The sequence below is a fragment of the Balaenoptera physalus genome, assembly GCF_965194825.1.
Source record: "Balaenoptera physalus genome assembly, chromosome: 11".
Taxonomy (NCBI): domain Eukaryota; kingdom Metazoa; phylum Chordata; class Mammalia; order Artiodactyla; family Balaenopteridae; genus Balaenoptera; species Balaenoptera physalus.
The window spans coordinates 8,898,596-9,042,774 of record NC_138896.1 but is presented as its reverse complement, the minus strand read 5'-3'; the positions used below and the strand labels follow the sequence as shown (position 1 = coordinate 9,042,774).

Sequence of the window (144,179 nt, the reverse complement as noted above, 5' to 3'; positions counted from 1 at the left end):
CACTGTTTTAAACTGGATCTGGTTGTAACACCTTAAATATTCTACTTGCTCTCCTCCACCTTTGCCTCAGCTTGAAAATTGGATGCCCACCTAAGCCAAAGCAGTAGGCCAGATGTGATCCACCAGCATGCAGAAAAGGGGACTATCCTTTTCTTCAACCCACATTCTTTACTTCCATTAAGGAAGCCTTCGATCACTCGGTTAACTCAGATTGCATGGGCAGCCACAAGTTTCCCCAACCTACATACAGATACTGCTGTGGAAGAAGATACAGATCCGTATGTTCTTGTTAAATTTCATTTTACTATATTGACCCCACTTTTCCCTATTGCTGAGTCCTTTCGGGATCCTTATGATGGCTTGCAAAGTATTCTGATGACACAGATGGAATCCATGAATTCAGTCAATGTGCTTTCTGGATTTTAATTCAAGTGTTGGATAAACTTTTGAACAGAACAGGGCTGAGGACAATATTCTAGGGGAGGCCACTAGGAACTTACTTTGCAACTAACTGGCACCAAGACAATTGGTCTAATGGTGCCGCCATCTTTTGTCTATCTTTTATGTGTCTACCTCACTTCAGTGTGGAGCAGTGGAAACTTTGTCAACTTCATCACTAAAAATCTAGTTACATGGTGTCTATCTCATTCTTTCATTCACCAGACTACTTAACTTGCCCCACAAGAAGTGAGATCAGTGTGATTCCTGGTGAAAACAACTTCTTTTTACCAAATCTTCATAAGATAGTCCTAATTATTTCTGAGATTGACATTAATCTCACCAGTCTATATTAAAAACCATGGTACTTATCTGATTTCCTTGTACTTTCCCTGTGCTCCACAGTTTATTCCCCAAAGAACACTGACAATGGGTTCAGATGACTCTTCATTAAGCTCGCTCTCTATCTCCTGGGAAATATATTATTCCTCTACGCTAACAGACCCAGCTGTTGTTCATTAGGCAGCTATATGTGCTCTTTGCTTAGCTCAGATATCAAAATGCACATACAAATTCATTACTCCATCCAAGTTGCATTTATTAAACACCTACTATGTCTTAGGCACTGGAGCCTTTAGCTAGAGGGCCATTTGTGAATGAGCATGCCTAGAAATAAAGCCAAAGAATTGCTTTTTATGCCATGCTTTGGCGTTTGGAATTCTATACAGAGTGGAGATCTGATGACTAGTTTCAAAGTAGGAAAGTGATATAATCAAATCTTTAGGTTAAATAGATCTCTCTAGAAGGAGTTCAGAGGATGATGTAAGGGTGCAAGTGAGAAGACTCTTGTAGTAAACTAAGAGACATATAGTGAAGAGCTGAATTAAAGCAGTGGCAGTGGAGACAAAAGTGAGACCCATTTAGCAATGGAATACATTTAAGGATGGAAAGATCTTGGCAACTGATTGAATGAGAGTGAGAAACAAGGTTCTAGGATAACTGTCCTTAGTTTCTGGCTCAATTAATTGGATGGATGGTTGGACATTTACTAAGAAAGGGAATAGGTTATTGATTTTATGTTACAATTTTCCGGGTTACACATATTTTATTAAATTTGAATTATTTTGAGAATTTCCTAGGTAGTCACAATAACTTCCTATGTCTCATTTTTTCTTACTACTTGGCATCTCTTCTGATTGTATAATCAGGTGAAAATATTCTAGAATATCCTAAAACTCTTGAATTATTTGCCCCTTTAGTATCTCATTTGGTTGATATAGCTTAATATTTTTCTTAGAAATTTTAAAGTCTGTCTTTTTCACTTGACCATCTTCTACCTTCTTCACCCTGGTTACCAAGAATTCACTTTCTCTTAAAGTTTCCATCACATTCACTTAACTGGTAAATTTCTCTAAATCTGAAGAACATATAGATTACCTCCTTCCTAACTTTCTAGGACATGAAATCATCAGCAGCCAGTCTGGAACTTCTCAGATGCTGTGCCTTTTTGCTGAGTGAGATTCAGAGCTGTGCTGATGCTTAAAGCCCATCATCACTTGCTTATGCTCCTTGCTTTTATGTCAATTTTATGATTTATTTCAAAAGCACATTATCCATTCCCTACACCTGGCCAAGAAGTCTGTGGGATACAATTCTATCACTTATATATCTGGGGGGAGACACTGGATCAGACTCTTAGAATTTCAGGCCGAGAAAGAACTGGAGATTCCACCTAATGCTCCCTTTGCAGTTAAGTAAACTAAAGTCCAGAAAGATTATGTGATTTGTGTAAGGCTGCACAACTGGTTAGTTAGGGGCATAGCCAGGGCTAGAACATATGTCTCCTGACGTTTAGCCAAAATATGTATTATGTTTTTCCCTTGGCAGGAAGTCAGACACTAGGACTTAAGTAAAGAATTTAGGGTATTCCACGTCCAGCACTGCAGGAGCCCAATGACACACTAAGAATATAACATAGAAGTGTATGATTGTGTGATGCTGTGAAGATGTCCTTATATAGTAATAGGTAGATTCTGGGGTACTGATGTAGCCAGCTACATTTTTCAGTCTAAGGAGCCCACAGCTCTTTGACCCAACAGCTTTCTTAGGGGTCCTCAGAGGTTGCACTGACCACCGGAGAGAACTATGTGAAAACCCATGGTAGCACTGAGAGCTGTGTCCACTCACTGCCTCAGTGATCGTGTATGTTTCCTTTGGCACTGCTTTATCTGGTTCAGTAGTAAACTAAGAGAAAATGACATTGAACCAAGCTCAAGTTTTTATCCTTGTTCATATCTAAACTTGAACCAGTGCTTTGTGGTCAGGTCTGTTTCAGGGGAGTTCCGGAAAGTCCCATTTCACAAGTGCTCCCTGGAAGCAAGGTACCAACTGTATCTAGCAAAAAAAGAAAGAGTAGTAAAATAAATAAATAAAAATAGCTCCAATAGAAAAAGGGGTCCCATAGAGCCTGTGCCTGGCAGGGCTTGGTGTAGAAGCCATTGAGCCTTCAGCAGGTGGGGTGACCCACAAGGTGATCCACGAGCCATGCTCCGGCCTGTCACGGGTTGCACTATGAGTACTGCCAAATGAGCTGTCACACCCAACCAGGCTGCAAGGGTGCCTTCCAACCACTGCTCCTGAGGAGGAAGAGCCCCATCTAGAAGACACCAGCCCCCTGCCTGAAGGAGATGTTGTAACTGACTCTGACAGGAGAGCTATGAGTTGGCCATGCCACTGGAGATCTTGGTCCCCAGAAGGCCAGGAAATAATGTTAGGATCCAGTATCAGGATGTGATGCCAGGAATCATACCGATTGCCCTCTGTTGAAGCTCCTTCGCTCTGGGACACTGGAGTATTCTTGTGGGACCAGGAAACACTGGCATTTCCATACGCCCTCTGCAAAACAGACAGCAACTAGTGAGTTTCCATCCTTTAAATGTTACTTCCTTATTAGGACAACTGAAATGAAACAAGCTTGGCTCTCTAATATGAAGAATTATCCAGATTTGGGAAGGGGGAAATGTGACACCTCCACCACTTCCCCTACCCTCACCCTGTCACCTAGGATGTTCTTGCTGTAAGTGATTTGGTATTAGAGCCAGTAATTTGAAAGTGAGAGTGGAAGTGGGAAGCTAGGGTCCTCAACTCTTATTTCCTGCTCTGCTGTTGGCTTATAGCCCCAACAAAGGTTCTCTGACAAAGACATCTGAATCCAGATGCCACAAGCCACCTGCCCCATTGGTAAAGGGTTGCAATACAATATTTTTCCTTTTGAAAGTGAATACATCGTTTTTTAATGTTGAAGAGGAGAGATAAATGTTTGTTACTCATCCTTCTACCTCACAGTAGCGTTTTAGTTCTTTCAAAAGACACAATATGACAACACCATACACATTGCAAATTTATTTCTTCAAGCTTGTTTTAATCTCTAAGGAACTACTGACCACCTCAGGTTTACCAGTAGGCTGCTCCAGGTCTATGTCCACATAACCTGAACTTGTGAAAGTATTGTATTCTTTCATTCTTTCTCAACAGAACTGGTCCTGCCAGTCAAGTTCTTTGAGGCTGTAAGGACAATGCACCCATATATCACACAACTGTAAAATGAAAACTGATTTAGAATATCCATGGAAACATGAGAAAGAAGGATAATTTTCCATCTATTGTCACTTTGGATTTTAGTCCTTCTCATCCTGGGGTCTGCAGTATATTTTAGATTCTACCAAGATAATATCTCAGGGTTGCTAGCGAAATAAACTTGAGCTCAAGTGGCCGGACCTTTCTTTGCTCACCTTGCACTTGAACTTTCCCCAAAATTAATCAGATTAGATGACCTCAGTGTCAAATACTTTTATTGGCTGGTTGATGCTGACCACCTACCTATAAAGTAGCAGATATCTCTCAAGGCTAGTGACTTTGGCAGCACACTAGTTCTCATCCAATTCTAATCAATTGTGTCCAGAGAACACATGTAACTGATTTTACTTCTCAAGCCAAGGATTTGTGCAAGTCAGAACCACTGAGACAGGACAAAGGATTTAGGGCCATTTGTTCTCAGAAGAGGGTGTGTCATGCAGGCACATCCGGCTTCATGAGCTCTTCCATGGTGCATCCACTCTCCCTGCATCCTATGTGACCACCTGCGTCATTCAAGACCAGCTGCTATTTAAAAATCCCCTAAGCCTAGACTCCAGAAGTGATGTCTATGATTGCAAAGTCTGCTCTTGCTATACATTTTGAAAAGAAGGGCATCAAAGGATTTACCTGTTAGAGCACCTCTCTGAAGTCCAGCAGAGAAAGTTTCAAATGGGCTTGTGATTTCCCAGATGAAAGAGATGACAGAAGTGCAAATTATGGCATTAAATGGGAAAGAAGAACATCAGAAGATCAACTGTAGTTTGGGGGGAAATTAAAACTAAGAACAAAGGAAAGGAAATTAAATTCAGGTTTATTCCTTAAAAGGATGGGTTCTGATTTTGATCTTGAAAAAAAAAAGTTTTCGAGGAAAAGCTGTTTCCAGTACTATCCATCTTCTAACCTTTTATAACATCTTTCATCTACTGGATGATTTCGAGGGAAAGAGGGCGTTGATGGTGATGAAGCAATCGTTAGATCTAATATTTAAGAATAACAAGCTTGTTTATATAAAATAATGGCAGTTCTACAAATCTAGGTCAGTGCAAACAAAGAGCAAGAAATATAACTTGCAGAAGTATAACAAAATAGCAGCAACAAATTTATCATTATTATTCTAATATTACTCTTCTGCCTTTTATCTTCTTTATAATGATATAATGTTTCATTTCAGGTAGAAGATATAAACTGTGTAGGCATCAGGCGTGGTGCTGTCATAACTGAATTCTTCCAAGAATTATTGTGTGGCTCTCCCTCCTTTCCTCTTCTTTTCAGCCTCTCTGGGGAATTCCAGGAGGGACCCTGTCAGCCAGGTTGACAGTTACACGTAATGGAGCGATATGCAAGCTGGCTTTGCAAGAGTGTTATAGTCAATGCCCTCATTAATAAAAATTGAGACCATTTCCCTGAAAGCATTTGCTTAGGAAAAATAAAATATTTTTTAAAATTCAGCATTGGTCTTAACAAATGGAAGAAAAACACAGCTTTCCCTAGTGGTCAGAGCACAGGGTTGTGAGGCCGAAGACCCATTCCCCTGCCTCTGTTTTCCCAACAGTAATGCAGATAATATCACCTGCCCTGGGTCTCTCCAAAGTGCAAAGAAATTAAATAAGGGGAAAAAAGTAATGATTCTCTGGAAATTTTTAATTAATACACAGTTAAGAAGGGTGAACAGCCATAATACCTTTGTGTCTGTAAGACTGCAATCTGTGATGAAGAAACCCATTCTGGATGCTGGAATGACTACAAGTAGCGCCAGCCTTAGGCCAAGTGGGAAGCAATGAGGCATTATTTTGGGTGTCACTTCTGGAAGGCTTCCTAGTGAGAACCACTCACTCCACTCTGCCCCGCCACACACAGAGGCAGCAGTATCTCCCACTCATCGGCCCCCACTTGTCCCTGTTGCCCTTTAAAGCTTTGTTTTTCTCAGGACTCTTCAAAGCAATTTGAGATGCCGCGATAATGGTTTCACATGTCATTCTCACCCGGGCCTTTTTTTGCATCTTAACATGGAACAGTGTCTTAATCCATAAGAATGACTCTAATGACAGAGATCCTGGGTTCCTATTCATTCATTCATTACTGTGTTCTTCAAGCTTTTGATCATTGATTCAACAAATATTTATTGAGTGTTGACTACGTGGCCAGGTAATGTGCTAAAATCGGAAATGGGACTGAGAATGAGAGGAGCGTGGTCCGGGCCCTCATTAAGCTGACTTGGAAATAGACGTCCAGATAGAGACGGTCCATCCGTGTGATGCAGGCTTTGCCAGGGCAGCCTGCCATGCTGTGGGACGCTTCTAGGTCTCGGGACAGGCTGTTTGGGAGACTCTGGGGGCAGTGTGTAGGTTTGATGCCTACTACCTAGGAGAGGGATGTATTCATCTATAAATAGGTCTGGTTTTGTTCAGAAGAAACTAATTGGGAAAGGAGAAGAAGTATTGGATTGGGAGTCAAATGCCCTAAGTGGAGTCTCAGTTCTGCTTAACCAATTATGTGTCTCTGGGGAATTCACTCAACTTTTCCGAGCCTCTCCTCCTCTGCAAAAAAACAAGGGCAGAATAGGTGACTTCCGTGGTCTTTATCAGTTTTATACTTTTACACCAAAGTATTTGTCTAATACCTCAGTTAACCCTTTCAAGTCTAAAGTCCAAAATGCAGTTTTCCCTGAATATATCCAAAGGGTGAAGTTCATTGCCTACCTATTTTTTCCAGGAAATTTATTTCTTGGCCACTGGTCACTGCTGTACTTGTAACTTTCTTGGGAAGTCTGATGTAAGGGCCTTGCTCAAGTGAATATAACCCTGGGTTCTCTGTTGCTGTCCCACAGGCACTGAAGAATAGGCTGATAACCAACATGGGAAGCTTAACACAGCCAAGCTCTTCCTGTCAGATGTCTTATCATATCAGGATCCGAATGCCTAGGTCCGTTGCACATGGCAAATTTAATGAACCTATCCAAGGGGTGGGTAATGCGAAACATTAAAGGAAATAATAATTCTAAAACAGAAAACCACACTTTGTCATGCAAACTTTCCTTGTTATCCAGCTTTAAAAAACATGATCCTAATAGAACCAAATCAAAATGACAACTTCTCTCAGGCCTATCATTATAAAAAAGGAAAGGCACTTTAGATGTCATTTGATCCAATGCCTACACTCCAGAGATGAGGAAATTGAGGCTCAGGCAGGATAAAATGTTTTGGCCAAGAACCCTCAGCTGGTTGGAAGCAGGCCAAGACCAGATTTCAGATTCTCTAATTCCCAGGCTCTGGGGCTCTCTGTCTCCATCACCTTGTTACCCACCCCAGATTGCACCATTTGTCTTTAAGCTGTACATATTCCAAAGCGACCCCAGTCTCTTTTGCAGTCTGCTCTGGTTCCTCACTTCTGGAGAGGAAGGAGGATTTCCTTACTCATCCTTACGTTTACCACCACGTCTTCAGGTCACTTAGCACTCACTCTGTGGGTGCCTCCCTTGCTGGATGGCCTCTGTTCCTGGTCTCTGGAAATCCCATTTCTTTTACTGTCTGGTTTCTTTTTTTTTTTTTTTTTTTTTTTTTGGCCTAACAGTGTCCTTGCTTTCAACCAAATGCATCCAAGTTCAACACAAAGCAAGAGTGCTGAAGAACCAGTTAGGAAAGTTGTTTCCTCACCATACGTTATTTTTTGGTGTTTTCAGGCATCGCTTAAGATTTGGATGCCATCTCTGTGGAACAAATGTCAGAGCCATCAGTGGAGTCATGATGGCCAGAGACAGTCCCCTGTGCTCAGCTGGTAATGTCTTTGGTTGAGTTGGGGCCTGGCCCAGCCCTTTTAATGTTTCCCTGCTCTTAAGAGGGCATGCTGAAAGACAGGCATGGAAGGTGACCAGCCTGCAGCCTGAGCTACAGCACCAGCTGCCTCCTCCAACAGCGAATGGTCCACCCACAAGAGGGAAAGCCAACGCTGCTCCACCTATCTTCTCCATGTACGAGGGGCACAGATTTTAACTAAAATGATTTCTGGAAAGTCACCCTCATTTTCTGAGAAAGAGAAAATATGGCCATGGTTTGCTTTCTCTTAAGAAGATGAAGCAGCAAATACCTGGTACCTACATTACAGAAAAAAAGTCAATAAACTACAACAAGAAGAAGATAAATGGATGATCACACCGATCCAAATAGAATAAAGACAGTTTCAACCCCCGCCCCCAAAACACACTTACTTTCAGGAGTTTTTAACTAATCGGGATGCGGACACTTCTTAAATACCTATTGAATGACACTACGCTAGCAGTTTTTGTGATATCTGAATTCCAAAATTAAGGTGGATTTACAAGTAGAAAAATGTGGTGCTATCTAAGCAAGAAGAGAAAGCAAGCAGTAATGTATCCCATGCATGCTCTGACACAGTGTTTCCAAAGGCCAGGTCACCCACCTGTTGGTTATTTTAGGAAGGGGGATTCTGGCAGCAGCTGGGACTCTGCCATAAATAACTTGCACACCAATGTGCTAACACTGAGCCCTTCTGGTCACATCATTCTCAGAGACCTTGGTTTGGGAAATGCCTCAGGTGACCATACTCTCCAGAGCCAAAGAAAATGACACAGGCTGCTTGGTGGTCACCATCACTTTCTTCCCATTAGCCCTTGCCACTCACAAGCTGGCTATTGGCTTCAAAGGACTTTCTGCTGTTGGAGGGTCAGAAGAACAGCAACTGCACAAGAGTAATCACTGTGACCATCGAGGCCATTTATATAACTCTATTAAATGATTAAACCCACCCACATTTCAAAAATCTTCCAATAGCTCCTCATTACCATTAATTTCAACCTCAAAAATCCTAATCTTGGTATCTGAAGCTCCACCAAAGATCCCAGCCTCCAGCCTCCTGCAGCTGCGTCAGCTCCTTCTTGATTGTATCTGACTCTTGGTCCACCGACCAATGGCTTTCTTATTACCGAGATGAGCTCAGCAATGCCTTCCTCCCCACAGGCCTCCCTATCATGCACACTGGAAGAATCTGAACCTGGATGTGCATTATACACCCGTATGTTAGGTGTGTATATGTATGCATGTGTTTTCTATGCCATGGCCATGTGTAGGTAGGCTCACCTGCCCAGTGCTAGAGAAAACTCGAGTCATTCAAAACCATGACACGAATGAATCCACCCTTAAGACTAGCATTAAAACAGCAACACAAACACCCATATCCAAGTGAGAGTTTCAACTGCTGCCCTAATGACTTGCCCTAACAAGTCAGCAAAATAAGGTTCTTTCAGAAGGAGGCTCAAGTATCTTTTATTTATCTTTTTTTGAGATATAATTGAAATATAACATTATATTAGTTTCAGGTATATAACATAATGATTTGATATTTGTATGTATTCCAAAACGATCACCACAATGAGTCCAATTAGAATGCATCACCACACACACAGATTTTTTCCTTGTGATGAGAACTTTTAAGATCTACTATTTTAGTAACTTTCAACTACACAATATAGTATTAATAACTGAGTCACCATGCCGTACACTGCATTCCCATGACTTATTTATTTTATAATTGGAAATTGGTACCTCTGAACACCTCCAACCATTTCACCCATCCCATCTCACACCACCTGCCTCTGGCAGCTACCACTTTGTTCCCTGTATCTGAGTTCTTTTTTTTATTTATTTATTTTTTTTAGATTCCACATATAAGTGAGATCATATGGTATTTGTCTTTCTCAGTCTGATTTATTTCATTTAGCATAATGCCCTCTATATTGTTTACCTCTCAGAGTTGGAAAACTTTGTTGCTAGAACCCTTTTCAGAAAAAAAAAAAGTGTCAGTGTACAACAATTTGGGGGCTTTGATTGGCATGTTTCTCCCAATATGGACATTTGCAGATAAGAAAACCAAAACACAGAAATGCCTTTACATATAAGCTCAGGTACCATTTATACCCCACTTCTGTGAATAAGATTTAATCACTATATATCAAATCTTCAATAAGATTCGTATCATCTTTAAATTATCCTAGTACAGAGTCTTGTTCTTAAGAAGGTACTCAACAAATGTTTGTTGAAGCAGTCATGGAGAATTTAGCTTACAGGAAATCTAAGTGATTACCAACAAGCATAGCAGACCTTAGTGGGAACCGTTGCTTGCTATTTGATTTCTCAATAGGAAATACAAATTCAACCTCACCTTGGCTTTCTTCTTCCATAGATTTCAGGAAGATCTTAATGGCTTTGGAGTTTCAGGTTCAGCCTTTTTTTAAATTGCTTTTCTTTTATGCTGAACACACATTTACAGCTTTAAAAGATACTAAGCATATTCACACTACCATTCTACCTGACTTTATATAAGAAGAGAATTATGGTCATGGAAGTGTTTTTCCTACTAACAAAGTGCAAGGGAGGATTTTCTGATAATTGTCTGGTTAACCAAGGGTCAGTGAAACAGATTAACTGTGCCATTGACTCTTGACATCGTAGAAACATGTATACTTCGGAACTGGGGCCCTACATCCTTTCTTCCTAGGAACAAACAACTAATTTCCAAAACTGGTTTTAAGTAGTATTTAACAGTGATAGTCATTATTTTTAGGCAGAATTTTTGATGTTGTTTTGCTTTCAATTAGTTCAAATTAAGTGCATCTATTCCTTGAGTAGAAGATGAAAATCCATGAATAAGAGCAATTAGCGTCAGTTTAGTTTGAGCGTTTATGAGGCAATCAACTGAGAATCCCATGAAAATTTGTCATTAGACCGTGAGTACCATATCCCTTGTTTTTGCTCTTCCAATGTCTCTTCTAGACACAGACACGTGTGTTAATGGGCTTCTACACGCCACTTATAGAACGGGATGGTTCCCGTGGAGTGTTGGGCTTTCAGCAGTTAAGGGAGGTAGAATGTAAATTGCCGGTTTGGCTGCACCAAGTTAACAGTTCTGAGTAGCTACTATGAGGGTAGTGCAGACCTTCCAAGTACAGAGGAGGCGCTGGGGACCCTGACCACAGCCCTCTGTGACCTCCTGCCACCTGCAGAACTCCTAAGAGGCAGAGACTTCCAAGACACTTTCCCCTTTGTGGCAGCCACACCTGACCTTCACGGAGGAGAGGTCCTTGTCCTTGTGTCCACCTGGACGACAGAGATCACCAGCAGGACCAGAGCAAGGGGTACTCAACTTGACGCAATTAAAAAGTCAGTTTACTTAAATATCAGATCACCAACTCACATTCCCACACCGCCGATTCTACTGAACTACACAAGGACAGTGTCTTCTTGCCCAGGACTGTACTTTAGCACCCAGTACAATGTCTGCTGCAGACAGGCTCTCAGTAAACAGATTTCAACCGGATGACTTGCACGAGCTGTTGGGGTTAGGAGTAAAGAAACTCCAATATCTTATTTCCACAGCTGCTAAAGTTCCCAGCTGTCAGGTCCTTAAGCTCCAAGGTCAGTCCTGGAAGGGCAGCTGGTGGAGGCTGCAGTATTCACCCAGGCTTATGCTTATTAATCTTTGGCCATTCCCTCTAAGTCTGTCACTGAATGGAGCGCCTTCTAAAATCTTCCACAGATATCTGTGCGCTTAGAATTGTCCAGTGCTTTCTGCTAAAGCTAGCGTTCCTTGGTTAATGCTGCAGTGTACTTTGGCTTGGATTGATGTCTATGCCTAGTGTGGTAACATGGTAAAATGTTGGCTCACATCTTCTTTTATCTTAACCTTTTTCAGGACCCTCTTGGGAGTTTACTATTTTATGACTTTGTAAAAGCCAGTTGATTTTCCTCTTTTACTAGTGGTGAATAGGGTGAATAGTGGTGAATAGGGTGAATAGTGGTGAACAGGGGATATTTCCTCATTCACATCACTCAAGCCAGAGCAAATAGTCATTTTTAGTTGTGTATTAAAGTTATACTATTGGTGTGAATCCAGAAAAAAATTTTTAAGTTCAAATATGTCTTTAGTAGTATATAAATGTATATATGAGGAATTTATATGAGAAATACTATGAAGCATCTATCTAGTGATTAAGTCAGAGAACAGAAATCAGAGAACTATTCAGTATGTTTATACACACTAGAATAGCTTGTGATCTTTGGCCAATCAGTGTCTCAGTAACTTTTTGTTGCAAAGGTGACTAACCATTTAATCATTCTTATGGTTAGTAGATTAAGACTACCCTTTGCCCACCTGAGAGCTCTGCTCTGAAGAGAAGCCACTGTTCTGGGTCCCAACCCATTGGGCTCTACGAAGCAAGAACTCTTCTGTTCTGTTGTTTAGTGGGAACACGGTGCCTTGCACAATGCCTGGCCCGATGTTCAAGGAATATCTGTTGAATCAGTTAATGAATGCTGGAGGTGCTCTGTATGCCTGAGAGATCTTCCCTTATTCTACACAGAGTTACACAGTCTGTTCTACTCAAACAAGTTTGTTGTGGATTCTGTGGGAAGGAAAATAATGTCAGCACAACAGATTTTTTTTCCCCCAGTGAATAAGGGAAAAAAATTTTTTTGTAGTGTAAACAGGCAAATACAGACATCAAACACTATTAAACAAAATTCAATTGTCTAATTTAGTTCAGTCAAATTGTTTCTCACTTTAAAAATCAGAGAACACTTCTTATTCACTTGGCAGTCACTTTCAACACTTCAGAAGAAATGACTGCATTGACAGAAAGAACCTCAGAGAAACGCATAGGGAAATAAATTGAACACCGTCACATCAAATTGACTTAAAAAAACTATTGCCTATTCTTTCCCACACTGTGCTAATTTACTGTTCTAATCGCCTAGAGTATGTATTCAGCAAATATCATAGTTGCATGCGTCACGAGCTTCATTTTCCCTGACACTGACCTTGGATTAACCCTTCACCTTTTACTCTACAGCTAATTAAATCCAGTGACATTTCGGTGAGACACTCTCCGCTGAAATATTTAGTGAGGGTCTTAAATTCCTTCATACTTGTCCCAACCGCTATATGCCTACCTCCCCATCGTACATCTGCTTCAGTGTCACAATATTGTGTCAAAAAACTGTAGCACTGCCATGGTAACATCATAAACCTGTCCCTCGCCCAAGTCTTCAAGGAGTTTATAAAAATGCAGCTGTAAAAGTTGGCCATCCGCTGTGTGAGCTGGTTCTTTTATGTGTGATAGTTAACTTTTTTTCCCTTTCTTTCTTCACCACTCCCACTCCAAAACCACTCATTTAAAAATATTTACAAAGTAATTTAACATTTATTTAGCCATCAAAGAGGAAATTGACGTTGGGCTCAAGTTGACTTTTCTTACTACTATACTGCTTTCTAAGGTTAAAATTGTCACTTTCTTTTTCCTTTTTACCATCTGGGTGAGCTCCGCTGAAATCAGGAGTTCTTTTTTCATCCCCCTCTCATTTCCTCTTTCTTGGAAGTCTTCACTTCCTTGAGTTCCTTTTGAATTCAGTGAGAGCCCCATATATAGGAAAAACACAGAGGCATTCAAGGGAAAGGGAGCAGGCATGGGAGGAACAAATCATTCCAGCACAGTTAATCTCCATTTTACTGAAACCCACTTAAGTCCACTTGAAATAGGGTGAAGTTGTTCCTTTTATTTTTTTCTTCACAGCTAGGTTACCTAACATATCTGTTTCTCCATTGTTCCTAATGGTCCCCCGGCGCTCCACTAGTTTGGGCACTTCTGTGGAAATCCCATTCATCCTCAAGTTTTAGATAAGGCTGAGAGTGAGGTTACGTCACTCATAGTGGACAGAGTTGACATAGGGAACTCTGCATCTCCTAAAGAAAGGAAGGTTTTTAAGTGTTTTCTTTTTTTCTTTTTCTTAAATAAAATCAAACTTGTTAGGCAAAGAGAGAAACCAAAAATCCAAGAAACAGTCAACCAATATCTACTGGAACTATTTTGGGTTAGATTCTCTGAAAGAATGTAAGTATATAAGTACAGAAATGTTAATTATATGACATTTGGTAAGTTTGATGCCTTTGAGCAAAATTCAGTTGGAGGTTTTGATACAATTATCACCTAGGCTAAATTACCTCAGGACAAACATGAACTGTGTGTAATTAAACAGTTCCTGGTGAAAGGAGCTTGAATGGTCAGAATTGCATATCTAAGTTGAATGTGGAGTTAGGCTGCCTTCAGGCAAACATAAGCAGGGTCTATACTGAGGCTGGCAAGCTAAGGGGTGTGTGTGTGTGTGTGTGTGTGTGTGTGTGTCCAAGATGCACATGGAGTGATTCTGAGTAGAATGAACAGGCAGCCCAGACACAATCACCTCACTGGTGAGGTCCATGAGCTTGTGGTGGGACATTCCCACCTTCTGTTATCCCTGCCTCTCTCCCTCACTTATAAGCACAACGCTCGATGCCTAGTACAGATGCTCAAAGGATGTGTTCTTTGTGAATGATGTGATTTTATTCCTTTCATTTATAATTAGTAATAATTAGTAATGTATTATCTCAGGAACTAACTACATCTAAAATCTGGAGAGCTGTAATATCTTGAAACTGTTCACCGTAGCCCAGCAAATTAACAACTCAGCTCAGACTAAAAAAATCCCCCTTTCACCCTGGCAGTGTGTGGTAATAACATCACAGTCCTTAATCATAAAATGACAGAGCCACAGAATGCTTGCAACAGAGATGGTTATCAGTTAACTTAAAAAAAATTATTTTCATGCACTCTGCACCTTGGAATTCCCCCCTTCCCCCCGCCACCTTGATGTCAAGAGGAGCTACACATGGGGGTCAGCTCTGTAAAGGGCCACACAAGTTAATCTGAGATTACCCTGGAAATTCCCTCCTATGGGTGTGGTGGTACAGTGGAATGACAGGTGATTTTACGGGGTAAATGCGTTTCAACACAACAAATATTCTAAACAAGAAAAAAAGTAGCACCAAAAAAATAGCACTAACAGTTTTTCTCAAGGTCTGTTATATTTCAGACAGTGGCAAATGCATGGAAAAGGCAAGTCAACACTTCTGATCTACCGATAAAAAACTGAAGAGTTTCCTGTATATTAGTGGGATGAAGTCGTTTGGGTGGATAAACTCACAAAGAAAGAGAGTACGGAGTGAGAAAGGAAGGAATCAAGGTCAAAGTCTTAAGGAACTGCAACATTTAATTGTCGGAGAGTGAAAGATAAGCTTGAAAATGGGCCTCCAAGAAGTGGTCAGAGGAGTAGGAGAAAAATCAGGAGCATGTGGGGTTCCAGAAACCCAGAGAAGAAAGGGTTTCAAGAAGGTAAGTGTGGACAATGCTCTTGAATTCTCATGTAAGATCAAGTAAAATAAGCAAAAGGAAAAGATTACTTAGCATATTATGGACTGAGCTATACCCCTCCAAATTGAAATATTGAAGCCCTACTGCCCTATGTAACTGTTTTTGGAGATAGGGTCTTTAAAGAGGTATTTAAGATTAAATGAGGTCATAAGGGTGGGACCTCATCCAAAATGCCTGGTGTCCTTATAAGAAGAGGGAGAGAGTCCAGGGATGCAGGTACATAGAATAAAGACCATGTGAGGACACAGGGTGAAGGTGGCCATCTACAAGCCAAGGAGAGAGGCCTCGGGAGAACACACACTTGTTAGAACCTTGATCTTGGACTTCCAGCCTCCAGAAAATAAATTTGGGTTGTTTAAGCCACTTAGCTATTTTGTTATGGCAGCCCTAGCAGACTAAGACAAGCAACAGGGGTCTTAGATTACCAATGACAAAGTTGCTCTGGGGAGAGATGGAGGTTAAAAACTGGATTGGAGCATGTTGAGAAATAAGCAGGAGATGAGTAAAGAGAGACAGGGAGCAGAGTCAACTCTTTTAAGCAATTTGAATGTGAAAAAAAAAGTAATTTGAATGTGAAGATGAAAAAGAGAGATAGGATGATAAACTGGGGAAATGTGGGGTTCGAGGATTATGAGGATTAAACTTTGAAATTAGCAAATAATGTATGAGATTATCTATGCAAAAGCCACATTAAAAAGACAAAATATCTCTTAGATTAAAGAGCAGAGTTAGAGTATGGTTAAAACAGCAACAATAATAAAATAGTGATAAATCAATAATAATATCATTTATCAAGCAACTTATATAAGCCAAGTTATGAGTGTCATGCTTTATAGATTTTATATAGTTTTATCTTCATAGCATAGTGCCTGCCACCTACCAGGTATTCAATACACTTTTTCTGACTGACTAAGAAAGACTCTATAAAATAGATGTTATTATTATTCCCAATTTAGTCCCCATTTATATTTGAGGAAATTAAGACTCACATAGTTTAAATAACTTATCCAAGGTTTACGTGGCCCTAAAGTCTAATCAATAATGTAGACATATCCAAAGGAAAATACCCTAAGTGAAAATACAAAATGAGAGGTTAGAAAGGTAAAAACTGAGTGTGCTTTTACACTGCTGTCTAGGGGAAAGGATACAGGTCAGTGGTACTATTGGCATTGGAGAGAACAACCAGCTCTTGGGAGAAGGCGCGGGAGGTTTCAGGCTTCTGGTGACTGAGTTCATTCCACCATTCACCCCCTATCTGGGATCTGGGGATCAGATTGTGGACCTGTAGACGCCTGTATGAACTCTCAGGAGGATGGAAAGCAATTGGAGGGTTTTAAGAAGAGGAATTTTATCATCTCATAAAAGTTTGCTAGGGTTGCCAAAACAAAATATCACATACTGGATGGCTTAAACAACAGAAACTTATTTTCTTATAGTTCTGGAGGTTGGAAGTCCAAAATCAAGGTGCCAGCTGGGTGGTCTTCTCCTGAGACCTCTCCCCTTGGCTCGAACATGGCCGCCTTCTTGCTGTGTCCTCAAGTCGTCATTCCTCGATCTGGGTATTGTCTGTGTCCTAATCTTGTCTTCTTAGGACACCAGTCATACTGGATTAGGGCCCGCCCTCACGACTACATTTTAACTGAATTACCTCTATAGACCCTATCCCCCAATACAGACGTTTTCTGAGGTACTGAGGATCAGGGCATCAACACATAAATTTTTTTTTTTATAAATTTATTTATTTATTTATTTATTTTTGGCTGTGTTGGGTCTTCGTTTCTGTGTGCAGGCTTTCTCTAGTTGCGGCGAGCAGGGGCTACTCTTCATCGCGGTGCGTGGGCTTCTCATTGTCGTGGTCTCTCTCGTTGTGGAGCACAGGCTCTAGACGCGCAGGCTCAGTAGTGGTGGCTCACGGGCTTAGTTGCTCCGCGGCATGTGGGATCTTCCCAGACCAGGGCTCAAACTCGTGTCCCCTGCATTGGCAGGCAGATTCTCAACCACTGCGCCACCAGGGAAGCCCTCAACACATAAATTTTGAGGGGACACAATTTAGTTCATAACACTTCACTTGGATTTTTAACATGATCACTGGTCTGCTGTGATGAGAATAGGCTACAAAGCTGTATGGATGCAAGGGTGCAAGAAGGGAGAGCAATGGAGGTGGCTCAGTCCAAGGTGGCAGTATTGTTGAGGTGGTAATAAGAGTTTGCACTTGGGAAATATTTTAAAAGTTGAGCTGAAAGAAAATGCTCTTGAATTGAGTACAGGCTACAAAAGAAAGAAGTTAAAGAATAACCCCAGGGGGCTTCCCTGGTGGCGCAGTGGTTGAGAATCTGCCTGCCGATGCAGGGGACACGGGTTCGAGCCCTGGTCTGGGAGGATGCCACATGCCGCGGAGCAACTGGGCCCGTGAGCCACAACTACTGAGCCTGCGCGTCTGGAACCTGTGCTCCGCAACAAGAGAGGCCACGACAGTGAGAGGGCCGCGCACCGCGATGAAGAGTGGCCCCTGCTCGCCGCAACTGGAGAAAGCCCTCGCACAGAAACGAAGACCCAACACAGCCAAAAAATAAATAAATTAATAAATAAATAAATTAAAAAAAAAAAAAAAGGATAACTCCAGGGCTTTTGGCCTGAGTAGCTGGAAGGATGGAGTTGCCATTACCAGAGATGGGCAGATTATGGAATAAGCAAACTAGGGTGGGAGGATAGGAATTCTGTTTAGGACATATTAAGTTTGAGATGCTAGTTAGACAGCTAAACGAGATGTCAAGTAGGCATTTGAACACGATTCTGGAATGTGCATAGAAGTGTGGGCTGGACACATAAATTTTGGAGTCATTGTTATACAGACAGCATTAAAAGAAACAAGAGGCTGTATGAAACTGCTGAGGGGTGCGGATAGAAAAAAAAGTCCAAGGGTTGAGCTCTGGAGCACAACAACGATAAGAGGTCAAATGCATGAGGAAGAACAAGCAAAAGAGACAAAGAATGAATGGCCAGGGAGGTAAGAGGAAACCCAGAAAATTATGGTGCCTGGAAGCCAGGTGATGTCATAGTTTCCAGAGCAGAGAGTGTTTGCCAAATGCTATGGATAGTTCAGTAAGACGAGGACTGAGATCTGAGCTCTAGATTCAGCAGTGTGGAGGTCACTGATGACCCAATATTTGTTTGCTTAATGTGAGTCAGTGCTTAAGAGCTTCATCAACTCTGGGGCACTGAAAAGTTGAGTTTGTGGATCAAACTGCAGGGAGGACAACACCAAGGAAAATATAACCCTCATGGCCTGCCTACCTGTCCAGCTGCCCTCTCTAGGAAATCTGCCGCCTCTTTCCCAAACAAACCACAACAACGTCTCTGGTGTCTCAATGATAAGATTGGACGTGCAGTCAACACTTGGCCTTTTAAGGTCTCTGAAATCTCTGTAGACCTCAAATTGTTGTTTCTGTTGTCATTAAATGCTACCACAGTGCCCTGGCACATGCTAGACAACCAATAAATATCAAATGAATGGATTAAAAAAATGAATGCTGTTGGGTAAGTAGATATCAGCCAACAAATGACTGGTTTTCCTCCTCTGCTCTGTGTTAATCTGAACCCTCCAACGAGAGACCTCAAGATGAGATTTCCCAAAGGGAAATGCCATTGGGAGAAAGATAGGGAAAGACGCAGCAGAGGTTGGAACAACCATCAGACCTTGCAGAAGAGAAGGAAGGAAGGATGATTGAGGAGAAGCATCTTAGACTGCAGTGCAGTTTTAAGAAAGTATTGGCAAATTTATTGGGCCACGAATGCCCATCAGAAGAGTCCTTGTCTTCCAGGAAAGGGCCTGACTTATAATCCTGCCTCACTCAGTCACGGGCTGGGAGCAGCCCACGAGAAGCATGTCCGTGGTGCCAAAGTGATGGTATATTTCTGAGAGCAGTAGCTGGGGCTATTCGTCCATTATGCCACTTACAGCCAAGATCAGAGAGGTACTTTTCACAGCCACCTCATATCCCATGTCTGTTTTTGGTTTCCTACTCAATATTTTATATAAATGAGTGAACAGAAATAAAACTCCAAAGAAAATTTGAAAAATTGTCTTTTTCAGAGTTTCTAGTCAACTGCCTGAACATCCATAACATCACTTGGTTAAATAAGTCAAGCAACGACAACAAACCATGATTCAGGCAACTGAGAATTGGTATACGGTTAACCTTCGGTCATAAACATCTAAAACATTATCACTAGCTCATTAAGTGCTGATTTCATATCTTTTAATAGAAGACAAGGTAAATGAAAAAGACAGAACATGCTCTCCATTCCGCTTTCCATTTATTCTGTTAGTTACTAACCTTGAATTAGCTCAGACCCCAGCTTGCCTCCTCCTCTTCCATTCCAGTCCTCTCCCCGCACAGAAGTTCCTGTCAAGGTTACTCTTGGACTGCTGCTCAGCACCTGCCCCAGAAAGTCAAACAAAGCCAATTGCTCAGAATCTAGTTTTTGAAGGAAACCTTCCACCCATAAACGCACACTTGTGTTTTTATAAAAATGTGATTCAACAACCATGTACTGAGAACATATTTCTTGTAAGATTGGAATTGACTAGTCAAAAGTTAATCATTTTTTTTTTTTTTAGAGAAATGGGAATATAGATTACTTTATAGCTACTTTATTTATTTATTTATTTATTTATTTTTAGCCGTGTTGGGTCTTCGTTTCATGCGAGGGCTTTCTCTAGTTGTGGCAAGCGGGGGCCACTCTTCATCGTGGTGCGCGGGCCTCTCACTATTGCGGCCCCTCCCATTGCGGGGCACAGGCTCCAGTCGCGCAGGCTCAGCAGTTGTGGCTCACGGGCCCAGTTGCTCCGCGGCATGCGGGATCCTCCCAGACCAGGGCTCGAACCCGTGTCCCCTGCATTAGCAGGCAGATTCTCAACCACTGTGCCACCAGGGAAGCCTGTTAATCATTTTTTTAATAAAGGAAAGCCTGAAAGAGAACATCTGGCCTGCTTTTCTCAACACTGTGTGCCAAGATTTTTGTAATATAATGTGTTCATTTTCCAAAGAAGTAAACTGAGTCATGGGATAAAGAATGATTTTATTTTTACATTTTCTTCTGAGTTGATACCGAAATCAGAACCCTTCCATTCGATTTTCTACTCCTGCACTACACTCGATCACTGCACCGAGATCGCACTACCTCTACAGTCTGAGCATGTCAATACCTTAGAATCATGCCTTGTGCATGACAGGATAAATAACTGTACTTTTGAAACTGAATATTGATTTTTCAGTGGTCTGTCATATTAGACATGCCATTTCACTTGAATGAAGCAAGTTCTTTTTTCAGTGTTGCAGAGGAAAAACACAGGTACAGGACAGAATTTCCCACCTCTATTACTTAAATGAGAACTTCTGTTTTTAATTTACCAGTAACCATATTAGTGCCTGCTTTTGTCATTCTCCCCAGGAATATCTATGCATTTAGGACTTAAGGTGGGGAGGAAAGAGGATCACAGATCCAGGAAAACTGGGTTTTTCTTTTCTTCGAGTGTGAAAGACGTCAGGAATTAATAACTATATAATGGATTTTTAAATTTTCCTTTTTCTTCTAAGAATTGAAAGCTCAATGGCCCCTATCCATGTAGCACTGACACCAACATCTACTGTTTCTACAGATGAAACAAAAACTCTCGAAAACCTCACTCACCTTACTGAAAGTGTTCATTTACTGGGAGCTTTAATTACTCCATGCTAAGGAGTTGAGCAATTCAGTGGAGTTAAAACAATTTTCTCAGGTCTTCAAAAGACCATCCCTATTTTGGAGCCTCAAGGTCATGAACTCACAGTCCTAGCAAGGTCCCTAAGATGTGTCACCCATTATTTTGTTCAGTACAGAAATGGTCAAAACACAGCTTGCAGATAGCAATCAGATCGTTACGTACAACCCTCTGCAGCAAGTTTGAAAATGGCTACTCTAAATTGTGGTGATTAGATGTTATACTATGTTCTTTAAAAGACTTGACATGAAACTACTACACAGAGATATATGAATACTGAAAATAAATCTGTCAATTTTATTTCATATAATAAATTACTATATTTAAAATGTGGTCTTTGGTCAGTAACACTAGTGAATTCTGGTTCACATCCTTATTTAGTTTGGCCGCACTTACTGGAATCCTATGGGCAGAATTAAATCTAGACTTCCTGTACAGATGAAAATCTGTACAATCTCTTGTCTAGTTTACAAAGACCTCCGAAAGAGAGATTTTTGTTCCAGAAAGTTGTTTCCCTATTTTTTTCTTCTTTTCAGTGATTTTTATTTCCTTAAAAGTTTTTGTGTGTTTGTTCTTTTGCTTTTTAACAAATGTACATGAGAACCTTGATTAAGCAGCTTCTCCACCAACTTTCCAGGCTGCAATAATCATCACTGTCTTATGGTTTATTCAATGATCTTATATCCCAAACATAAATAACCTGAAAGGCTCTCTTTCTATTTATTCGTGTAATAAAGTATACGAGTGTCTACTTTGGGTGAGGCGTACACTGGGTGCCGTGGAGAAGGCCTGCACTGACGCAGATTGACAGTCTCTGGGGCAGTGGCACATGGCCTCAGGCTATGCAGGACACTCCTTCTCTGTGCTTGTTTCAGCTTGGTGCTCCTCTCTTTTGTTTGCTTAACCATCACATTGTTAGCAAAGAAGAGAAAGAGAGGATGTGGGAAGGACGGCCTCTGCCTCTTTCTTCAGTCCCTCTTTTTAAAAAAAACTGGGGGAGCAAGGAAACTTTTCCTAGAAATCCACCAGAGCTTTCCACTATTTTTTTTTCCATTAGCCAGGATTTGGTTCTAAGACCATTTGCTAAAACTATCACTAATGAAAGAATGGGACTACAATGTTTGGCTTAGACTAACCATTTCAGAAGGAGTAGATATTGAGAAATCAACCAGAAGAGCTACAGCAGGCATGTAAACAAATCATAAAGTGCAAGACAGAAAGTGCTGAACCATAAAAGTGATGTAACTAAAGTGTTTTGGGTGTTAAACCTGGAGAGCTTATTTCTATCTGGGGATTAATAAAGAAAAGACTTCTGAATTGAAGACTGGAATTAGGGACAAGAGAATGAAAAAAAACATTTTGTCAGTCAAGAAACAGCAATGGGAAAGAATGGGGCATACGAAAAGTTACAAGATACATCTGGCTGAGATAAAAGGTTTATCAGTTAGGTTTTGCTATGATAACAAATAAACCCCACATTTCAGAAGTTTATAACCACAACAATTTTTGTCTTGCTCACAGATCTGCCGGTTGTCTGTAGCTGTGTTTGGCCCTTCTTCAGGTGTCTTCTTCTTCTGGGAACCAGGCTGAAGGAGCATCTCCTACCTGGGATATGCTCCTCTTGTGGAAGAGAGCAGAAACCCAAACCTATGGTGAAGTCTCTAAGGGCCCGGCGGGCTAGGGGATGTTGAGGTATTCCCTCGAGATGCAGCTGAAGTTGCATCATCTTGTGCCTCCTACCACTGAGAGGCACAAGGGCTGATGGGAATCTCTGGATTCTGGAGGTAGCACATGTCACAGTAAGTGTGCTGTTCTAATCGATTTAGTGAGTTATCTTTAAGCCAGACAGTTTTGCCAGGGGTTGAAAACAAGAGAAGGGTCTGTAACATGTCCATGTTTGATCATGGAAACCAAATTACCACCAGTCAGACTGTAACTGCCTCCACAAAATAATGGCCTCTCCTGCTCTCTTCCAAATCTTGTGCAAATAACTCACGTTGGCAAATTCTAACCTGGAGCAATACAGAATAAGGGTTTGAGGAAATGCAATCCCTGGCTTCTCTGCAATGCAGAGGCCCTAGGAGGGTGGAAGTGATGCCAGATTGGCAAAGGCAAATAAGATTGGAAAGAGAGACTGTGACTCAATCACAGAGGGCCTTACATGCTACACCAAGAGGAAAAGTAATAGGGAGTCTTCTGAGGATTTAAGCAGAAGAGCGGCACGACGGGAGTGGGCTCGGAAGCACTTTCAGGTTCTCTGTACAGAGAAAGGTCACAGGGGGACCCGGGAATCGTAACACTTAGCCCTTAGCTGTGTTCCTTTGTGCCTGGCACTGAAATATATAATTTTATTTAAACGTCTAGACTTGAATCTTTTATTTTTTTATAAATTTATTTATTATTTTATTTATTTATCTTTGGCTGCGTTGGGTCTTCGCTGCTGCGCATGGGCTTTCTCTAGTTGCAGCGAGCGGGGGCTACTCTTCGTTGTGGTGCGTGGGCTTCTCATGGCAGTGGCTTCTCTTGTTGCAGAGCGCAGGCTCTAGGCACGCGGGCTCAGTAGTTGTCGTGCTCGGGATCAGTAGTTGTGGCTCACGGGCTCTAGAGCGCAGGCTCAGTAGTTGTGGTGCACGGGCTTAGTTGCTCCGTGGCATGTGGGATCTTCCCGGACCAGGGCTCGAACCCGTGTCCCCTGCACTGGCAGGCGGATTTTTAACCACTGTGCCACCAGGGAAGCCCTAGACTTAAATCTTTTTAATACTTTATATATTATCCTTACAAGGTAGATCTTATCATCCCTATTTTCAAGATAAGGAAACTGAGACAAAGAGAGGTTAAGGAACTTGCTCTTCTTCCCCCAGAGAAGCAGATGTAGAACCCGGTACCTAAGTAGGTTTTCCTGATTTCGGTGTCCAAACACTTCCCACTATGTAAAACTCTCTTTCCCTGTGGACTAACGCATGGGGATGGGAGCCCCATAGCCAGGAAAGGTCCAGGGGGGCAGGCAACTTGGAGGGGCTGACATCTCCTCTTTGCATTCATTCGTTTATTTATTCCTCCATTCAACAAATCATTAGGGGTTACAGGTTGGTCAGTTTAGAGGAGATTTGAAGGGCATTATTTTAGCATGCTGTCAACTGTGGATCTTCAGATGTTGTATTTAATTGGGGTCCAGGTGAATTAAACCCAATTATAACTACTGATTTAATTGTCATTTCCACTACAGTTTAAACTCCAAGAGGGTAGAACTATGTCTACTATATCTCCAGTGTCTATCACATAGCAATTTCTCAATAAAGATCTGATGGGTAAATGTGGGAGTGCCTGAGTGACTGGCTGAATAAATGGGAAGAACCGCAGAGAATTTACTTCTGCGGTGGTAGTAAGAATTGGCTGGTAGGCTTTCTCTCGCTGATGAGACTGGTTCTTTAAACCCGGAGCATGAGCTCTCCCTCACACACTCTCCAGAATGAGAGAGTTATTAAAAGCCTAATAACTCTCTTCCAGCCTCAGTGTCACTTCCTGCTAATCTCTAGCCACAAGCAAGGTAAAATGTCTAAAACAGACACCTAGTCACCATGTTATTCTCCCAATGACAAACCTCCAGAGATCCTCCACTTGACTCCAAAGTTTGGCATAACATCTAAGGCCCCTTTGGGAGTCTGTCTTCAGCCCATCTTTCCAGCTTTCTTTCCATCACTTACAACCAGCTCCACAACCCAACCCTCCAGACTCTACACTCCATCCATATGGGACTGTTTGCAATTCCTTAAATACTCCAGGCCCTCCTCCATTTTTCCACCAGAACCTCAACTTACCCTTCAAGTCACGGCAGCTCAAAAATTGTCTTGACCATCACACCTCATTTAGAGTGATTCGCGCCTTCTACTGAGATCAACGACACCTTGTTTATAACTCTCTTCCCATACTACATTTTGATTAGGTGTTTCCATGTCTATGGCTCCCCAGACGTACAGAGAGCTCAGAAGTGAGGCTTTGTCTTTGTACAGGTGGTTCCTAGAGAGGAAAGTGCAGCCAGCACATCATAGGTGTTTCAGCAACTGGTAGTTGGACGAATGAGCTTACAGAGTGAGTGGCTGGAGGTGTCTGCTCGGCCACCAGGCTTTGATCCAAGCTTCTTTGCCTGGGTGATCATGCTGGTTACAGACAGTTCCATGGCCCTGTGTCTGCACTGCAAGCAGAGGAGAAACTGTCCATGAATGCTCATTGTATAGGTTATATCTTTTCAGCCACAAAACCGTCCTCTGCTGGTACCAGTAACCTGGAGTGGTAGGTCGGTGACCAGGAGGTCCCCAGGATATCATCCTCTGCAAGAGACTAAGAGGTTTAAATCTGAGATGCTAGCCTTTGCATCAGCCTGACCCACTGTCACCCTGGCTTTGTTGTTCTGACTAATTTGCCTTGCTGTGCAGGCTAATTTAAGAGAAAACACACAGTTGATGATGATATGAAACTGATGACTGCACACCATTCCATCAAGGCACAGTCCTAAGAGGGGGCAGAAATGATGTTGTTGTTTTTAAAGTCCAGCAATGTTGAGGATACGACCAGACATGCTCCCTCTCAGCTGAGAAATATTCCCCTCTCCTTTGTGGAAAGTAGGAGGATGACAGCAAACTTTCATCTTCCCTAACAAGGTAACTCAGACATTTTCCTCAGGGAATGGCAACTGATCATTTGGCTCTGCTCAAGGATAATGTAAAGTGTATAAAAGCGCTCACAGGCCCCACTCTTTATAGCCGCCTCCTTTGAACGCATGTGAGAACACACAGGATGTTCTTCATTAGACAGGGAGCCCACTTATGATTTTTATTCCTAAAGGCTCTTGAGTCCTGGGAGCTACGACAAGAGGCCATTTCTTCTCTATAATGCAGACCAAAAGAGCTCTTCTCAGGCCCCCAGACATGCCCCCAACCTAACTACTCTGGTCGACATTCCTCTCTACTCTCTGGACTCTTAAAAGCTCTTTCTGCCTGAAGCGTACTGCAGAACATTTATTATAGATTATATTGGGTCATGTGCTCTCCTCCTACGTTGCACAGTGTTTCAGGTAGATTTAAAACTTCTGAAGGACAGAGGACCCACCACGTACGTCTTTGGTAACCCCTAGCATGCCTAGCACAATGCTGAGTACATACATCATGCTCAATAAACAATTCGAGTGACACATTTCTAAACACAAGGTATAAAAAGGATGTGTGAGAGAAGATTAATCATGTCAACTTCTTTTTAGGCAGCTTTATAAGAAGCTATCACCAATTTATAACTTAACAGTATTTCTTTTTGTAACCTAGATAACAAACAATGTTCCGTGATCAATGACACATGCAGTTTCCCGTCAACCTGAAGCTGGTCCCCTAGCCTGTGCTAACATGGGATTGTTTTTAACAATAGGATTAAAACAGCATCACATTCTTGAACCTAACCAGGATACATCTACCTGAGGAATTCTGTGTGTCATTCTGTTGTCAAACCTTAAGAAAAATAACTGAGAGCTACAGAGACCTGTGGGAAAGCATTTTCGAAGAGTAAAGAGATTAGATGCACTGTTTTAAGAAAACCAGTTGACATACTACAATTCTTTATTCAGACTACAAAAAGGATAATAACATATACAAAGTTTATAAAATCACAAAGATAAAAATTGAGTGACCACAGAATTACCTACCAAAAGCTATAATTCTACCATCTAAAGACACTTGACAAACAGCAGGCTTGGAAAATCCCTCATTTAGTGATCATGTGATTAAAGACATATATAGACCTTAGAAGGACTGGAATCAATTAATGGTGCACAGAACCACAATATATTATTTAAGGAAATCAGGAACACTTGAGGTTCTCGTGCTGAAAGCCAAATTACCATGTCTTCTCACAAAAATCTTACTTGCTGGCCTCCTCAGACATATAAGATTGAGGCAATGAGGGTATTGTGTTTTGCTATTATTATATGTTTTAAAATCTTTACCTCCAGTTTGAATTTCTTTTTCTTTCCCTGGATTCCTACAGAATCTTATCTGTACCAACAATATAGTAAATAATCTGTATACTCTGTGCCTTTTATTATAAATATGTGCATGTCATTTGCCCTACAAGGTTTAGAGGTCCTTAATGACAGAAATAATGATGATAAGGATGATGATGATATAATAAAAGCTAACATTTATTATACTTTTACTATGTGCCATGCTTTACAGGGTTTCATTGAAGTAGATTCACTTAATCACAATGCACTCATCTTTGTATGTCTATTAGGCCTAATAGTACTCGAATAAAATTATCTGTGAAATCAACAAATAGTAAGCAAGTTCAGTTGTTTATTTTCCCTTTGAGTAACATGGGCACATGGGCAGATTTGATTGAGATCCAAATACGTGACTGGTTTTTCTCCTCCTCTGAAATTTTCAGAAGTCTCTTCTACCAGGCAGGAAGGGTCACGTCTTCCGATGACACAGTTTCCTCCAAGTCCCTACTGCAGTGGTAGCTACCTAATAGGTTCTCAGAAAATGCCCTTGACTTAAATATTCCACAGCACCAATTATGAAAAGTGACTTAGCATAAGCAATGATGATAGACTGAGCTGCTGTGGGTTATAGACAGTGAACGTGCTACCACTTCAAATTTATAAGTGTCAGGAAGATCATGAGGGATATATATATATATATATATATGAAAATTTACATGTTTCAAATAAGCCCTGTAATGAGTTTGAGAGGTCCCTGTGTGTTTCTAACTAATTTGACTACATCATTGTAGTCAATCTAAAATGCTCTAAAATGCCTGGGTGGCTCTAAAATGCCTGGGTTTGAAACCTTTTAATACCAAGAAAATAGTAAAAGAGAAACTGTGTGTGTTATTCTAACACTCTAAAAGGCTTAAAAATAAATCGCAAATATCCTAAAGAAACTCCCGCTCTTGGGGAAATTACTAACTTGTGAGTAATGTGAAGACATTCTCAATAGATTTCCAGTTACATATCCCGTGGTCTTCATTGTTTACTCTTTAATTAAAGTGGGTCCATCCCTTGTGTCTCATGGACTCCCAAATACGCAGAATGGCCCAACAAAAATAATCACTCTTCCCACTCCCCTTTCTGCCCTACCCCTCATCCCTTCCAGCACATTTTCCTGGGGTTACAGTCTCCTGAGGGAACTTGCCCTGGGCCAGTGGAGGTTGGGAGGAGAGGGGTGAGGGAACAGAAAGCAAGGGAACCATGGCAACTTTGAGCTCCCTCACTACCCTGAAAAGTTCTGAAATGGCCTATCTTTGTAACAATCTACGGAATTTGCCTCAAAGAGAAAGTTGGAGAGTTCTCTCCTTTTCTGATGAGGGGAATCTTAGATCCTGGTCTCAGAGTTTGCCCGTTTCTTTTTAGTGGTGGGCGGGAAGTCAAGTGGCTGAATTCCCAAGCCTTCTGGATCTATGTGAAAGTTCTCAGCCTCTACCCAAGCCTTTTTCTCTGCCAAGTGGTGCGATAAAACTTGTGAGAACAGGTTTGCTTTGCGAGGTAGCTGATGCATCTGCACCCATTTCTGGCAGAAAACCAAAGTAAAAAAGAATTTGGAGAAACCTTACAAATATCGTAAGGGGCTTGATATGAATTTCCTTTAGAAATTTAATGATTGTTCAAGGAAATGTGATTTTTGTTTGACCTTTATCTAGGCAGTTTCTCCCCAATCACAGCACTCACACTTAGCTATAATTCAGCTTAACCAGCCAAGACCCAGGCAAACCACTTTTATTTGGATGAATTATAAGACTTTTACCAATTCAACATGATTGGCATGTGGCGTAGGAGGTCTTTTGCAACAATGACCTTCTACAATAATAAAACCTTAGAACTGTATGAGCGTCGGAGATTTCAAAAGACTTCGACATGAGTTATCACTTTTAATCCTAGGAGAGAATTGCTCCAACTGTCCAATAAATTCATTGATTCTAATATATCAGTAAAAGAAATATTTTCTATTTTCCATCCTTTCCCTTTAATAAGAAAAAGAACCAAAAGGGAAATATGTATTCTTGTTATCCCTTCAGAAATGCAGAGGGGACACAGCTAGCTGTTGCATCCTTCAAAGGGCTGAGGTCTCAACCAGCCCTTGGTGATGTCACCGTGATCAGTTTTAACTTTTGCTTACCCTTCCACTCAGACCCAAGGGAGCAGCCACAAGGATTGTCAGTCACTGAGAAGCGGGGCTCCCTCCACCTTCCACTTCTTGGTTCTGCTGTGAAAAGCCCACAGTTATCCAACACACACTTGGTGGAGAAACCAAGCAAGCCTCAAGATAACCAGCCAATTCAGACTTATAAAGTGCTTTACTGATTACCTCACTGAACTCTTAAAACAATGCTTTGGGGCAGATATTATTACTCGTCATTTTACAGACGAAAAGTCAGAATTTTAGTGAGATTGAAAGTAACTTGCGGGCTTCCCGGGTGGCGCAGTGGTTGAGAGTCCGCCTGCCAATGCAGGGGACACGGGTTCGAGCCCTGGTCTGGGAAGATCCCACATGCCGCGGAGCAGCTCAGCCCGTGCGCCACAACTACTGAGCCCACGTGCCGCAACTACTGAAGCCCGCGTGCCTAGAGCCCCTGCTCAGCAACGAGAGAAGCCATTGTAATGAGAAGCCCGCGCACCACAACAAAGAGTAGCCCCCGCTCACCGCAACTAGTGGAAGCGCGCACACAGCAACAAAGACCCAATACAGCCAAAAATAAATAAATAAAATAAATTTATTAAAAAAAAAAAGTAACTTGCACAAAGTCAGGTAGAACTTGGACTGAACCCATGTCTCACGGCTCGCTGACAATGGAATAAACTCACCACATCCTTCAAAGCATGTTCTGTGGGCCAGCAGCACCAGCATCACCTGGGAGTTTGCTAGAAATGCAGAGTCTTGGGCACTCCCCAGAACTGCTGAATCTGCATTTTATCTAGATCCCAGGAAGTCTGTATGCACAGTAAAGTGTAAGACGTACTGCTCTACAAAATAACTATCTCCAGCCAAGGGGAAGCTCAGCTGAAGCTCCAAATGCAGAGTAACCAAATGAGAGGGATGTGTCCCTAGGAGGAACACTACGGCAAGCTCATGCTAATTTTGTATTATTCATCTGTAGTTAACCCCAAAATTTAAATCCCTCCAGCTCTTCCAAGTCTAGTAAAACAGAATCTCACCCTCTACGGGGCAGATGGACCTCTGCTCAATGCCTCTGCTTGTGATGGGGGGATGGGAAGCATTGTTTTCATGTGAATCTTTCTGAAGATCCCTAATGAAAAGACGCTCATCACTCCTGCTAATATGGAGTCCTAGTTGATGTCACTTTTAAGAAAACCCATTTAGCTTGAATATTGTTGGAGATATTCACAGATAAGCAATAGTGATTTTTGCTTGAACAAAAGTTAACTGGTAGCTGTAGGGAATGGGAAAGGGTTTGGGGGAGAGGGCTGTAAAGACTCCCACGGGAACAAGGACGAAAGCTGCCTCTGACTTCATTCTCCTGCTCACTGAGCATCCCCTACAAAAGAGGGCTGAACAGGCCACTTAGGGTCTGCCTTTAAGGTGTCATAATCCAAATAAAAATGTTTCTGGAGTCTTTTCACCTTCTATCCTTCCCACTTTCCCAAAGAAGTAGTCAGGAAACCAAACGGCATGATTTCAGAGATTGGGAAAGTCCAATTATGCAAAATGCACCCCACACCCCTGCCATCACCTGTCCTCCAATTCCAGGAATTCTATTAATTAGTGTTTCTGCTCTAGGTAATTTTTTTATTTCTCACAATTGGAATAGTTCTCCTTTTCATGACGTTGGCTAGGGTGCTGGGACAGCTAGAAGATTCAAAATGGCCTCAGTCACACGGATGCTAATTGGTGCTGGTGGCTGCCTGGGAGCTCAACTAGGCTATTAGCTGGGAGCTTCAGTTCTCTTCCATATGGGTTTGTCCACGTGTCTGCTTGGGCTTCCTAACAGTATGGTTGTTAGATTCTAACAAGGAGCTTTCCAAAAAGTAAAGGCAAGTAAAAGTTAAGACCTTGCCTTGGAGGTACACAGTGTAATTATGAAACATCATATTAGTCAAAAGAGGTCACTGCCCCAGCCTAGATCCAAAGAGGGTAGAGAGGGAAATAAGCTCCACCTCTTTATGAGAGAGTAGCAAGATCACAGTGCAAGAGAGCTGTAGAATGAGAGATATTGTTGGAGACACCTTGAAAACATGATCTACCACACGCCATTTTAAAAGTCCTCTTGCACGACACGAACTGTTTAAAACAGCAGGAAAGACGATTATAAGGACAATAGTATTTGAAAACAAAACAAAACAACAACAGCAGGATAAAGATTATGATATCACTTTAAGAAAATAGAGGGTGGGATGCCTGAGATTTTGATAGCCCTCAAATGTGTCATAGAGGTACATTCCTACTCAACGGATCCAACACATTCCTAATCAGTGTACGGGGTGAAGAAAGGTCAGGGTTCATTTTCACTACTTGATTGAAATTATCAGTTGGTATTGCCAACTAATGGAGCACTGCAAGTGTATTACCCTATAGCAATACATGGTGTGCACTCCCCACCGCTAGCACTAGACTAAGTATAGTGGGTTGCATAGGAAGAAAAGGGCCAGTCCTTGCCCTCTAGCACTTGCATACTTAGATGTATGTTTGAAATGAGAATCCCATTTGGATGGAGCTCCCAAAAGTCTACCTAGTCACATACTTCTGAGTTTAACAAACTCTTGAATCACTTAAGGAATCACTGCTTATCTTGCTACAATGCTTTAAGAAGGAATGGTTGGTGGAACCTGATCTAGGGTGAGGTACAGACCACTCTTCTGGAGGAACAAGTCATAGTAGCATGATCAAATTAAAATTGGAGGCTCTATGCGGGTTCAGAGGGAGAAGGCAGAATCTTGAAGATGTTATCCAGGCATGTGACTCCCAATTGCCTGGCTCCTTGTCATTAACAACCTGGTGTAAGATCAGAAGCTTTGTTGGATGATCTGAACCTGGACAAAAATAACATTTTCAAGCACCTTGTTACAATAAACTCTGGCAAGAGTACAGCTGGCACTCTGTAAAGTAACCTGGGCATTTTTATCAGAGTAACAGACAATAATATGATTTGCTGTTGGCATAATATAAAATCTATTCATTTTTTAAAATAAAAAAGTACATAATTATGTAAGTGTCTTATGGTAAGCATTCTTCCAAGATAGGGAAAGTCTCCATGTCTCCAGATTTCTGGATAGAGTTTATATCTTACATAGATTTATGACAATGATGAGATTTGGTCCTTTGAACTTCCTGACATGGAGTGTCTAGTACAAGCTTCCTACTTGGATTGAATGGTCACCCTTGGGCATCCTAGCTTGTGTGGGAACAGCAAACACATAATAGGCATTCAGCAATTGCTACTGAATGGATAATTTCACGATTGGAACAGACACGACTGATTAATTGGACTTCCCAGGTCTCCCCATCTGCCCCCAGCTCCCATCTTACACACACGTACCTACCATTTGAGTTGCCTTCAAAGGCCCAAGAGACTATAAGCTGCTTCAGATTCAGAGGCATTTCAAACCAAAAACATAGTAAATATTGCTAAATCAAAACCACACAGACTGCATTCATTCAGTCTACTACTTTGGAACAGTTGCTTTCCAGAGCAAGACACGCAGTGGTTATAAGTAAGAAATAGGGCTCAAGTGGAAAATATTTATAAAGGGAACAAAAAGCAAATGGTGTCGTGTTTGCCAATGACATCTTGGAGAACCAGTGGGTATTAAAAGAGGGAAGACAAAGAGGCCTGATATTATAATATGCCTTTCTTTCAAGCACACACATACACACAACCAAAATAAGGCAAGCCCCTTTCAGACACTGAAAGGGGGAACACTTCTGGCAGAAATAATTGCTCTATACTTATTGCTGCTGGAGTTGTGGCTCAACAGGGGAACAGAAGGTACAAAAGGCAATAAGGTAGAGCTGCAAGGGGGACCAATGGGCATTGAACAATTCGCAAAAGGCTCAGTGTGTTCTACCTGGAGAGAAGAGTGTATATTTTAAAATATCACATTTAATTAACACTTGAAGAGAGGAACCTAATGGCTCACACCAGTGATTCTAGGCAGCTTTTGTATGAAACAGAGGAAGGGGAAAAACCCTGATTAGGCACTGGCCTTAAGCACAGTTTCCTTGGATTTCCTTTTTCCTCTTTACCATATAATAACATGGCTGAAAATTAGTTCTGACAGCTAATCAGAGTGAGTGGCTCTTTCTTTTCTTCGAGTGGTTAACACGTACTGTGCATTGTGCCAATACACCTACTGCTGAATGGCTGTAGGAAGGAAGGAACTGATGAGTTATTTCGTTACAGGCAGCTCTGTACCTCCTTTCAGCTGAATCAGAGGACTACTGTGGTACTTGGGTCCGTTATGTGTCTGAGGGCAACCTAAGAATGTCAGGAGCAGCTCTGCTAATATGGTAGATTCCCCTCTGACCTACTGGACCTTATGTACCTGCACTCCCCACGCCCCCATGCCCCACACCCATCCCGCTCCAATGCCTCCCACTCATAGATACTGCTGCTTCTGAGAGCACACTGGAAATGTGTACTATAAAGATGGAGTGTTGAACTAAATTTAGGCTGTTAAATGATAAAGCAGGAATTAGCTAAAGACAAAAGAACAAGTCAGTAGAAGGAAAGAAATCATAAAGATCAGAGCAGAAATAAATGAAATAAAAATGAAGAAAACAATAGCAAAGATCAATAAAACAAGAAGTTGGTTCTTTGAGAAGATGAACAAAATTGATAAACCTTTAGCCAGACTCATCAAGAGAAAAAGGGAGAGGATGCAAATCAATAAAATTAGAAATGAAAAAGGAGAAATTACAACTGACACCACCAAAATACAAAGGATTATAAGAGACTACTACAAACAACTATATGCCAATAAAATGGACAACCTGGAAGAAATTGACAAATTCTTGGAAAGGTACAATTTTCCAAGACTGAACCAGGAAGAATTAGAAAATATAAACAGACCTATCACAAGTAATGAAATTGAAACTGTAATTAAAAATCTTCCAACAAACAAAAGTCCAGGACCAGATGGCTTCACAGGTGAATTCCATCAAACATTTAGAGAAGAGCTAATACCTATCCTTCTCAAACTCTTCCAAAAAATTGCAGAGGGAGGAACACTCCCAAATTCATTCTATGAGGCCACCAACACCCTGATACCAAAACCAGACAAAGATATCATTAAAAAAATAAAATTACAGACCAATATCACTGATGAACATAATCCAAAAATCCTCAACAAAATACTAGCAAACAGAATCCAACAACACATTAAAAGGATCGTACACCATGACCAAGTGGGATTTGTCCCAGGAATGCAAGGATTCTTCAATATATGCAAATCAATCAATGTGATACACCATATTAACAAATCAAGGAATAAAAACCATATGATCATCTCAATAGATGCAGAAAAAGCTTTTGACAAAATTCCACACCCATTTATGATCAAAACTCTCCAGAAAGTGAGCACAGAGGGAACCTACCTCAACATAATAAAGGCCATATATGACAAACCCACAGCAAACATCATTCTTAATGGTGAAAAATTGAAAGCATTTTCACTAAGATCAGGAACAAGACAAGGATGTCCACTCTCACCACTCTTATTCAACATAGTTTTGTAAGTCCTAGCCATGGCAATCAGAGAAGACAAAGAAATAAAAGGAATACAAATTGGAAAAGAAGAAGTAAAACTGTCACTGTTTGCAGATGACATGACACTATACATAGAAAATCCTAAAGATGCTGCCAGAAAACTACTAGAGCTAATCAGTGAATTTGTTAAAGTTACAGGATACAAAATTAATGCACAGAAATCTCTTGCATTCCTATACACTAACAAGGCAAGATAAGAAAGAGAAATTAAGGAAACAATCCCAGCTACCATCGCAACAAAAAGAAAAAAATACCTAGGGATAAACCTACCTAAGGAGGCAAAAGACCTGTGCTCAGAAAACTATAAAACACTGATGAAAGAAATCAAAGATGACAAATAGATGGAGAAATGTACCATGTCCTTGGATTGGAAGAATCAATACTGTGAAAATGACTATACTACCCAAAGCAATCTACAGATTCAATGCAATCCCTATCAAACTACCAATGGCATTCTCACAGAATTAGAACAAAAAATTTTACAATTTGTATGGAAACACAAAAGACCCTGAATAGCCAAAGCAATCTTGAGAAAGAAAAACAGAGCTGAAGGAATCAGGCTCCCCAACTTCAGACTATACTACAAAGCTACAGTAATCAAGACCATATGGTACTGGCACAAAAAGAGAAATATAGATCAATGGTACAGGATAGAAAGCCCAGAGATTACACACACATATATGGCCACCTAATTAATCACAAAGGAGGCAAGAACATACAATAGAGAAAAGACAGCCTCTTTAATAAGTGGTGCTGGGAAAACTGGACAGCTATATGTAAAAGAATGAAATTAGAACACTCCATAACACCATACACAAAAATAAACTCAAAATGGATTAAAGACCTAAATGTAAGACTGGACAATATAAAACTCTTAGAGGAAAACATAGGAAAAACACTTGTTGACATAAACCACAGCAAGATCTTTTTCAATGCACCTCCTAGAGTAATGAAAATAAAAACAAAAATAAACAAATGGTACCTAATTAAACTTAAAGGCTTTTGCACAGCAAAGGAAACCCTACACAAGACGAAAAGACAACCCACAAAATGGGAGAAAATATTTGCAAACAAAGCAACAGACAAAGGATTAATTTCCAAAATATACAAGAACAGCTCATGGAGTGCAATATCAAAAAAACAAACAACCCAACCAAAAAATGGGCAGAAGACTTAAACAGACATCTCTCCAAGGAGGACATACAGATGGGCAAGGGGCACATGAAAGGATGCTGAACATCACTTTATTGGAGAAATGCAAATCAAAACTACAGTGAGGTATCACCTCACCCCGGTCAGAATGGCCATCATCAAAAAATCTACAAACAATAAATGCTGGAGAGGGTGTGGAGAAAAGGGAACCCTCTTGCACTGCTGGTGGGAATGTAAATTGATACAGCCTCTGTGGAGAACAGTATGGAGGTTCCTTAGAAACTAAAAATAGAACTACCATATGACCCAGCAATCCCACTACTGGGCATATACCCTGAGAAAACCATAATTCAAAAGCCCACATGTACCCCAATGTTCACTGCAGCACTATTTACAATAGCCAGGACATGGAAACAACCTAAATGTCCAATGACAGATGAATGGATAAAGAAGATGTGGTACATATATACAATGGAATATCACTCAGCCATAAAAAGGAATGAAATTAGGTCATCTGTAGACATGTGGATGGACCTAGAGTCTGTCATACAGAGCAAAGTAAGCCGGAAAGAGAAAGAAAAATATCGTATATTAACGCATATATGTGGAATGTAGAAAAATGATACAGATGAACTTATTTGCAGGGCAGCAATAAAGATGCAGACGTAGAGACCGGACATGTGCACACGGGGGGAAGGAGGGGGTGGGACGAACTGAGAGATTAGGATTGACAAATATATACTACCATGTGTAAAACAGACAGCAAGTGGGAACATGCTATAAAGAACAGGAAGCTCACCTCGGTACTCTGTGATGACCTAGGTGGGTGGGGTGGGGTGGGAGGGAGGTCCAAGAGAGGGGATATAGGTATACATATAGCTGATTTGCTTCATTGTACAGCAGAAACTAACTCAACATTGTAAAGCAATTATACTCCGAAAAAAGAGACAAAAGAACAAAATCAAATCAAACTCTCTCTTAAAGAGAAGAGCTTGGGACCCAAGAGATTGACTCAGAATAGGACCAGCATTTGTGTGTAATGGGCAGATCTGAGTTAAGGTCATCCCAGGTGAGTGGGCAGGAGTTTCCCTCCCCAAAGAGTGTCCTTTACTTGGCTGAAGGGAGTTTGTTTGCCTCACCAAGAATTTTGTTTTTATAGTTTGGAATGCAAAAGAATGATCATTGCTAAAAGGGCTGTGACAGAATGGAGTGGAGGTAAAGAGCTTTAAGATTCTCCAGATGAAAGCCATGCAAAGGGGTACAATGATTGCCCCACCAATTAAAAATAATAGCAACAGCAAAGTGGCCAAAGGGGAGGTATCTGGGCCAAACACAGCCCACAGGATTCCAAAACCTGCCCTAGGGCTGGATCTCATTTGAAATCCCAAAGAATGTCCCTGAGACTGCAGTTCCTGACATGTCCCCTTCCTAGGGAAGGAGCCCGGGGAAAGGATTCTGAGCTTAATAGGGCAACGTGACAAGGCAAGACCTGAACTGTGGCAGCTCCCACTAAGCCTAGGGCAGCTATGTCCAAGCAAACAAGCTGGGGTGCTTGGTCATGCCCCAATCAGGCTCTTGGCTGAGATCCTGGAAAGTTTCCCTTTCAAGTTGTCTTTCGAGGGAGGAATGGGCACTCATATTCTCCAGTACAGTTCTCCTTGGCCCTCTGGAGGGAGATGAGCCCCTGAAACAAGAATGAGTCTTCTTTAGCACAAATGTCCTGGCATTTTAGGGCTGTGTTTTGCTATGTCTATGCTAGAAGGTCAAAGAAAAAAGGAAAACCAAGGCTTCAAAATCACTTTAAAAATGCACAGGCTGTATTTTGGCTGGATGGACACTTGTCCTATTTTTTTCATTGTGGTAAAATACACATAACAGAAAACTTATATTTCAATCATTTTGAAGTGTACAATTCAGTGGCATCAAGTACATTCATAATGCTGCTCAACCATCACCACCATCTGGTTTCAGAACTTTTTCATCACCACGAAAGGAAACTTGTACCCACTGGCAATAACTCCCTCATTCCTACCTCCCCCAGCCCCTGGCATTCACTAATCTGAATTCTATTTCTATAGATTTGCCTCTTCCTATGTTTCATATAAATAGAATTACACATATCTGGCCTTTCGTGTCTGGCTTCTTTCACTTTGCATAATGTTTTCAAGGTTCATCCATGTTTTGGCGTGTACTTTATTCCTTTTATGGATCACTAATATTCCATTGTATGGATAAAGCCCATTTGGTTTATCCACCCATCAGTTGATGGACATTTGGGTTGCTTCCACCTTTTGCATACTGTGAATAATGCTGCTATGAACATTTGAGTACTAGTTTTTGTTTGAACATTTGTTTTCAATTCCTTTGAGTACATGCCTACAAGTGGAATTGCTAGGTCCATATGACAATTCTATATTTAACTTTTTAAGGGACTACTAAACTATTTTCTATAGATACTGTACCATTTTACATTCCCACCAGCAATATAGGAAGTTTCCAACTGCTCCACATTCTCACAACACTTGTTATTTTCTGTTTTATTATCGCCATTCTTGTGAATTTGAAATGGTATCTCATTATGGTTTTGATTTGCATTTCCCTAATGACTAAGGATGTTGAGCATATTTTCAAGTGCTTGATGGCTATTTGTATATCTTCTTTGGAGATATACAAATAACTATTCAAGTCCTTTGCCTATTTAAAAATTTTTTGTTGTTGCTGAGTTGTAGGAGTTTTTAAAAAATATATTCTAAATATTAGACTCATCAGATATGTGATTTACAAGTAATTTTCTCCCATTTAATGGGTTGTTTATGTACTCTCTTCATTGTCCTGTTTTTAAAGAGAAGATACCAAACAAAGCACTCAGATGCTTTTAAGAAAGGAGTACCAAATAAGACAGTAACGGTCATAACAGTTCTGAGCTAAGGAAAGTCTCCATGCTGTCACTTTTTTACTCTCCTGGCCTCCAGGAGGAGGCCTCCGACGTCTCCCTGAAATAACTAGAGCAACAGTAAGTTGTGTAAAGACTCCATGTGCCAGACAGGGTGCCGAGTGCCTTAACTGCACTTTCTCCCATTCTTGTAGCTACCCTGCAACATTAAGTGTTATTACTCCCATTTTACAGATGAGGAAACTGAGGTGCAGAGGTGTTAATGAATGACCAAAGGTCTCAATGCTCACAAACAACAGAGTCAGACTCCAAAGCCAGGTCTGTCAGACCCCTTCCTACTCACCCACAGGTTTGTTAAATTTTGTTCTGGGGAGCTTTAGGGCCTCCATGTGGGTGCCTCTGGGGCCTTCCTGGACATAGAGAGGAGGATCAGTGGAGGGTATGGGTCTCTGGGGCCAGCACCCACTCCAACCAGAGCAGCTCTGCTTTGATCTCTTTTATAATTTGGGGCTCAGGGGTAGAACTTTGAAAAAAAAGAGGCTTCCGGTGCTTTAAAAAAAATGTTTGAAAACCACTGCTAAATCATGCTGCTTCACGGGAGGAAAACCCAAAGCTCTTGCAGCTTCTTGTAAAACAGAGGTTTAGTTAAAGGAAAATCAGTTCTAAATGGGGAGTTGTTGTTCAATAGGTATAAAGTTTCAGTTATGTTAAATTAATAAGCTCTAGAGATCTGCTGTACTTGCCTATAGTTAACAATATAGTGTTGTGTGCTTAACATTTTGTTAAGAGTACAGATCTCGTGTTAAATGTTCTTACCACAAAAAAAACAAAAACAATTAAAAAAAAAAAGCCTAAGGGATACAAGGAAAAGTTGGGAGGTGTTGGAAATGTCTATTACCTTGATTACAGTGATGGTATCATAAGACTTTGCATATGTCTGAACTCATCAATTTGTACACATTAGATATGTGCAGTTCTCTGCATATCGCTTATACCTCAATGAAGCAATTTCAAAAAAAAAGGAAAACCGCTCCTTGGCTTCATTGATAGAAACCTTTTGTGTTGCACTCGCACACACCCACCCCCAAAGATGCACCCACTCTCCCTCATCGCCCCATTCCTGTACTTTCCTACTTCAGGTGGGTGATGCCAGCTCCGGAGGGCGCTGCCTCTGAACTCCCACTCACCAAAAAAAAAAAAAAAAAAAAGTGGCTCTTGCTGGCGAGCGCACCCACACTGCCTGGCAGCCACAACTGTCACCATTCATCAGTCAGGTATGCTGCCTGCTCACCTTTGAGGGCATTCTCACAGCCAAGCAGCCAAACCAGAGCCACCTTTCTTGTTTTTTATTTTGCAACTTAGCATGAGGACCGTGCTTAGGAACAGAGCCATCCTGTGGAAACCACACAAGGTGAGGCCAAATCTTAAGAAAAACAGCTTGCAGGTGCCTATCCTCCCAGATTGACAGCTGGCTTGGTGTGGCCAGGTAAGGAGGCGAGCGGACTGCCTTTCCCACACAGCATTTCTGATCTCAGGGGAAGAGGCGGCCAGCAGCAGGCAGAGCTCTGGGCCGGAAATCCCGTGTGCAGGAAGCTGGGCTTGGTCTCGAGCCCCCTGCCTTTCGTTCTTAGGAAACTTGGGCAGCCTGAGGTGAGCTACGTGCACATGAGAGTTGGCATTTGAGCTCCACCACTGTGTGAGGATGAAGAGTTGCAGAGAGGGTAAGGGGCCTTGCAGTGGGCGGACAGGGACGTGCATTTGGGCAGCTTCTCAGAACCGCGACTTGGGTTTCTGACCATTTATTCTCCGTGCCAATGAAGCGCTGCCAGATGCCTGCTCAATTACAGTTCTAGTGTGAAATCACACGGAGAGGTTTAATGCCATTTACTGCTTTGGTCAAAGATAATGGAGGGGAGAGGAGGGGTGATGAGGAACCTTCGTGCCCACGAGTGAAATTGAGATCTAAGAGCAGAATGCCCTTTCATCCTCCACTTTTAGTTTTCTCCACTTAAACACTATGCAGGGCATCCTGTTTCCTTCTGTTCTTAAAAGTTACCCAACTGATAGTGGGTATTAATTATCATACTCCTATAGGGTAAATGGTGTCAGCAGGATGATGTGTTTTCCAAAACACTGAAAGGCCTTCCTCACCTCCACATCCTCCTCAGTGCCTTCCTCAAGTACTACCCCCTCTCCTCTAATCCAGCCAAAACTTTCCTAAACTTTAAACCACTAAAGTCACTAGTAAGTTAGCCTACCAATATGGCACTTTTGCTGCCGGAAGGGCCCTGGCAAAGTACACCTGGCACTGCAGACTCAGCTGCTCAGTGGCCTGTCTCTGGAAGATCTAGACCACACGAATCCCATGAGACACAGATAAGAGCAAGCCCAGGTTTGTCCTGCCACTTGCTGTTTTGGTGTGCACACCCTTGCTGGGCTACACCCAACTCACCTACCCAGATAAGCAGCAGCGGGGGCGGGGGGGGGTGGGGGGGTGGGGTGGAGGTGCCCCAGGCACCAGCCATTTGAATACTCAGTGAATCATCTCTGGAACACTGGATGCCTGGAAGTTGAGAAAATGTCCCTTTCCTTCATCCTTCTTTCTTTCAGAGCCTAGGGGTCCAGCTGTAATTTATTCTCTTCTTTACAATCAGAAAAAGTTTTCCCTATACCCTGAGAAAGAATAAAACTAAGAGGCGTTTAGTACTGTCTAGCCGGTATTATTTCCCAATGCCTCAGATATTTATATGCGCTGTGGTGCGGTTCTTTTATTTTTCAATCAGCAAAATAAAAGACCACCTAACAGCGAGGGAGACCTTTTGGTGGCAAAGTTTCCAGATGGGAGTGGCAGAGGGGAAGAAAAGGGCATCCCCACACACACTACTAATGGCCACTAAGTTGTGCCATTCAGTCAAGCCTAAGGTGATCTGCTCCGGCCCATCACAGTTCTTTAGCCTCTCCATTTACAAGCGGTGAAACTGATAAGCGCTTGGGAAACACTGAAAAACGTTCTGAAGGTATACAAGAGAGGGGGGATGGGATCTCGTCGGGGAGCAAGGTAGCTGTGGAGGGAAGGCAGTAAGATGAGGGGCTAAATTCATGTAAACCCTCTATATCCCAGTGTACCCTTGATGGCTAGGGGTGCCTTTGCTGTTAGATCTTCCTTTTGAACTAAACTAGCAAATCTCAGGGATCCTGGATCATAAATCCCATGAATTTGATTTACAATGATTTCCAGAATACTTTTCTCTCAGGACTGACATGATATCAATGAGCAGCAAATAACAGAATTATGCTTAAGGATATGCCTTATGTGAAATAAGAAACAAGAAACCCTCCTTTCTCACACCAGAAGGGTCTCCCTAAAGCCCTCCTGCAACTCTGAACCTTCAAAACATAAACTGTAGGCAGCATTTCAAAGTGATCACAGGGCACAATCGTATACAGAGGGTTAGATACACAGAATATAGTTAGTGCAAACGTTCTTGCTAAATTAACCACGGCTTGCCAAATTAATTTCTATAAGCAAAGAAAAAGTTCAATTTTCTGACTAACTACGCTCGTTGATTTTTCAGGTCATGCATGCCTCAAAACAAAGAAAAGAAAATGGTGAAGGTGACGGTGAAGACTGAACATTGCAATAAGACTTTATGAAGAGCCTGAATCTGAAATGATGTTTTATTTCTATTTCAACAGTAACTACCATTCTCTTAATCAGTGAGCATATCTAGAATCCTACCTTCAGAACCACGCCCTGTGTTCAGGCTGGCTACAGACAGGTCTGTATACGCTTAGGATCCCGGAAGCAGGCTCACCTATTTAGGGTCTATTTTCTGGGGCTTAAGAGGTTTCTAAGAAGCAAATTATTCAACTGCCTCTGCCCTCCCGATTACGTAACTTATCTGTGGCAATCAAGAAAGTGTAGAGTTGGATGTCATATGATGTTTGTGTTCTTTCGGTGCCCCAGGAATAAGTTTACCTTGGGACCAAGTTCCACACCTGCCCTAAGTCTCACTGTGAACCATGGATCAAGATGACCAGTTTAAACAATTGCTTTCTGAGGGGGTGGGGAATGGCAGAGTTGTTAATGACACATGAATTTACAAATAATTCTTTGGAGGTATAAGACTAAGTGATTTCTAAAGGATTTAGTGTATTGAAAATGGATCCATTCAAAACAAGCTTGCTTCTTGAGAGAGGGAAAGAAAACCAATTCTAAGTGTTTAGCTTCATAGACAGGACCTGGTGTTACATCTGCACACATCTACTCCCACATCCACTCCCCCGCCCATTTCCCCATTCCTAGCAATTCTGTGAAAAAGATCATGCTTCTGAGCAGTTGCCACCCTGTAATAAAGTCGAGGCTGTTTTACTCACTCCTGAGGGTGCCCTGGTGATCGCCCATTCCCACTGTCTCCTCCAGTACTTCTACAGATACGAGTACAGTCCAGCTGTGGGCTGCCTGCATGGAAGGGGCCCTATTCCAAACACTGATTCTTCCCCAGACCTACTGAAACAGAATCTCTTGGGTTGGAATCAGGAATTGTTTTATTTTTTAAAAAACAAGATCCCCAGCTAATGCTTATGCACAATAAAGTTTAGTAACCACTGACAGCAAGATGGCAAGGAAATTGGTTCGTAAAGGAACCAGACCCAAGGCCTTGATTTCATTCTTATATTTATCTCAGCAACTGGAGCTCTAGACTTCACCACCACCTTCCAATGGCCCAATGCATTATAAGAAAAAGAAATGCACAAGAAAGGTTTAAATGTTAAGGACCAAAATAAGAGAAATAAAAGTCTAAGTAATAAATGCTAGAATGCTGAAATAGGTAATTTTTAACTCTCTTTAATGACACAAAGACACCCAAGACATCACTACTTCTAAAGTCATCGTGATTCAGGTAACCAATATGACTGAAATTACGTATACATTTTAATATGGATGCTGATTTAGATCAATTGAACTAGAGACATGAGAACAGTAAAGCAAAGCAAAATAAAATAAAAAGTGGGCTTCTTCTTCAAAACAAAAAAAAATCCTTTATTAAAATGTATGGCTAGACAGTAGTTACCAATAAATATACATATACTGGGGACAGAGCTCAAAATTTTTGCTGATAAGGAGACATAATCAAAAGTGTTTGGGAACCACTGCTTTATTTCATTCCTTCAGGATCTCGATAGTTGAGATGAATCTGATAAACTTTAAAAATACAACAGGATACTAATATATGGTCCCATGTGCCCCCTCTTAGAAGATATCTGTATTTTCATAGAGGACAATGCTTACTCCAGAGGAATCCACTCAAGGAGAGCTTCTGGCTCTCTGGTTGGCAGGTAGATGAGATGATGGGGTAGAGAAGCCTTTCCCAGGAGAAGCATATCCAAGAAGAAACTTCTAAGGGTTCTTAACCACATCCTTGTCTGGGATGAGGAAATCAGGGCAGTTATGATTTTTCAGTGAACTCACTAATTACCTTCTATTTTCCCACCTGAGTGGGATTCAAAATATGGTCAAGTAGGTTACTGGTGGTTTCGTCAGGTAGTCTGAGGATAAGTGTCTTGTTGGTGTTTTCTGTATTCATATTTTTATTGCAGTTTTACATAGACTACCTCAGCTTTAATAATCAACTCTGTGATCACATCAATTCATTCACTTGAAAGAATATTTTATAGGTGTTCTGCTTGGGAAGGAAAACTCAGTTCTTTATCTTGCCTCTGCGTTTCTCTCCCTTTCACTCTACATGTAGCTAGCACATGTCTAATTCTCACTTCCAAATATGCCAAACATATTTTACAAAGGAATCTGCTTTAGAGTGACCAACTGTCCTCGTTTGCCTGGGATTGTCTTGTTTTCACACTGAACGTCCTGCATCCCAGGAAGCCCCTCAGTCCTCTTCACCCAGAACTGCACTATCCAATACTGTAGCCACTAGCCACAAGGGGTGAGTTAAATCTCAATAAGTTAAAATAGATAAAACAGTTCCTCAGTTGCACTAGCTATATTTCAAGGGCTTAATAACTACATGTGGCTTCTGGCTACCTTACTGGCCAGCATAGATGTAAAAATCTCCATCATTGCAGAAAGTTCTGTTGGATAGTGCTGAGCTAGAGGGTTTTTCCAGCAAGTACCCAGAACTAACATCTTTTAAAACAGTACCCTGGTCAAGTGTCACCAGTTGGTTGAGCAAACTCATGTGATGGGGCCTGCCATCTCAGTGAACACACAGAGCATGCTGGCTCAGCAAAGCCTCAGTGAAAACTTTTGTTTTTCAGAGTTCACATTTCCTGATGCATCAGGCTTCTGGAACCATGCCCTCAATCTTCCCAGCTCCCAGGGATTTATAAACAGTTGTTCCCATTTAGTGAAAATGGGAATATGGCATTAAGAAACATTTAACACGACAGCAAGAAAAGACAATTTGACTCCTTTTAAATTGTGTCCATGAGGCATGAGGGTCACACTAATTTTGTTCCCATTTGCGGATTTTCCCTTGATGCGCAGCATAGCAGAGAGGATAGCCGGACCTAGCTGAGTTAGAACTGAAGGGGACATGCCTAGGAAAACCACCTTAGGAATGGGTGCCTTTAAGTCGGTCGCATCCCTACCCCAAGCATCAGTTGGATGCAGCAACGGGGCTTCTCCTCTTACAAAGTGGCCAGGAGTCACAGAGAGGACAGCACTTTGGCAACATCCCTGTTCCCCCAGGGCAAAGGAGAATTAGAAACAGAAACAGGAACAAATTGCTGTCAGTTTGAAGATTCACTGCTGAAAGATCTAACTGTGAGCACAGGGATGTATTTGTTTTATAGAAGTTATCGAGCACCTACTCAATAGGTCCCTACTCGTGAGTCATTCACAGTCCAGTAGGGGAGATTAATAATGTTCACTGATTTGTAAAGGATAATGTAACAAATGGTTATTTGGGAAGATAGTGGTGATGATGATGACGACTAACATTCACTGGGCGCTTCCCAGGTGGCAAGCTCTACTCTGAGTGCTTTACATGAAGAAATACAAGAAGGATACTTCAGGAATACAGATGCTGGAAGGCTCCCCAGGTGAAAATATAACACACTGTTTTTCAAAATTTCCAGGAAATTTAGCAGATAAACAAAGCAAAACTCTCACAAGCTGCTTGAAAAAGTAGCCTAGTAAAGCAATTTAGGTAATGGATTTTATTTTTTAAATAACCTTTTTTATTTTGGAATGACTTTAGATTCATGGAATAGTTTCAAAGAAAGTATGCAGAATCCCCATATGATAACTGGTTTCTGAGTCAGACAGAAATGGCTTCAAGTCCCAAGTTCTGTCATTTATTACTGTGTCCTTGGATAAGTTATTTAACCACTCATACCCTCAGATGTGGCTTCCTCAATTGTAAAATGGCACAACAGAACTTGCTTTAGAGGGTTGTGGGAAAGAAAGAAAATGAGAGAATTTGTGTAAAGTGGTTTGTACATGCTTGGGCCACTGTTGTGCTTAATCAACATTAGCACATTATTATTTATGTGGATGACATCGTTAACAAATTAATGAAATTTGTTAAATTTAAATGTTATAATAATTTTAAATGGCCAATATCTAATAACTAAGTTTTAGCACTTCAAAGGACAAGTTCCATTTCCTTATCTTGTTCCTTTTCTCAGGCAGTTGAAGGGGCTCTCAGTTCTCACCTTCACCCAGGCTCAGTCTATACCAGGCCAGATGGATGCACCATCATTTTGGTCTCACACTGTAAACATGTCTCTCCCCACCTAAAGAAATGGAGGGAAGATGGAGTGGGTATACCCACTGTCTTAGACATTTCAGGCTGTTATAACAAAAACACCATAGACTGGGTGGCTTAAACACAGATATTTATTCCTCATGGTCTGGAGGCTGGAAGTCCAAGATCAAGGTGCCAGCAGATCCAGTGTCTGGTGAGAGCCCATTCTCTGGCTTGTAGATGGCTGTCTTATTGTATCTTCACAAGGCAGAGAGCAGAGAGAGGAAGCAAACTCTCCTGTATGTTCTTATAAGAGCAGTAATCCCATCTTGAGGGCTCCATCCTCATGACCTAATTACCCCCCAAAGGCTGCCATCTCCAAATACCATCAAATGGGGGATTAGGGTTTCAACAAGTGACTTTTGAGAGGACACCAACAGTCCACAGCACCCACCCAGGATGGGAAGCTGAAACCTTCTGCTCTGGTCTGTTCAATCGGGGCTCACTGACGGGGCTCACAGAGCACCTTCTTAGGAGCTCTAGGCACGGGTACAGGGACTCCTTCTTCTATGGCGTTGGTGAATGATCCGTAACTCAGCGTCCCGTTGTCTCCCTGCTGAGCTGGGGATGGAAGCAGAAGGGCAGAGAAACTGGAGGACCAAGCACCTTCTTCCCCCTTTTCTTCTCGTTCTATGATCTCTGAGGTACTGAAGGCTGTGTCTCTACTTCTCGAACACAGAGAACTCCCAGGATCCTTGGGCCTCTGTGTGGTCCATTAGAGAGCCATGCACATTTATCTCCATCACTGAGAAACAGTCACTCCTGCTGTCTGATTTCTTTAGAAGAAAATACTTTTAACTAGACAATATTTGGGTTATGAATTCAAAATCAGTTTTCTGAGGCTTCAAAATTTGGTAAACAGTTGAACACACTCTAATTTTTCCATATTTCTCTCTGCTACCAGAAGACACTTCTAATCATCACTTAGCATCCCCCTTGATTAAAACAAAGACACCAATTCAACACTGAGTGTTGACTTTTCTTCTTACCCACCCTTGCCCACATGAACCTGCCCCCACTATGTACACACACACACACACACACACACACACACACACACACACACACTCACACACAAAGAAAGAGGTGATGATAATCCACAAACCTTGGACTTTAGGTCTATTTCAGTTGGTCTTTTCAATTTCTAAGAAACTAAGCAGGGGGCATTGGGAAATTCTGAGTTGCAGTCTTAATGGAAAGCCCCAGGTCAAGAGTAACAGCTTTTCTTCAGTTTAAAAGCTAATGTTGACCTTAAGAGAACTCTGAAATATGTGTGAAAATTGTTCCCATCAAATGTTTTCTGGAAAGAATTCAGGCTTTTTGCAATGAAGAACCTATTGATAGATTTAGCACCTCAACATGCTATTCACCAAAGACACACTGCAAAAGTTGTTCCTGTGACCATTCTTGCTAGTGGTGGGGTACTTGTTGTCGGCCAGATGGGCATTCTGATCAGGTGGTGGCCGTGAGGACAGACAGGCTATGAGTAATTCCTATCATAAAACCTAACACTTATTGAGTACTTACTACCTTACAAGTTCTATCCTTAGCACTTCACATGTACTGTCTCATTCAACTTGCATGGCCATACTATGAGTTGGGCACTATTATTATCCCCATTTTACAGTTGAAGAAACCGAGACTCAGAGTTTCATTAACTTGCTCACTGTCACACAGGTAGAAAGAAGTGAAACTAGGATTTGAAGCAGGGCATGCTGACTTTGGAGCCCACAGTCTTGGCCACTAAGTGACAAGGCTTTGCCTCACTTCACTTTGGAGTCCATGCTTCTTTGGAAGCCAACATTTAGCTGCAGACCAGCAGCCTCACCAAACAGAAAGCAACCTGCGGACCACCCAAATCATCCAGCATCTTGCAAACATTTCCTTAGTCATCCCCTCTTAGCATCCCCATAACGATGTCACTGACGGTAGAAAAATGGCAGTGCCAGGACTGAGCACTGGATTTTCCTACGTGGCACTTTGCCCAGTGGCTTCTAGGCCCAGTGTATTCTCTCTTAGCTCCTGAACCAGTGCTCACTTTGAAAGCTACAGCCAGATTTATGGAACCAGGGATGCTCATACTAACACCACTAAAGAGTCAATAACTTCGTGAAAACTGTTCTATCTTATTACAGCGGTAGGGGAGGGTGTCATTAGGCCTGCAGTGAAATAATCATTGTTTCCAAGAACACAAAAAAGTCAGCACCTCAGCACTTCAGGTAAGTTCATTGGCAAAGAGGCCTCATGGTTTGAGGACAATCTTGAAGACAACTGATTATGCTTCATCTACTCCCTATGTAGGCCTTTTCCAAATCATTTCAGCATTACTCCCTCTGAATTTTGGACGGGGGACAGAGAAGGGGAGAAGGCAGAATATCATGGAAAAAGTTCTGACATCTTTGAAGACAAGAATGCAAAGGGTTGGTACTTGAGAAGAGGGTCAGGAGGAGACATTCCCTCTAACCAGCTGAGAAGCAGCTGTGCTTCTGTCTCCAGGAGCTTACAATCTATGAAACATTCTTATCCTGAGAGGCCAGGTTTCAAAGAGAACTATTGTTGAAGGTAAGAGAGAGATGCTGAGTTTATTCTGTATTGGCATGTGATTTATTTCAGGCACCAACAAAAACTGGAATCACTTTGAGTAGCCCCAAATGCTATGAACCTTCTGGAGGAGAACGGTGGAAACTGCACCTCAACCAACCAGATAACGTAAAGCAATTCTAGATGAATAATTAGTATGTAATGATTCAGATGTGCTTGGCAGGAAGAAAATGCCAAGGAGGCTAACAGATTTGACCTTAAACTTCAGCCATTTTGTAAACAAGTGTTCTGTGAGGTTTCATTTCATTTTCATACACGTTGAGGATGGCATTTCTATTCAGAGGGCAGTCAAGTAAATGATTAGCCAAAACAACTCCTTTTGACCAAATGAGTCAACTCTGCAATAAACAATCTGGCAGTTTGTGTGTTTTTTGGATTTTTTGGTTTACTTTTTGTGTTAAGGGGATTTTTTTTTTTTTAAAAAGCACAGCAACCTTTTCCTTGCTTTTATGAAACACTGCCCTATGTTTCCAGGCAGAAAAGCAAAAACTTTCAAAAGGTCATGTGATGTCCTTTCAGCAATGCAGAAATAAGAAAACCAACTAACATGAAAAAAAGGATGTATTTGATAACGATCTTTGGCAGATGTCTTAAAGCAGAATATATAAACATGCATGCTATATATGTAAGGCTAAGAGGATTTCACCTTGAAACTTGATAGCTGTAATTCCTTAATAAAGACCACTTGTTTGTCAAGGGCTAGATTAACTTCTGAGCTGGGTTATACAGGAAATCAAATTCTGTTCCATTATAGGAGCCATTATCAATATCCTCCCTGAGTACAAATTTGGAATGTAGTAAGAGGCAAATAAAGCCTTCCCTCATCCCAAGCCGAAGGAGTCAGCGCACGTAAACACAGATTGGGATCCTAAAGTGCTTCCATAAAGCTTTAGGGGAGAACATATTCCCATCTCCCTACAGGATCATGGCCTGTTCTTTATGGAGCGTGTTGAACTCTTCTGGTTTCTATAGAGTAATGGTCCTCACTTGGGGGTGATTTTCTCCCCAGGGACTTTTGGTAATGTCCATAGATATTTCTGGTTGTAATACTGGGACCCCCCAGTGATACCAAATAAACAAAGCAAAGCAAAGTAGCATCTCAAAGGCTCAGGAAATTAAATTGTCATTGGAACCATAGCCTACAAAAGTCAGGCCAGGACCCGTGTGCTAACCCTAAACAGGGTGACTGATTGCTAAAAGATTTAAATAAGACTCAGAGACTCTTAAGATAATAATCAAAATGTCTAGGATACAACTGAAAATCCCAGCCATACCAAGAACCAGAAAAAGCACAGCTTGAATAAAAAAGGACAATCAACTGCCACCAACACAAAGATGAATCATATACTGGAATTACCTGGCAAAGACTGTAAAGCAGTTATTATAAAAATGCTTTACTGAACAATTAAAAATTCTCTTGAAACAAATGAAAAACAGAAAATATCCACAAAGAAATAGAAGCTGTAAAAAAACTCAACTGGAAATATAGAACTGAAAGATAACAGTAACAGAAAAACAGACAAAAACAAAAAACCTCACTGAATGGGCTCAGTAGCAGAGTGGAGATAACAGAGGATAGAATCAATGAACTTCTGGAGCAATTTACTCACGTTGAAAACCAGAGAGAAAATAGACTGAAAAAAAAAAAAAAACTGAATTAGAAGAGCCTCCGGGAACTGTGAGACAACAACTAAGGATCCAAAATTCATACCACTGGAGTTCCAGAAGGGGAGTAGAAAAAGAGTTAGATTGAAAGAATATTTTTTAAAAATGGCTGAAAATCTCTCAAATTTGGTGAAAGGTGTAAATCTACAGATTTAAGAAACTGCACAATCTCCAAATATGATAAGCCCAAAGAAATTCAAGCCACAACACATCATAAATAAACTTCTGAAAACTAAAGATAGTCTTCAAAGCAACCAGAGAGAAATGACACACTAAACGTAAGGGAGCACAAATTCAAATAAAAGCATATTTCTTATCTGAAACCATGGAGGCCAGAAGGAAGTTGCACAGTATTTTTCAAGTGCTGAAAGAAAAGAACTGTCAACAGTGAATTCTATATCTTACAAAGCTATTCTTCAGGAATGAAAGGGAAATAAAGACATTCTCAGATGAAGGAAAACTTAAAGAATTTTGTTACTAGCAGAATTACCTTTAAAAAACGGCTAAAGGAAATACAGTCAGCCCTCCATATCTCCACATCCACAGATTCAACCAACTGCAGATCAAAGATATTCCAAGAAAAAATTCCAGAAAGTTCCAAAAAGCAAAACTTGAATTTGCCACACAGCAATTATTTACATAACATTTATACTGTATTTACAATTATTCACAGGCATACCTCATTTTATTGCACTTTGCTTCATTGCACTTCGCAGATATTGCATTTTTTTACAAATTGAAGGTTTGTGGCAACCCTGCATCAAGCAAGTCTGTCAGTGCCATTTTTCCAACGGCCCTTGCTCACTTTGTGTCTCTGTGTTATATTTTGATAATTCTCACAATATTTCAAACTTTTTCATTATTATATTTGTTTGGTGTCCTGTGATCAGTTATCTTTGATGTTTCTACAACTCACTGAAGGTTCAGATGATGGTTAGCATTTTTTAGCAATAAAGTATTTTTTAATTAAGTTATGTAAATTCTTTTAGAAATAACGCTATTGCACACTAAATAAACTATAGAATAGTGTAAATATAACTTTTATATGCACTGGAAAACCAAAAAATTGCAAGTGACTCACTTTATTATGATATTTGCTTTATTGTGGTGGCCTGAAACTGAACCTGCAGTATCTCCGAGGTCTGCCTGTACATAGCATTTACATTGTTTTAGGTATGGTAAGTAATCTAGAGATTTAAAATATACAGGAGGATGTACCTAGGTTATAGGCAAATACTACACCATTTTATATAAGGGACTTGAGCATCTTTGGATTTTGGTATCTGCAAGAGGTCTTGGAACCAATCCCCCAAGGATCCTGAAGGATGACTTAATTCAAACTGGAAGACAATGACAAAAGGATGAAACTTGAAGCATCAGAAAGGATGAAAGAACAAATGCAAAGAGCAGAAATATGGTATATACAATACACTAACTCTTCTCATGAGTTTTATAAATCATTTAATAAGTAGAACAAAAATTGCAACACTATCTGATTTCCAAGACTATGATATTTAAAAATGGGAAAAGTAAAGGGACTAAAATGGAAGTAAGGAGTCCAAGTGGTGAACTGTAATGCAACTAGGCTGTAATAAGTCACATATGTATATTGTCATACCCAGAGCAATTGTTAAGAAAACTATACAAAGAGATACACTCAAAAATACTATAATTAAATCAAGATGGAATCCTAAGTGTTTAATTAATACATGGGAGGCAAGAAAGGAGGAACAGAGGTGTAAAAAAAAAAAAAAAAACAGAGGAAACAAGGAGCAAGAAAATAACTAAATGGAAGACTGAAGTCCTAACATACCAACAACTACCTTAAATGTAAGTGTCTAAACACAACTATTAAAAGGCAGAGATTGGCACAGTGGGTTAAGAAAAACCTCACAACTCATCTATGCTGTTTACAAGAAACTTGCTTTAATTTCAACAAAATAGGTAGATTGACAGTAAAAAGATTGAAAATATGTACCATGTAAGCATTAATTTAAAAAAGAAGAAATAATAATATTACTATCAGTTAAGGCAGACTTTATCTGAGCAAAGAAACTTACTAGAGACAATGAGAGACATTACATAATGTGAAAAGGATTAATCACCAGGAAGACATAGCGATCCGAAAGATACATGTACCAAATAATAGAGTCTCAAACACATAAAGCAAAAACTGATAGAGCTGAAAGGAGAAATAGACTAATCCATAATTATTGTTAGGGACTTCAATACTGCTCTTTCAGCAAATGACATAATTATTAGATAGAAAATCAGCAAAGTGCAGTTTAGGTATATGAATAGACATGATTCACACATGGTACTATATAGACTACTAAAACAAGATAACCAGAGCTTAACTGCTGATCTTCTTGTGGTGAACTTCCCAAGAAAACAGGCATTTACATGAGAGTTTTAAAAGATTGAAACTGGAATTGCTGATTGGTCAGCACTGAATGTGTTTTTTAACTTTGCTGATTAGTTCAGCATATAAAAATCTATCTGAAATATCTGAGTACTTTCATGAGAAAACTCATGTATTTCTCATTAACACAATTTTGCAAAACATGAAATCTGACATGGCATCTAAAAAAGTCATTTCTAGGTAGACAGTTTCTCTTTAATAACTTCATCAGACCTCACATAATCAAGTGACACACAAACTACTTCAAGCAAGAGAAATTCACCTGAAAATTTCAGAGCTTGGGTACAAAACAAAGCAATTCAAGAAACAGTGAAAGCTCACTGGCCTGATTGTTAAGACACTTGTGTTCTGGTCATTCCTCCCCCATTAACAGCTGTGTGATTTGGGGCAAGTCCTTTAACCTCTCTGAGCTTTAATTTTCTCATCTGAAAGATGAAGAGGTTGAATTAACTGACCTCAAACTGTTCTCTACTGCTCTAAACTTTTAAGACAATGTGAGTCAATTTCATGCTTGTAAACAGGAAGAGTTCTTTGGCCTCCCAACTGAAAATGCACCATCAAAACTACCAACAGAGAACTCTGCCGCTCTGAGTGAGTCTGAGAAGATTAACACAGACATTGCATTCCACTGCAAAAGCAGAACTGGAGATCAAAGAGTAAGGCAGATCTGAATCAGGTTTCCCAATGCAACAGGCAAAGTGATGGGCCAGGGAAGTTTTCATAGACTGAAAAAAACAGGTTCCAATGCCTTTCAGAGCTGGCTTGGTTTGGTGGCTGGAAACCCACACATGGTCTCACCAAACAGACTTCAGATGGGAGCCTTTAATAAATGTTCTAGTTTTTAAAAAGCAGGGCAGTCACAGTGACCTCTGGGAAAATCAAGTGCTGTTAGATGTGGTATAAGTAACCCAATGGGTGAAACGCTTCATTCTAACTCAGTTTTCAGCCACATGTACAGCAAATGGACAAGGGATCCTAGGGATGCAAAGTCCACTGGAAGGAAGATCCTAGTCTCCCTGAACCTTGACTTCAACTGGGCATCTCACACATTTAATTATTTCCAGAATAAAAGGTAGGTACATTTTACTGGGGAGAGGGCCTTTAGAAGACAGTGGGGGTGATATTGGTTCAGAGGCAGCAGGGCTTCTAGGGAAATACAAACAGCACTGGGTTATGAGAGTGGTAATAATCAGGAAACCCAAGGGTTAGAGAACCTCCCCCTGCCCCAAGTAGATATTAAGAATACCACGATACCAGAATTGATCCATGCAAACAGATCTTCATTAGCATCTAGAATTTACCTGCTACCATAAACGGTGCTGAGGTCCCAGAATTGTATCAGATACTCCTGGAGGAGCACACAGTCTGATTGGCTCCATCAGTTAGAGTTCCAGCAGAAAAAGGTAGCCCCACCCAGCTGGGAATTTAATAATGGGACTATTTACCAAAGGGTGGGTGAAGCTAAGGGAGCCTGTAAGGGCTGGGGAGGTATATATCAACTTTAAAGGGAAGGAGCCATCTCAACATGGTTCTCTGTACGTTAAGAGGGTAAGTGGAATACAGGTAAGTCCCACCAACACGTCTTGTCTTGAAGCTTAAAATGATTGGGATTTACCAGTTCGTTTGTTCAGCACCATCAGCGGGAGGGGTCTCTCCCTTGTGTCAGAATGAAACCACACTCCCTCATCCTTCTCACCATAACCTCAAGAACTCTGGGCTCCACCATCCTTAATTCCTTCTCTCCACTGTGCTACCTGTAGTCATCACTGTGAAGGGTCTTCCAACACCTTTCACTATGGTTGGCTCTACGGTATGTGCTGGAGTGGGTGTGTATCTGTGTGGGCTTGGGACTTCCCGCCAATCTCTTCAGAGGCTAGCCCACATCAATTACTCCTTTAGCCCAGTAGATGTCCTGGCTTTGGGAAGTGAGACAATCACCATTCCAGATTCCCTGAGCCCCAATTCACACTTGAGGGAACTAACTAACATCCCAATGAGGCCGATGTCTGACCAGGTCAAGGTCATGCAGCAGACTCAAGCCCAGGCTTGAGCCCCTGCTCTTTGTACCTCATCATTCTGTGACTGGCCTAAGAAGGAATGGGCTACAATCTCCATCAGACAAAACTGTTATCTGTGCTGGTGGTTATCACAACTTTACTCAGTGAGATTACATTAATTCTTACCTTCTCCTACATGTCATCTAGAGTCTCCTATGATTTACTCAATGCGTTCATCTTTAACTCCATCTTCTGCATATTTAGAATGACAGAATAATTTGCAGGATAATTTAGGCTCCATTAGTATGTTATACATGCCTCTATTACAGTACTTATCACATCGTGCTGTAATTTTTTGTTTACATATCTGTCTCTGCCACTTGACTGTGAGTTCCTACGGGGATTAGCCTATGTCTTACTCATTTTAGTATTCCACCTCCTCCCCAGAACCCAGCAGCTGAACATTTTGAACATTGTAGGTTTTTAATGAATGAGGCAGCTATTTATAGTAAGGCTCAATAGACAACCACACCTGGTTTGCACACATTCATTTATTCAACAGATATTTATTAAGTTCGTACTGTGTGCCTAGCAATATGCTAAGCTCTAGGAATCCAAACATACCATCTCTGTGTGGTTGGGATATAATGGGAGATAATGGCATATAAAAAAGATAAAATCCTAATTGCTACAGACTGTGTTTCCCCAAAATTCATGAATTGAAATCTTAATCCCCAAAGTATTGATATTAGGAGGTGGGAAGGTGATTAGATCATGAGGCTGGAGCACTCATGATGGGATTAGTGTCATTACAAAAAAGGTTTCAGGGAGATCTCTGGCCCCTTCCCACATGTGAGGACATAGCCAGAAGATGACTGTCTAGGAAGCAGGCTCTCACCAGACAGAATCTACCAGCATCTTGATCCTGAACTTCCCAGCCTCCAAAACTGTGACAAATAAGTTTCTGTTGTTTACAAGCTACTCAATCTACGGTGTTTTTGTTATAGCACCCTGAATGGACTAAAACACTATCATCATGCAATTTGCAGAGATGCACAGGGTATTAAGGAAGACTAGAAGTGGCTATTTAATGTGGCCTGGTTGAGGAGAGGTTCAAGTAAGGGTTTCTAGAGAAGGAAACTGCTGAGCTGCATTTTTGAATATGGTTATGAAATAACCAGTCAAAGACATGCTGCGAGGAGGCCATCAGGGAGAGGAAATAGTAAGAGTAAAGGCACTAGGACATGACATGGCCAGTTGTGATTGGAAAACTCTGCCAGTTTGGTGCTGTAGGAGGAACATCAACTATGAGACAAGAGTAAGGCAGGAAAGAGTATCAAAGCTAGCTGAGAGTGGCCAGTTCATCAAGTTATGGAACTTGGATGTTATTCTGTTAATGATATTGATGCAGTAAAGGGACTTAAGCGGGGGAGAGATGTGGTAAGACTGGCATTTTAGGTAGAATCACTCCCTGACCTTGTGAAGAGCAGAGTTGGGGGATAAGACTAGAAATAGGAAAACCAGTTAGAAGACAGTTACTAAAGACTAGAATTAGGAAAACCAGTTAGAAGACAGTTACTAAAGTACTGAACTAGGTCAGTTGTAGAAGGAATGGAAAGAAGAGGACTGACTTGAGCCTGATTTGGGAGATGAACTTGGCAGGATCTGGTGGTTAGTTGGATTTGAAGAGTAAAGGAGAGAGAGGAAACAAGGAAGACTCCCAGTTAGAAGACAGGGCCATACTCACAGACAGAGAATAGAGGTAAATAGTCAGGTTTGGGGCAAGGTACTGAATTCATTTTAAACATCTTGAGTTTGAGGTGCATCTAACTAATTGAGGAAATGTCCAACAAGCAGTCAAAGATATGTTTGAAGCTTGATGGGGATGGGGAGAGGGCAGGGATTAGAGGTATAAAATTTTTGGTCATAAACTAGAAAGCAGTAGTAGAAATCATGATAGTCAGCAAAATCACTATGGTGAGTATGTAGTGTGAGATGGACAAAGAGCTGGACCAGGTCCCTGGGAAACACCAGGGAGATTTAGGTCTTTGCCTCCTCTCCTTTCCCAATATTTCCTCAATTCTTTACCCATCTGCAGACCTGTGCTTGAGATTGTGTATAAAGGGATAAAAATCCCTAAACCTATAATGATGCTTACCATGAAAACACCCTGGGAGACATAGCACAGTACCTCATATGTGCACCAAGTTTTAAAGCATATCTGATCCCTTCCTGAGAGAATTTTCTGATGGGAGAGGTAGAGGAATAAAGGGGGCTCAGCAGGGAGTGGACAAATACTGCAAAGGGCGTCTGAGGGTGTGCTTCTTTGTGGTCAGGCACACTGTTGAGAGTGCAGCCTGCAGCTCTGCCTGCCTCTTACTAGCTTTTGAATGCATCCAGAGTGGGCTTCAATTTCCTCATCTGAAAATGGGGATTACAATAGTACTTCCTTCATAGTAGTGTTTAGAGTGTTCACTGAGTTAATATGTGCAAAGCACTTGGAACAATGCCTGCCTCATAGTAAGTACTGTAAAAGTATTAGCCGCTATTGTTATTTACCATTTTAACTTAGGCCATGGAGTTGTGTACAGCATTTTACGTCTCTCATTTCCCAGACCATCCTCTCCTTTGGGAATGGTTACAATGCAGACCCTATATTGTTGGCTCAGGCCCGCTCTACCCCCGTTTACGGTTCCTGATGTTTGGGATCCAATGACTCTTAGGAGGTAGGTTTGTTTTTGTTTTGTACTCCATGTATAGCCTGCAGTTCTTTCTCCCAGTACTTGTAAGCCCTGATTAAATCACTGAACAGCACCACCTACAGACTTACATAACTGCATCAGGAGCATTTCCCTTGGGGATTTGCTCAGAACCCTCTGAGTCAGTTGCCCAGGGAAACAAACTGGTGATGTCACAAGGTATGACACTTCCAGCCCTCTCTCGGGTCCCTTCTGTCGAGCCTGAGGCAGGGCCCGGTTCTGAAAACTTTGCCCAGCCTAAGCATACTCTTGTCTTCTCCAAGGCAATGCAGAGACCCTCATTCTCAATCAGCAATGTCTGAACTCAGGTATGTTGGGGTAGTGACCACACACCTCTTCCTGATTCTTTGGTCACAGACCTCTTGCTATGCTTCTTCCCTCCGAGGGAGCAGAAATGCCTGTTTCAATGGAGTGTCTGGGGCAGCTCTCAGTAACTCTTGGTTCTCTAGGATACAGATAAAAAACTGCGGGGGGCGGGGGCGCGGAACAACCAACTAAAACGCTGGGGCTGCTCCCTAGAGGATCAAAGGTTGTTTCAGATTTTATAGGGCCTCAGAGACCTTAGGAGCAAGATTACAACACCCTTCCCCTTTCTAAATATTTACTTCCCTCCACGCGATAAACACGCCCACCATCTCTCCCTCCTGGTCTGCCAACCTGCTTCTCATTCTCTCAAGATATATTATGGCAACTTCCTTATTCTGCCCCAAAGAAAAGAAAATACGACCATGACGGTAGGTATTTCATTAGAGTTCTCTGGTACTTAATGATAAGGTCATTTAATCATGCCCCGACCCAGTCAAATAGTGCCAAGTGCACTTCTACATTGCTCCCTGCCCTCTTCAAAGCCTAAATACTGAAACATATGCAAATTTGCGGATTACCTGCTAGTATCTAAATGAAGACATCTGAAAATCAGCAATAATCCTGTCTCCCACGTTTATCAGGAAAGGAGCCTATGAGAGAAGCAAAATTCAGCCATGTTGGAACTCTCAGTCCCGGAGCGGTGTGTTACTCAGTTCTCCTTCTCCGGCCTGGCCTGCCACAGGACTTGCGCCGTGACCTGCGCAAGTACGCCAGAGGGAAGCTGCTTTGAGACGGTTACAGTTCCCTGGTCAGAGCTAGCCATGACGAGGACTTCTACGTGCATATACCACTTTTTTGTTTTGAGCTGGTATATTTTCCTCAATTTTTATATCTCACAACAAGGAGAGGATCGGCGGAAATCCAAAGTCTTTCTAAGTGGTGGACAATGGAAGTACTTAACATTCCTTAATCTGGTAAGTCCATTCGGCTGTATCAGGAAGCAAGCTGTTTGTCTGTAATATCAGTGACTCTACACATAACACCTTTTGATTTTATCAAGTACAAAATTCCAATATTTGTCTTTCTTCTTCACTGTTTGTGAGTTTTGGCATTCTCTCTTACTTGACAGTTTGCTCTGAGAAACCCCATTTGGGAGTTATCCATAGCTACCTTTTGTGCTGGCTAATTGTTAAATGCTCTTTTGAAAAGAATCTTGTCTTGAAGTTCTTCTCAGATGAGCCCAAATGGGGAGCTAAACTAATGGTTTCACCATGGGACTGACTATATATGCAGGAGGGATTCTGAACTTTGCTTGGGGAAGTCTGTGAGGGAAGGCAGAGTGGTGTATGCTACGTGGGAAGTGCAATTTCCAGTGGAGGAATAATGCCATTTTACAGCACACACAGACTAACAGATTTATCTAAGAAAAGCAAATACATTTTGCCATGTTCGGATCCCACTTCAATTTTTTATAGGCTCAGGCTCCATCTTAAAGGACAAATCACCCAACCAAATGGCAAATACACATTTTCAACTATTTACAAACCAATCACATCACTTGATCCTCTCTTGTCTCCCTAGCCCAGCTGACCACAATCTGATGAATGAAGTGATGAAGTGTGAATGAATGGGAGAAAAATAGGTTTTTAAAAAATGTTTTAGAAATATGTAAAATTATTTTTAGAGTTAAAAGCTAAAAATGCTGCAGCCTTTGGGGATGCTAATTAAAGTTTTGAGATTTTTAACCTAAATGTACGGTACCATATAAACATCTGATTTCAGAAACTAGACAAAATATTCCAGTTCTTTGGCATCATAATCCTAGGCAGAGGTAATGCATGGTAAAAAGAAAAAAAAAAGAAAGAAAAAAAGATGACTCTCTGTAATGCTAAGGAGAGGAAATTCAGAAGGTTCAAATCAAAGAAGCCTGGAAGTTCAGCTTCCTCCTCTCTGGTAACTTGCTGGCTTTTGATTTTGAGATTTGAGCCCTGAATACAGTTCTACTGTGCTTGAAAAATATCAAGGTGATGGCTTGTTTCAATTATAGAATTTTATGAGAAAACAAGTAAATAGAAAACAATAACAAAAAATGATTTTGTGGAATTAGAATAATACAGTAAAAGTCTCAGCTTTATGTACCTATTAGCTTCACATTAAGAATAGTCAAGGTAAAGAGAGCAGTGTCAGCCAGGATTGATGATCTAATCAAATCCAAATTCTAGTATGGTTGTCCTCCCTCACACTAAGCATGGCTAATAGCAGATTCATCACCTATTCCCAAAACCCACTCCCTGGCTTCTTAATTATAGCTCGGTTACATGTCCCAGAGTCATCATATTTCCAAGAATGGAGAAAGACACTCATCTGTCCAAGACACTTATTTCCTAGTGTTAATTCCCTGACTAATCAGCCACCAAATCCTATGTCTTCCCTCTTGCTAGGTTCGTCCCTTCTTCCCCAATCTTACTGCCCCTCTCATTGGAGGTGTTTATTAACTGGTACCTAGATGACCAGATCACCTCCTCACTGTCCTCCCATTACCAGTCCATCCATCACTCAGATTTCAGATTAATCTTCCCAAAGAACTGTTTTTGGTTTGGTTTTGCTTCAAACATCATAAGCCTGCTTGAGAAGTGTGGTCAGCTACTCAAGAAACCACAGGGGCTCCCTCCTACCTTACAGGACCAATCCAAACTCCTGATTTAAGCGCTCACCTGCCTACTTAGCCGTCGGGCGCTCGCCTCCCTAGGAAGGTTGGTCTATTCTCCAGGAAGTCCTGTGTCTTCTCCAGTGTCGGTCCCTAGGCTTTTGCTGTCACTGTTCTACCCATATTCACACTATCCTTGAATGAAAGGCCTACCTGCTTCTACACCACCTTGCTGCTTTCACAGACCACCTGAAATCCCATATTCTCCTTAAAATCTCTGCTGACCAACTCTAGCCCAAATTCGTTTTTTCCTTTCCTTGAATTTTTACAGCTTCTCTCAGTCTCCGCTTATTTATGTATAGTATTGTTTTCTCATTTCCACCCACATGTGATTCTCAACATTTCAATCAAATTGTAAGTGGCTCCAAAACAGGAGTTTTGTCTCCTATGTCTTTGCCAGCCCTAACGTTCTCTGATTCTACATTGTATTTGCTACAGTGGCTGGCACAGATTATCCCCATAATAAAAGCTGGCTGACTTGGTATGTTGACTGGACTTGACCTCAGACTCTTCCGTATTCCTGAGCAGTATAGTCTCTTCTGACATCTTCTGGTCCTTGAAATGGGCAGAGAGGGGCTTCCCTATGGCTGTTTCCTTTCTGCTGTTAGGTGTCATCCTGAAATTGTGACTTAATGCAACGTTTTCCAACTGGTGAAGATGGGTTGAATGTGTTTTAGAGGATCAATTTAAGGTCAGACTTCAAATATGTGACATCACGTGAAATACTGCGCCTTAAAATTTCTAGCTCTTGAGGTCTTGTGGGTTGATTAATGGTTGTGTTTCCTAATGATTAATTAGTGTTAACTAACGAATAATTAGTTAATGGTTGCGTTTATAAAGTCACAGAGGTCTCATAACTTGCTATAACACTCTTAAATTTATTTTATGTAAACATATTGAAGTCAGTACCCCATCCTGCTTTCCAGGAAATTTACACCCCGCCCCTTTAAACAGCTTTCATTTCTAGTTGGCTGAATATCTGTCATGGTCCCTAAGAACAAAGTCCAACTTAATGCAAGTCAGCATTCTAAGTGGGCCCCATTTCCTCCTGAAGCTACCCCAGGGGCTTCAAAGGATTGACGCCTGGGGCATGAGGTGAGTTAGGGGGGGTGCCACTGAGGAATGGTGACCAATTCCTGCCTAGTGCCTAAGGAGAGTAAAGGAAGAAGAGGAGAGATGTGAGTCTCTGTCTAATGAGGGAGTAAACTGACCCCAGGGAAGAGGCAGCCAATTCCCTGTTGGGAGGGAAGGCAGTACAGCTTAGTGGTTATAAGCATGAGCTCTAGGATCATGAGCTCTCTGGGATGGTTCCTCAGTTCCACCTCCTACTGACCCTGGTCTGGGTATTTGTCTTCTATTTCCAAATCTGTCAAATAGTGCATAACCACAGAGTGACTGTAAGGGACAAAGGACATGAGGGAAGCACTCAGAATGGTGTAAGCAGTGGACAATGGAATGAGGAGCTAGGAGAGTGCTGGTGAGCTCCTAGCCATCTCATCTTTGAGTACAGAAGGGATGGTGCAGAGGGGAGGGTCATGTTTTGGGACATCAGTCCCCTCACTGAGCACCATGGGTGGTGGGTCATGGATTCAGGCAAGGGTCACCCAACTGCCTCACTGCTCAAGTACTTCCCTCCACAGGCTTCATACTTCAGCTTCCCAGCTAGAGGAGGACCACTGTGGAGTCAATGCTTTCCCTATATAATAGTTGCCTAGGTGGATGCCCTCAGGCACTGGGGAAGCCCTAGAGGTAGAGTCTGCAAGCTCAGGCAGAGGGCAGTGAATCCTGCTGAATGGGGCAGCCCCCAGGAGCTGGGCATGGAGACAAGGCAGTGCTGTGGACATCCTCCGGGTGCTCATGTTGGCTCAGGCTTCCAGGGCCTGGGTCTTCCACAATGTTGTGTCCCCTCCTCTCCATCCACTCCACTTCCACCCAGGGACTGTCCCTGACCCCAGGGAATTCAAGCTGCGGAGAGGGGATAAAGGGGATTTTCAGCTACAATTGAAATCGGCTTGCAGAATTCATAGAGTTTGCTGGGTTTTCCTCTTTTTAAAAATAAACTTCCGGGCTTCCCTGGTGGCGCAGTGGTTGAGAAGCTGCCTGCCAATGCAGGGGACACGGGTTCGAGCCCTGGTCTGGGAGGATCCCACATGCCGCGGAGCAACTGGGCCCGTGAGCCACAACTACTGAGCCTGCACGTCTGGAGCCTGTGCTCCGCAACAAGAGAGGCCGCCATAGTGAGAGGCCCGTGCACCGCAATGAAGAGTGGCCCCCGCTTGCCGCAACTAGAGAAAGCCCTTGCACAGAAACGAAGACCCAACACAGCCATAAGTAAATAAATTTAAAAATGGTCCACATCAAAAAAAAAAAAATCTTTAAAAAAAAATAAAAAATTAAAAAAAAAAAAAACTTCCTTCTGAAACATGGTTAGAGGTGGTGCCTCATAACTGGGACCTCCACGGGAGATTCTGGGCAGGCCCCTCCCTGTTTCCCTCCCCCAACTTCACCAACAGAGGCACGACATTTCCCTCCCCTCTTCATATAAAGTTGCCCAAGCCGCAGGCAGCTGTGACCTCATTATCGTCAAGCTCTCAGGATGACAACAGCCACTTCATTACATAGGTCAAAGCAAGGCCAGGGGAAGAGAGATCCTTGAGAGATCCTTGGGGACGTCCCATCGTCCAAACTCCAAGGTAGCCCATGAACAGTGAGAAGACAGGGATCCATTTGTAGTATATAGAACCCACTGCGATACTTGGGGCCAACATTTAATTTCCATCATCGGGTTAATATATTCATCTGTGGAACTCTTAAGCTCAACAGAGTCAGAAATACACTTAACTGTCTATTCCACAAAAATGCTTAAGATCACTGTTTTTACCTCTCAGATAGTTGAAAGAGTGAGGGCTGAGAGAAGGGAAGAGTCACCACCAGCATCCAAAATAAAACAGCTGTGGTTTACTGAGTAACCACGACAGCATTTTGGTAGGTTCTTTGCGCACGGTATAAAGATTAGTGACTGAAGGCCTAGCTTCTGGAGCCAGACTGCCTGGGTGCCGCTCACTTGCTGTGTGCTCTTGAGTGAGTTACCTAACTTCTCTGTGCCTCATACGTAGTGGATCTGTGGGGTGGCACACAGATTCCCCTACCTCCTCGGCATCAAGGTACTCATTCCTCAGCTCCTGGGGGAAGGGGTGTTGGCTGCTGATGACTCACAGCTGAGCTCTCATCCCACAACTGTCCTCAGCAGAAGGGAGCTACCTGGACCAAGGCTTAAGGCCTCCCTGAGGTTGCTGCGTGCAAAGCCTGGTTGAGCTGGGCTACAAAGGCTGGGCTCCAGGACAACTCTGAAGGGACGGCTCAATGCCAGCGCTCCTTCAGGGATTAGCTGCTTCCATGCAACTGTACTGCCCTTCCGGTTTCCCTCCTGCTCAGTCCTTCCCCCTCCCTCCCTCCCTCCCGCTCACGGATGCTCTGAGAGCACTCCTCCATGAACACTCTCCAGGCAGATCTCAGCATCTCAGATTCTGTTTCCCAAGGAACCTGGCCTACAAAACGTAAAATGGGAAATGTACCGAAAAGGGTCCTCCTCTTCTGCTGCCTCTTCTTCTTCCTAATAAAGACATAGTAACATAGAACCTGCCCTGGTCTGTATTATGCCTGATTTCTGACACCTAAGAGACATTCTGTGACTGTTGGCTGCATGAATAAATGATCAGAACGTAACTCTTAACTGGTAAGAGCCACTTTCTAGAGAACCCCATCCCACCTGTAAGACAGCCTACCCCACGGCCACCCTACTGCTACAGTGAAGCCAGCTGTTACCAGCTACACAGCACTGGCCAAGCATTCTCACAAATCTGCCTTCCAACCTGTCCCTCAGTGTTCTTAGTTCCTTCTCTTTTTTTTCTTGTGTTCTTCATATCATTTCTTCTCCCATGTTCTTTATCTCATTCTTTCATCTGTTTCATAAGCTCAATGCACATGAATAATGTCTGAAATAGAATATTACACATAATACAGACATATTTGACAAAGACTTCCTCTACCTGTCCCAAGTGCCACCACCCTTACCACCACAGTTATACAAAATGCTCATCACAATGAGTCCCCATGTGCTGTTTTATTCTGAATTAATCTCCACTGCAAGTGTTGCATCATTTTGAAGGCGAGACCTGAGAAAGTCCCGGCCTGTCTGAGTCAGGCACAGAGAGCTGAGCTGGGCGTTGGATTACTTGACTCATTCAATCAGAGTTGTAATGTCTTGCTCAGGAAACTTGTGGAATCTCCCTCTCTGGAATTATTTTTAAATGAAGAAATTCTCATTTCCTGGGATAGTTTAAGAGGGTTCTGGCTTAAAGCAAGGAAAATAAACTTGACGACTTAGAAAGGTTAAGCTTCTGTGTTTTCAAGATTTTTGTGAATTTTGTGAAGACACATGAATGTAAAAACGAAACATCCTTTAGCTATGGTTTCTCAAATTGCACTAGTTATAAAAAAAAAATGTAAATTAAGCTCTCCCAGGTGGTAAGTTTGTCAGCTAGCAACAAAAATGGAAGACAGCTAACAAACTTAGATCAGCAGTATTCCAGAAGAAGGCACAAAAGAACAAACGGAATTAGGGAAGAACTGGTAGAAAAAAGATAAATCAGACAGCAGCAACTCTGAAGTAAACCCTGACCAAGAAGATACCATTAACTCTGCTTTTCTGAGCAGCCCAAACAGTTGAGAAATGTAAACAACAGTAATTTTGTTGTAAGAGTCTGTAAAAGAAGGCCAGTTTTTGCTATCTTCTTTGAATGCTACTGTATTAGTTTGCTGGGGCTGCCATAAAAACCTACCACAGACTGGGGAGCTTACACAACAGAAACTTCCTCAGAGTTCTAGAGGCCAGCAGTCCAAGATCAAGGTGTTGTTAGCAGGGTTGGTTTCTACAAGCCTCTCTCCTTGGCTTGTGGATGGCTGCCTTCTCCCTGTGTCTTCACGTGGTCCACCCTCTGTGTGGGTCTGGGTCCTGATCTCCTCTTCTTATAAGGACACCAGTCCTACTGGATTAGGGCCCACCCTACTGTCCTCGTTTTAACTTAATCACCTCTTTAAAGATCCTGTCTCCAAATACAGCCACTTCCTGAGGTACTGAGGGTTATAACTTCAAATATGAATTTTGGGGGGATACAATTCAGTCCCTAACAGCTGCCATTTTCCCCCTCGACTCTTCTTTCTGCGAATGTCTTACAAACATTCCAGTGTACTGTCCTTACAGAATGAGCAGACCAGCGTCTGGTTTTGTGAGCTGATGCACACCTGTCCTTGAGGCCCTCCAGGAAGCCTCCCCATTGAGTAAGCCGACGCCACCTCCCTCTCCTTGCTCTCCAGCTCTGCTGTGTGGATCCTCTGTGCCCTAGTTCTTGCCTATTTATTTCTTTTGGCAACACCCTAGCACCTCCCCCCTGGGCTCCTATGTAGGGGCTCATAAATATTCCTTGTTGATACAGATGATGGCACGTCAACGTGGATTAAGATCAGTGCAGACAAGGCTGCCTCATGCACACAGCTGGCGTCTCTCCAAAGTGACATATGCCTGGGAAATAACGTGTGAGCTGAGGGTAGAGGGGGAGAAGTGATTGGCAAGTTTGTGGTGTGGAGCAAATTTTTATCGGTGAAGGAGAAGCCACGGAGGCTCTGAGTAATGTGTTCTTTCCCCAGTCCAATTTCCACATTCTGCGACTGGGAAAGGCAAGAGAAAGTCAGGACGAGCTTGACTCATGCTGATGCTAGGAAGCTCTCGCTAAGGAAAGTGGTCACATGGACTTCACATGCTGGGTGGAGGCGGCCTCTCCCCAAGGAGGGAAAACCTGGCAGGCGCTCAGCGCTCAGTGCGAGATTAATTGCTGTGTGGATTAATTGCCGTGTTGATAGACCGGTGCAGGCCTCCTCACCGGGGCCCAGGCCCCTCGTCTGCCTTTCCTAACTCCAGCAGCTGCCTGCTATGGCCTCAGGGGTGAGCTGAGAGCTGCTGGGGAAGAAGGGGAGAGAAGGAGACTTCTCCTAGCATCCAGTGCAGAGGCTGCACTCCAATTCTGCAGCGCTCAGGGCTGAACGGCAAAAGTAAATGATGCGTATTGGGGTGGCAGCCTCTTCATGGCGTTTAAAACTGTAGCCCACCCTCCCTGGAATGGCCCCTTCTGGCTTGAAGCTTCCTCCTCCCTCAGGGCCATGGGGTTCTTGCACATTCCTGATTTTCTACCATCTGATCATTCTTTGCTACTTTGCTTCCCCCTTAGCCCTTCTGTCCCTTAGAGGAGGGCATTTCCTCAGCATTTGCTTCCCACTTCTCTCTCCTCTTCCCTTCGTCCTCTCTTTAGAACCCTCATCCCACCATGCGGGCTCATCTCCGCAGCCCCGCCTCCCTGGAGACTACCAGGTCTGCATTTCCAAATGGAAGTTCCTCTAGGCAAGTGGTTCTCAACCTTGGCTGCCCTGATTACAATCACCTGGGAGAATGTTTTAAGATCCTGAAGCCTAGGCTGCACCCTCAGACTCATTAAATTAAATTAGAATCTTTGGGGGTGAGAATCAGGCATCGGTATTTTTTGAAGTCATTTTTAATTCTCCCACCTGGAGATAACGGTCTCTTTTTCTGAACTCCCACAGTGCTTTATCCTTATTCTTAGAAACCTGACACATCACATGGTGTGTGTGGTTTTTTTAAAGTCTGGCTCAAGAAGCAGACTTTGGGTTTCAAATCCTGGCCTTGATGTTTATCAACCATCAGACTTTAGACAAGTTTGTTTATCTCTCTGTGCCTCAGTTTCCTCATCTGTAAAATGGGAAGTGGGGAAGGAATAATAGGACTTACCTCATAAGGTTGTTATAAGAAATTAAAAGCTTAGATCAGTGCCCAGCACATAACAAGAAATCAATAAAAGTCAGCTATTACAAAAAAAAAAAAAAGTCAGCTATTATAGTTTTGAGTAGTCAGTAAGATTTTTAAGTGATAAATTTATGTGTAATCCAGTGGTTCTAGAACTTTAGCATATACACAGAGCACCTGGGAGTTTATTGAAAAACAAATTCCTGGGCCCCATTCGCAGAGATTCTGATTCCATAGTCTGGGGTGGGGCTGAGGTCCTGCATTTCTAACAAGCTTTGGGGTGATGCTGGTACTGCTGGTCTGAGGACCCCGGTGGGGACATCGCTGGCCTCATCCGCCTCTGTGTCCTCTCCTGCCCACCCTTCAGCCTGAGCAGTGGCAGGAGGCCAACTCTGCTAGAGGTTTCCTAGGGTTCAGGGCTCAGAGCTGGTTCCCCCAGAGCCGGCTTGGTTCATCACTAGCCCAGATGCCCAGGTTCCAGAACTTGTCTGGCTCGGGCTCAGAGCAGGGTCCAGGCTGTCCCTTTTGTACCGGTCAGAGCTTTCAAGGAACAGGGTTGATTCTGAAGCAGTAACTCAAAACCAACTCCAACTCTGTACTACTGTGACCCTTAAATTAGAAGCCGTGGGTTTGTGGAAAACTGTAAGAATGGACAAAGTCTGTTCTGATTGTGATCTTACGTCCTTGAAAAAGGCCCTGCTTCTTTTTTTCCTTCAAGGCCCTCAGGTACCTAGAGATGCACCTGAGCCCACGGTTTGCTCTATAGCCCTGTGGATTTAAGTCACTCCCTCACACAGACTGTCTCTGTAAGGGCTTCAGGGGCCTTCTCCTCTGGCTTCTCCCTCAGATAGGCAAGATGCCATTTTGTGGGTCGCCCTCAGGGGAGCACAGAGCTCCTGCATGGTGCTCTTGACCCTGATTCTGGCTTCTCTAATGAGATTGCAACACTAGGCATTTAAAAATTTTTTTCTTCCTAGGAAGAGGCCAGAATATATCTACCATTGTGTCTGGTGCTCTGCCCTTGTGCTGTTTACTTGGTTTTTCCCACCTCTGTGCAGCCAAGGTATCTATCTCATTACATTCTCCTTTTAAGCTGACTCTATTCTGTTTCCATTTTAGCTCAAGTCCATTATGCTAAATACTGTACACATCATTATCCCCTAAACAACTTTACACAGTTGGTTTTAGTGATCAAGGTCAGGGCCCAGCAAGTTGCAAGACCAACCTTCGAATTGGCTCCCAACCGAAACGGCCAGCAGCCCCTCCTTCTCAAATCAACACTGCTCCCAGAGGGATGGCACTTCACATCAGTGAAGAATGTATTAATTAAAGGAAATGAAAAGGTCCTCATTTGTTGTAATGAATTTAGTTCTTGCAGGCCATTTTCTACGGGGTGGCCTGCCTGGAAGATGTGCTGAAAAGAGCTAAAGGGCAAAAAGACATTAAGTTCATAACTGCCTTCAGAGACCTGCTTTTCACCACACTGGCTTTTCCGATATCTGCAGTAAGTTACAAAGATGTGCAGGTAATATAATACACATGTCATATGGACTGACACTTCTCCTGGGCAGCAAGGAGCCCATTATTGTTATCCAGGGCAACTGCATTTGCATAAATGGCCTGAGGACTGCATAGCACTGCCCAGTGTCTTTGGGAAATAAGGCACATTAACTGACAAGATTTATCATTAGCTTTTGTATCTTTGTGAACACCTGATACAAGATCCTTATTACTGTCTGACAGGGAAGTCTGAAGGACCTTTCTTAACCAAAATACAACTGCGATAACCTTGGTTCCATCAGGGTGATGGGAATGGAGGGTGCGGAGGAGGGAGATGACTAATTTCCCTTTCAGACACCTTGTTTCACTTGCTGCAATAAGCATTTGTTACTTCTGCAAGTGGAAACCATTAAAAAAAAAGGTATGAAAACTTTCAAAGTTGACACTTTGAAATTGAGGAGAGAGAGACAGGCTGTTTGAAATACCTGGTGTGGGACACATGGTGGGTGACTCATGCATTCTGTTGAATGAATGGACATTGGGAAGAAGCAAGACATATATATGCAAGGGACAGTCGGCTTGTTGCTGATACTGTCCACATTTCTACAACATTGCTCATGTTTTCATTCATTAGTTAGAATGGAAACAAACTGAGACCAGGCACAGGGACTGCCCAGCAGGGCCTATAATTAGAAATGATTACCTCTTTCTACCCGCCATCGTTCCGCTTCCTATAGTATTGAGACCTCAAACTTAAATCCAAACTGGAACTCTCCAAACACTAATGAGTTCTCAGATAACGGAGCGAGTACTGGCATTCCAGTTTTACTTTGCAGGACACCTCCTCCTCCACCCCCATAAATCTTCTAAAGGCTAAGTTTTTTTGTATCAGTGGAGTTTATTCATTTTTTAAGACTTAGAAATTGAGCCTTTCGAATTTAAGAAGATGATCGGAAGATTAATAGTTATGTTTTTCCATCTCTACATTGATTTTGTAGCATGGAAGACAGACACTTTGAAAAGATAGCCAAGGGCTACAAGAGGATGGGGATCAATCCAAAGTTCTGAGCAATAAAGAGATCCAACTCTCCGTTAACTAGCTTGTGAATTACCCTGGGAGCTTGTCACCTCTCCTCGCCCCAGCCTTCCTGCTTCCCCTTGCCATGCCTATTTAGAGGGTGGGCAAAGCAAGTGGAAAACTCAAGCCATTCCATGTGGCTGCTCTCAGCACTCCTGGTAAAGCTCAGAGAAGAGAGAAGTCATTGGTTAACATGAAATGGTCTGTGAATCCTATTTATCTACATCCTCTCTGCCTGCCACAATGACAAATAATTGATCCCTAACTCTCTGAAATCCCCAGAGGCTGGGTATCGTAATTCTACAATAAATATTTTTTTCCTTCATTTAGTATTTCATTATGTATATATAGGACTGTATCTCTAAAACTGGTTATCTATTTTTATTTTGCTATGTTTCCTTGATTATCTTAGGAAGCACTGATTGAAAATAAACCTAATGATACTATTTTTGTGTTCTATTTTCCAGTTTGTATTTTTGTCATTCTGGATCCTCTTTCTCTATGATCGAGAACTCGTTTACCCTAAGGCCCTAGATGGTATCTTTCCAGTGTGGTTGAATCATGCAATGGTGAGTAAAAGGAAAATTTAGTGAATACAGAACGGCAATAGCCTCTGTTCTGAGAACTCCAAGTGCCTTATTTATGTTTCCAAACTTCTCCTCAACCCCCAAAATCCCGTTCACTCCTCCCTCTTCATCCCGTCACTATTTATTTAAAGAACACATTGAGAATACGAAATGAACAAAAAGTGGTGCTGTAATTGGAGATACGGAGAGCAGATGGGATGTCCAGGCAAGACTCTTTGCCAAGTTGCTTATGAAGTTATTGAAAAGACGTGAAACCATAAGGGCAAGCAAACTCTTGGAGTCTGCAGTCCTGAAAGAGAAGTAACTTCAGCAAATAACATGTAATGAATTCCTATCTAGGAATGGAATCAAGCAAGCTTTAAAAATAATCCACCCTGGATGTTAACTAGACTTGTGGCGGTGAACATTTCCCAATACATACAAATATCAAATCATTATGTTGTACACCTGAAACTAATACGCTATACGTGTCAATTATACCTCAAAAAAATCCACCCAAATGTCCAAAGAATAACTCACGGCTCAGAAGCAGTTTCTTACGTAACACTTGATCAGGACTATTTATCACAAATGATTTACATATTTCTGTTTCCCACTTGGGTTTTTATTCATGTATTTATTTCTGAGGGGCTGAAGAGTAACCAGAACCTGTTCTGAGTTATTCAGGGCACTGTATCTCAATACCAGTGACAGTGGCCTGGAAAGCAGAGCTGGAGCAGGACTGTCCAGGTCTTGGATGAAGGAGAAGGTCTGAGTCATCAGCACCACATGCACAAAGTAATCATTCAAAGTACTCACTCCGCTTCTCAATATTTACAAATGTATTTCCACATTAGTCAGGAGTTCAGAAGGAGGTCTGAGAGTTTGTGAAGCAAATGACATTTAAAAACCAGGGGGAAGTCACCAGGGAGTAGCATATCAAGGCTCCTCAGGTTCACAGACTTTCTTCTACCTCCAACTTTTCCACCGTCTTAAAACTCACATGATTACCAATCTGGAAAAGCAGCTCAGTCCACCATGTGCCCTGCCCCCCACCCCTCAGAAAAACATACTTTCACTTTAAATAGGTGCTCAGTGAGATACTAATTAATTAACTAAGGTATACAAGTTCTGATCTCATTTAGAGTCCAGGACCAAAAACTATATATTTAATAAGTCCCACCTCCCAGAGACCCGTCCTACCAGCTTCTTTTTGTCAGATCACCTCCTCATCTTCCCAGTTTCCCATTAACATTAATCTGAAACCCCTACACAGGGAATATTGTGGCTTTTTATGGCACTTAGACTATATTAAGTATGTTCCTCAAATAGGAGCCCATTTAATTCATACAACTTTCTTTAGATAACAATTACAATCCTGAATTTTTCCAAGTTAAAAAAATAAAAACTCAGAAAGGTTAAGTGATTTGCCTGGGGCCACTGAGCTCATAATTCACTCTTCCTTGCCTTGTACTATAGTAAGTGCAGAACTTGTGGTTCAATCTAGTTTCATAATTCACCAGGCAATCAAAAAGGATGTCACTTTGCTTGATTAACAAAGCAAAGTGAGAATTCTCACTTTAAAAAATCCAAAATCCCCATCTGTATGCTAATAAGCCAAAACTCTACTTAAGAAAATGAAACGATTTGGGACAACTGACTGAGCTAGATGTTACTAAAATAAAAAGGCAGAGTATTGAAAGTGTCTTTTATTTGGAGCCAAACACATATATCAAATACCTTTTCAAGGTTTTGTTAGCTCAGCTAGTAGTTTTCCTACAACTATTACGAGCTTCCTACCTCTTTGGGGTACCATTTTCCACATGGAAGTAAGGTTAGATTTCTTCCAAATAGTTGTGATGGTGATGCCCAGCATTTGTGACCTTGCTAAACAGCCATATGGATTTTTGGTAATTTTGGAAGCAGACAGCTTGATAAGGTATGTCATATCCATCAGTTAATTAGCAAGGCAGATAATATACAACAGAGAACATAAAATATTCGTGCGCACCGGTCAGAATGGCCATCATCAAAAAATCTAGAAACAATAAATGCTGGAGAGGGTGTGGAGGAAAGGGAACACTCTTGCACTGTTGGTGGGAATGTAAATTGATACAGCCACTATGGAGAACAGTATGGAGGTTCCTTAAAAAACTACAAATAGAACTACCATACGACCCAGCAATCCCACTACTGGGCATATACCCTGAGAAAACCATAGGTCAAAAAGAGTCATGTACCAAAATGTTCATTGCAGCTCTATTTACAATAGCCAGGACATGGAAGCAATCTAAATGTCCATCGACAGATGAATGGATAAAGAAGATGTGGCACATATATACAATGGAATATTACTCAGCCATAAAAAGAAATGAAATGGAGGTATTTGTAATGAGGTGGATGGAGTTAGAGTCTGTCATACAGAGTGAAGTAAGTCAGAAAGAGAAAAACAAATACAGTATGCTAACACATATATACGGAATCTAAGGGGAAAAAAAAAAAAAAAAAAAAAAAGGCCATGAAGAACCTAGTGGCAAGACGGGAATAAAGACACAGACCTACTAGAGAATGGACTTGAGGATAAGGGGAGGGGGTGGGGTGAGATGTGACAGGGTAAGAGAGTGTCATGGACATATATACACTACCAAATGTAAAATAGATAACTAGTGGGAAGCAGCCGCATAGCACAGGGAGATCAGCTCGGTGCTTTGTGACCATCTAGAGGGATGGGATGGGGAGGGTGGGAGGGAGGGAGATGCAAGAGGGAAGAGAAATGGGAACATATTGTATATGTATAACTGATTCACTTTGTTATAAAGCAGAAGCTAACACACCATTGTAAGGCAATTATACTTCAATAAAGATGTTAAAAAAAAAAAAAAAAAAAAAAAAAAAAGGAAGAAAAAGAAGGAGAAGGAGGTGGATGGGGAGAGAGAAGAGGAGGAAGAGTGGGGGAGGGACGGAAACTAGTCCTAATATTTAAAAAAAAATTACCTAACAAGAACATTTTCAGTTTCTTGATTAAAAGATTCATTTTTTCTTCTTCAAAAAAAAAAAAAAAAAAAATTCGTGCGCCTTCACAACCTGGGGGTTTCTTTTGACTCTGCTCTTTGCCTTTTGGTCAATCAAGTAAACTGAATCCCTTAGGGAGAAGGGGCTAGGGTCAGAAAAGGTGGAACGACAGTGAAAAAGAGAAAAGAAGAGGCAACCTGCCTTGGGTCAGACACAGACTCTTCTGTGACTGTGTTAACTTAATCGGAGAAACTCCCAACAGAGCCATTTCTAGTGGAAACGCTGGCATCAGCAAAAGCAGCATTGGGTGCTCCTAATGGGGTCATCCCCAGGCGTCCACGCCTCCCGGTGGTGTCTGCTGCAAATCCGGCGTGCTCCAGACTGCATCTCATCCCTCTCCCCCAAACTGTGTCCCTTACCCTGGACATTTTCTGTCCTCACTATCAAATACTCCTGGTCTGTTACCTCAAGGAAGGCTCTCTGCTAACTTTTTAAATACTAGTATAAAAGAATATGGAAATGGCTGTTACTGGGTTAATTTGTTGACACTTTCTGCATTTTAACAGTGTCCTTCCACGACAACTCAAATGAGTAAATACCCAGAAACCACCACTGTGGCAGCCAAAGTGAGGATGGGAGGTCACTGGTACCAGTTGCTTCCATGTGGGGCTGGGCCTGATCTTAAAAGGAATCACTTCCTGTATTGCTCCTTTTTTTCTTCCACAATATAAGGATTATTGCTGTACAAAGCCAGTGTCACGCTTTCCTGAAGGTTCTTTCATTTCACAACAGTCTTTATGTTTACTATTCTAGCCTTAGCTTTGGAATATTCTCCCTGTTGCCATTTGTGTTGCTGCCCTGGGTTTTATGAGTAGAATTTGTCAAATTAAGAAACACCACTCTCCCCTTTGACACAGTGTAGTTCTAAAACCTTCATGATTCATCAAGCCTTTGGGTTCCTCCCAGCCCAACCCTTCTAGCTCATTACAGACTTGCCATTGCAGTAGATCATTCAAAGCTGACTATCATCTCTAATGGACATTTTTCTATCCTTGTTATATATTCAAACCAAACAGTAACATCAGTGTAATATCTGCATCAACCGTGGGCAGCCTGCCTTATTTAAAGTAGATCAACCGGACTGTTTTATTGCTAAGCTGTTCTCCAGTCTTCAAGAAAGAAGGGAAAGAATAGCAAAGTACTCCTCCAGGTTTTGCCAGGAAAACATTAACTCCTCAGGCATTATCTAAATGACTACTAAAGACAGAACCAGAACAGATAGATTCAAACAGCAGGAAGAGGACTCAGTAACTGAGGAAACGCTCAGATCCTAACCTGAAGGGAGCTGGGGAACTTATTTCTCCGGAAATCAACCTAAACCATTCAGGTTTCCCTAAAGGAGAGGTAAAAGATCAGAGAACCCCCTCAGAGGCCCTCTACATTTGAAATCAGTACACGATTATTGAGCATGTGCATACAAGCACCTTATAAACTACCAAGGACTGCATAAATAGTTATTATCATGTAAGACTCTCAATCCATGATCACAGAGTTTTAGAACTGGAAAGGCTTCATTTATATTAATGGAGATTTCAAAACAATCTGCTCTTAAGAGACAGGCCTTATCTTGGCTCTTTAAATTGGAGCAAATACCAGCTACCTAGTTATTTAATGTTGGAGCAAATACCAGCTACCTAGTTATTTAATGTGTTGTCATTTATTCACTTGAAAAAAATAATTATTAAGTACCAACTATAAGGGTAACACCAAGATGGATATTTGACAAGGGTTTTGACTTCTGGCACCCTTAAATGTGGTTGAGCCTAGTATACACACACAAAGTTGAAATAATAAAAATAACAGTTAATACTAATACAAGACATTGACATAGGTGGTGTCACGCAGCGGTATGCTATTATTGCCAAGTGAATGACATAGACAGGAGGGCTGCTATGCCCCTTGTGTCCCAGCCTGGCTGTGACAGGCATGTGGGTCATGACTGGACAACCTGGAAGGCCTTGTAGCCCTCTCTGGGGGCTTGCTGGGGAGTCAAAATGTCAAGGGAGTGAAACTCTAAACCTTCCAGTTTCTTCCTCACTCACAGTATGCCAGATGTTGTCCATCACTAAATTCAGGCCCAGTCTCAGATTTTTCTCTCCCACCCGTAAGCTTGGTGTGAAACTGTCGGGCTGCTAGGTAGAGGTAGGTGAGTCCTAATGAGTACAGAAGGTCACCTGTGGGGACATCAGCATCAAATGGCCGCCCTTTGTCCTCAACATTACAAACCCCTCGCCCATGCCTCCTTGGTTCTTTCCCCCAGTGCTTCTGGGCAGAGAGGACCCACAGTCTAGATATCTCTGGATAGCTCAGTGGTTTTCAGCCTTTAGGAAACAGAACCCTTTGTGAATCTGAGGAAATCTATGAACACTTTCCCAAGGAAAGCACAAATAGCCATAAAATTTTGTGTACAATCTTAGAAGGTTCATAGACCCTCAAAATTCCATTTATGGACCGCAGGTTAAAATCTCCTGACATAACTGAATATATACTTGAAAACTGGGCCCCCAGATGAGTTCTAATGCTGAGTTCAAATACAAAATCAAGAATTATTCATGGGGTGACAAGAGAAATTTGAGATATGATTCCTAACCTCAAGAAGCTTAAATTATAGTTTTATCTATATACATACTCCCACCCAGCCTTTTAACTTGCTGTAAGTAGAGGCTGTGTTCTGAAGGAACTCTGGCAGAACATCTGCCACAGTTAAAAACAGCCCCCCGCCCCTCCAGTATTATTCCCCAGAAAGTCCATGTCTGAAAAGGAAGAGGCTCCTGGTCACGGTTCCTATGGGGAACTCCACCTCCCATCTACTTCTGTTTCCATATGATACAAGACAACAGCCAGAGTACGTTCTGCTGATACAGCAGCGTCCCGGCCCATGTCACTCACAGGGTGGTAAGTGAGATCCTCTGGAGGCTTGGTCTAAGTCCGCAGACGTGCTGCGCTTGTGTTCAGTATAGATCTGGAATGTAGAGCCATCAGGATTTACTGAACATCTGGCAAGAAAAAAAAGGGAGATAAGATTATTAGCTTAAGACACAGGGGAGGTATGGATAGAGATGGTAGGGGAGGTGCAAGGATTGTGGAGAAGGAAATTGTTTTGTCTGGACATGTTTGAGGTGCCAATTAGACAACAAACTTTAGATGCAGAATAGGCAGCTGGACATATAAGCCTAGGGGAGATTTCTGGGCTGGTGACATAAATTTGGCTGTCTTCATTATAAAGATTGTTTTTAAAGTTAAATAAGATCACCTAGGGAGTAAGTATGGTTACAGAAGATATCCCAGGATTAAGCCTTAGAACATTCCAACTTTCAGTACTTGGGAGGAAAAACAGGAGAATTCAACAAAGGAGATTGAAAAGGAGATGCCAGTGAGTGAGGAGGAAATCCAGTGCAGTTTAGTCTCCTGGAAGTCAAGTATAAAAATGTTTCAAGAGGAAGTCTTCTATGTCAAAAGCTGCTGAGAGGTCAAGTAAGAACGACACTGTAAGATGATCATTGGATTTGCAGTAATGAACTCTCTGGTGACTTGTACAAGAGCAGTTTGATTGGGGGGAGGGGAGAGCCTTGGTAGTGCTGTACGTATTAGTTGCCTGCTGCTACTGTAACAAATTAATGCAAACTTAAATGGCTTAAAGCAATACAAATTATCTTACAGTTGTAGACGTCAGAAGTTCAAAATGGGTCTTATGGGATAAAATCAAGGTGTCAGCAGAGCAGCATTCCTTCTGGAAGCTCTAGAGGAGAATCTGTTTCCTTCCCTCTTCCACCTACAGTCTGTCTGCCTTCTTTGATTCATGGTCTCTTCCTCCTTCAAATCTGTTGTACCATTAAATTCTAAAATCTTCTCTGGCCATTTTCTACTCTAGACCAAGTCCACATCAGAAAGAGAAACTATGACTGCCAACAATGACCAGAAAATGGTGCTGGGAAATAACTTGTCATGTGACTCTGGAGAGGGAAGAGTTGCACTAGTTAAGCCGATGGTGTACCACAGGAAAGATCCTTTCTCAGAGCATTGTTCTAAAGCTCTGAGCAAGAATGAAGATAGAATCATTTATCAAACCCTGAAATTTACTTGGATTTTTTTTCAGGTTTAATCACTACAGTGTTATAAAAAGTTGCCCTCTTGTTTTAAAACACTTTATTCATTCCATTCGCTTCCTAATCTAAGGTAGGTTAGACACTAAGAGAACTGGAGAAACACTGAGTTAAATGAATGCTTAAAGCTCCGCAGTGAAATCAGAAGCTAAGCTGGGATGAGGAAGCAGAGTTAGCTGGGTAAGGACAGTAAAGCCATCTTGCCCCTCAGGAAGCCTTAAGGTAAACACAGGAGATTCTGATAATGAACTGCCAAAGGATCACCAGTCCACTGAAGGTTTTATATAACTAGAACCAAGCAATCACAGTGCCTGCTTTCTTCATCTCTTGAGAGCAGAAACCAGAATGGTGGAAGTGTATCTTTTAAAAAAAAATCCCAGTTCCGAGAATTTCCAGTGTGTGCTGAAGAGTAGCTTGCTTTTACAATTCCATTATCCAGTGATGCTCTATCAATGGGCTGCTTTTGAAATAGAAGAATATCAGTAGAAAATACATCCCAATTTCAAAATCAAAGTCAAAGGTTTTTAAATGATCAAAACCTATACATGTCTTCTAAGAAGTTACTGGGAATTTGAATAATTGAAATCATTCGGTGTCCTTGAGGGTTCGCTAGCAGGTCTCCCCTCCTGTGTGATGTAATTAGTCCCCACTTCCATGGCAACCACGGGTAATACGACCAACAGGAAGAATGACTTTATGCTGGAGAATAACCAAGATGGAGAAACTCACAACAGAAGATCCTAAACCTCTCTGAAATACCAAAAGAAATAAAATCTAAGTGGGTAGGAGAGGGCAAAAGTCCCATGATCTCAGAGCAGAAGTGAAAATGCCCACGAGCAGCCTGGTGGAGGGTGTGAGAGCCTTCTCCACACATTTGAATGGACATCCCCTTCCTGATTAGGGAGCCAGCACAGAAAAGCCCCCTTCGTGCTTCTAGTTACTTCATAACCCCACAGGCAGACACTCTGACAGCTGCGGAGTCCCGTCCTTGAACAGGGAGCTGCTGACAGGCTCTCAACCAGCCTCCACATCTTTTTCCCTGGTCTCTTTATCTTCTCTGCCTACAGAGCAACCACTTGTGCCTAATTGGGAATTGAGCTTTTCCAAGTCCTCTAATCTTACTCTCACCTCCAGGTCCTTGGATTATCAGACAGTAGATGATTTCTGTAGAGCGTTATCTAGTCTGCTTTATTCCACTTGCCCACATATTATACACCCATCACATGGATTCCTAGCTCTCACATGCTTATGTCCTAAGTTTTGAATTCTCAGCCCTGCCTTTCATTCCTCTCAATCCAATGGGCACATTCATTAATATATAGGTACCTGCGTTCCCAACTGCTACCTAAATCTCAACAACTCTTCCAACCTACCACCAGCCTTACTCACTTACCAGCTTCATCCTTTTTCTATCACCTTCATGTATTCACTAGACTCATTTGTTTTCTCTAAAAGTTTATAATTAGAGCAAAGCTAAAGAAGAGTGAGAACATGGGAACAAGAATGAGCTCTTTCTCTAGGGAGTTCATGCATGTTGAGCCATGTGAGACAGGGGCAACTGCCAGAGTCTGTGAGAGTGTGAGCAAAAGGTTTGCTCAAAGTGGAGACCCTGCTTTTACGCTCAGTGATTCTACACTGAGTGTACACTTGCAGTCTTTTAACAGTGGTCTGATAAAAGGGCCCAGATGCCACTAAAGAGCATCTCCATTAATACAAAAATCTATAGGCATCTTGGTGCACACTCCATGTATTCACTCAAAGAATCCGCTATCTAGGGCTTCCCTGGTGGCGTAGTGGTTAGGAGTCCGCCTGCTAATGCAGGGGACACAGGTTCGAGCCCTGGTCTGGGAAGATCCCACATGCCGCGGAGCAACTAAGCCCGTGCGCCACAACTAGTGAGCCCACGTGCTGTAACTACTGAAGCCCGCGTGCCTAGAGCCTGTGCTCCGCAACAAGAGAAGCCACGGCAATGAGAAGCCCATGCACTGCAACGAAGAGTAGACCCTGCTTGCCGCAACTAGAGAAAGCCCGCACATGGCAACAAAGACCCAACACAGCCAAAATTAAATAAATAAAACAAATTTAAAAAAAAAAAAAAAAAAAAGAATCAGCTATCTAATTCTAAATGCTGAGAAACAATAAAAACCTGATGTTAGAAACAAGCTTGCTGATCAGGGGCAAGAGGGCATGGCCATTGCTTGAAAATGCTGTTCTTGCTATTGTCTTAGTACATATGACTAACAGACAATAATATAGTGGTATTTCCCTTTTTACCCAATTCATGCTTGACGATAAATATTCTTTTGTAGCAATGATTGGCAGAGACACTAAAACACTTAACCTATCAAATAGTATTTAATAAAAGTCTTTTGTCTCCAATCAACCCAGGGACTTTAGTTTAAGGCTTATATGTGGGAACATTTTAATTAATATGCATACTTTTTCTGACATATTTTAAAATACTTTGCTAACCTAATAATGTCAGAGTTAGTGGCATTAAAACATCATGATGATCACAGAAATTGTAAGCCTAGCAAAAAAGGTGCTTAAGAAATATTTGTTGAATGATATTTGACAACTGGAATATTAAGCTGCATATGCAAAGGGAATGACACAATCTTAGTGGTATCTTTTGAGGCGGTGACTTTTAGAGCATGGTGCGGACAGTCCAAGACATCTCCAGGTACAGGTCATCAGGAAATGGACCATCTGGTGAATCATATTCTATCTTCACAAATGTCCTTTCACATCTGTTAAGGTTCTTCTTGGGCTAAAAAGTTGGAAGGGATAAATTATTAGGAAGAAAAGTGCTGGAGCTTGACCGCTAAGAGTTAGTTTGGGATGAGTGGAAGCAAAATGTCTTAGCCCTGTGTCTCAGTTGCAAAAATAATTGATCTCAGATGTTTTCTACAAGCTAATTTTTGATTTCATGAAAAGAATTGACAGGTACCAGAAAACCTCAATTCTGGTCCCATTTCTGCCATTGTCTTGCTGTGTGATTTTTGGAAAAGCTAACAGACCTACACTGGGTATTGGTTCCTTGAAATAAGTATGTTTACTGTTCTTAATTCTCAGTGATGCTATTAGGAGCAAATAAAATAATATGTGTGCAACATAAAGTGCTATCCGTGATCTGTAACAACCTATGCCAAATTGTTGTCAGCTTGGAATCACCGTCACCCCTTCTCCATTCTCCTCTGCATAGCAAGGGGTAAGCCTGGAATCACACACAAGGTCCTAGAATCCCTTTCTCCATATGGTTCCAGGTGAGAGTCAGCCAATGACAGGCACTCTCATGAGACGTGAAAGTGAGGACGCCTTTTTCTCCAGTGGCAGTTGAGAAAAGATGTGCAGACACGAGGGTAGCATCAACTGCTGGACAAGCACCCAGGAATCACAGGCTTTATACTACAAGCAGCGAGGCGGCAGTTCCCAGAGACTTCTGAGATTTGCCACAGCTTCTGAGCCAGCTCCCTCAAACCCTCCCCTTGTAGTAGAAGTTTCCCTGACTTTTACTGCTTTGACCTTTCCAATAACTGCCAAAGCCTCTAAAACCTTCATCCTTGGAATCCCTCAGTGGGCTTCCCTGTTCCTGATGGGATCCTGACTGATAATGACCATAAATGCCTGCATCCTTCCAAATCATGCCCACAACCCTTAGCAGGAGGAGAAGGTTATCCATCCAAAGGAAACACGGTCCCGAGTGACGTCCATTTCTGGCCATAGAGAACAACAGTAGCCTGAAACAAACAAACATATAAACAGTACAAGGCACCTCCAACGCTGAAAAAAATATTTTTAAAATATTTGTAAACATCTGACTTACGGACAAGAAAATAATGGAAATTCCCCAAAGTTAAAATAAAACAGAAGAGGAGCTAAGAAAGAGAGTGAGATGCAGGCAATATCTGAAGAGAGAATCACTGATTATTTCTTGGAATTTATGAAAAATGAATCCTCAGAGTCAAGAAGTGCCAAAAAAAAAAAAAAAAAAAGACACACAGGACACAGTGCAGACATCTAGTCACTTGTATGACATCACAGACACCTTAGACAAAAAGATCCTAGAACCAGCCAGATTAATAAAATGGATTTCCCAAAAAGTAACCACTGTTACACTGATAGCTGATTTCTCAATACCAACAAAGAAGCCAGAAGAAGTGGAATAACAGCTTCAAAGTATTGAAGAAAAAAAGAGCCAACCTATTTACTCTCCGAAAGTACCTTCTGAAACAGGGACAAAGTAAAGACATTTTCAGGCACATTAAAACAGACGTTATCACCCACAGACCCTCAGTAATGGAAAATGCTAAAGGTCGTACTTCAGGAAGAAGGAAAATGATCTCAGAAGGGAGGTACGAGATACCAAAAACAATGGCAAGCAATGTGTTCAGTTTATGGTGACTGTAAAAAAGAATGAATTAAAATCCTGGATGAAAACAGAATGTAAATTGAGAGAGGGCTGATTAGAATTAAGGCATGCTAAGCCCCCCTGGATTGCTGGTGGGGAGGGGCTAGAAATAATGACTTATATTAGCCGTTACCACATTAAATACGTGTGTTTTAATGTCTAGAATAGCCACATACAAATGGAGTGTATGACTTACGCATCAGTAGAAAAGGAAAAAATGAACAGAAAAAAAAATAAACTGAAGAGAGTTCGAATCCATGGTCAGAGACTGTTCTAAGGTGTGGAGAAAAGCATGGGAACAGGACCTGGTATGAGGTAGATTTAAACCCATGAATATGGGAAGTGGCTTATGGTGGAAAGGCCTTTCCTGAAGGATTAAGTTACCTTCCCCTGAGAATCATGTCTACTGTTCCTGCAGGCACAGATCTCTAAATGATGCAACCAACCCCTAATTGAGCTGTTTCAGGTAATAATGTAGTTGATATGATGGGGGTTGGGGTGCAGGATGGGAAGGTCAGAACATATTTGAGAGTAAAATGCTAAGCTTCTGAAGTACTCATTTTAAAGGAGTAGGCAAAAGAAAAGGGAATTAATGATTACATCATCCTTTCTGTTCATCCCTTTAGTAGGGACGAGAGCCCTGTTCCCGAAGGCTTATTCCACAGGTCACTATTTAATAATACTAAATTGTGATTATAGATGAATTTGGTGGAGTGTTCTCCTTTCTAATCCCGGCAGCTGTCCTTGGAGAGGAGGCCCGTAGAGTTCTCTGGCAATTAAGAAAGGGCTCTTGACCATAAAGTGATCTCTGGAGGTGATCAAATTGCCTGCCTTCCATGCTAGGCAATGTAACAATTAAGCGCAAGTTTGTATCTTTTTTATATCGTGGTGCATGCTGTGTATTCCTTTGTATATAATTAAAGTTTCAGGGTTGGGTTTTAATGTCTCAGGATTGCCTGATTTACTTTCCTGTTAATGTCAACATGGGAGTTCTGCACACAAACCTATACAACAACCTGGACCTACTAGTGAGGGGAGGGGTGAAATGCAAGTTCTATTTGTTACCCGGGATTTCCCCCACTGAGAGATCTAACTGGAAACCAAGTTCTCAGCTCTCCCCAGCTCAGCAATGCCCCAAAATGGAGACTTTGCCAACACAGGCACTGCTTCTCTTCTCCCCAATTTCCCCACCCCTTCTGTTCTTGTATTCTATTCTATTCTGGTGGTTGTAGGGTTGGCTGATTAGGAGTTTCCTTCAGGGCAGATACTGCTCTTTGAGCCACACGCAAAACAAGCAGGTATACTTTTCCGAACAGAACAAAGTCCAAGAGCATTGCCCCAGACCCATACGGATTATCTATACATTCTACTCATTCCTCTCATTCTAGCCACCAACTATCCCCAAACTGCCAAACCCAGGGCTCCTGTTTCAGCCCCCATCTTACTCTCAGCAGCAGTCAGCACACTACACTTCTCGCTCCCTGAAACTGTGCCTTTTTGGTTCTATTGATAGCAGACTGACTAGTTTTCCTCCTACCTCAGTCTCTGGTTGTGTCCTCTACCTGCCCTCTAAGTGATGCCCTCTTTAAGGCTTGTCCTGGACCCTCTTTGCCAGTACTCTTTTCCCAGTAACTACTCACATCCATCCCCATGGGTTTAATTCTATCCATGTGCTGAGTCTATAGCTCAGATAGCCTTTGAGTTCCAGATTTGTTTCTCAACTGCCTACCTGACATCGCTGTTATAGGCACACCTATAGGCGTGCCCCAGACATCTCTGAATCAACGTGTCCAGAAGTGGACCTGTTATACTCACTGCCAAACCTGTCCTGGGCACCTCCATCTCAGAAAATGGAGCCCCCATCCTCCCAACAGCTCAAGACAGAAATCAGCATTGACCTTCCCACCTCCCTCCATCCCACCACCTCATATGCCATCTATGAACAAACGTCGTCGATGCTACCTCCAAAATATGTAGCAAATCTGTTCGCTTTCTAGTTTGCTTTCTGTTCACTGCCAACACCCTGGTGTCCCCCTTCACTTTTCATCTAAACCATACAATACCTCCAAACTGGTCTTCCTGCTTCCATTCTCAACCTTCTCCATACAGCAGCACGATCCACAGGAAATAGTGTCCCCCTTCCTAGTGCTCTGCAGTGGCTTTCCACTACACTTAGAATAAGTGTAGTGGAAACTATGCTTATGGGAACTCCTTCCCATGGCCTACAGGCCTGATGAACCTGGCCCCTGCTTAACGCTCCAGACTCCGGTGGAGCCTGTCCCCACATTACACTATGTTACAGCTCTTCTGGCCTCTGCTTTGTTTCTGTAACTATGAGAGCTCCTTCCCACACCAGGACCTCTGCATATGCTGTCCCCTTTGCCTGGAATGTTCTCCATTTGCTCTTCCCTGGCTTTGCTCTTACATTTAGGTCCCAGCTTAAAAATGACCTCCTCAGAATGCACCTTCCCTTACATTTAGGTCCCAGCTTAAAAATGACCTCCTCAGAATGACCTTCCCTTACATTTAGGTCCCAGCTTAAAAATGACCTCCTCAGAATGACCTTCCCTGACTGCCTTATGTAAAGCAGTGCCTCCACTTTCCTTCCAATGAGTAGATTCCTGTTTGTTTCCTTTATAGCCCATATCGTGACTGGTATCTATGTGGCTGTTTACTTGTTTATAGAAAATCTTGCTGATTAGACTGTAAGGTCTACAAGGGCAGGGCCCATATTTGTTTACCGTTTAATCCCCAGCACCTCACACAGCACCTGGCATGGGGTAGGCACCTAATGAAGATGGCTGCACGGAAGAATGAAGTCTTTTCCTCTTGCTCTGGTAGCTTCTCTGTGCCCTAGACTGACCCTAGAGTTCCTCCTCAGGGGTAGAGTGGGGTGTGCTGAGACCAAAGGGCATTGGAGGCAGAGAGAAAGCCTTTAGCAGCCCTGCCTTTACAATCTGTGGATGACATGACACGTTTGAAACTTTGAGGTGTTCTTTTGTACAGAAAGTTACAAGTGAGGAAAATTCTAGAGAGATTATTGGTACCTTGAAATATCTATGGGGCTTTTAGTTGTTGCATCTGAGACATATGCTATATTAGTGACTGATTTATGTTCAAAGAGATGCACAGAGTCATGGCAATTACATATATTTTGTTAAAGGAGAGATGATGTTTATTCTGATTTGGACTGGACTGAGGCTCAAAAGCGGTTCTGGAAAAACCATTTCCAGGCTTACACCTTCCTCTGTTATCACCATTCTCAGATGTTAATTAGGTAACTGAGTATTCATGTAGCCAAAGAGAGTTCAAAAAACCATTAAATCAAGGAAGAAGGGTGGCAGAGGCTGAATTTAAGAAAAGGAATGAAGACATGACCACAGAAAAAACCAGATGAAAGAAAAGTGGTCAGAAGAAAGAGGAGAAGAATTGGTTGCAAAAACTGCCTCTTTTTATCTCTGTGAAAGTGTGTGGAAGGCCAATATCCCCCAGTTTTGTTGGTGGGCTAGCAGTGGCTCTGAGAGAGATAGATCTTTTTTTTTTTTTATGCAGACCATTTTTTAAAAAGTCTTTATTGATTTTGTTACAATATTGCTTCTGTTTTATGTTTTAGTTTTTTGGCCCCAAGGCATGTGGGATCTTAGCTCCCCAACCAGGGATCGAACCCACACCCCCTGCATTGGAAGGTGAAGTCTTAACCACTGGACCACCAGGGAAATCCCTCTGAGAGAGATTCTTGATAACATACAACCAAGGATTCCTACTGATGAGCAGAAGCTAGTAATGGGGTGCATTAGTATTTGTGAAAAGTGAACACACGAATGTGGAATTCCACCAATAGAAAGAGAATAACTACTTCGGTGGCTGCCACTGAACCTAATGTTTTTTCTTTCCTTTAACATCTTTATTGAAGTATAATTGCTTTACAATGTTATGTTAGTTCCTGCTGTATAACAAAATGAATCAGCTGTATGTATATATATATCCATCCCCATATCTCCTCCCTCTTGCGCCTCCCTCCCACCTTCCCTATCCCACCCCTCTAGGTGGTCACAAAGCACTCAGCTGATCTTCCTGTGCTACGCAGCTGCTTCCCACTAGCTATCTATTTTACATTTGGTACTGTATATATATCAATGCTACTCTCTGACTTCATCCCACCTTACCCTTCCCTCTCCCCGTGTCATCAAGACCATTCTCTCTGTCTCCGTCTTTACTCCTGTTCTGCCCCTAGGTTCATCAGAACCATTTTTTTTTTTTAGATTCCATATACATGTGTTAGCATACGGTATTTGTTTTCCTCTTTCTGACTTACTTCACTCTGTATGACAGACTCTAGGTCCATCCACCTCACTACAAATAACTCAATTTCATTTCTTTTTAAGGCTGAGTAATATTCCATTGTATATATGTGCCGCATCTTCTTTATCCATTCATCTGTCGATGGACCTTAGGTTGCTTCCATGTCCTGGCTATTGTAAATAGTGCTGCAATGAACACTGGGGTACATGTCTCTTTTTGAATTATGGTTTTCTCAGGGTATATGCGCAGTAGTGGGATTGCTGGATCATATAGTAGTTCAATTTTTAGTTTTATAAGGAACCTCCATACTGTTCTCCATAGTGGCTGTATCAATTTACATTCCCACCAACAGTGCAAGAGAGTTCCCTTTTCTCCACACCCTCTCCAGCATTTGTTGTTTGTAGATTTTGTGATGATGGCCATTCTGACCAGTGTGAGGTGATACCTCATTGTGGTTCTGATTTGCATTTCTCTAATGATTAGTGATGTTGAGCATCCTTTCATGTGTTTGTTGGCAATCTGTACGTCTTCTTTAGACAAATGCCTATTTAGGTCTTCCGCCCATTTTTGGATTGGGTTGTTCGTTTTTTTGATGTTGAGCTGTATGAGCTGCTTGTATATTTTGGAGGTTAATGCTTTGTCAGTTGCTTCATTTGCAAATATTTTCTCCCATTTTGTGGGTTGTCTTTTCATCTTGTGTATGGTTTCCCTTGCTATGCAAAAGCTTTTAAGTTTAAGTAGGTCCTATTTGTTAATTTTTGTTTTTATTTCCATTTCTCTAGTAGGTAGGTCAAAAAGGATCTTGCTGTGATTTATGTCATAGAGTGTTCTGCCTATGTTTTCCTCTAAGAGTTTTATAGTGTCTGGCCTTAAATTTAGGTATTTAATCCATTTTGAGTTTATTTTTGTGTATGGTGTTAGGAAGTGTTCTAATTTCATTCTTTTACATGTAGCTGTCCAGTTTTCCCAGCATCACTTATTGAAGAGGCTGTCTTTTCTCCACTGTATATTCTTGCCTCCTTTATCAAAGATAAGATGACCATATGTGCGTGGGTTTACCTCTGGGCTTTCGACCCTGTTCCATTGATCTATATTTTGGTTTTTGTGCCAGTACCATACTGTCTTGATTACTGTAGCTTTGTAGTAGAGTCTGAAGTCACGGAGTCTGATTCCTCCAGCTCCGTTTTTCTTTCTCAAGATTGCTTTGGCTATTTGGGGTCTTTTGTGTTTCCATACAAATTGTGAAATTTTTTGTTCTAGTTCTGTGAAAAATGCCACTGGTAGTTTGATAGGGATTGCACCGAATCTGTAGATTGCTTTGGGTAGTACAGTCATTTTCACAATGTTGAGTCTTCCAATCCAAGAACATGGTATATCTCTCCATTTGTTCGTATCGTCTTTAATTTCTTTCATCAGTGTCTTATAGTTTTCTGCATACATGTCTTTTGTCCCCTTAGGTAGGTTTATTCCTAGGTATTTTATTCTTTTTGTTGCAATGGTAAAAGGGAGTGTTTCCTTAATTTCTCTTTCAGAATTTTTGCCATTAGTGTACAGGAATGCAAGAGATTTCTGTGCATTAATTTTGTATCCTGCTACTCTACCAAATTCATTGATTAGCTCTAGTAGTTTTCTGGTAGCACCTTTTAGGATTCTCTATGTATAGCATCATGTCATCTGCAAACAGTGACAGTTTTACTTCTTCTTTTCCAATTTGGATTCCTTTTATTTCTTTTTCTTCTCTGATTGCTGTGGCTAAAACATCCAAAACAGTGTTGTATAATTGTGGTGAGAGTGGGCAACCTTGCCTTCTTCCTGATCTTAGAGGAAATGGTTTCAGTTTTTCACCATTGAGCACGATGTTGGCAGTGGGTTTGTCGTATATGGCCTTTATTATGTTGAGGTAGGTTCCCTCTATGCCTACTTTCTGGAGAGTTTTTATCATAAATTGTTGTTGAATTTTGTCGAAAGCTTTTTCTGCATCTACTGAGATTACCATATGGTTTTTATCCTTCAGTTTGTTAATATGGTGTATCACATTGACTGATTTGCATATACTGAAGAATACTTGCATTCCTGGGATAAACCCCACTTGATCATGGTGTATGATCCTTTTAATGTGCTGTTGGATTCTGTTTGCTAGTATTTTGTTGAGGATTTTTGCATCTATGTTCATCAGTGATACTGGTCTGTAGTTTTCTTTCTTTGTGACATCTTTGTCTGGTTTTGGTATCAGGGTGATGGCGGCCTCATAGAATGCGTTTGGGAGTGTTCCTCCCTCTGCTATATTTTGGCAGAGTTTGAGAAAGATAGGTGTTAGCTCTTCTCTAAATGTTTGATAGAATTCACCCATGAAGCCATCTGGTCCTGGGCTTTTGTTTGTTGGAAGATTTTTAATCATAGTTTCAATTTCAGTGCTTGTGATTGGTCTGTTCATATTTTCTCTTTCTTCCTGGTTCAGTCTTAGAAGGTTGTACTTTTCTAAGAATTTGTCCATTTCTTCCAGGGTGTCCGTTTTATTGGCATATAGTTGCTTATAGTAATCTCTCATGATCCTTTGTATTTCTGCAGTATCAGTTGTTACTTCTCCTTTTTCATTTCTAATTCTTTTCATTTGAGTCTTCTCCCTTTCTTTCTTGATGAGTCTGGCTAATGGCTTATGAATTTTGTTTATCTTCTCAAAGAAACAGCTTTTAGTTTTATTGATCTTTGCTATTATTTCCTTCATTTCTTTTTCATTTATTTCTGATCTGATCTTTATGATTTCTTTCCTTCTGCTAACTTTGGGGGTTTTTTTTGTTCTTCTTTCTCTAATTGTTTTAGGTGTAAGATTAGGTCGTTTATTTGAGATTTTTCTTGTTTCTTGAGGTAGGACTGTATTGCTATAAACTTCCCTCTTACAACTGCTTTTGCTGCATCCCATAGATTTTGGGTCATCATGTTTTCATTGTCATTTATTCCTAGGTATTTTTTGATTTCCTCTTTGATTTCTTCAGTGATCTCTTGGTTATTTAGTAGCGTATTGTTTAGGCTCCATGTGTTTGTATTTTTTAAAGTTTTTTTCGTGTAATTGATATCTAGTGTCATTGCGTTGTGGTTGGAAAAGATACTTGATACGATTTCTATTTTCTTAAATTTACCGAGGCTTGATTTGTGACCCAAGATGTGATCTATCTTGGAGAATGTTCCATGAGCACCTGAGAAGAAAGTGTATTCTGCTGTTTTTGGATGGAATGTCCTATAAATATCAATTAAGTCCATCTGGTCTAATGTGTCATTTAAAGCTTGTGTTTCCTTATTTATTTTCATTTTGGTTGATCTGTCCATTGGTGAAAGTGGGGTGTTAAAATCCCCTACTATTATTGTGTTACTGTCGATTTCCCCTTTTATGGCTGTTAGCATTTGTCTTATGTATTGAGGTGCTCCTATGTTGGGTGCATAAATATTTTCAATTGTTATATCTTCTTCTTGGACTGATCCCTTGATCATTATGTAGTGTCCTTCTTTGTCTCTTGTAATAGTCTTTATTTTAAAGTCTGTTTTGTCTGATATGAGTATTGCTATTCCAGCTTTCTTTTGATGTCGATTTGCATGGAATATCTTTTTCCATCCCCTCACTTTCAGTCTGTGCATGTCCCTAGGTCTGAAGTGAGTCTCTTGTAGACACCATATATACGGGTCCTGTTTTTGTATCCACTCAGCCAGTCTGTGTCTTTTGGTTGGAGCATTTAATCCATTTACATTTAAGGTAATTATCAATACGTATGTTCCTATTACCATTTTCTTAATTGTTTTGGGTTTGTTTTTGTAGGTCTTTTCCTTCTCTTGTATCTCCTGCTTAGAGAAGTTCCTTTAGCATTTGTTGTAAAGCTGGTTTGGTGGTGCTGAATTCTCTTAACTTTTGCTTGTCTGTAAAGGTTTTAATTTATCCGTGGAATCTGAATGAGATCCTTGCTGGGCAGAGTAATCTTGGTTGTGGGTTTTTCCCTTTCTCACTTTAAATATGTCCTGCCACTCCCTTCTGGCTTGCAGAGTTTTTGCTGAAAGATCAGCTGTTAACCTTATGGGCATTCCCTTGCATGTTATTTGTTGCTTTTCCCTTATTGCTCTTAATATTTTTTCTCTGTATTTAATTTTTGATAGTTTGATTAATATGTGTCTTCCTGTGTTTCTCCTTGGATTTATCCTGTATGGGACTCTCTGTGCTTCCTGGACTTGACTATTTCCTTTCCCATGTTAGGGAAGTTTTCAACTATTATCTCTTCAAATATTTTCTCAGACCCTTTCTTTTTCTTTTCTTCTGCGACCCCTATTATTTGAATGTTGCTGCATTTAATGTTGTCCCAGAGGTCTCTGAGACTGTCCTCAGTTCTTTTCATTCTTTTTTCTTTATTCTACTCTGTGGCAGTTACTTCCACTATTTTATCTTCCAGGTCAATTTTCCGTTCTTCTGCCTCAGTTATTCTGCTATTGATTCCTTCTAGAGAATTTTTAATTTCATTTATTGTGTTGTTCGTCACTGTTTGTTTGCTCTTTAGTCCTTCTAGGTCCTTGTTAAACGTTTCTTGCATTTTCTCCATTCTATTTCCAAGATTTTGGATTATCTTTACTATTATTACTCTGAATTCTTTTTCAGGTAGACTGCCTATTTCCTCTTCATTTGTTTGGTCTGGTGGGTTTTTACCTTACTCCTTCATCTGCTGCATATTTCTCTGTCTTCTCATTTTGTTTAACTTACTGTGTTTGGGGTCTCCTTTTTGCAGGCTGCAGGTTTGTAGTTCCTGTTGTTTTTGGTGTTTGCCTCCAGTGGGTTAGCTTGGTTCAGTGGCTTGTGTAGGCTTCCTGGTGGAGGGGACTTGTGTCTGTGTTCTGGTGGGTGGGGCTGGATCTTGTCCTTCTGGTGGGCAGGACCGTGTCCAGTGGTGTGTTTTGGGGTGTCTGTGAACTTAGTATGACTTTAGGCAGCCTCTCTGCTAATAGGTGGGGCTGTGTTCCTGTCTTGCTAGTTTTTTGGCATGGGGTGTCCAGTACTGGAGCTTGTTGGCCATTGGGTGGAGCTGAGTCTTAGCACTGAGACGGAGATCTCTGGGCGAGCTCTCACCGATTGGTATTACATGGGGCCAGAAGGTCTCTGGTGGTCCAATGTCCTGGATTTGGCTCTCCCACCTCGGAGGCTCAGGCCTGACACCTGGCCAGAGCACCAAGACCCTGCCAGTCACAAGGCTTGGAAGAAAAGGAAGGGAAAAAAAGGAAAAAAAAAAAGAAAATGAACAGATAGAACCCCGAGCCAAATGGTAAAAGCAAAACTAAACGGAAAAAAAATCACACAAAGAAACATACATACACACACTCATAAAAAGAAAACAAACAAACAACAAAAAACCCAAACAGTCAGAACCCTAGGACAAATGGTAAAAGCAAACCTTTCTACCTTGTTAGACTGGCTTCTGTTCAGGATTTCCAAGCTGCTATAATTCTGAGAGTCATTCTAATCTCTGCTCTTCTCCAGTCCTTCTGAAAATTATGAACCAGGAACTAATGTAGATCCATGGATTTCAGTAGTAAAAAGCAGTCAAGAATGTGTGGCTCCATGGCACTTATACTGGTCTTCCTAAAGCTGGGCCACCTGCAGCAGCAACTTTTTGTAGCCCCTCTTCCATAAAGCCAGAACCTAATGTTTTAAGTGTTCAGTAGTAATCAAGAGTCTTATGTTGAGGGCAGAATTGGAAAACAAACAAACAAACAAACAAAAAAACCCCTCATAAAGTCAGGGGAGATTTCAGCATTTCACTTCCCTTAATCAGAACAGATTTTACCAGTGAAAATTCAGATCTGAAAGCTATAAAAACCAAACTAAAACAAAACAAAAACCTTTGTGCTTTTCCCCCCTGAGTTTGGAAACCAAAAAATGCACGATCATTTCAGAGGGGTATTCTGGAGAGCTCTCCTGTACAAACTGCTTGGGAATAAAAGCTTGTGTGTTTTTGACATCTCTCTCCAAACACATCTAGGAACTCATAAAAGCCACATTTTTACTATTCTCTGGTGAGACGGAATTTTGTGACCTTTTGAGAAATTCTGTTCTATTTTTCCTAAGAGGACCACGATAAGGAAGTAAGCCAAATTTCCTGGCAATGGGAGAAGTTCAATGCCCCAGGCTTGCATTCCCAGGAGTGTAGAGGGCTCTGAGCAAGTGGACTTGTCATCAACTTGTGCCACACGTAGGTTCCCAAATTTTACACTTAAAAACTTGTCTAGGGGCTTCCCTGGTGGCGCAGTGGTTGAGAATCTGCCTGCTAATGCAGGGGACACGGGTTCGCGCCCTGGTCTGGGAAGATCCCACATGCCGCGGAGCAACTAGGCCCGTGAGCCACAACTACTGAGCCTGCGCGTCTGGAGCCTGTGCTCCGCAACAAGAGAGGCCACGATAGTGAGAGGCCCGTGCACCGCGATGAAGAGTGGCCCCCGCTTGCCGCAACTATAGAAAGCCCTAGCACAGAAACAAAGACCCAACATAGCAATCAATCAATGAATCAATCAATCAATAAATCTTTAAAAAAAAAAAAAAAGACCTATGGTAATTATCATTATACCACTTACTTATAGAAAGAAGAAAGTCAACAATAACCTGATTTAATTAAAAAAAAAAAAAAAAAAAAACTTGTCTAGATGTCCACCCACTCTTGGGGTTTGTAGAACAGAAGGCAATGGCAGCCCTGGAGACATCTCTGTATTAACCTCCTCCCAGAGCCCAGGGGCTCCAAGGTCCAGGTCTAAAAATACTATGAACAGGAGGCTGAAACCCAAAGATGCAGGAGACTGGACAAGGAACATGGGAGTCAGCCTAGAAGGAAGAAGGAGCAATCGGGGACACAAGGAGCAAGCTCCTCTCTGCTCACCACACATTCTCGTCCCTAAAACCAGGGGTGCTGGTGCTCATGTCTTAATACCTTTCCTTGATCTTTGACACTAATTTACCACATCTTTTTCTCAAAATATTCTCTTCCTTTACCTCCAGACTCTCTGACACTCCTTGTCAACTACCTTTGCAAGACGTTCTTCTTTTGTCCATCACTTAAATCAGGGATTTTCAACTGGGGTTGCTTTTGCTCTCCAGGGAACGCATGGCAATATCTGGAGACGGTTTTGATTGTCACAACTGTGGGTGGGTAGGTGCTCCTGGCTTCTAGTGAGTAGAAGCCAAGGATGATGCCACACATCCTACAAGGCAGAGGCAGCCCTCCACAACAAAGAATTATCTATTCTTCAACAATAATCGTTCAGAGACTGAGAAACCCTGCCTTTCACACTGTTTACTTCTAGATCCTTTATTATTCTTCTCACTCACACACTCCCTTTGGGTCATCTCAACTACTACCACTAAAAAAAGTTCTACACTCTGCTCCCATATCTCTCTCTCCAGCTAGATTTCTCTTCTGAGCACCAAACTTGTGTATCTACTATCTTACAGGACTTCGTCTGTTTGATATCCTACAGATGCCCCTTTTGTTTTCATTTTGTTTTGCTTTTTGATTCTCAGCAAGAAAAATAATTGTTCATAATTGAAAAAGTAGTCTGTGATTATAGCTACCTGCTTTTAATAAAAGAGAATTAAAATTGACTTTTATTTTGAAAGAACAAAACACAGCTTAGTGACTGCCTATGAGATATTAAGACAGTTTGGGATGCCACAAAAGCTGATGAGGAGAAATCCTTGAGTCTCTTAGGTGTGAAGAATTTTTACAAAGTGCGTGAAGGAGAAGCAGGCCTTTGCAGTAAATGAGAACTTGTTCTCTTTGGTTGTGGACTTCAAGGGCTCAACCCAGTGCTGCCTACTGCTGTCTAACACTTTCAGAGCCTCCACTACATAATGCTTTAGAACTAGCCCAGGCGTAGTGTAAAACCTGTAGGGTTACAGTAAATGTAAGTTGAAATTCATTAATGTATTTTTGAGTTCCAAGACCATATCTTATGGACCTTTTAATTGCCTGGAGTGCTGAAACATAACTGCTTTTCATGAGATATTTGATGGATAGCAAATGAGGGCATTTCCCAAGCAAACTTTTCTTTTACCTCTAGGCGCCACTCCCGTCCATCCCCTCCCTCTACTGGGAAGACCACCCCCCACCACCGAAACTCCACAGTGAGCTCATGTGCCCCTCATGCAGACAAACCCTAAATCAACCAAGTACACACATCTGGGAAAATCACCAGTGAGCAACTGCCATTCTTGCAGAACAGCTGGTGAGTCCTTCTAGGAATACCCTGATGGGTCGGCAAGGGAAAGCCAGAGGCAGGAAGGAGAAAGTGTGGAAACTGGTCCATCATGGGATCCGTCACATGGAGAATCTGGAACTCTGCCCTGGTGCTTGTGCTTACAGGGTACTTTCCTGATTCACTGTTTTATCTCCCAGGGAAACCAGGTGCCTACATATCGAGTCCTTTATTGACATGGAGATGAGACAGCTGAGAGGAAGGAAGGTGCCCTGAGAGATGGTGGCTCTAAAGCAAGAGCAGATTCCTATGCTTCTGAAACTTTCTCTTTCTTGAAAAGAACAGTCTCCTTTCTCCAACTCGGAGCAGCTTTCTAGAGAGCTGCCCATCTGTCTATGTCTTAAAAACAAGTCTCCATGTGTGCTCTGTGGAGCCAGGCACAGAAGCACGGAGGAAGAGTGGATTACAGATTGATATAGAGGAGGGGGTACAAAGAAGATACCAAACAAAACCTGGGGAGTTTGTTTACACCTGGCCCAATCTCAGAATGGAGGGCCACAGGCCAGTGGGTCCCAAAGAACAGCTTTTGCTGGATAAAAATTTCCTGACTTCTTCCAGGGCTGCCGACTCCTGCAGGGCTGCAGGGATGGTGACACCCCTTTACTGAGTCTATAGTTTAGTTGCTGTAATGTTGGCACCCGGAGATTGTTCCCAGGAGTCACATTTTCTCACAGGTTTTCCCGTGACCCACAACACCCATTTTCAGGATTTGGGGTGCCATCTATAGCCATGACAAAGGGTATAGGTGACCAGCCTGAAGTGGGATTGACTCTGTGGCCCTGCTAACCATGGGCACAGCCCGACATGTGGCTGCCAAGCCAGGTGAGTCTGGCCTGCAGCTGTCGGCTTCTCACTCTGGGACACTTATTATCTTCCCAGGCTATGCAGAGGAACTCTTCTTCCTCTTTTGCCCCACTCCACTGTTTCACTGATTCGTTCATTAATGCCACAGATAGTAGGTGGCCAGAGAGGTTAAGCACTGTTCTAAGCCCTGGAGATGAAATGGTGACAGCCCTAGCCTCGAGTTGCTTCCATCTCTGGAAGGTTTGGCCGGTACTGGGTGAACACAATAGTGTGATGCTGTGATGGGGACGAGCACAGGGAGATCCAGCCGTGCCAAGGAAGGGCACCTGCCGGAGGTCCAGATTCTGCCCTGGAGGCAGGGATATCTACCTTGAGCCCTATAAGGTGAGAAGAAGGTGGAGGGGGCTGAGGAAGGGGAGACATAAGTGTGTGTAATGTACCAGTGGTGAGAAAGGGAACTGTGGGTGGAGGGCAGCGTAATCAGGGGGTGAGGGCTGGGTGAAGGCCACAGGATGCGGAGCAGGGCATGGAAATAAAGATGGGACAGGTAACCAGATCACCAGGGGCTTTGCAGGCCATATTAAGGGCTTAATTCTATAATACTTTGTAACACATAGGTTTGAATGAAGAAAATCGGTCGAAAAGTAGTTATTAATCAGAGGGTGGAGGGGAGTCCTGAAAAAATAGGAGATGAAAGCTTTGACCTCAAATTGTTTATAATCTGAGAATAGAAGAAAAAGTGCACGAAATTGACAGTGTAAAAGTGAAAACTGAATGTAATTAAGCACAGAAGAGTCTAATGCAAACCAAAAGAGCTGCAGGAAGGACAGGGGAGAGTCAGCATCTAATGCAAAGGCAGGATGTGACACGAGTGTGACATGCATGTGACACGGGCCCCAGAGGCTGCAGAAAGCGCTGGGTGCTCAGCTCCTAGAGGCAGGATGGTTTTCTTGGTGAGGCTTCTGATCTGCAGTGAAAGGGTGTCAACATTACCACTGACTCTCTGAATTCCTGCAAGCATTTATATCTCCATGTCATCAACAGTGTATAATACCTACACTCTAGGCTCTAAACACAGAATAAAATACTGGCTGTTTTATGACTCACAATTAGAGTAAAAACAAACAAAAACTCTCGTGGGGGGAAATGTTATTTCTGGAGTCCCTCTAATGCTCTGATCATCAGAAGCCTACATAATCATACAATTGTTATCTCCTTACTGGCAGAATCCCCTTCAAAATATGTTTTATTATTTTGTCTTCAAATTTTATCAGATATTATCATTTTATGGAACTTAGATCTCTGAAATGTTTTGCTATGCGGACACTGGTAAGAGCACTGCCTACTATTACTGAGTGTCCCCTAAATGAGATGCAACAGTGAACATTTCTTTGAGGCCTACTTACTAGTGGAAAAACTTAATTTCCCCTTAAAAAAAAACAAAACAAAACAGGAACTGTATACATTCCATTTCTCTCTTTTCACTTTGGCTGTCTGGAAAGAAATTGCTAAATTTAAATCTCGACAGCAGCAACCCAGCAAGCCTCTGGTTGGCGTGTTTCTGTTTCAGTGTTCTCCTGGGTCCTGATGTTCTTTTACATCTCCTCATGTTAATGTGTGTGCTTCTGGTTGGAAGGCATCTCAAAAGTGTGTGGGTCTGACTGGGAGAGAAGAATTAAAGAAAAGAGTTAGGTGTATGAAAAGAGGGAGGCGTTCTAGGGAAGGAAACAGAATGAAACACAGGAATAATGAGGAGACTGGATTGAGTGGAAGGGATGGAGCCTGTGGAGATACTGTGGAAAAAGGGAGAGAGATAAGATTAGAGGAGTAGACAGTGGACTGAGGCAACAGGGAGCCACAGAAGGTTTTGGGGGGAGTAGTAACATGAAACTTGTTTGAAGAAGGTTGGTCTAATTGCCATGTTGAGTATGGACCAAAACAGAAGAAAGCTAGGGAGGTGATATTGGGGAAGATAAAAGAATAGACAGCTACGGGAAGCATCTGAGGAGGAAAGTGAATCAAGTCTGGATCGAGAAGGAAAGAAATGAGTCACTGATTACAGCTGGTGTCTAGGGTGTTATTATTGCTGGAGAGAGTTAAATTAGAGGAAGGGGTTTGGTGCTTTGGAGAGGCAGGGACAGAGAGGAGGAGAATGGGAAGAGGCAGATATATTCCTGACTGCAGGCTCTCAAGAGCCCAGATCTTCCTTTTGTCTTACCCTTAACTGAATAGAATCTAAATCACTTCTTCACCAGGCTGGACACCATCAAAGCCGACTAGTTTCCTAGAAGAATGCTACTTTGAAATGTTGGCTAACTACATATTAACCCAAAGGACAATAGTGTAGCAAGTAAAAAATCACATAGGAAGTTCAGAGATTCAGAAAGTTATCATTTAACCATAAAAGATTCAGAAAGTTATCATTTAACCACCTGTTCATTTCACATACAAGTTCATAAATAATGGCATGCTTTTCTTCCTCAGCCCAATGGAGCATTCGTTTCTCTTTCCAGGTCAGTAAGACTATTCATATTTCTCCCAACATTTTATTATGAACATTTTCAAACATAAAGCACAGTTGAATGAATTTTACAGTGAACACCTGTATTACCTGCCACTTAGGTTCTGCTATTGATAGTTTACTGTATTTGCTTTATCACAAATCTATGCATCTATCCATCCAACCACCATCTTATTTGTGGTGCATATCAGAGTAAGTTGCAAACATTACTACTCTTCTGCAATAAATAAAACTATTGGCTTTTAACTTCTGTTCTCTGAATTTTTACCTGACTGGGCTGTGTCAGCCCACCTAGGTAGACTGGAGATCAAAGAGAAGCCTCTGGCTCTTTCTATGGGTGGTTTATCCTCCCAATCCCTCATCCCCAGGCCCTGACTCTTTAATTACAGTGATGCTTAGTCTGTGCACTTAAGTTCCTAGAAAGTAGAAAAGGAAGTTTTTACAAATCCAATTATCTTCTAAACTCTAGTATTTGAGATGGAAAAGACCCCTGCAGGTAGTGCAGGTGGAAGAGTGAAAAAAAAGGTCCCCTAGATATGTAAGCATTATAACCTGTGTCTACATATCCAGATTACCATATATTGGATTGACTTAAAGCAAAACTGCACCTTTAGTAACATGGGGGTGAGGCATAGAGAATACAGATGGTCTCTGCTTTTGGATACAAAATATTCCCAGAAAGACCATCACCACTGTCCCAAACTGTAAGAGTTAGAGGCAGAAACTGCAGTGGGGGAAGTTGGTGAGGAGTGAGGTAAAGTTTTTTAGCTGGTAAATGGATATTATCAAAACCAGAGATTGCCTTACTAGGATTTACAAAACAACTATCACTGCATGTTTTAACTGTGTGCAGTTTTCAAGCTTAAGGAACATGATCCGCCACTGTAATAACAAGCCTGGGTACAACGGCGTTCTATTAAGATTCGTTTTGCCTCCATGTTCACGTCTGTTGTTGTATTTATGTTTAAGTTTTAATTGATGTTTTGACCATGTGTTTGCCCCGAGGAGGTTTTGTGAAGGTTTTCATTTTTAAATAAATTTTAAAAATGATATATTTAATACACAGTAAGCAAAAATGTCCTCCTTAATGTATCCAGAAGTAAAATCTTGTCCATGCACTAAAACTTCATTTTAAAATATCTATCCAGTAGCACCATAAATGAACCAAAGACATTATCTTAGAGACTTGAGAGAAAGAAACTCAGTTTGGGAAGAGCCAGTGTAAGGAATGAATTCTCAGATCCAAGCGTTGCCTGAACAGAGGAAGGAAGGAGAAGACTGAAGCAGATGTGAAGTGGGCAATACTACATAAGCTCATGATTAGGAACAGCACATGAAGGAGAAAGCCTTTCAATGACCAGCCTGAGAAGGCAAAGGCTGATGTATTTATATTGGTCCACTCAACATAAGAGCTGGTGCAATAAGGAAATGAAACAGGAGAGAGGCAGAGAACTTATTTTAAAGTGTTATCGTCTGATTTTTACAATGTGTAGGCTCTCTGAATTTCTTTCACTGAAGACAATTAAGTGCTCTTGGACCTCCAAGAATCTTAGAGATAAGAGTGTGGCCGTCCTCGCCTTCTGGAGTCAGTCTCTGGAGGCTGCACAACAAGGATGGAAGACTGTCGGCTCCATGCGTTATCTGAGTGATCGAGGCTTGCCTCTTTCTCAAGAGTCAGGCAAATGCATCTCATTTTAATTTGAGCCTCAGACATAGGGAAGCTGTTTAGAGCAGCTACTTATCTACTGGTATGAGGCTAGTAAAAATAAGTGCTCATTACTTTCCATGTTGCCACTCATATAACCTTATAGGAATTCTCTATGGGCTGGTAAATTGTAGTACTTATCTACAAGGCTGTTTTGCAACCAAGGAATCTACAGGGCAACTATTATACTAACACTTAAATCAATCTTTCATGCTTATAGTTCTGTCTCCAAGATATTCTGATGGAAGTAGGCATCACACAAAGGACAGGAGGAAAGGTGTAATTTAGTAGAAAAGGATGAAAAAAGAACAACACTTTTCCTTTTAACCAATGCTTTTGGAATGAGGTATTTAAAGAAAAATCTACCAAAATGATGGCTCAGTTAACAAGGAAAGATAGCTTCCTTCCATCCCCTCTGTTTACACATACTATTGTTTCAGCCCATGATGTTTTATTTACTTTGGAAGGAAATATTTTACCCCCTCTGAGATAATTAATTTTTGTCAGCTTCACTGTTTATAAGGGAAACTGAAAAACTGTTAACTGAAATACAGAATGAGTCACTGTTTTCAGTAATTTTTGGCAGCATTCTAATTTGTGTCAATCCCAGCCTAATTATTAGATTTTTTGGAAGCAGAAAGCATATTTGATTTTTCTCTTACTAAATTTTTTCTCCTTTTTTGAAAAATATGTGCTGCCTGACAAAGGTTATATAATTTATATCAAAGTGAGATGAAATACCAGTAGGTTTGAAATACCAGGAGGTTTACTATGTCATGCTTGGCTCTTCACAGTAGCTCAATATTTAGAAAGCTCACAGAATACAATCTTCCTCCTTTCCTCTTTCATACCCCCAGCCCTGGCCAAAACGATGTGGTTCTTTTAGAGACCTTTTAGCTGGTATTAAGCCATAGTATATGGCCCATCACTAATGACATCACTGAAGTAAACTTCCCAGAAGCCATCAGGGAGAATTCATTTGGAAATCCAACTGAATGTCACTTGCAAAGGGCAGGCTCCTAGAAGAGGTGACCAGTCATGCATTCCTGAGTTATTTGTTATAAAAGCATTAATCACTGTGAACTCATTTGCTCCTAATGCAAACGCGCTACACTATCCCAGAGGAATTCTGTTCCAAATGATCATTAATGTAGAGAACAGAAGCTGCTGACTGTGAGCAGGGATAATAGAGCCTGTCAGGTCAATGGCCAGTATAATGGGACTGTTAATGGTTCCTGATAGAAGTCGGACCTTCCTGATAGAGCGAAGGTGGGCAGAAAGGCAGGCAACTGTACTGGGCAGACAGCCCCATCTCTGGCCTCCTGAAGCGGCCTCTGGATTAAAGGAGCATCAGTGTCCGTCACAGAGTATCGCCAGGGCTCTGAGGTGGCCGTCACTGGGAGCGTAGGCACCAGTTGTGGGCTGGAGAGGGACCCATGGGACAGCCATGGGGATGGCCCTGCTACCACACTCCAGCCGCTCGCAGGCCACAGGCAAGGGTGCATCCAGACACCTGGTGCTGTGGACACCCCAGAAGCTGGCCTCACCCCACTCCACACTGGGCCACCAATGAGAGGAAGCGTGACAATCACAAGGATAACAGTGATCATCACAGCTAATGCTCACTGGAAGCTCTCCTGGGCTAAGCACTAAGCCCTTTACGTGCACTAATCTCAATCCTCAGAGCAGTACCTCTATGACATGTGTACTATTTACTGTCACGTTTTAAAACCGAGGAAGCTGAAGCTCAGACAGATTCAGTAACTAGTCCAGGGTCAGATTCGAAAATACGTGCCCTTAAACACCACGCTCCTTTACTGGAGGGAGAGACAGAGAAACTGTAGATTTTGGTCCCTAAAATTAGACCAAAGAAAGATGCAGGATATGACAGTGAGCCTGGAAGTCTTTCCATTGTGTGGTCAACCAGTCAGTATATTCAGGACCAAACTTGCAGAAAGTCTATAAAAGCTGTGGTTTGTCCACAGTGCTCTTCCTCCAAGCTTTGCTGCTAAAATGTGGGTACCCAGGGCCTTCAAGAAGCCTGACTGCTCTGTGCCACTGAAGTGCAGGCTCCCTCTGCCCAGTACTGCCCTATATTTAAGACCTGTTCTTCCTCATCCCACCCCTGCTCCATTAAAACTTGTCACATGTCTTGTCATCAGAGGGTTCTGATCTCCTGACTGGACCCACGCCAGCACAGGTAGAGCAAGAAGAAGCTACCACCTCCTGTGGACGCTTCTGAGCACAAGACCGGTATGACTGACAGCAAAGGCCAGCCAGAGTCAGCACCCAGGGTTCCAGCAGCACAGCTGGGCATGGGAGCATGGTGGCATGGGCACTGTGACATTCCTAAGCCCCAGCCCCTATTGTAATTGAGGTGCTGACACAGCTGTCTTGGGGCTCAAGAATGGGACTGGGAGGGAGCTTGCAAGTGGAAGCTATGGATGCAAGAGGCTTCCAAGAGCTGAGGAAATTGGGGAGCAGGGATGAAAGAGGAATGATGTCAATGTAAAAAGTATAAAATACTAACACTATGAGATGTTACCAATAAGCACAGAGTGTGGCAGAGGAACTTAATAAATGTGTCTAAGAAATGAAAGGACATTGCAAAGAGACTCAAGTCACCTTTCCCAGATCAGTTCCCATAACCAAGAGAGGAGTGGGACTCAGTAGTCTTCGCACCTGAAAACATCACTATTCCTTGATTATGTCATTTGAAAAAATCTAGTGTTAAGAGTTTGAAAGATGTGAGAAAACAGATGGTTATAAAGAAGGAGGTGAAGCAGGGAAGGAGGGGGGAGAATATAGAGGTTTCAGAGGGAGACTCTCACACCCCCTACAGCACCCATCACCTGTCGACAGGACAGTTCCACGGTGCCAAGGGCACTGCTAAATGTGTTCTCGGCCTCTCCCCGCACCGAGCTTACCAATACGCACTGTAAGTGTTAGACTACATGGCACAGGATATAAATGCAGCAGAACTGAGTGAGAGAAATTAGCAAGAGGAAAATACAGAGACAGCATCATGGAAGATTGCACTGGCTGTGAACACCATGGACGATATGAATACAGGGAGAAAAGACACACTCCACACAGCTGAAGCATGAACAGGAGTGTGAAGGGGGAGCAAGCATGCCAAGTGCAAAGAATGAAGGAGATAGCCTTGTTCTATGAAGGAGTGTGTGCGTGTGTGTGTGTGTGAGTGTGTGAGTGTGTGTGTGTGTTAGGAAGGGGGTGACAGCATATTATAAAGAGCCTTGGTAGCCAGATGAAGGAGTCTGGATCAATATGGTAGGCAGTAGGGACCTGCTGTAGGTCCTTGGCATCCAAGGAGTACGATTCAAGCCAAGTTTTGGAAAGTTTCATCTGGTACTTGTGTAAGAAGGTAGACTGGAGGGGAAGAGAGAATTAGGGGTGCTGGAGGCAGCCGGGGCAACTTGACTTGATGATTTGTCGTCTTGTCTCCTGCAGCACACGTCCATATTGCCCTTCTCTCTGGCTGAAGTCATCCTCAGGCCACACTGCTACCCACTGAAGAAGAAAGGACTCGCCTTGTTGGCTGCTGCTAGCCTTGCTTATGTCAGCAGGTAAGAGTTGCAGAGAGAAAATCAACTTAGACTTGTCATTCCAGACTCAGAGGAATATTCCAGAAGAAGCACACTGTTCTATAAGAGTGCCTTTATCTTGGGTTAACAGGGATTTTACCATCTTTAAATTTCAGGAAAAAAGGAATCTTAGTGTTTCCTTTTGATACTCATGGAAACATCAAATGCCCAAGAATACACAGGTATGCGTGCACACACACAGCAAGTCATGAGCTCCCCCTCCCTCTCATGAAGAATTAATCGTTGTAAAGCTACACATGTTACTTTCCCTAGGAAAACATTAATCTTTGGTTTCATTTGTAATTAAAATGTTTGAATGGTTGAATGATCTAAGGCATCTAAATCTATTCCATCTAAAAGGGCGCTTGACAGGTTGAGCAGGCAAGGTTTGGTCCATTCCTGTTGCCTGTATTATTATGGGCTTAGCTGCATCAACATCTGGCACTGGAGCACCGAAAGGGCATTTGGGCAATTGCCCAGGGGCCTGCAGAACAGCCTAACTGGAGGCATGAGAGATAACTTAAGTAGCTGGCCTAGATTTCATCATTCAACCACCTGGTGACACTAATTCTCAGAAATTCTGCCCAATGTCTGTAATCAAGGCAAAGTGCTTGGCCTTCCACCTAGCAACTGGAAAAACCCCCCTTTCTATTCTACAGCCTTCTCACCCACAGCCATGCTCTTGCTCTACCGGGAGGGGCATGCCAAGCATAATACCTGCAGATTGGAAGCGAATCATGATGTTCCTACTCTAGCCTAGCCTCACATAAGCTTTTCACATCTGCCAATCCGGATAATCCCCCAATCCCTATGTGAGGGGTAGTTTCACTCAGGGCAGTGCTCTGGCAGAGACGGAAGCCAGGGAAAGAACACATTCCAAAGGACTGGTCTCCAGCAGTGCCTGCTTCATGTGCTTCACCAGCCTTTGTCTTAGAGCCAGTAACCTTTGTGCCCAGAACTCAGGTGACGGTTCCTCCCTAGCCTTTCCTTCCCTTTTGCAAGGTATGTTCCTCCCACCCTTCTGCACCCTTCTTTCCCCGAGTGCCTAAAGTCTTTCATGTTTCACCTGTCTTAAAGAAAGCACTTGTTCAGTAAATCCACCCCAAGACTCAGTTGATTTACACTGTTCACTAGCCTGGGGCCTTTGCATTTTAACAAAGGACACTTTTAGAGAATAAGGCATAAATTGGGGACCTACTGTAGTTGAGGTCTGGAGCACTGTGTTGAGAAGGATTCTGAGGCCCTACCAAAAGAGTTGTGCTATCATTTAGCAGTATCTGCCTATAGCATGTGAATGGAGAGTGGTGGGACATGCGCCATGTATATTCCAAGTCTGGCTTAACCCAAAGGAATAAATCCCTAAAGACAGAATATCTAGGACCTGGGATCGGGTAAGGTATACACAAAAGATATATTTTTTTCTCATGTATGTGTTGAGGAGAAGCAGGGTGGTAGCTGGTTGATTATGCACATGAATTTCCATACTCTGTTTTTTTTGGTGGACTTTCATCTGATTTATTCTTTCTTGCCAAATATAACTTTCAGAGTTCATATATGAGATAGCACTTTTGGTCTATTAATTTTCTTCTACCTAAGGACTTGGAAGTTGATCATCAATCCTCGTATCTACCCTTGCTCTTTTCCTCCTCAGAAACCAAGAAGGTAATAGAGCACCTAAGGTGACTGGTATTTGGGGAAAATTGTGGTGCCCACATAAGGATGAAAAGCAGTGGTCAAGAGGGTTTGGCTCACTGGTGCCTGGGCATGAGCTCTGACAATGCAGGGAACTGGGGTGCTGGAGAAAGGAGGTGCAGCAAGATGGTCAGGAGTGAACACGTCACACGTCCAGTCAATTGTTCTTCAGTGCCAGGCACTGTGCTAGGGTATGAGGATACAGAGATGTACAAGACACTGTGCTGCCTTTAGGGACAGCCTGGGAGAGAGGAAAGTACAGAAACAATGGGAAGACAGGGCGGAGAGACTCTAACAGGGGTAAGCGCAGGGTGCTGGGGGATGTGGAGGACTGGCTTCTTAAAGGAGGTGGTGTCTAAGCTGAGATGCAAAGAATAAGGAGAAATAAGGCAAAAGAGATAGGCAAGAGACCTTCAGGCAGAGGGAACAGCATCTGTGAAAGGCTGGAGGAGCTGAGGGCATGGCTGAACTGTAGGACAGGGAGAAGTTAGTGAATTTGGACTTTTAAAATGAGGGCTTTTCTATGCAAAACTTATAAGCAGAGAAGTGAAATAACATGGCTTATGTAAGAAAGATGATTCGAAAGATGATGCTGGCTGAAGTATGGAAATTAAAGAGGAATCAGACAGGGACATCAGTTGGTGGCATTTGTGGTAACTCAAGAGAGTTGATGTTGGCCCACAGATGACAATATCAATCAATCTGCAAATAGAATCAGAGAGGGTGGGTGGTGGAAGGCGACTCAGAGATCACCCAGCTTTGGAGACCTGAGCCCCAGTGGGCTACATGACATGTCCAAGGTCGTGTGGCTGGGGAAAATGAAAGCTGAGACTTAAATCAAGGACTTCTATTTCCAAATCCAGTTCTCTTTTCAGTGTATTCAGATGGTCAGGTATTTGTTCAGCTCCCTGTTTGTGTAAAACACACTCTGCTAAATGCTGAAGGGGTGAGAACGCAAAAAAGCTTACCATCATCTCTACAGTCTAAAAGCTTTCACGGTGTTGTTCCTTCCAGCTCTGTGCTCTGACTGTATGTTAAAGTGATGTAATGGGGCAAATGAAGGGAAGGGCTGGAGACCTATCGCTAGCAGGGATGTGACTGGGTAGACCCTGGCAGGGAGCTGAAGTGGTTTGGGATTCGGACTTTCTTATCATTAATGAAGTACAGAATCAGCACTCTGTCCAGTAGGCCTCATTTTTGCTGGAGTGAAGCAAACACACCTGTACGCAGGCATTTTATGCTGCCCTATTGATTGAAGCTTCCCTCCCCGCCCGTTGCCTAATTAGGGGAGCTCAGCCTCCTTGCTGCCAGCTGCCTCCACCCTTACACAACACTCTGGGGGCACATGCACCTTCATGGCCACGGATGGTCAGCAACAAGTTCCACAAACTGTGGATGTCCACGGAGATATTTTAGGGAAGAGGCTATAGGTCAGCTGTTAGGCGTGCCAGTTTGGATGCTCAAATAGGGAAACAGCATAGCAGGAATGAGGTAAAGAATACGGTCCCGGGCCAGAGAGAGCGTGAGAAACAAACATGACTCAAAAAAATGGCAATAACCCTGAGCCGGAGAAGCATTTCACTGCTGAAACCATGTTACAATGACCTAAAAATATCCACCAAGACCATGGGGACTGCCTCATATGTGGCACTTGCTTTTTGTTATTTTTCAGATTGCAAAATTGGAGGGCTGGCCCCTAAGTGGGAAAATAAAGCTTTGCAAAGCAGTAATAACTGTAAATCTTTCATTTCCTTTGGAAAGCATTAGTCATCTATATATATGGCAGCTCACTTACTCCCCCCTTCTCTCTCACCCCAAAACACATCACCGAGCTCTTCCTAAGGAGCAGGAAAATAGAAACGCTCCTACTGCTGGCTCTTATTCATTCTTTTATTGAACAAATATTTCCCCTAACACAGGGCTGGTCCTGCTGGGAAAAGCAAAGTTATATAAGGCCAGGCCCCAGCCCATAGGGAGTTTGTACCTAGTAAGTGGAGATGAGCCACGCATACAAATTACAAGAACACGAGATGGGAAGTGATAAAATGTCATCACAGAAACGAGGAGCCGAAGGGAACACGAGGAGGAAGCAGTTACACCTGACTGGGCAGTGTGGGAAGGACTTCATGAAAGGTGTCGTTGGATCTGGGCCCTGAAGGACTGCCTGGATTGCAGCAGCAAAAACTGGGAGAAAGCGAACACTGCACAGTCGCAAAGCCAAGAGGGCACACGTCACGTTAAAGCAATGGCTAGCAATTCACTTTCGCTGGACCTGCTAGTGAAAGAGACTAACAGGAAATCACCCTGAAACTGCCCACTCACACAGCCTTGCAGGCGGCAGGCTGGAGGAGGCTGGACACGGTACAGACAATGTGAGATGTGTTTGTTTGCCATGGAGGTAGGAGTGAGAATTCTTAGTAACATGGCCAGAGAATTATGCTTTAAAATGACTATCTTGACTATAGTGCTTAAAATGGATTGAAGTGGCAAGACATGGGAAGCAAAACAGAATAAAGCAATATACGAATAAAGGTTAGCCGGAATACTCTTAAGTCATCTAGTTCAATCACAATGGTTTATTCTTCACCCACGGATATTTCACAGTTCCAGTGTCATCCCATGTCTGGATGCTTGGAATGCCCTTCTGCAGGGGGTCCAGTCCTCCAAGACCTCCATCTCTAAAATATTTTAATAATCCAGTGAGGGCTCACACATGCCCAGGTAGTGCACAGTCCTGAGAATCACTCTCCCACACAGACTGTGAAGCCACAATACCCAGCCTCCTGGATCCAACACCTCCACGCCGCTTGCTTTAAGGTTAGCACGCCTCCCCCGCTGCTGTCACTGCCAACAATGCCACTGCCCATTAGTCTCCTATGCTGGTGGAAGTCGAACAATGCTACTGGCTATTGCAACAGCCCCAGCTGGCCTGCAGGGCACCACCGCCTTGCTCTTGGTAGACCAGAAATCAGCTGATGCTGTATTTGTCTCTGCTAGCGTGTAGGGTATTGCATGCTAAGTGCAAGTGTCATACAGATATACAGCTGTAACCCAGCCTGGGGAAAGATACTTTTAAAGTCACCTCTCAATAGCAGTTCCTATGGGGCAAGAGAGATGATTCCTTTCTTCTATTCTATGCTCACTCAGGTGAGGCCCCAGAGCAAAGCTGCCTGGACACCCCAAGCGTAATAACCCTCTAAATTCGTGCACCTGTTTACACGTGCACACTTACACATACAGACATCTTACCCCCAGAAGCCATTAGAAACTGCCAGAGGGGCAGACTAAGCTGAGTTCCAGGACCAGCCACCTGGTCATACCCGCTACCAACAATCCTCTCCTACTCCCACTAGCGCACTATGTGAATTCACTCCCAGAGCCACTGTTACCCTTTCCTGAAATATGACCTTAGTCTGGGACCATCTAGATGGCACCATTGTTTTACAACCTAAAATCTTAGTGGGGATCAGAATCCCAGCCTCATTTTCCACAGAAAGACTCCCTAGCCCTCATGTAAATTAATATATGAAAATAAATATGAAGATGCCACACAACTTCCCCTATGATCAGCATCTGGGGTCCAGGCCAGGCAGCATGCAAATTGAAGACGGGTGGAGGTGGAGGGCTAAGAATGGAAATGATTATCTACACTTCTCATCCTTCCTGTCCAAATCTCAGCTCCTGCTCACCCAAAATGCCTGTTACAGAACTTAGAAATAAGAAGAGCCTGAAGAGGGATATAGCTGTACGATTAGGAATGAGGGACATACCTGAGACACACTGTTGGTGTAACAGAATAGGTTTTATGGATTAATTGGTGTGTAGTGGGCAAATGAAAAGGAAACATCAAGGATAACTCTCAGAATTTTCAGCTGGTGGATTGGGAAGATGGTGATTCCATTAATGTGAGCATCCAATTAACTACCATTTGGAAGGCTACTGGTTACACTTTCCAGTTTTCAGAGGCTGCAGTGTTCTCGGTGGGTCAGGCAGCTGAGACCTGTCTATAGAAGCCACAGCTAACAGCAGTTAAAAGGAACCAAGGTGCTGGTAGTGCCACCCAAACAGCCATTTATTTAAAAATAAAGAACCTGCCATGTTCCTAGCACTTGGGAAACAGATGCACATAATAGATAAAATCCCAGTCCTTACAAAGCTTCCAGAAGCTCTGGAGAAAGACAGTCAAATATGCAACAAGGGTAAATTCATGGTAGGGGAAGCACATAACAACCTAACCAAATGTGGGTTGTGGGAAGAATGGTCAGGAAATTTTTTCTGGAGAAATTAACTTTTAAGCTGAAATTCAAAGCATGAGTAAGATTCAGCCAGGGACAGAGCAAGAAGTATGTCCTAGGAAGGGTAAAGGCAGAGGTGTTCCAAGCAGAGACAATAGCCTGTGTGAAGACCAGAAGCTGTAGAGCTGGGTTCATTCAAGAAACAGAAAGGGTTAGACTGCAGATCTGAGGGTGGATGGGTGGATGGGTAGGCAGGGCAGGGCCAGGTAGGCCAGGGGAAGGAGCTTGGGTGTTTTCCTAAAGCAACGTGGATCCACTGGAAGCACGGGAGCACCATGAACAGATTGTTTTCTTTTAGAGAGATTATTGGGTTACTGCATTGTGGAAAGTGGATTGATGTGAGCAAGAAAGCCCAGTGAGCAGACAATTATAGAAATGTATACGAGATGAAGGAGCCTGGACTGAGATCATGAAATGAGCGCACTGCAGCAATATTTAAATATGATTCCATGGGATCATATATGGCAGCTAGGGAAGAGCTGACATTGACTGAGAAGGAGGACAAGGACAATTCGGCTGCACACGTGCTGAGTGCCTTTCCCTCCCTCCCTTCCTTCTTCCCCCCCTCCTTCCTTCTCCCCTTCCCTCCCTCTCTCTCTCCCCCCTTTTAACATAGATTCCAGAAGCCATAAAGAGGTGACAGCACCTGACCATGACTATCTCTGCACTCAGGCCTCTCTGCTGACTGCCCTTCATTAAATGACTGCAATCATGCCTCACGCTCTAATTGTATTTGCATTACTTTTCCCACTGTCAGTTAACACACCTATAACTTTCTTTGCACCTTCTCTGTGAAAGTGCAGACTTCATTAGCTTACTTCAGGAACTTTCCTTTACAAACCTTACGCTGGAGGAAACAAAAATGAAGTAAATAAACAGAAACTTTCCAGGCTTCTAGAGGAATGTCCTTATTTGTAGACTATCTTACATAAATGTGCATGGAAACTAGGAAGCCCTAATTTCAAGTACATAAAGAAAACAAAGTGAACTAATTAATGCAACCCGTTTGGAGTGTATTTAGATTTCCTCGCTAACGCCAAACTCCTGGCCTTAGCTACTTGAGGATATTTACTTTCTGTCCCTTATACTTCCTCCGGCCTGTCAGGAGAGACAGGCACACAGGAAAGAAGTGCTGTGGATATCCTTCTAAAATGCATCCATGGATGCACATCTCACAGAATTCTAATATTAGTAACAATGATAACAATTATTACTTGTTTTCAATCTAGTGCAGTTTTGAGTACATGAGAGTAGCATCTAGACAAGTCTGGGGCAGCAGAGTGATACCAGCAGGGCCAGGACTAGGGCCCAAGGGACAATACTACACATGCAGAACCCTGAGACTGATGCCTCCTTAAATTTTCTTTTTTATTGTGGTAAAATACACATAACACAAAATTTACAATTTTTAAGTATACAGTTTAGTGGCATTAAGGACATTAACATTGTTGTGCAGCCATCACCACTATCCTTCTCCAGAATGTTTTTCTTCCCAAACTCCCCATTTCCCCCTTCCCCCCAGCTCCATTCTACTTTGTCTCTATGAATTTGATGACTCTAAGTACTTCATATAAGTGAAATCATACAGTATTTGTCCTTTTGTGACTGGCTTATTTTACCTAACATAATATCCTCAAGTTTCATTCAAGTTATAGCATATGTCAGGATTTCCTTCCCTTTTTTTTTTTTTTTTATTTTATTTTTGGCTGCGTTGGGTCTTCGTTGCTGCGCATGGGCTTTCTCTAGTTGCGGTGAACGGGGGCTACTCTTCGTTGAGGTGCGCTGGCTTCTCTTGCTGCTGAGCATGGGCTCTAGGCGCGCAGGCTTCAGTAGTTGCAGCATGCGGGCTCAGGAGTTGTGGCACGCAGGTCCTAGAGCACAGCCTCAGTAGTTGTGGCACACAGGCTTAGTTGCTCCGTGGCATGTGGGATCTTCCTGGACCAGGGCTCGAACCCGTGTCCCCTGCATTGGCAGGCGATTCTTAACCACTGCACCACCAGGGAAGTCCCAGGATTTCCTTCCTTTTAAAGGTTGCATAACATTCCATTGTGTGTATATAACTGTACCACATTTTACTTATTTGTTTGTCCTTAAATGGACACTTGGGTTGCTCCCATATTTTACCGATTGTGAATAATGCTGCTGTGAACATGAGAGTACAAATATCTCTTTGAGTCCTTGCTTTTAATACTTTGGAGTATGTACCCAGAAATGGAATTGCTGGATCATATGGTAATTCTAGGTTTAATTTTTTGAGGAACTGCTATACTGTTTTCCACAGCAGTTACACCACCTTACATTCCTACCAACAGTGCACAGGGGTTCCAATTTCTCCACACCCTCTTCAACACTTGATATTCTCTGGGGGTTTTTTGATAGAAGATACCCTAATAGGTGTGAAGTGGAATCTCATTATAGTTTTGATTCACATTTCCCTAATGACTAGTGACACTGAGTATCTTTTCATGTGTTTGTTGGCCATTTGTATATCTTCTTCATAGAAATGTCTCTTCAAGTCCTGTGTCCATTTTTAATTGGATTGTTTATTTTTTGTTGTTGAGTTCTAGGAGTTCTTTATATATTCTGGATAATAATCCCATATCAGATGCATGATTTGCAAATATTTTTCCCATTCTATTTTTCCCATTCTGTTGACTGTGTCCTTTGATGCACAGAGATGACTTCTTAAATTTTATGCCATAGGTGCCTCCCTTGCCTCACCCTAGTCCTGGCCCTGATGTTAGCCCCTCTCTTCCAGCAAAGCATTTGACAAACTTAAAGTATTTGAAACAACCAAGATTGCACTTGGGTTCTGAAAGTTTAATTAAGCACAGAATTTCATGCTTCCATCTGAACTCCTTTGACAACTTGGGATACCCACATATGAACGTTGTTTCTGAAGCATAACCTAGGCTACCCTAATTTTTACAAGAGATGAATAGCCTCAAAGAAAGATTGCTGAGGTGACACCCACTGTGTATTCCCTCAGAGGAGAGAAGCTTTTAAATTCTTATAAAATGATTACAATCTGCCAGGCACTGTTCTATGTAATTTACATGTGCTAAATTAACTCCCTTAATCTTTACAATAGCCTTGTAAGCTGTATGCTGTTTGTACCCCTACTTTATACATGAGGGTAGGGGGAGAGAAAAGTTGAATAAATTAGTGACGGTAACACAGCTAGCAGGTAGCACAACTAGGATTCGAATCACAGAAGCCTGGTTCCATATTCCGTACTCTTAACCGATTATAAACTGTAGCTGATACATCATCTTCCCCGTATTTAATTTTAAAAGTTATTTCAGACTTTGGCATCTTCCGGTGCAGTTTGTTTCCAGCAAACTGCATTTTTAGGCTTCACTTAGACATTGTGGCTCCTCTCCTAGCATTTCTTTTCCTTCTCTTGGCTGACAGAAATGATTTATATTCTGTCCTCACATGAGCAAGATCTGAGCCTCCTGTAGATCCATCTATTCCTACTTAATACTCTATCCGTGGCTATTTCCACGAGCTGAAATCTAGGCCCACAATTAAACCCCAGGTCTACTGTATTATAGTAATAATGCTCAATCTCTGCCTCTCCTACCCCAACAGGCTTGGAGAGCTAATGGAAAGCTACACTTAACTCTTAGGCACAGAAAAGCAAACCCCACTTGTCTGGCTGAGAGTGAGCAAATGGGCACCATCTTAGCAAGTTCAATGTCTCAGCAGGTCATATCTTTCAGGGAAAGAAATAATTCATGTTCTTATACATTTTGTTTGGCTAATGATGTGTTCAGTGTTCTCCCATAGTCTTTTACCATCATTGAATTTTAATGGATTAGGTAAAATAGCCAAGCCCAGCGCCTGAAACAGAATGTCTCAATGAATCAGTCTATTTATCCAGAGAACACTCACTTCTGTAGGTTCGGGAAACACCTCGGCTGTTAAATGTCCCCTGTGGCTTCTTTTCCTCTGCCTGGACTCCAGAACCCCAATGATCTTGAAGAGAGACTACGGCTTTTTTCCCCTGCTGTCCTAATCATTGTGATTTGTCCTTTTCTGCAGGGTTCTATGGATCTACTCTGAGACCGGTACATGGGTGTATCCCGTGTTTGCCAAACTCAGCCCAGTGGGTCTAGCAGCCTTCTTCTCTCTCAGCTACGTCTTTAGTGTCGGCATCTACCTATTTGGAGAGAAGCTCAACCACTGGAAATGGGGTCAGTTCATCTCTCTCTTACCTACAGAAACACTTCTTCGTTATGCTCTCTTGACTCCTCCTGGAAACAGAAGGAGAAACCAGTAACGCAGAAAGCAGTGATGTTTGATGCCTTTGTCCAAAGCCGGCAAAGGAAAAGCCTGGGGGAAGTTCATACTTTCTCAAAGGACCCCAACAAATTATCTCCCCTTCTCCTCCAAACAACACCTCATTTAACTTTAAGGCTAAAAATCATCTTGTTTAGAGAGCTCAGGACCCAGAGAGCACGGGTATCACCAACCCCTGTATGAAAAAACCGACTCAAGGTCTCTCCCTCCCTTAAGTGAGGACTTGAGGTTCACAAGTTATTAAATGCCGAGAATTCCTCTTTGAAAGAAATGGATCCAGATGACCCTCTTAGCTCTTCCACCCTCAGCAGTGCCTTCCCTGATGTGTTCCCATCCCTCTCTCATGAGGTTGCTTCTCAACCTTTAGTAAAGTGTTCACCAGGTAGAATCACACCCTGTACTTGAGACTGAAATTCTCACTTGGGGTTTAGGCAATGTGAATATGCCCGTAAGCTAAGCTTTCTAATTATAGGTAGGCAGAACCATGTTGCTTCTTCATAGAAAAAAAGCAATCTTAACTTAGTTGATTTCAAAGTGGAAGATTTTGTTCTCTCCCTGCTTCCCCTACTGCCCTCACCTCCCAGAATATTTTCTGTCGGAAAAGTAACCACCAAAAAGTCAGGTTGCAAAATAGCCAGGATTTTTTACCTATCCAAGGAGAAGTGCAGGAACTCCACTCTGATTTTGTATATAAGGAAGGCAAGAGTCACACACAGTCCCCCACATCACACACCCACATGCCATTCTGTTCTATTAAAATAGAAGTGGCATCTTCCGCCCAATCTATGAACTGGTGTGAAAACATAAGCCTGTGTATGCAAAAAAAACGACAGTCTCAGAAGGTTCAGTACAAGAGTCTGTATTTCTGAGAGGAGACTGAGACCCTGGAGAAATAAGCATGCAACTTGGCTTTTTCACATATTTTCTGCTCTTGGAGAATTTAACTGGTTGAGAAAGCCTCAGAGGCAATATCCTCCTTGAAAGCAAACACTTAAAACATGGAATACTAAAAATGACTCAAAAAATCAGGATTTCAAATCACAGGAAATTATCCAGAAAAAAATGTGTTGACATTTCAGATGTGCTGACATCTAATTCTAACTAGTTTTGGCTCCTTGAAGTTCTGGGTAGATTGTTGATGCCTTCCCCAAATCTATATTAAAAAAAAAAAAAAAGAAAGAAATAAAGCAAGACACTAATCCATTTAAAACTTGGCAGAAAATGTGCAGAGAAAAAAGTGATTACTCAGTGCTTAGAGAACAATAACTTTTTAAATCAATACTATTTTCAACACAAAGCTCTTTTTAATAAGCCTCATTGTTTAAGTGCTACATCCAATTGTCTACTACAGTTGAATCCCAATGAGCAAGCAGGCTGGCATCAACGTGTGGACCCTCATTTGCATCATGCATATGTGAATGTTCATGTGAACGACGGACACTACCGTCAGTGGCTATGTGTCTCTCTCTTCTCTCTAGATTTTAAACTCCTTAAGAATAGAATGGGTAAAAAGTTCTATATAGCATCAGAATAGGATCATAAATGTGTTAAATTCTGAACTGATCTGAATTATAAATGGTTAAATAAGAAATTAAAAAGAGAAATTAGATCATTTAAAATTCCAATGGCAGTGAACACTTAAATCACCTAAAACTAAACAGAGCTGTATATGTGAACACATTTTCCCGTGTCCTATTCCGCTGAAAGCAGTGTCAGCCTTCCCTCATCAGATGAAAATCCAAGCCCTTCGAATGGCACACTGTGACCCAGTCCCTGCCTTGACTCTTACTCTCCTTCTTCTAAACTTGTGCCCCAGCAGCACGGAACCGCTTGTTTCCCCTACACATTGATGTTTCTCACCTCCATGGGCTCTCTCACTTCCCCCAGTCTTTGCCTGTCTCACACCCACTCATTCATTTCAACTCACCTCTTCTAGGAAGCCTCCCCTGGTCTGCCCCGAGATTTGTTTTTACACTAGACCCTGAGTTTCTTAAGGGGTAGAAGTATGTCTTAGCCATCTTTGAATCCCCCATTTCCATTAGCGTCCCCAATATTAAATGGATCAATCAACACAAATAGAGGATATTCAAGGCCTCTTCTCGCTAGGCATTAAATGGGACTTTGTGCAAAGTTGTTCTGGAGACAGTGGTCAAGGAGTGACTCTACTGGTTGGAGATTAAAGTGTGGGGCAGGGAGTTTAAGGAGAATAGGAGGGTATGATACGGTATACTGGTTAGAGAGTTGCCGAAAAAGAGATGAAAACTAGGGCAGGCAATACAAAACAGGAGAAGAGCATCGGAATAGGAATCAAGAAAACTAGGATATGTCCTTCACCTGGCCACAAACCAACCATGTATCCTGTATTAATGCACTTCAACTCCTCGCTGATGAGACGACCTATAAGAAAGGCAATTGCACATCTCAGTTTGCCTAGGACAGTCCTGGTTAATGCCAGCTGTGCCAGTGTGAATAGGATTTTATATTGTCTAGGCTTGGACAACACACTGTGTGGTCCCTCTATCTCTGAGTCCGCCTCTAGACCCTCTGTTCTGGATCTATGGAAACATGTTAAGTGGCCACCTACTCTGTCCAAATTCAGGGCTAATTCTACTTTCTCACCTTTTCCCACAGCCTGAGCTTCCTTGGATGAGAGCAGAAATTCAAAGGAGTGCTTTAGTGATGCAGTGGGCAGCTGTGGTTTGGAGAAAAGTTCTGTGCCTGATTGCCTGGGTTCCTACCTTGGGCTTACCACTTATAGACCTGTTTCACTGGGCGAGGCACTCAATGTCTTCATGTTCCAGTTTTCTCTTACATATCATGGAGACAATATTAGTACCCTCCTCGTGGGATTCTGGAGGATAATAAATGACTTGGGACGTGTCAACTGCCAAGTATAGGGTCTGGCACACAGGGTTAGTCACTATTGCTGTTAATTTCATTCTTTCCAAGGAAAAATCAGTAACCTTCTTTTCTATGTGGATATTCCAATCATCCCCTTCAACTTCATGCATAAATTATCAGTTTCCCCAGCTGAAGGTGATTAAAAGTAACAGCCACCTAACTGAATGCAAACTGACAGAGAGGGTGTAGTTCCTGAAGAACTTACAGAGTGAAGCAGGAGGCTGGGCTAATTGAGATTAGAATTGATTAGAATCTCTGCTTCTGAAATTTCTGAGCCACAGTGCGGCCTGGTTGGGAGTCGCCAGCCAACTAACCAAGTGATCAAGAAGTATCGGTCAAGACCCAGGTAATATGCAAGTATCTCTCTAGCAGTAATGCTCGATCTTGACTGCACATTACAAAATCACTAGGGGAATTTTAAGAATACTAACTCCCAGGTCCACCCCAGACCAATTAAATCTATCTATGGAGATGGGGACTCAGCATTGGTAGTTTTAAAAACTTCCCAGTTATTTTAATTTGCAGTCAGGGTCAAGAACCACTGTCACAGAACAGCGCTTCTCAAACTTGTATGTGCCTGAAAATCTTGTTAAAATTAGGATCTTGTTAAAATGTAGATTCTCATTCAGTAGATCTGGAGGCTAGCTTGGGATTCTGTCCTTCTAACATGTGCCCCAGAGAGACTGACACTGCTGGTCTGAGAGCAAGGCCCTATGTGCCACAGGACCCTGGACTCCTTTCAGTTTAAATAGTTATGTCTACAAGCATCCTTGTCCAATGTGGTGTTCTCCCAAGTCAGCTGCTTGGCTGAGAAGGGTGTTGGAAATGATGGTCACGTCTACCCACTTTATACCTCCTCGTGTGTCGTGTCAGTGGGTGAAAATGAAGAAGAGATTGAGACGGGCAATAATAAGGAGTGATACCAGGAATCAAATGTACACTTGGAAAGTGTGTGACATTCTCCAGGGGTATACAGATGCAGAGATCTGACCCTGTGCGCCAGGGAGACAACTGTTGTCAAGCCCTCAGGAAGGTCCTGCTGGCCTTCAAAAAGCTCTCAAGAGGTTCCAGAGGGCCACCCTGCTTGACTTGTCACCATCTCATTTCCTGACCTGTGCTAGCTTTTCTGTGTCATGGAACAGAAGGGTGGACAAGCACTGAGTCAATTACTGGGACCAGATACCCACCAGGAAAGAGTCAATTTCTACTTTTCAGGCAGAGCTAGGTGAAACACTGATTTCAAACAATAATGGAAGCCGGCAGGTGGAAGCAGTCTTTGGTAGATCACTGAAAACTTGGCTCACCATGGCTGAGCATCTAGGGATACTCCAGACAGATTATTTCCACTCTGAATGGGAGAAAGGGGTTGTCAGGGGGTCCCAGTATAGGCTTCCTTCTCTGCCACTTAACTACTTAATTTTCTCTTTTTTTTTCTCCTTCTTGATAAGACATAAGGATGCCGACACCAGGACACAAGTCCATCAGGAAGAGAAACCCAATATACAAGATATACCAGGCACTGAAAGGGACTAAGTGCCTCCAGGCCAAAATGGAGGGCCTCTTATATGTAGGTGTAGCTGGAGAAGCAGTCAGCTTACCTGTGGCCCACGGCCCCTCTCCTTACATTCACTGAGGGATATATGCCAGGGGTATCCTTTGTCAGGGCCCAAGACCACAGATCCTTTTCACCCAGGATAGTTTATAAGCTGAAAATGCCAATCTGGCCAAGTGACCTTGTGACAGTGCCTTGGACAGAATGATATTAAAACCTTCCTTTAATACTATTTCCTACAGATCAAATTTATTTAAAAGAGACTTTATTGTTGAAAGCTGCTTAGAGGCCATCTAGTTTACCTACTTAGTTTTACCCATAAAGAAATTTATTATAAGGTCTATCTTGCATGTTGTCCCTAATCATTTCATTAAAAAATATCTTATCATGAGTTGACTCCACGTGTATTTATAAAGCATGGCCTCACTGGGAACCATTTAGTCCATTAGAAAAATACATCTCCTTTTTGCATTTCTTGTCCTAACTTCATCTCCCTAAGCTCAGAGAGTCCACTAGGGATTATTACTTCTCCCTCTTCCGCAGCCTCTTTCCCCACTAGGGTTTCTCCAGCCAGCTCTCAACTCCATCTCCTCCTACTACTTCTGCACTGTGATTTGTACTCATGTTCTTGTACTCAACTACATTCAAATCTTGTACTCACTTGTACTATGTTCAAATCTCATTCTTCTAACACCTCATATCCCCCCCCCACAATCTGCCTTCTCACCCTTTTCCAAGCCAAGCCTCTAAAACCAGGCAAATGTTCTTCAAATTTTCAGTTCAAAGTCTAGCAGTAGCTTTTGTGATGGTAGATACATAGGTGTAAATCTTTTTTTTTAATAGTATGCTTTTACTTATCCTGTGTTCCAACTATTGGAATAATAAGGTATATAATTACGTATGTATCCATAGTGATGTTGACTAAAGGAATGGTTTCCCTTACCACGCCAGCAGAAAATGTTTGAATCTTGCACAAGACGAACATTAAATGTTTGGCCTAAAATACCTCTACTCCTTGGTACTAACATAGGATAAAGAAAGGACTAAAATAATCCAGGGTGGGAGGAGATCAAAATGGTGTAGTAGGACGACACTGGGCTCACCTTCCCTCATGAACACATCAAAACTACAACTGCATATAGAGCTTCTCTCACTGAAACTGACCTGGGGACTAGCAGAACAGCTATTCTACAACCAAGGCTGTAAAGAAAGGTCCACACACAGTTGAGTAGGAAAGGAGAAGAAGCCATCTGGTCAGGACCCGCACCGCTGGTGGGGGACACAGAGGAGGAGGGGGCCATCACAAGCTAAGGGAGCCTCCCTGGGGAACGAGGGGTGCGAGCCATATATTAGGCACCTCAGCCCTTGGGTCTGACATGGGGAAGACGAGCCCCCTTGGCTGGCTTGAAAACCAGTGGGATTTACTAATAAGGGCTGTAAGAAACTGAGACTCCACTCTTGAAGAGCACACGCACAGATCTGCTTACTCCCAGTGACAGCAAAGAGGCAGCTGATTCAAAAATGCCTAGGGACCATGCCAGTGTGCCCCCCAGCCTGCACCAGGCACCTGCTCCAGCCCCTCTTGCTCCAGCACTGCTCTCCACTAAGGCAGAGGCTGCCACAAGCCCACGAGAATGTGCACACTTGGAGGGAATGGAGCTGGCTTGGACCCTGGCCCTGCCTCTGACCAGGGTAGAGGCAACCATTACCAGCTCACAAATCCCTGCCCACACTCCGGATGGAGAATGCCATCGCTGGAGCACAGATCTCTGTGCACACTTGGGGGAGGAGGGGTGGGGTCAGCTCAGTGGCATGGCACTAACCCCACCAGCCCTGACCCAGCCTCTAACTGAGGGCACACACTGGGGAAAAAGTAAAACCGGCACAGAAGTGCGGCCCCAAGACCTTAGGCCCTGACCTTGTCCCAAACCAAGATGGAGACTGCCATCATACCCAAGAGAAACCCAGCTCCCTCAGGGCTCCTGCTCCAGCCCCTCTGCCCTCACCCCAACCCCCAACAGAGCAGTGACAGTCATTGAGCACAGAAGCAGCCCTGGCTTGCACCTGGCTCTGGCTCTAGTCCCTCCAACTCCAGGCCTACCTCCCACCAAGGCAGTGGCTACCAGCACACCCTGGGGGAAGATGCAGATCATGCTCACCTCAAATCCAGCTCTCCCACCAAAGCCACTGGGCTCACACAGACTGCACGGGAATGGTCCCACACGAGGACGTGACATCAAGACTAGGACAGGCAACTGTTTCACCTGATTTCACACAGACGAAGAAAGTTAAACAAAATGGGAAGACAAAATGAAACAAGAAAAAAATACCTGAAAAAATGCTAATGAAACAGAGATAAATAATTTATCTGACAAAGAGTACAAAGAAATAGTAATAAAAATATTAACTGAACTGGGGAAAAGAACAGGTGAACACGATGAGAATTCAACAAAGAACTAGAAAATACAGGAAAGAACCAGTCAGAGTTGAAGAATACAATAACTGAAATGAAAAATACACTAGATGGCATGAACAGGAGATTAGGTGATATAGAACAATGCATAAGCAATCTGAAAGACAGAATAATGGAAGTCACCCAATCAGAACAGCAAAAAGGAGAACAAATTTTTAAAAATGAGAATGGTCTAAGGGACCTCTGGGACAACATCAATCGTACTAACATTTAACTTATAGAGTTCCCAAAAGGAGAAGAGAGAGAAAAAAGGGTAGAAAATGTAATTGATAAAACTGGGACTCAAAACTTCCCAAACCTGAAGAAGGAAACAGATATCCAGGTACAAGAAGCACAGAGAGTTCCAAACAAGATGAACTCAAAGAGACCCACACCAAGACATATCATAATTAAAATGGCAAAAGTTAAAGATAAAAAGAGAATTCTAAAGGTGGCAAGAGAAAAACAAAGAGTCACCTACAAGGGAACCCCCATAAGGCTATCAACTGATTTTGCAGCAGAAACTTTGCAGGCTAGAAGGGAGTGGCATGATATAGATAAAGGGCTGAAAGGAAAAAACTTACAACCTGGGATACTCCTCCCAGCAAGGTTATCATTCAGAATTGAAGGAGAGAAAAAGAGTTTCTCAGACAAGCAAAAACTAACATTCATCAATATTAAACCAATATTACAAGAAGTGTTAAGGAGTCTTTAAATGAAAATGAAAAGGCTATATCAAGAGAGAAGAAATTATAGGAAGGGGAAAATCCTACTAGTAAAGACAAATATAGAGACTGTGGATCAACCACTGAAATAAGTTTGTATGAAGGTTAAAAGACAAAAATGTAATATCAACTGTAACTATAATAAACAGGTAAGGGACAGACATGAAGATGTAAAATATTACATCAAAAATACAAAACATGGTGTGGGGGAAAAAAAATGTAGACCTTTTAGAGTGTGTTTGAACTTAAAGGACTACCAGTTTAAAATAAATAGATATAGTTATAGATCAATATATATGAACTGCATGATAACCACAAGTCAAAAAACTACAATATATATACAAAAACTAGAAAGGAACATAAACATAACATTAAAGAAAATCATCAAATCACAAGGGAAGAGACCATAAGAAGAAGAAAAGAATAGAGAAGAACTACAAAAACAATCAGAAAACAAATAACAAAATGGCATTAAGTACATACCTATCAACAATCACTTTAAATAAAAATGCACTAAATGCTCCAATCAAAAGACATAGAGTGGCTGACTGAATAAAAAAACATGCTGCCTACAAGAGACTCACTTCAGAGCTAAGGAAACACAGACTGCAAGTTAGGGGATGGAAAAAGATATTGCATGCAAATGGAAATGAATAGAAAGCTGGGGTAGCAATGCTCATATCAGACAAAGTAGACTTTAAAACAAAGTCTGTAATAAAAGACAAAGAAGAACATTACATAATGATAAAGGGATCAATACAAGAAGAAGCTATAATGTTCATAAACATATATGCATCTAGTATAGGAGCACCTAAATTTATAAAGCAAATGTTAACAGACATAAAAAGAGAAATTGACAATAATAAAATAATAGGGGACTTCAACACCCCATGTACATCAATGGACAGATCATCCAGAAAGAAAATCAATGAGGAAACAGTAGACTTAAGTGACACATTAGAGTAGTTGGACTTATAACTACAGGACATTCCATCCAAAAAAGCAGAATACACTTTCTTTTTAAGTGCACATAGAGTGTACTCCAGGATAGATCACATTCCAGGCCACAAAACAAGTCTCAAAAAAATTTAAGAGGATAGAAATTGTATCAAGCATCCTTTCTGACCACAGCAGTATGAAACTAGAAACCAATTACAGGAAGAAAACTTAGAAAAACACAAACACATGGAGGCTAAACTACCTGCTACTGAAAAACCAAGGGGTCAACAAAAAAATTGAAGAGGAAATCAGAAAATGCCTCGAGACAAATGAAAATAAAAACACAACTTTCCAAAATCTATGGGACACAGCAAAAGCAGTCCTAAGAGGAAAGTTAACAGTGATACAGGCACATCTCAAGAAAGAAACAAGCAAAAAATCTCATACAACCTAATCTACCATCTGAAGGGATTAGACAAAGAACAAAAAGCCCAAAATCAGCAGAAGGAAGGAAATAATAAAGATCAGAGAGAAAATAAAATAGAGATTAAAAAATAGAAGAGATCGATAAAACCAAAAGATGGTTTTTTGAAAAGATAAACAAAATTTATAAGCTTTTAGCTAGGCTCATCAAGAAAAAAAGAAAGGACCCAAATAAAATAAGAAACCAAAGAGGAGAAATAACAAACTATACCACAGAGATACAAAAAATCATAAGAAATCACTACAAACAGTTGTATGCCAACAAATTGGACAATGTACAAGAAATGGATAAATTCCTAGAAACATGCAATCTTCCAAGACAAAATCAGGAAGAAATAGATCATCTGAACAGACCGATTACTAGTACTGTAATTGAATCAGTAATCAAAATACTCCCAAAACAAACAAAAGTCCAGGACTGGACAACTTCACAGAGTGAATTCTACCAAACAAATAAACAAGAGTTAATACCTATCCTTCTCAAACTATTCCAGAAAATCGAAGAGGAGGGGACACTCCCAAATTCATTCTATGAGGCCACCATTACTCTGATACCAAAACTAGACAAAGACACTACACAAAAAGAAAATTACAGGCCAATATTCTTGATAAATATAGACACAAAAACTCTCAACAAAATATTAGCAAACTGAATTCAATAACATATACAAATGATCATACACCATAATCAAGTGGGATTTATTCCAGGGATGCAAGAATGATTCAATATCTGCAAATCAATCAATGTGATATACCACATTAACAAAATGAAGGATAAAATCACATGATAATCTCAATGGACGCAAAAAAAAGCATCTGACAAAATTCAACGCTCATTCCTAATAAAAACTCTCAACAAAGTTGATACAGAGGGAACATATCTCAACATAATAAAGGCCCACAGCTAACATCATATACAACAGTGAAAAGCAAAGTTTTTCCTCTACAATCAGGATCAAGACAAGGATGCCCACTCTCACCATTTCTATTTAACATAGTATTGGAAGTCCTAGCCACAGCACTCAGACAAGAAAAAGAATTAAAAGGCATTCAAATTGGAATGGAAGAAGTCAAACTGTTACTATTTGCAGACATGATACTATATATAGAAAACACTAAAGTCTCCACCAAAAAAAACCTATTAGAACAAATAAATGAATTCACTAAAGTTTCAGGATACAAGATGAATACAGAAATCTATTGCTTTTCTATACACTAATAATGAACTATCGGACAGAGAAAGTAAGAAATCATCCCATTTACAATCACATCAAAAACAATAAAATATCTAGGAATAAACTCACCCAGTGAAGTGAAAGACCTATTCCCTAAAAACATAAGGCACTGATAAAAGAAACTGAAGATGATACTATTAAATGGAAAGATTCTGTGTTCATGGATTAATATTGTTAAAATGTCCATACTGCCCAAAGCAATCTACAGATTTAATACAATCCCTATTGAAACACTCACATGACATTTTCACAGAACTAGAACAAAAATTTCCAAAATTTGTATGGAAGAACAAAAGTCCCTGAAGAGCCAAAGTAATCTTGAGAAAAAAGAACAAATCTGGAAGCATCATGTGCCCAGACTTTAGACTATACTACAAAGCTACAGTCATCAAAACAGTATGATACTGGCACAAAAACAGACACACAGATCAATGGAACAGAATAAAGAGCCCAGAAATAAGCCCATGCACATATGGCCAATTAATCTACAACAAAGGAGGCAAAAATATAAAGCAGGAAAAAGACAGTCTCTTCAGTAAGTGGTGTTGGGAAAACTGGACAGGTGTATGTGAAAGAATGAAATTAGAGCATTTTCTCACACCATACAGAAAAATAAATTCAAAATGGATTAAAGACCTAAATGTAAGACTGGAAACCATAAAATTCCTAGAAGAAAACACAGGCAGTATATTCCTTGACATAAATCTTAGCAATATTTTTTTTGGATCTGTCTCCTCAGGCAAGAGAAACAAAAGCAAAAATAAGTAAATAAGACTACATCAAATTAAACTTGAAAGCTTTTTCACAGTGAAGGAAACCAACAACAACATGAAAAGACAACCTATTGAATGAGAGAAGATATTTGCAAATGATATGTCTGATAACAGGTTAATATCCAAAATATTAAAGAGCTCATATGACTCAATATCAAGAAAACAAACAATCCAATTAAAAAATGGGCAGAAGACCTCAATAGACTTTTTTTCCAAAGAAGTCATACAGATGGCCAACCAGCACACGAAAAGATGCTCAGCATCACTAATCATCAGGGGAATGCTAATCAAAACCATAGTGAGATATCACCTCACGCCTGTTAGAACAGCTATTATTGTCAAAAAGACAAATAATAATAAATGCTGGCAAGGATGGAGAGACAAGGCAACTCTAGTACACACTGGTGGGAATGTAAATTGGCTCCTCAAAAAATTAAAAATAGAACTACCATATGACCCAGCAATTCCACTCCTAGGTATACATCCAAAGAAAAGGAAAACACTAATTTGAAAAGATATATGCACCCCAATATTTATAGAAGCACTATTTACAATAGCCAAGATATGGAAGCAACCTAAGTGTCCAGCATCAGAAGAATGGATAAAGAAGATAACATATGAATATTACTCAGCCAGAAAAAAGAATGAAATTTTGCCATTTACAGCAACATGGATGGACCTGGAGGGTATTACACTTAGTGAAGTAAGTCAGACAGAGAAAGACAAATACTGTATATTTTTACTTATATGTGGAATCTGAAAAATAAAACGAATGAATATAATAAAACAGAAAAAGACTCATAGATACACAAAACAAACTAGTGGTTACCAGTGGGGAGAGGGGTGGGGGAGGAGAAAGATAGGGGAAGGAGATTAAGAGGTACAAACTACTATGTATAAAATAAATAAGATACAAGGATGTAGTGTACAGCACAGGAAATATAATATTTCATAATAATTTTGAATGAAGTATAATCTATAAAAATATTGAATCACTATGTTGTATACCTAACTAATATAACATTGTATATCAAATATACTTCAGTAAAACAAAAACTGAAACAAACGAAATCAGGGTGGACCTAACCCCCTAACCACCAACTAGGAGGTGTTCCACTGGGAAAGACTCCCTTCAATGAGGAAAAGAGTGATAACAAGGAACATTATTTCTCAACCAGTTTGAAATCCATTTTGTGAACTTTGGGTAAGATAATATGGTCTGTAACTAAGTCAACACTTCCCTTATCTCCAGCCATGCACTGTGGAAACACGGTCAGAGATAAATTCTGAAGACTCAAAGAAGTCTAGAGACTGCTCAGCCTCATAAGAATTCAGGACTAAGGAACCATCCCCACCTGCTAGAAACAAAAAGAAAAATGTGATTTCTGTGATAGTCACACCGTGTACGTCTCTACAGAATGAAATGACTGTTAGAGCTCCACACAGAGACACATCTGGGGATGGTGCCTTCTCTAGCACATGGGTGGGCATGTGGGAATTTCCTGGTGCTCTATCTAGCTTCAAGGTGTTGGACAGGGGAGACCCTGATCCGCTGGAAGAAGCCATCTGCCCTCCTCCCCCAGAGGAACTTCCCACCACCACTTCTGCTGCTGCTTCTGCTGTTTCTCTCTAAGCCATCATGCTCTGTTGTGTTTCTTAACTGGAGAAGGAATCTCCAATCCTTGGAACCCTGGGTTGAAGAAGTGAGGTTTTGATTACAGTTAGATTCGAAGTGTTGAGGGTTGGTAACAACATGGATAAACAAAGTTTTAGGTGCCCTCAGAGTGACCACAGAGGGAACAACTTTGAGAAGTTTATACTGACCAAGCTCTTGAACACAGGAGAATTAACGTGTTATTTATCTGAAAACTGATTCATTAAAGGCCCTAAGTGTATATTTCAGAAAAGAGAAGATACTGTGTTTGTCCTTATAGACCTAATGTAGAGAAGACCTAACTGGGGAAAAATGAAAAACAAGTGGAAGCATAAATGAAAAGAACACGAAGCATGTAAAGCTGGATAAATCAGCTAGGCTTCACCGGAGTGACTGGATATAGTATAGATTGATGAGGAGTAGAAGAAAGGAGAGGACTGTGCCTAAAAATGTTGAGAGACATGAATTCAAGTGTGGCCATGAGGGCTGTGTGATTAGGAGCTGTCTGCCCTAGAAAATCAGTGTGATGAGGGGGCCACAGGAAGACTTCAAGTCATCAGTCACTAAAGCCTCTGAGAAGGGGAGTTCCAGCAAATAAAATTATAAGATATGTAAAATTTACTATTAAAGATATAACTGATGGAGGGGGCAGGGTCTGAAGCATAAAGCATGGAATTGGGAGCTGAGATTTCTATGGTAATACCGAGCCGGAAGTGATAGGGCTCTAACTTCCAGAATGGATGAGAAGAGACTGAGCTGAAAAAAGACTGCATTTGGCAACAGACAGGAAGGACAATGCGTTAATGAAGTTTTCAAAGTTTCAAAGTTTATGTAAAGATTTGTGATCATTAAATATGGAGGTACCCATGGTTGGCTAAATGTAAGTCATTCTAGAAATCTAATGCTACAATTAGATTGGTAATTAGTAATTCCTAATTAGTAGTAAGCTTATTACTTATTACAATTAGTAATAAGCTTACTAAAAACTAAATCAATATGCCAGTACTTTTCTACCCAGGCCAATAAGCTGATTTGGTGAGAGGTCACAGAATGGCCCCTAGTTAGGTGAATATCCATTCTTCTCTTTCCTCTCTCATTTGATGTGGTTTGTTCATCTCCATCTGCAAAGTCTCAAAGTTTGTTGATGAACTGTGTGCAGCCTACAAACACATGGCCAAAAGCAACAGCCATCAGTGGTTCACAGGACATATTCAGAGCCACGCGATAAGAACTGCACCGCTGGTCAGCTGGCCGGCTGTGAGCCAGGCACCAAGTAGGACAGCAAGATGTCGTCCCTTCTTGCCCTTGCGGCGGTGCTGGTGGTTTCCCAGAACTCTTTAAAATACATCATCTCGCCTTCGGAAAAGCTTCCTCAACTTTCCACTGTCCCAAGTCAGGGTGAATGTCCACCCACACAAGAATACCCATTAGGGAAAGCCTGAAGGCTAAGGTCTCTTTCTGTTCTTGTTTGTGCAGGTGACACGATGCAGCCGAGGAAGAAGAGGAAGTGATTAGACACCATTTTCCAAGAACCGAGGAAGAAGAAAACATGAGAGTTTTTTTCATCTTTCTTCTTCCTGGTGCAGGGAGGTGGTGGAGCAACAAAGGAAGGTAAAAAGGACAGGGAATGATATTTAAATTTAATAAGACAGCCATGAAGGTAGCTGAATTTGAGGACTCTTGTTTTTTTAAAACTTTTACTGGACACACCCAAAACAATTCCTGCTGTCACAGAATTTGTTACATCCGTCTGACCTCTGTGGAGGATGGTCTGTGGTCAACATCTGGCCCAAAGCCAAAGAAACTCACGTAAATGTGGTGTTAGAGAATGTTTAGAGAGAGAAAGGAACTTAGGATCATCCAAACTATTCACTTTACAGAGGAGGATGCTGAGGACCTAGATGAGAAGTCACCTGCATGAGGCCAAAGAATTAGCGTCAGAACCAAAATAAAAGCTTTTGTCTCCCATATCTTCTAACTCCCAGTCCTGGGTCATTTTTGAATAATCCCAATTTTCCTAAAAAGAGGCACTTTCATAAGCTAGTTATTTTCATGGATTTCTCATCTATTTTTTTCTCAGTCTAAATGGAAATGTAGGGAGATGGCTGCTTTTGAAGTTGTCTATCTAGTATAATAGCAAACTAACTGGGGCAATGAGAAAATAAGTTATAAAAAATATTGGTAAATCTGTCCCTCTTGTGAGCAAGCATTTGGGGCAGGTAAACATTGAACACACTGATATTGTCAAAATCTCTTCCATTGGTATACTGATTAATTTGTCAAATAAATGTACATTTTACTTGGGGAATAATCTGGATGGGAAGTGATATGATTATGATGACTGCTGAGACTGCTTTAAGTACAAAGCACTTTGCTGCATTAGTTTACGGTTTAACAAAGCTGACTGTCAGATGATTAACAAGCACATTCATGAACCCTGCTTTAATTTTCCTAGAGGATTTTTCTGGGTCTTTATTTACAGACATATTTTGTAAAGAACACAAATGACTAGTGGTAGGTAAACATATTCAAGTCCATCGATGGGTCAACAGGCCCATGTGGGTTGGGTGTGGGCACCAGGGTAAATTGTACTTGGGCTTCCCAACCTAACATTATAGAGGAGAAATCTGGTTGAAATGGACACCAAGGGCAGTCTGATAGGGTTAGAGAAGAGAGCAGACTATCCCAACAGGGCAGGTGGTCCAAGGGAAGACTAGGACAGGCACCAAGAAAACTGCTTGAAACCTACTCTTACAGTGATACAAATAAGAGCCTCAAGTCTTTTTGGATTAAGCTGGGAACACCACCTCTTTTCCCACACCTGCTGCTTCTTGACTGCTCCTAGCACCTGTCTCAGCAGGAGCCCAGAAGCAGTTGTCACAGTGGAAATTCTCCAAACGTGAAGCCTGCAGGGGATCACCCAGATTTTCCACACCCAAAGATGACTCGGGCTGCATACTTCTCGGAGTCATAGTAAGCTCTTGGCTGCGATGAGCTTGCAGATTTCTATTTGTGGTTTCACTGTCCCCAGGACCAAATCAAACTGGGATTGCTGCATGACTGGCCACTGTGCAATATCTATTCCAACACCAGAAATACCTCAGAACCATTCCCCATTGAGCACATACATAAGCACACAGTGCTTCCTTGGTGCTGGTGTAGCTTAAGAAAGGAGAAGCAACAAAACACCTGTAATGAACACTGACTAAACATTCATTAAAAGGGAGACAGTATTAGCTGCCTACATAAGGCTGTGTTTGGCCCTTAGTGGTTAGAAAACAACAATACAAACCAAATGATGAGAAAACCAGCAGTAATACTTGTACAGTGTCATGTAATTTAGAGCCACTCTCACCTCCACGACCTCGTTTTATCTTCACAAAAGTCTTAAAAGTAGAAAATGTATTATGTCCTCATTTTACAAACGAGCAAACTGAGTTTCTGATGTTGGTGTTCTGTAAATGTTTAAAATCCAACTCTCTGGAAAAAAGAAAACTTTAAGGCCTTGATTTATAGTTTGCCCATTGCCATGGTGTAAACACTCCAACATGACCTTTTTCAAGCTACCAACATGTCACTGAAGGCAGAGTTGGGAAGAGAGACGCAGAACACTGAATCCTTGTGAGCCTGTACAAACTCTCTCCAGCACACCACTGGGTTCAGAGAAAGGGAAAAAACCGATCCAAGGTCACACAGATGGTTGATTGCCAAGCCAACTTTCCTTCCTCGTTATTACAGAACAAAGCAGGAACTGAGCATCTGGAAGCCTTTATTTTAAAAAGCAAAAATGTATGTACATCTGCAAGGTTACACAAAAGAAGGAGTTAGGGACCCCAACTGGGTGGAAACGCTCACCCATACAGGCAGGGGGAGGAGCTACATTACTGCTTCACGGACTGGTCCATACCTGTGCTTATACTCTGGAGTTGCTATCTCACATGTGACACCAATTTTGAGTTTGGGGAGAAGACTTAACCTTGTTTGCCTAAACAATACATTAGCCCCATGCTCCCTGCAAATGGGTCATACATTTCTCAAGCTATTTTTGGCTCCTCTGCACCTACTCGCTTGCAATACTTGTCATAACAGGAAGTCAGTTTCATATACCGTAATCCCCAAACACGCTGCGCCTGCACATGGGGAGTGTGAGGCGGGGCAAGGAAAGAGTGGGGAGGCTGGGCCTCCCAGAAGGCTGCCTGGATGAGCACTGAACCCATCCCAAGTCTGGGTATCCCCCCCTCCGAGGGCACAAGTGTCAGCAACCAGAATCCATATCCAGATATTATTTTCCATTCTCATGCAGTTGGTGGTTCCTTTTTTTTTTTTTTTAATAAAGCATTTGAGTAGGCAGCAAAGCCAGTCAGAACTGTTTATTTATAGCTGTGGATTTTCAATGCTGTATAAATTAGAAATCATTGCTGAATGAGGCCCGCGCCCACTCACACACCCAGGGCTGCTATCTATGAGTCCTTTCACACAGTTTGACTGTACACAGTCTAAAATGGGAGAAAATGACATGCTCCAAGTCAAATGACGGAGTCACAGCTAAACTGCAAAGCAGAAAACCAGCAATTATTTTTCTTCAGCACAATATGGGGAGTACGACAGGTGCAATTATCCAATATTATTTAACAGCACTGGTTTGTGGTGTAGGGAGAAAATAAAGGTTTCTGTGTCTTGGAGAGAAAAAAAAAAAAAGAGAGAAAGAACCAGCCTCTGGCTCCTGTTTCTGTGGATTAAGCTGTGTAATGTAAATTGAAACTGGCCTGGATTCCAAAAAGGGAAGGAAGAAACACCTGGCTCCCTTGCCCTGGCTCCCTGGAAGCTCACCACTTACATCATCAGGGACTTTTGAGAAAGGCCCTTCTCCTTGGGGACCCTGAACATCCTCTCAGAGGCAGTGGTTCCAGGTAAGACTGTGTGGAATGCTGAGCTTCCTGAGCTCTTGTCCCTTAGAGGGAAACCATCTCCTGCGATGACTCCCCCTTCCTCAACTGAATTAAGATTCAGTAAAAGAGAAGGCAGCCCACAGGAATAATTTTCATTCCCTTAATCAGATCTCCCCCCTTTTGTCCTTCAGCACATTTTTATTCTTACTCCCAAGCCTTTCCTTTATTGGTCATCCTACCTGGAAAGACCTCTCTTCTTCCAGCTACTATCAAATAAGTTGCCCTTCATGGCTTCTGACCCTATTTGAGTGCCACTTCCCAGTTCTCCTAAAAAGTTTTCTCTTACTGGTCCAGGGCATTGGGCGCTTCCTCCTCTAACCTCCCACAGCAGGCCACATCCGCCCCACACAGTCTTCTATTGCTCTCTTCACCTCTCCCTCTCGGCTTCTGTGTCCATAACAATATGGAATGCTGAAAAGAACACAGGCATCAGAACCAGACCAGATCTGAATTTAAATCCTGACTCCACCACTCACTATTTATATAGAACCTGGGGAAAACAGTTTATTTTTCTCAGCCTTGGTTCCTTAAAGTCATAAGATAATCCCTACTGCGATTAAATATTATTTAAAGTGACGGATCCAAGTGCTTGGGATCCAAGATTCCCCATTCCACTCGCTTAACTGCAAACTCCTTGAGGCCAGGTAGTTGTCTGTTTCCCCAATAAGGCCTAACTCCGTGCCATTAGGAAGCAATGAAAATACATACAGACTGACTTGAGAATTACTAAGAACTTATTAATTTTACAGGCTTAATCACCAAATAGCTTCCTCCTTTCCCAGAAGCTGAGATTCCCAACATGAGACTCACTGTTTCATTTAAGATACTCTCTCCATCTTAAATCCCAGAATCCTATTGACAATGATGATCAAATTATAATTTCATGTGATCCAGCAGTGGAAAGCATACTGATAGAATGAGACACAGGACAAATAAATTTTGATAAAGAAAAAAAGATGAGGGAAGGCCTGCAGAGTAAAGATTGCATGCAGGTGACACTCCAGATTGGACTATTAGAATGACCCTGATTACCCCAAGGATAGCCTATAGGGCACTAGGGTCCAAATCAGGGAGATTGATCTTTAAAATCTTGTTTAGATCTGAATTTATTTTCCTTTAGGTGCCTGCTAACCCCTTCCTCACAGATGATACCTGTTAGTTGATTATTTAAAAGCAAGTTTTAATATGGGAGGAAGCATGCTTGGAAGAATAAAAATGGGGATATTGTGAGAAAAGGAACGGTATAGAAAGGGTCAGCTGCAGACTTGGAGGACAAACCTTACCGAGTTCACAGTGTTTTACCACGTGGCTGCCAAGAAATGGCTAGGTATGTGTGTCTTGACTCTCACCCCTCCCTAAGAGAGCTAATCTATGGTTAGAGTACCGCAATATAGAGTAGACAGTGATCTTAGCCACTGATGCGTCAGCAAAATTCTGCATCCCTTTGAAGGAGTGGAAAGAGGAGGCACAGCTGTGACATGCCACACTTTATGATTCCAGTCTTGACTAACTAGCTGGCACTACAAGAATTTAAACCTGCTTTATGGCTGGGGAGAGAAGTTACTGTTGGGTTGTCACCATACCTAAGAAGAGAAAAGACAGCAAAGAGAAAAATAGATTCCATTGGCTCCTGAAGAGCTTCTGATGCCTTCAGAAATACATTTTACATCATGGCTTAGTAGAAACACACACACACACACACAACACACACACACACACACACACACACACACTTTTAACACGTGTGATAGACCACTTTATTTTCTATCCTATTATTTTCTATCCTATTGTTTGAAAGATATTGTGGGACTTCCCTGGTGGCGCACTGGTTAAGAATCCGTCTGCCAATGCAGGGGAAAACGGGTTCGAGCCCTGGTCCAGGAAGATCCCACATGCCGTGGAGCAACTAAGCCCGTGAGCCACACCTACTGAGCCCATGTGCCACAACTACTGAAGCCCGTGCGTCCAGAGCCCGTGCTCCGCAATAGAGAAGCTGCCGCAATGGGAAGCCCGTGCACTGCAACAAAGAGTAGCCCTGGCTCACCGCAGCTAGAGAAAGCCCGCGTGCAGCAACAAAGACCCAACGCAGCCAAAAATAAATAAATAAATAAAAATTTTTAAAAAGAAAGATATTGTGACCATTAAATTGATTTTTTTTTTTTTGGCTGCGTTGGGTCTTCATTGCTGCGTGTGGGCTTTCTCTAGTTGCGGTGAGCCGGGGCTACTCTTTGTTGCGGTGCACGGGCTTCTCATTGCGGCGGCTTCTCTTCTTGTGGAGCACGGGCTCTAGGTGCACGGGCTTCAGTAGTTGCAGCACGCAGGCTCAGTAGTTGTGGTGCACAGGCTTAGTTACTCCACGGCATGTGGGATCTTCCCGGACCAGGGCTTGAACCCGTGTCCCCTGCATTGGCAGGCGGATTCTTAACCACTGCGCCACCAGGGAAGTCCTTTAAACTGATTTCTTAATACAACAACAATAGGGTTGCAACCAATAAGTTGATCAACACTGTACTCCACCGTACTGTAGGATTCATTCACTCACTGAACAAGTAATGGTAAAGTGCCTACTATGCGTATGGCCCTGGCCATATGCACGTCATGGCCTGAGGACAGGAACATGGTGGCCATCAGCCAGGCCACTTGCATTAGGGTTTGGGATTTGTATCCTTTCATCGTGCAGCACCTTTGGGAATGCAGAACCAAGCCTTGTTTTTCCAGCTCATTCTGTTAGCAGCTGCTCTGCCAGACTCAGCTCCTCTGAGATGCTGACAGGAAGAAGAGAAAAAACACTTCCACTACAAGAGCTTACAAAACCTTCCGCTGAGGCTTAATCCGGCCTGAGCCAATATATTTGGTTATACTTTTGGGATTTGTTTTCACTCAACACTTAATTTTATTAAGATTCAAATTATGAAGTTAGATGATGTAGAGTTAGGGAAACAAATGCTATACGACTTCTACTTTGCCAGGAATCTGGTACAGCGTTCTGAAAACTCTCAATCTAGGCACGTTTTATTCCATTTGAAAAATTTTCTAACTAAATTCTAAAATGCACTCGTGTTGACATTTTATGTACATGCATTAACTCAACTTTGCCAATTTTTAAAGTCATGGGGTTAAATAATATTCTTTTTACTGTAAAATAAATTGCATTGGCACTGCCTATATTTTCCTCTGCTAGACTTCCTGCCATCGTGACCTTTTAGTGCCCTTATATCACCCAACTCAGAGGAAGAGGCCAAGATATCTACCTGCAACCAATTCAGTCACAGTCTCCACGCCCAGCAAAGTGGATTTCCGGGTAAGCTTCACGTCAAGAGAAAGAAAAGACCTGTTGCAAAATATTCTTCCAACATACAGATGAACCTCTCCCGGGCCCACCTCGGAGCCACATTAGACCCTAGGCATGGAGTATTTGCAGGGCTTACTTGTGTGACTGTATCAACAATGATAAAGGGAGACTCTGCTGTACATTCCAGTGGGTTTAACAAAAATGTCATGTGCACATGAATCTCTGTTCTGTGGCTGCTTATTGGGACAGAGATTGAAATCACAACTCCAGGAGCGGGTGTCCAAGGATAAGAGCCAGCAAAGTCTAAACTAGTTGAGCGTGCGTGTGTTTATGTGTGCGTCACAAGGGGCTGTGCTTGTGCTCCTGAGATCAAAGGGCAGGGAGCCCTTTTCTCCTGATTGGTGGGTGGATGTGCCCAGGGCAGGCCGCAATTTGATTTTTACTTATTGCCTTACTGCCTCTCACGTGGCCCCCTGCTACATGCGACACTCGTTATTTCACTCCATCTCTCAAACGGTCACCCTTGAAAGACCCTCCAAGCGCCAGCGGCCTTGGCTCCTAGCACAGAATATCATCAGACTAGGCTGTTTATCCAATATCTAAATAATCCTAATTAACAGTTAGCTAAAACTTTACCATTTCTAAATTTAATATTTACAATATAAATTCATGTATAGTTGCAATAGCCCAGAAGTACTATATTACTACCTGAATTGGTTTCCTAGAGCTACCATAACAAAGGACCACAAACCAGGTGGATTAAAAACCCCAGAAGTTTATCCTCTCACAGTTCCAGAGGCTAACAGTCTGAAATTAAGGTGTCAGCAGCACCATGTGCCCTCTGAAAGCTGTAGGGAAGAATCCTTCCTTCTGGTGGCTTCTGATAATCCTTGACCTGTGGCCACATCACTCCTCTGCTTCCATCTTCATATGGCATTCTACTTTGTATGTCTTTGTGTCTCTTACCTTAGAGGAAATCTGGAATCTGTGTCCAAATTCCCCTCTCCTTTCTTGTATAAAGACATCAGTCATTGGTTTTAGGGCCCACCCTAAATCTAGGATGATTCCATTTCGAGATCCTTCACTAATCACACCTGCAAAGACCCCATTTCCTAATAAGGTCACATTCTGAGGTTCCAAGTGGACATTAATACTGGGGGGATGCTATTCAACCCAACACATTATCCCAGTTTTACAAATGAGAGAACTGAGGGTCAGAGGTCATTGGACATCAAATTTTGGTTTTTAATTCCTCTGTCTTGTCTGTCTTAAGTCAAGCAGTCACCAACAGTTTATACCATCTATTGAACGCCCACTACAGGATAGCCATTTACTTATTCATTATCTCTAGTCCTTCCCTATCTGAAATGCAGACATTATCATCCCAATGTTAAGGATAAAGAAACAGGCTCAGTGAGGCTGATGAATTTGCCCAAGGAAGAATTACCCCAGAAAAATGGAGCCCAAGCCCAGTCTGGTCAGTTCAGATGCCCTCTTTTCTTTATACCATGTAACTTCTACCAAATCTTGCTTCTGGTTCCTTCATGATGTCTACAAGATCAACCCTTCCTGCTGGCTCCTCAAGGTCAAAACGTTAAACATTTTCATTTTAAACCCTCTGATACAATGTGAGAAAGTGCAGGCCCCAAGAAAATCACATTATTGTGGAAAACTCCCTTTCCAGAGCCCTAGCAGCTCGAATGGCCATGGAAACGGGTTAAATGGACATTGGGGGAGCCTCACATAGGGGAGGTGGGGAAGGAAATGCAGCTGACCCTTGAACAATGCAGGGATTAGGGGCGCCGACACTCCGCACAGTGGAAAATCTGTATATCACTTATAGTCAGCACTCTGTATCTAAGGTTCCTCTGTATTCACTATTCCACATCCACAGATTCAACCAACAGCAGATCATGTAGTACCGTAGTATTTACTACAGAAAAACATCCATATAAACGTGGACCTGTGCAGTTCAAATCTGTGTTACGCAGGGTCAACCGTAGAACAAAGCTGCTGGAGCTGTATATGGCAGAGCTATTCAGCCTTGCCTGTATATCTGGAGTCACCTGGGGAGCTTATAAAAGTACTTATGCCCAGATCCCTCCTCCAGAAATTCTGAATTGTTCTAGGCTATGGATTAGGCATTGGGAGTTTTAAAAACACTTCTAGGTCATTCCAATGTGCAGCCAAAGTTGGAAGCACTGATATATGGGAACTCTGATCGAATATTATTTGGAAATGGCAGCAGCTGAGGTCTGATTGAATATAAGAAGTTGCAGTTGCTTTACACATTGCCTGGGAGAGCCACCGCCTTCTACACTAGCTGCCTTCTGAAACCCCGCCATCCTAGTGCTCGGCAGACCTGGTGGCATAATTGACTGTCTGCTCGCTTCGCACGCAGTATCAGAGGTGACCCCGAGGCAGAGTGTGGCCAGGCTCTGAGGATGGTTCACAGTCCTCTCCGGAGCGTCCTGGTTGGGCTTTCTCACGTCTATCCGTCTATCCGTCGATCTCAGCGCAGCTCCCTAGCGGTGACAAACTCCAGACTGTTAGAACACAGCCGCAGCCGCCGCTCCTGTGGGGAACTCTGCCAGCAGTCGGCCTTTGGCCTTGACTGCCGCACCAGCTCTCCTGGGTCTCCAGCCCGGCGGCCCTCCCTGCAGATTTAGGTCTTGCCAATCTCCACAACAGCGTGAACCAACCTCCCTGAAACCTCTCCCTCTCGATCTCCCTCCCTCCTTCTCTCCACACACACACAGAGCCCTCTTGGTTCTGCTTCTCTGGAGAATCCTGGCTAGCCTCATTCACTCCTCTGCCTTTCCTATTCCCTGGCCTTGCTCCCTCCCTCCCTGTCTGCACCCCACCCTTCCCAGGCTCTGCTCCACGCTGGCCCGCACTCACTCACCCCTCTCCCCATCACCTGCCTGCAGCCCCTGTGACTCACAGGCCTGTAATAAGCCCTCAGCTTCCGTGTGACAAACTCTCTCCCCCGTCTCTTCATTCAAGAGTCTCCCAAAATCCCACATCATCCAATCAAGGAAACAACAGTCTGTCCTCCCTCAGATGAGTCCATTCAGTGGAACAGATTTCTGAAAAAAATCTAATAGTATCAGTTTTGCTTTGAAAATTAAATTCTGAGACTGTTGCACACATGACCATAAGGGGACTTGGTGTTTCAAAATTCTCTGCTTTAGGGGCCAGGCTGCAAGAGGCTGGGTCTGCACTGCAGAGGTTTGTCTTTGGCACATCTTCACACGTGCTAATGATGCTCACGAGGCCATGGTCTTGGGTGTGGCTTCCGGACTGAGGTGCTGAAGGCCACTGCCCTCCATGGCTACAGATTTTACAACCAGCCTCACACTACCCTCCTGCTCATGTGACACTATTTACCAGGTGAACTGGGTGAGAAGGTGTAAAGGGGTCACGACAAATCCATAAGCATATGTCCTCCTGCCTTCCTCCTGGGGGCAAAGCCCAGTCTTACACAAGCTCAACACAAATGATCAATACGTACAATCATTCTGGTGGCTCATCAACCCTGCCTGTGTTTACCTGCAGACCATCCCACGGTCAGAGAACATTAGTGTCTGGGATGAGAATAGCCATGGCCAGACCATGGCGGTTACTGCAAGAGACCTGCAAGGGCACTGTCACTGCCCCCTGCACTCCGGATGACGGAGCGCTGGGGGACACTGCCCCTCCCTTTCCCACCACCTGTGTGGAGGGGCCTTGTGATGTTGCTGCAATCACCCTTAAACCACGCGCTCGGCACACACCGCAGAGGCTGTGGAACACGCTGCCCAACCAGTGAGCACATTTCCAAAGGCCCCTGCATGGCCTGGGGGAGGAATCCTTGGGCAGCCAGAGGATAAAGAAACCCAAGGTACAAGCTCATATTATGAGGGCCACTGCAATGTCAGAGAGAAGATGAGCTTCACGGGTAGGCAAAATTCAGTTCGCCCGCAACATTTACCATCTTGGGTGACTCATTCCGCCTTTCGGGTCTGGGTTTCCTCCTACGTAAGTTGGGGGAGCAATACTTACCTTGTGTTAGAGTTGCTCTAGGGACGGACTATAATAATGAACCTAGAACACAGCCCAGTGTGTGGCACTCAACAAACATCCATTTCCTTCTCTGCTCTCTTAACTCAAAGGCTCTATTAATCCAAGGAGGGATATATTTGTAGGTTGTCACTTGTGACCTTGGTGGATTCAGTGTCAAATCACAGAGCACAAAGCAGTCAATGGGGGCGCCAGGAGTCAGAAGATTTTAATGGGAAATCTAACTTATTGTCTGCATGACTTCACAAAATCCACAAAAGGGTCCCAATCATTCCCTAACTTAAAATACAAACAGAAGACCATTACAAATGACCCAACAATATAAAAATGAGAGAAGGCAATGAAAAATTGTAAATGCCATAGACTCCAGCAATCCTAGGTTTTAGAACCCTCTAAGTCTTCACAAAGCACTAAAATTTCAGCAAACATCACCACTTCAGGTAGGCTTACATTAGGCCTCACTGTAACTCCCCACTTCTTTCCACCTGACATATGGGAATACCTCCCAAGCAGTCCTTGCCTTATTATAGGGCATGAGAGATAAATTCATTTTTCAATTAACAAAAGACAAGGAGCCCCTCCTTGCCATTTGGAGATGGAGTATTTAAAACAAGTTTGCTAGTTTCAATTCTCTCATCTTGTAATAAGATGACTTGGCAGGATGTCCTTACAATGGTAGTGTATAAAGTTAATGGAGTGGGAAAGGATATATACCCTCTTCTGGTCTTCAACTGCACTTTTCTCTATCTCATGAATAGTTCTAGGCCTACAATTAAATGGAATGATGAGAGCCCTCTGCTGGCTAAATTTACTCTTCCCTTTTCTTAGAGATATTAAAACAAATTATCTTATGTTTTGAAAGCCCTATGCATTGTTCTCATGAGCAACTTGCTGCATGAACTTCACCTTTTCTCCACCTGTGACCCCTCACCCTCGGATAAAGAGATGATGAGATATTTTATTTTCAATTTATTTGATGCTCACACTCTGCAAATATCTGGGCAGATAAATCCTTCTGAAAAGTTAAAACACATTTTTAAAAATTAATTTTCAGACATTTATCTAACAAATATCTATTGGGCATCTATAACAAGTCAAAGACCATACTATGTACTGTAAGAGATACAAGGAAATTTAAAATATAATCTCTAATTACAAGAAGCTTATTGAACAGTACAGAAAACAAGAGCCTTTAGCTTTTTAAAATGTGGTTTTTCTATAAAACTTAATTGTCTTATAAAATATATATTTTTTCCTTCTAAGAGTTATACCCTTAGGTTCTCTACCTTTCTATCCTCTTGGGTGCCTGTAGCAGGAATCTGAGCACCTTTCTGGACACTTCCTTCTCCTACTCACCACTCCAATTACTCACCACGTCCTGCCAATTCTACTTCTCTTTGTTTCTACTGACACCAGTTTAGCTTAGGGCACCATCATTTCAGGTTATTACAATATACTTTTTTAAATATTTTAATTATTTTTGAGTGGTTAATGCATGCACATATTATAAAATTCAAAAAGTACAACAGGAATGCATAGAAAGTCAGTCTCTCTCATACCCTTAATTCCCTAGCCACCCGGTTCCCCTCTACAAAAGCAAACTACAATTCCAATCTCTTGCGTATGCTTCTAGAGATACTATATTCATGTACAAGCATATACATATTTTTTTCACAGTAGTGACATGCTGTTCTGCACCTTGTTTTCACATCTTTCAGTTCATGTTGGAGAAAATCATAAATGTGTGTAAAGAGGGCTGCCTCATTCTTTTTTAAGAGATTAAAAGAATTCTATTACATGTATACTACCATAATTTATGTAATCAGTTCCCTATTGATGGAAATTCAGATGGTTTCCAATCTTTTGCTATTATAAGTGGATGCTGCAATAAAGATCTTCATACAGACACCATTTTGCATATGTGCCAGCATATATTTAGGATAAATTCCTGGAAGTGGAATTGTTGGATCAAAGGAAATGTGGTTTTTTTTCTACTATTGATAGTTATTGCCAAATCACTCTTCATAGAGGTTTTACCAATATCTACACTCACCGACAAGATATGAGACCCTGTTTCCCCAAATCCTCAACAATACAGTGGGTTATACAATCTCATGGGTAGAAACAGTATCTCAATATAGTTTTAATTTACATTATTCTTATTTTGAGTGAGGATGAGCATCTTTTTATGTTTAAGATATTTTAGTATGTATAATTTATATATATTTCTATGAACAGACTTTATATCTCTTTTCCATTTTTCTGTTTTGAGGGGTCTTTTTTCCTTATTGAACTGTAGGCACTCGTAGCAGGCAGCCTCCAAGATAGCCCCAGATGACCCCCACGTCCTGATATTCACATCCTTGTGCAGTCCCCGCTCGTGCTGGACCAGGGTTGGTCTGAGTGAACCAATACAATATGGCAGAAGTGATGGCATGTCATTTTCAAGATGAGCTTATAAAAGATGCTGTACTGCTCTCTTGGAGGTGCGCCTCTTTTGAGTTCCTTACCCTGAAGGAAACAAGCTGCCATCTCAGCTAGCTGCTGATGGAGAAGGCCAGAGCCGAGGAACCTAGGCCTCCAGCAAGTGGCCAGCGAGGAACTGAGGTTTCCTGCCAAGAGTCACATGAATGACCTGAGAAGTGGGTCCTCTAGCCCCAGCTGAGCTTTTAGATGAGACTGTAGCCCCAGCCAACAGCTTGACTGCAATCCCATCATGAGAAACAGTGAGCCTGAGCCACCCAGCTAAGCTAGCTGCTCCCAGATTCCTGATCCTCAGGAACTGAGAGATAATAAATGTTTGTTGTTCTAAGCTGTTAAGTTTTGAAGTAATTTATTATACTTCAATCAATAATAATGTAGAGCTCTAAATATATTTTTAAAAACCAGTCCTTTCTTTCCTTTGAGTTTGAGCTTATTTATATGAGTTTCAAATACTTCTCTCCATTTGTTGAATGTTTATTCCTGGTCTTCTTTGTGATTTCTTTTTTATTTCTTTTCTTTCTTGCCATGCAGAATTTTTAAAATTCACTATGTAGACATATGTAAACATCGTGAAATTTAGGGGAATACTTTTATACTCAGAAATGTTGAAAAAGAGACCATTAAAAAATGTTCCAAATTTCATTTTCCCCCTTTTCCAATAATAAAGAGCTGGGCCATTTGCATCAACCCTCCTGCTAAAAATGTGTCAGATAATTTTCCTAAAAATTTATAAAATAATTTTCCAATCTCCTTAAAAGCATCAAAGGAAGGATAAGATAATGAAGAATTATGAGACCAAGTTCTAAGAGACTCCAAGAACCCAGAAAGGCAAGAAAAACAACCAAAACCTTTTGCTCTGAGGACGTATGCTGGGGGACTTGTGTTACTGTTTTGAAGATCTCACAGAATAAGACAGACAAGTCAAAGCTCAGGGTCCACCCAGGGTGAAAAGTTAATATTAGACACCACCTCTTATGTTAACCTAGAATCCCAAAGGGAGAACCTACAGGAGAAAGGTAAACCAGAAGTAAAACTACGTACCCCTCACTTCCCATTTCCCATAAAAACCCAACAGTCCAAAAACAGAGATGTCTTAATAGAGCAAAGAAGGGATACACACACACACACACACACACACACACACACACACACAATCTGTCCTCGCATAGTTCTACCCAGTGACCAGCCCTCTGAGAATTTATAGCATAATTCAAAACCCAGGAGTGATTCAGAAAACTTCAAGCCATTACTTTAGTTTGAATTGAATCCTAAATGTCTGGAGAGGCAAATGCAAGACTGTCTGGAGAAGGGCTCCTCACCCAAGCCACAGGAATCACCAAAAACGATGTCTCATGGAGAGTGAGCGGTGAGAAGTCAATGGCAACCAAGTCACAGGAAAAAAGTTATGATGAGAAAGAAACAGCAGCAAAAGAAAAATACAAAACTGTATAAACAGACCCTGAAAGACTTCAGATCCTGGAATAATCAGAGGCAAGTTATAAAATATCTATGTTTAAAAAAATAAAAACGTAAAATCTGCAGTAAATAGGAACTTGAAAAAATCATCTAGCAGATTTGAAAAAGAATCAAGTAGAACATCTAGAAATGAAAAATACAAAAACATAAATTAAAAACTCAACTGACAGGTTTGAGAGCAGAATCGACAAAGCTAGAGAGAAACAGACTACAGATCAAAAGAAATTATCCCAACTGTAGCATGGAGAGACAAAATTGGAAAACATAAGGCAGCAGTTAAGGGAAATGGAAGATTAAAGGAGATCTACCATATGTAGAACCCAGAGGAAATTATATAAAAAACCCACTACCAGAACTAATTAATGAATTTATCAATATTAGAAATATTGATAAATTATCTTGCTATTTAATAATAGCAAAATTCAGAAAATAAAATGTTCAAAAATATTATTTACAGTAGTATAAAAACAAAGTATTTAGAATTTTTTAAAATTAAGGTAGGATTTCTATACAGTGAAATGCATTTAAGTGTTCAGTTTGATGAGTTCTGACAAATGCATACACCTGCATATGTTATCCCACAACTCCTGTCCCCAATCAAGATACAAAACATTTTCCTCACTGCAGAAAGCTCCCTCCTGCCCCTCCCAGTCAACCTGTGCTCCACCTCCAACTCCAGGCAACCACGTTTCTGACTCCTTTCACCATAGTGTTGTCTACTACAGAATTTCATAGAAATTATATCAGATGGTATGTATTCTTTTGTGTCTGGCTTCTTTCCCTCCGCATGGGCATGATGTTTTTGAGGTTATCCATGTCTTTGCGTCCGTGTTTCATTCTTTTTATTGCCTTTAGTATGTATGCATATATCATAATCTGTTTATCCATTTTCCTACTGTAGACATTTGGGTGAACTTCAGTTTGAGCCATTATAAATTTGCTATGAACAGTCCCGTACAAGTACTCTT

The 144,179-nt window shown here is 42.0% G+C and overlaps 1 protein-coding gene across 50 annotated transcripts; it reads left to right on the top strand.

Moving 5' to 3' along the window:
• Window positions 1-27,906: 27,906 nt before the first annotated feature.
• ADTRP (androgen dependent TFPI regulating protein) lies at window positions 27,907-138,346 on the top strand. Of its 50 annotated transcripts, none has more exons than XM_082413374.1 (12): window positions 27,907-40,312; window positions 40,437-40,622; window positions 42,477-42,680; window positions 45,884-45,966; window positions 54,301-54,433; window positions 55,122-55,171; window positions 59,065-59,397; window positions 69,374-69,508; window positions 71,050-71,151; window positions 103,809-103,924; window positions 113,977-114,128; window positions 128,425-129,134. In XM_082413374.1, the coding sequence occupies exons 7-12, from the start codon at window positions 59,098-59,100 to the stop codon at window positions 128,457-128,459; spliced, it is 840 nt and encodes a 279-aa protein (XP_082269500.1). In that variant the 5' UTR covers window positions 27,907-40,312; window positions 40,437-40,622; window positions 42,477-42,680; window positions 45,884-45,966; window positions 54,301-54,433; window positions 55,122-55,171; window positions 59,065-59,097; the 3' UTR covers window positions 128,460-129,134. The 50 variants fall into 50 exon arrangements, 45 of the variants coding, with proteins under 45 accessions (XP_082269500.1, XP_082269484.1, XP_082269482.1 ...); XM_082413396.1 differs by lacking the exon at window positions 27,907-40,312 and adding an exon at window positions 40,320-40,387 and having other exon boundaries at window positions 40,533-40,622; XR_014250872.1 differs by lacking the exon at window positions 27,907-40,312 and adding an exon at window positions 135,127-138,346 and having other exon boundaries at window positions 40,394-40,622; window positions 128,425-128,559.
• The last annotated feature ends 5,833 nt before the right edge of the window (window positions 138,347-144,179 follow it).

Coding starts and splice junctions, on each gene's coding strand:
- ADTRP (XM_082413378.1), top strand. CDS start 59,098: ATGTTGGAACTCTCAGTCCCGGAGCGGTGTGTTACTCAGTTCTCCTTC. Junction 59,398..69,373: donor ACTTAACATTCCTTAATCTG/GTAAGTCCATTC, acceptor TAATGAATTTAG/TTCTTGCAGGCCATTTTCTA. Junction 71,152..103,808: donor TGTGGTTGAATCATGCAATG/GTGAGTAAAAGG, acceptor TGTCTCCTGCAG/CACACGTCCATATTGCCCTT.